The sequence below is a fragment of the Juglans microcarpa x Juglans regia genome, chromosome 2D (genome assembly GCF_004785595.1).
Source record: "Juglans microcarpa x Juglans regia isolate MS1-56 chromosome 2D, Jm3101_v1.0, whole genome shotgun sequence".
Lineage (NCBI taxonomy): Eukaryota > Viridiplantae > Streptophyta > Magnoliopsida > Fagales > Juglandaceae > Juglans > Juglans microcarpa x Juglans regia.
In genome coordinates this window covers 16,537,876-16,682,054 of record NC_054596.1, presented here as the reverse complement: position 1 = coordinate 16,682,054, position 144,179 = coordinate 16,537,876, and the positions used below count along the sequence as shown (strand labels likewise).

At 35.5% G+C, this 144,179-nt stretch overlaps 7 protein-coding genes and 2 pseudogenes across 13 annotated transcripts; 8 read left to right on the top strand and 1 right to left on the bottom strand.

Annotated features, from left to right (window-relative positions):
- LOC121248595 overlaps positions 1-6,941 on the top strand; it is an 8,292-nt pseudogene extending 1,351 nt beyond the window's left edge.
- Positions 6,942-10,959: 4,018 nt separating this feature from the next.
- Positions 10,960-16,569, top strand: LOC121248591 (zinc finger CCCH domain-containing protein 3-like). Of its 4 annotated transcripts, XM_041147098.1 has the most exons (8): positions 10,960-11,264; positions 11,295-11,385; positions 12,147-12,316; positions 12,513-12,566; positions 13,310-13,426; positions 13,551-13,856; positions 14,722-14,988; positions 15,898-16,569. In XM_041147098.1, the coding sequence occupies exons 2-8, from the start codon at positions 11,322-11,324 to the stop codon at positions 16,258-16,260; spliced, it is 1,341 nt and encodes a 446-aa protein (XP_041003032.1). In that variant the 5' UTR covers positions 10,960-11,264; positions 11,295-11,321; the 3' UTR covers positions 16,261-16,569. The 4 variants fall into 4 exon arrangements, with proteins under 4 accessions (XP_041003032.1, XP_041003033.1, XP_041003034.1 ...); XM_041147099.1 differs by having other exon boundaries at positions 10,960-11,385; positions 13,310-13,405; XM_041147100.1 differs by having other exon boundaries at positions 10,960-11,385; positions 14,794-14,988.
- Positions 16,570-31,415: 14,846 nt separating this feature from the next.
- LOC121248593 (ethylene-responsive transcription factor 3-like) lies at positions 31,416-32,651 on the top strand. The gene has a single exon (XM_041147101.1). It carries the CDS (start codon positions 31,734-31,736, stop codon positions 32,400-32,402), a length of 669 nt encoding a protein of 222 aa, XP_041003035.1. The 5' UTR covers positions 31,416-31,733; the 3' UTR covers positions 32,403-32,651.
- A 7,716-nt stretch (positions 32,652-40,367) lies between these two features.
- On the bottom strand, positions 40,368-46,728 carry LOC121248594 (annotated as a pseudogene).
- A 1,923-nt stretch (positions 46,729-48,651) lies between these two features.
- On the top strand, positions 48,652-65,273 carry LOC121249302 (triacylglycerol lipase 2-like). Its single transcript, XM_041148011.1, has 13 exons — positions 48,652-49,002; positions 49,189-49,261; positions 57,800-57,864; positions 58,222-58,331; positions 60,828-60,938; positions 62,764-62,875; positions 63,151-63,291; positions 63,385-63,499; positions 63,638-63,747; positions 63,832-63,872; positions 64,605-64,684; positions 64,775-64,870; positions 64,954-65,273. Exons 1-13 carry the CDS (start codon positions 48,883-48,885, stop codon positions 65,271-65,273), a joined length of 1,494 nt encoding a protein of 497 aa, XP_041003945.1. The 5' UTR covers positions 48,652-48,882.
- Positions 65,274-78,684: 13,411 nt separating this feature from the next.
- Positions 78,685-87,247, top strand: LOC121248590 (protein disulfide isomerase-like 2-3). Its single transcript, XM_041147096.1, has 9 exons — positions 78,685-78,921; positions 80,424-80,582; positions 81,240-81,353; positions 84,097-84,254; positions 84,467-84,566; positions 85,504-85,680; positions 85,762-85,907; positions 86,652-86,798; positions 86,889-87,247. The coding sequence occupies exons 1-9, from the start codon at positions 78,778-78,780 to the stop codon at positions 87,061-87,063; spliced, it is 1,320 nt and encodes a 439-aa protein (XP_041003030.1). The 5' UTR covers positions 78,685-78,777; the 3' UTR covers positions 87,064-87,247.
- A 12,286-nt stretch (positions 87,248-99,533) lies between these two features.
- Positions 99,534-114,180, top strand: LOC121248589 (CLIP-associated protein-like). 3 transcript variants are annotated; one of them, XM_041147094.1, is made up of 21 exons: positions 99,534-100,093; positions 100,502-100,657; positions 100,745-100,807; positions 102,406-102,474; positions 102,691-102,856; positions 103,962-104,120; positions 104,297-104,394; positions 105,885-105,959; positions 106,043-106,111; positions 106,181-106,266; positions 106,354-106,471; positions 108,342-108,440; positions 108,525-108,882; positions 109,083-110,833; positions 110,953-111,054; positions 111,758-111,862; positions 112,040-112,114; positions 112,193-112,261; positions 112,416-112,484; positions 112,784-112,885; positions 113,762-114,180. In XM_041147094.1, the coding sequence occupies exons 1-21, from the start codon at positions 99,761-99,763 to the stop codon at positions 113,921-113,923; spliced, it is 4,284 nt and encodes a 1,427-aa protein (XP_041003028.1). In that variant the 5' UTR covers positions 99,534-99,760; the 3' UTR covers positions 113,924-114,180. The 3 variants fall into 3 exon arrangements, with proteins under 3 accessions (XP_041003028.1, XP_041003029.1, XP_041003027.1); XM_041147095.1 differs by having other exon boundaries at positions 103,959-104,120; positions 109,167-110,833; XM_041147093.1 differs by having other exon boundaries at positions 103,959-104,120.
- Positions 114,181-123,725: 9,545 nt separating this feature from the next.
- LOC121249301 (uncharacterized mitochondrial protein AtMg00810-like) lies at positions 123,726-124,271 on the top strand. The gene has a single exon (XM_041148010.1). It carries the CDS (start codon positions 123,726-123,728, stop codon positions 124,269-124,271), a length of 546 nt encoding a protein of 181 aa, XP_041003944.1.
- A 9,815-nt stretch (positions 124,272-134,086) lies between these two features.
- On the top strand, positions 134,087-138,714 carry LOC121248588 (two-component response regulator 24-like). 2 transcript variants are annotated; one of them, XM_041147092.1, is made up of 3 exons: positions 134,087-135,064; positions 137,635-137,942; positions 138,290-138,714. In XM_041147092.1, exons 2-3 carry the CDS (start codon positions 137,658-137,660, stop codon positions 138,464-138,466), a joined length of 462 nt encoding a protein of 153 aa, XP_041003026.1. In that variant the 5' UTR covers positions 134,087-135,064; positions 137,635-137,657; the 3' UTR covers positions 138,467-138,714. The 2 variants fall into 2 exon arrangements, with proteins under 2 accessions (XP_041003026.1, XP_041003025.1); XM_041147091.1 differs by lacking the exon at positions 134,087-135,064 and adding an exon at positions 136,848-137,000.
- The last annotated feature ends 5,465 nt before the right edge of the window (positions 138,715-144,179 follow it).

Genomic DNA, 144,179 nt, shown 5'->3' with positions numbered 1-144,179 from the left:
TTTAATCTGTGTGAAACTGTGGCTAGATGGGAACAGGTGAGCCTGCTGTTTTCTTGGAGATCCTATCATTCAACCTGTTTGATTAATTTTGAAGGAGACAAGATATGCCTAATAGACTTAGTGAAATATCTTTGTAATTGGCACCGTTGTGTAATAAAGTTAGGCCATGTTTGGGAAGTGAGATGAGTTGATCTCAAAACTTCTCATAGTTTTCTTCCCAAATATCACTCAAACACAAAACACTTTTCAATTTCAAATGTTCAACTTTTTCATCTAATTATTACAATTTTTCCAAACTTCCAAACAAAATACAAAAAACAATACAATTTTTTCAAATTTCAAAACAAAAATAATATTAAAAAATTATATTCAAACAATTTTTTAAATTTATAATATTTTTATTCAAATTTTTCTCTCATTTCCCAAAACACAATAAAAAATCTTAAATCAAACAATTTCACTACTATTCACAGAATTCTCATATCATTACCAAGCATGCCATTAATCTGTTGTTCCATTTCTCTTTGCCTTGACTATTGTCAAGTACACTGGGCTTTTTGATATGTTTGTTTAAGATTTCCTTATATGCTTTATATTTGATATGTCATATATTGAGTTATTATCAGGTGCGCAATAGTACCACAATACTCACCAAAGAATTCATTGATGCTTTGCCAAATGGATGGGAGGAATATGCATGGCGCAGGATCAATAAGGGAATACTTCTGTAAGTAGTTATACAACAAGCTGGTACTGGAATTAGTTTTAATCAATCTATTAATAAATTCTTGGATATAAGAAGTGTTTCATCTCATCTTATCTCATCTCATCATTACAACTTTATCAAATTCCCACACAAAATATAATAAACAATTCAATTTTTTCAACTTCCAAAACAATAATAATATTAAAAAATAATATTCTAACAATATTTTATTCAACTTTCAAATTTCATCTCATCTCAACTCACTATCCAAACGGCACCTAAATCATCTACCCAAAGTATGAACTATATAATATTTTTTTTTTGTAGGCGTGAACTATATAATATTGATACAACTGATCTATTTTCATGTAAGCTAATCACGAATTATTTAAAAGATGATAAAAGCTTTCTGGTTCCAAAGGCCCATATGACTTTGGCATTGATTTTACGTCTAGTACAATTATGATGTGAAATAAGACAATACTTTTACTTGTAGTATGAGATTATATCATTTTGATGTGTGCATAACAAAATCTTACTTTCCCTATAAATCCTGAGAAAGTTAAAAAATTATGCAAAAGAAAAACCTTGATAGAAAGTTGTAACTTTTTTTAGATATATTATTTTTTTCAAATGTAAAGTAAGTTCTTAAAGCTGCTGAAAATATTCACAGCCCCATGCATTCTGATGTAGCTCATTTCTCCATCGCAGCAATCACTGTGAGAACAAGACTCTATGCATGGAGAAACTTTCACTGGTACTCCCTCAAACACCACCATATCTTCCCCGACAATTTGGTCGTTGTGCTGTTATTGGGAACTCAGGAGATCTATTGAAAACAAGGTTTGGAAAGGAGATAGATGGTTACGATGCTGTTATCAGAGAAAATGGTGCTCCAATCCAGGTCAAGCTGCTTATTTATTGATGTTAGAATTCTGGCGTTTGCTTCACTTAATAACTGATCTTCCTTTTCTGTTATTGGATGCATTGCAGATCTATTCAGACTATGTTGGCAAAAAGAGTACATTCCGTCTTCTTAATAGGGGATCTGCCAAAGCTCTTGATAAAGTTGTGGAGTTAGATGGTATGAGCACCATGCTCTGTTGTAACTTGTGAATCCTGTCACATTTTACCAGGAACACTGAAGATATGGTTTCTGCAGAAACAAGGAGGGAGGTCTTGATCATTAAAACGACAATTCATGATATCATGAAGAAAATGATACTGGTCTGTATGTTGCTTCCCTGTAGTTTTGCTGGTCCCACAAAAAAACAATGGTCGACTCCAATATTTGTTGCATAAATGTGATTGTTTCTCCTAACATTTCCCTCTTGCTGTAAATCACCATCTAGAAACATAATCATAATTTCATAATTTTTGTGACTTTAAAAAATTGGTACTTACTTGTACATTCATTCCTTGAAAGTCATACATGTATTTCTATACTCTAGGAACTTGCTTTTCATGCTGATTTTGACCCAAAGATGAAAAGGAAGAAAGAAAAGTTTGCTTGCTGACAGCAAACCAATTTTTGAAATCTCCGCTCTTGCCTACTTGTTGAAATTTTGCTCTTACTTACCCCTCAAACCCCCAAAAAATTTGGAGAAAGCTTTACCATTTGTATTTCCTCTTGAATAAATGCTCACTTTGGCATTCCTTGATAATATAACATTACTTCCTTGCTTTTGGGGTTAATTATATTACTGAAAGCTTGAATTTTCTTTTTGGGGCCTTTTTATGCAGGATATTCCACTAAAAAATCCTGTATATCTCATGCTGGGTGCATCATTTGGTTCAGCAGCTAAAGGAACTGGGCTCAAGGCTCTTGAATTTGCTCTCTCTATTTGCGAATAAGTAGATATGCATGGCTTCACTGTGGATCCCGGTTATAAAGAATGGTATAAAATTTCTTTCAGCTGTTAGTGTTTCCAAATGAAATACTTTTATGTAAGGGATCCTTGTAATATTCTTTCAGGACTAGATATTTCTCAGAATCTCGACAAGGTCATACTCCTTTACATGGTAGGGCTTACTATCAAATGATGGAGTGTTTGGGAGTAAGTCTACAAGCTTCTTTTCTCTATTGATACATGTATAGTTTTGTTGGTATTAACCTAATGATGATTGGATCAGAATAAGTTTTTATTCTTTTTGAGAGAACAAAGACCACCAGTGCCCAGCCCTTCTCATGGGGCTTTGAAGTTGCAAACTCTATTAACAGGCTTCATTGAGCAAACAGTTTTATGTTGATTACTGAATTACAATCACGATGATCGCAAAATATGTCGGGTTATGCTTTAGTTTAATTTTTGCAAATAGAACTTTTCCTAGTAACAGCTTGTATGGGTGCTTCATCGCACTTCCTTCTTGATATAAGTGAAATATTATCATTTGTTGTTATTCTATATCATTAACTTCGTTTTGTCTTTTTCTTCTGCTTGTTAAGCTGATCAAAATCCATTCTCCTATGCGAGCTGATCCAAATCATGTCATCAAATGGGTACCAAGCCATGGCACAATTAGAGCTGCTAGAATTGCATCAGAGAAATTATTGAGGTAAGCGATCTTCTATTTTTCTTTGTAGATTTGAAAATTTATAGTTGAGAATAAGCTGCTAAAATTCATTGACTTGATGTTTGTTCATGAATGAATTGTGCAACTTCTATTTTCTCTCAAAAGCTTTATAAACCTTTGCAATTGGGATTGTCAAGTACTTGAAGCATGTTTGTGTATCGAGAGGTTCTGAAATTGATTCACCAGTTTTATGTGACAGGAGTCATCCATTTGTTGCAAGTGCTACAATTCGACAGTTTTGAGGCATGAGCTGATTCGTACATAGTTGCATCAACCATCAATATTGGAAAGAAGGAAAATTTTCTGGATTTTTTTTTTAAATAGATTCATTATATGGTGTCTTTCTGACTAATGGAAGCTTTGCACGACTACTGCCTTTCCTTTAGGCCTCATTTGTTTTCACAACCATTCTCATCTCATCTCATCTCATCTCATCTCATCTAATCATTACAATTTTTTCAAATTCTCACACAAAATAAAATAAACAATTCAACTTTTTCAAATCCCAAAACAAAAATAATTTAAAAAATATATATTCTAACAATATTTTATTCAATTTTCAAGTTTTATCTCAACTCTTCTCATCTCATCTCATCTGCGAAAACAAACGAAGTCTTGTAGAAAAAAATTTTCATTTGTGACATTCCAAATTCGATATCTCTGTCTGCATTGTTAATTGAGGTTTTTAATGCATTATCTCTTTTCTAATATAATATTAAGGAGAGGAATAGATGGAGCTTGTAAAGCATAATTCAAAGCCCAGATTACTTTTTAATAAGTGAAGCCTCGAGTGCTACAGTTCTTGAGTAGATTTATATTCAATAACACAAAGATTAATTTCCTATGAGCGATGCTAGGACACAAGGTCCGTGCCCATTCCAAACCATTTCTGACTTTCTATTAAGTTGAAACCTATTGTCTTGGACATGTGGTGAATAATTTGTCTGCTTCTGTGTTATGATCCTAAGGGTTAACAATTGTTAAAGATCCAACCATTGATCCAAAAGTCTTAAAACTGTTGGATGCTAATTTGGTTAAACCTTTAATCCTCAAGATCATAACATTCTGTTAATATGTTATTTTATAATTTTGTGTAGGAGGGTTGGAGGTGCGTCACCCACTTAAGTTGAGAGAGAGCCTACTAACATCAGAAAGGTCGCTGCTGACCATAAAAAATTTGTGAAGGGCACAACCATGTACCCGCTGGAGCACAGTCTAGGACAAGGGGTACTTTGCACAGTGCCAACCAATTAAATCACGCAGAGCTGACTGATACGGATTTATATCGGTTTCTCTATTAGCAATTGGATGAAGAAATTGCTGCAGGTCGATGATTGTTGAGTTTATTCCGGAAGCAGCTAGTATCTGTCAGTCCATGTTAAAGAATTTGGCCAAGGCGTTGAAGATTTTTCATGCCCCGGCCTTTTGTAAAAGCTTTAATAGTCCCTCATATGCAGATGGCAATTGGGTTGCAGGTGGAGGATATGCTTCCATTCCTTCTAAATGCACTTGTGTCAGCTGAAAGAATGTTCAAGGGATTGCTAGTACGCAGAAAAGGGTTTCCTTGTAACAGTCTTATTCCTTTTTTTTTTTTTTTTTTAGGGGAAAAAAGCACGAAATTTGTCAATTTTATTGATTTACTTTTCCTTTTGTAAGTGAATTTTTCAACAATATCTTGGTACTTCGTCAAATATTTCAAATTCTGTCTAACCTTGGTACTTCTTTTGCTTTTGTTTCCTGCGGCTAGTTTCCAACGGTTTTGTGTATAATGGATCAAAGGCCCAAAGCCCAACCACCTGGTTTGTTCATACTCTTTAGGACAGTTGCATTATCGGTGTTTCTGCTTTGTTTTGATACTTTGAACCTTCAACATGTTTATTCGTCTCTTTCTAAAACTTTCTTGAGTCCCTCTCCCAAATCTCAGTGCATTCCCTCGATGTAATAAAGGGATAGTAAAAAAAACATCTGATCTTCAATTATTTGGATGTATTATTAATTCCACTTTACTGCTTCGAAAGAAATCTTCCTTGCATTGCATTGCAGAGAACTGCTTGATGATTTGTATTAAACGTATTCAGGTATCATAACTTTCACTAGTTGGTTTTGGTGTTTTTGGTTTGTTGACCACTGGAAAGCAATTTGATTCTTGAAAATCAAAGTATTTCAAGTGGTAATCATATTATAGGACAGAACTATAAAATCTCAAAGTTATTGCATATTTGAAAGAATTAAATGTCATGTTTAAATCTAGAAATTGTATAGAATATAATTTAGTGTTCTCCATCTAAGTTTGTTGTTTTATTGAGTGCTCCAGTAGATTGAGCTAGCTTCATGGAGTAATTCATCGTTATTATGATTTGGTTTGAGGGAAAGGTTGGCTCCTCAATCCTCATGCCCATCTAACTTCTATTGCTTCCCTGCAGAAGAAGGAAAACCAGCAGAAGCTATTTAATAAATAAGAACTCTCTCTCTCTCTCTCTCATATGATTTCTACATGTGGGGCTGAAGCTGGGATGATTGCAAGTTTTTTTTTATAGTTTTTTTCGTTAATTTGATAGATATGAATAAATTAGCATGCATCTGCATTTCTATCCTATTTACAAGAATCATAAAGAGTAGCATGCGGTTAATTTAAATATGTTTTTGTGCTCTTCATTTCATCATTGATCATGTGTTGTTCAGTGATAAATGTTTGTTTGTGCCGTCTTGAGATCTTCTAAAGAAAATTATTCTTTTGATTAAACAAATGAAAACTTTATACCTTGTTTGCCATAGGAAGGTGTGATGCTCCTAAGCATAGGATGGATGCTGGAGCTATGAATTCAAGACCCATTGCCATTGGATTCATGCTTAACTTACAAATAAAAAACAAAAGGGGAAAGAGAGAGAGAGCATAGTTTTTTCAGAATCCTTTCTATATTTAAGTTCATTAATTTCATTTAAGCTTCCAATGATCATTATTTCCATGACTTCTAGGCCAGCACATGATGGTGTCTTTGACGATGAGATTGGTTTCTCTCCTGATGACTTGCGAAAATCTGAGCCACTCGAGTCATGATACGTGTAAGCAGTACTGGAGCTCCAATTGCTTTTCGTATGGGTTGATTCCAAGAACCTTTCCATTAAAGTTGCTCTACACTTTTGACTTATTTCAGGTACCAAATGACTACAACTACTGCAATTTCAATCGGTGCTTTCACCACTTTTATGCTTCCCAAATATTATTTTTATCTTCCCACAAAGAACAATACAGAATTTACTTTAGCGGCTGCTTTGCTACATATATATAATTCTCCATCTCACTTTCATTCTCATTCTCCTGTGTCCACAGCCATTTGGGGGTAGTTTGTGAAGTTGGAAGATTCAGCAGAAACCTCAGGAAGTTTCACTTTGGTAGAGGGAGTATTCCCCATTCCAGATCAGCTCCCTAGCTAGCTAGGTTGGAAGAGAAATTATTGATCAAGGATTCAATTCTCTCAACACTAGTGTTGAGGCAGTGCTGCCTGACAGCATTATTAATATTCTCATTAAATCAACTTTAGCTTTTAAAATAAATTATCCAAGGGTTAAAGAATTATACTGCAGACTTGAAAATAAATTTAGAGGTCTGCTAACACTGGATTTCTCACTTTTCAGAAAGGGATTTTTGAGTATCTTTACTGCTGAATGCTAAGGTCATCATCTTTAAAACTTTATAGATTTCTCCATAGATTTCATGGTTGCAAATGAAATAATTATGGACCTATATATGCTATGATTTCCAGATCCCAGCAGGTCTAACCCTTTAAGAAATATCAGGATAACTTTTTCAAGAAAAGAAGAAGACTATAAAAGTGTCTGTTATGGCCTACCGCAGCTTTAATCGACCTATATTATATATATATATATATATGGATTGCAATAATCGATGTAGCTTTAACTTTCTCGACCAACTGTCAACTGCCTTCTTTAGTACAAACGGTGAGTACTGATTAGGTCTCCTTCGTTTTGGTCAAGGTTTCTTCTTATTATGCTCTTATTTTACCAACCGCTTTTCTGAAACTTAACATTCAATACCCAACATTTTTCATTCCTCTTCCTTTTTTGTTGTGTTGAAAAGTAAAACATACATAGCAATATTAGCAGAAATGTACGGCTTTCTGGTTCAAGTTATGGGGTTAATATGCATGGGTAACTTGCTCGTAAAGTATTGAGTAAACTTCATATATGGATTGTGGAAATGGATGATTGGGAAAAGGACAGTCCTAATGGCATCATCCTAGCTTTCAGAAGCTGCGAACTAAAATACAAAGAAAAAAAAAAAAAACAGAAAGATATATTGAGAAGGGAACAGAGAAAAAAGAAAAGTAAATGAAGGAAGTAAGGAAGTGTAGGCGAAACTGAGGGAGGTGTGGTTTGAACAAGATGATTGCAGTAGACTAGTAGTTGTTGCTTGTGGTGTTTGACGAATGTCCCAACAGTGTACCAATTTGTGCTAATAAGACAACTACTCATTATTGTATCTGCCTTTGGTAGCAATTAATTCAGGAAAATGATTATACGCCATGTTTTGTTCTCTTATTGTTATCGTTCATGTATTTTATTTTATTTTTTAATTTTTTTATTTAATAATTGAGAAAGTGATTATTAGTATATTGATGTTTTTTAAATGTTAAGAAAAAACTCAATTTCTATTGAAGACATGTTTAACTTTGACTGCTGGGCGATATAGTAGCAACACCTAATTAAATAGGAAAAGCATTATCTCATTAATGGTTGAATGCCAATGTTTGGCTTAGTAACGAAATATTTCTATTTCCTGGGAAAAAAATAACAGGGAAAGGATTATCCTTAATTTCCGTAACCCAACATTCCTAAAAATTAAGGGGTAGAAACTGGAAGAATTGAATATAAAACCACCAACCAGATTTGCCTCTTATTTTGTGAGAGTCGTGTAAATTGTAGTAGCTACTAGATTAGGATCAATAAAAAAGTGGATTTTTTTTTTTTTATCAAATTGAGCGTGTGTAATTTACATATTTTAAGATTGTAAATATTATTTTTTATAGAATAATACTATATACAATCGTAGAGTGTGCAAGTCGTACAGTCGCTTTGAAAAAAAGTGAGTTTTACTATTACCAAAATTAATTTTTTTATGTGAATCTCGTATTTATTCATTTTTTTCAAAATGATTGTGCAGTGCTTATACACTTACGACTACAACTTGCATTTCTTTTTTTTTACAATATAGAGATAAAAAAAACAATTAAATAGATCTTATAACATTTATTACGTATTTAATATAATTTAGATAAAACATCTGGGCATCGGCAAATGTTATTCATATCACGTGTGTTGAAATTCTAAAGCTCATACAAGAATCGGAAATTTTGATTTTTTTTTTTTTCATTTTATGTCAATATATTTGCTCTCAACTGACAACTAACTGTCTGATGCATACCATAATTATGTTCTTAGAATAACAAAGCAAATAAGAAGAGCAATACCACTTACAATTTTTAAATAGAGATTGTATTATAAGTTTAATAATTTTATTTTTAAATTTTTTTTAAATTATAATAATTTTCTTATTAAAATAATATTTTTTTAAATGAAGAATTTGCACGTACAATTTACATTTAAAGACTATAAATAGAATTTATCGGAAAAGAAACCATTGGAAGGACCAGTTGTTTTTACTGTTTTTAGTCATACATAAGGTGACAGTCCAGATGGCTGCCTAACCCAATATTTAAATAATTAATAATAATAATAATAAGGGCAAAGAAGGAAATAAGAGCGATGGCTTTGGAATATTTTTCTTGGAAGAAAGTGTTGTAGATAAGTGAAATCAATGGATAGTCTGGTCAGGAGGGTCAAATACGTTGACGTATTGTATACACTCAGTTCATAACACCACCAAAGTCCTAAAAACCCAACCAAATCATACCCTTTTTTTTTTTTTTTTTTTTTTGATAGTTTCGTTTCCAATAACTATAAGGACAGGTGGCAGATTTTGATTCACTCCCACCACCAACTTTTGCCCCTCCCTTTTTTATTTATTAATTTTTTTTTTTTTTTTTTGCGTGCGTTTTTTATATTCAACACTTTTTTTTTTTATTATTATTTATCGCTTATTCCTGGACCCACATCGGCTTCTTGGTGGTGGACTCGGCAATCAGCATCCCCCAAGTTTGAGAATTCTTGGTCCAAAATTAACCACTTCGGACGATTTTACCCCCTTCTCCCTTGAATTTTATTTTGCTTTTTATATCCTTTGTATTGTCTAAACTCATATTTGACTTCTTCCGCCTAATCATTTATTTTAAGACTATTTTCTCCCATTAGAGATAGAGATATCTCCATGAATATTAACTTTTAAAGTTGAAAACTAAATCCAAATTTGACAATCAATTCCAGTGATCTAATCTGTTTATATTTATAAACTAATCAATTAAGTTTGGTTTGAATACAAAAGTTCATCAAACTCATTTCATTTAAACATTATAATTTTATCAAATTTTTATATAAAATAAAATAAATAATTCAACTTTTTTAAATCCCGACTTCTTAACTCACTATCCCAACTTTTTTAAAATAAAATAAACAATTCTTAATTCACTATCCAAACTTCCTCTTATAATCATATATATATATATATTAAAAAGACCAAGTCCAATAATAAAACAAACAGTTAGATTCAACAATGCAATTTCTATTTATTCAAAAAAAGAGAACATAATTTCTAATGGTATTTATTTATTTCTATTACTAAAATGGGATTCCTAAAAGAGCAGTAGCATGAAACAGGTCTTGAGAAGAATGAGTTTTTTTTATTTTTTTCATTTATTTTTTATATTTTAAAATATTTTTAAAAAATAATATCATTAAAAAAAATACTTCTTTAATTATTAAATAATTAATTAATTAATTAATTATCGAGATGAAATTTCTGTGACTCTAGTATTTTTCTTCCCAAAAACAAACACTAGTCAACTAGTGGAAGTTACATCTACATGAGGGTCAATTTGGGAAATATGCACTAAGCCCCCCAAAGCGATTCCCCCCGTCTGGTGGGCCCCTCCAAGTTTCGTGGCAAATTCGAGACAAGTTCGTTTTCTTCGCTAACTGTGGGGCCCGACACTCCCATAAAAAGAAAAATATTCACATCGGACGATTCATATTAGTCCACTTACCTACCAATTCGCATGCCCCACATCCCATTCGCATGCTTTGACGGCGACGATTTTTCGCATTTCTCTCTCTCTTCTTTTTTTTCTCTAAAGAATTTTCCTTTTTAAAATAAAAAACAAAACGACACAAATGCCCTTCATAGCGCTTCCCGTGGGTCCCGCCATTAATTAAAATCGAAGGGCCCAAATCCACCACCGCCCTTCGTACTTACGACCAATGACGGTCACGATTTACGACATATCTTAGAAGTTAGAACTCAAAAAACGAGAAAATAATTCGCTATCATTTTTCATTTATAAAACAATTATTACTATCGAAATTAATAATAAATTAATCAAACAGAGAATGTAAACAAATATTCCCAAGGTGGGCAAGATAGTAATTTCGTAACAACGTCCCAACATTGACGAGCCGTACACGAGTGGAAAGGAGGTTTTTTTTTTTTTTTTTTTTGACAGAGTAAAGGAGTTTAAATATTAGTATGTTAAAAATCATTATTTACTATATTAGATTGCCAGGTTTCACATTCAAAGATCCAAGAGATTTCCAAACCGGAAAAGGAAAAGCATATTTTATATATATATATATATATATATATATATATGGAATTGGAATATGTATGTCTTAGATTTCTCACATTGATTCTTCAGAAACGTGCTTCTCTGGATTTTTTTTCTTTTTCTTTTATGTAATTTTAGCAACTTTCATCTCAATTCCCATCAATTTCAGTCTTTGATCACCAATATTCGCTCGAAATCATGCCCTTTCTGTGACTTGTGTGAAAGATTCAAGATTTTTTTCCGGGTTTGATTGGAGGAATCGAGAAAAACTTGAAGGGGTGGTTTACGCTTTTTCCGTGCTACCGATGCCAGATAACCGGCAGGTCCAGAAGAATGCTACTCCTAATCAATCCGCTAATCCCATTGAAGGTAGTACTGAATTTCGTGCACCCTTTGTAGAGTGTTAGAGATCTGATTATGGCTTTTGTGAAATATCTCTGATGTTCTGGCACTGATCGTGGTGTTGTGTTTATTACAGTTATCATATTTGCTTTGTATGTGAATAGTTTAAGTCGGTTTTTTTTCCTGTTCTCTGTTTCTAATTCGTATGTTTGGTGCTATTTGGGTGTTCTGATGAAGTATGATCCATGGTACATTGCATATCGAGAATTGGAAGACTCTTGCCTTTTGTGGGGCTTATGTGATGTGTACCTTAATTTTGAGCTTGTTTCGATAGAGTGTTGTTTACCTTGTTTTCTTTATTTGATGTAAGATAGGTTATGACTTTGAGAAACATTGATAGTTGGGGCTATGAATGTTGAGGCTTAGGAAGGAATCGGGCTTGTTATTTTTTGTGACAACGGTAAAATGTGTTTTTTATCAAGCTAAATATAGTCATGTTACGATACCTTTCATGATTGCAGTGAATGTTTTTTGTGTTTTTCGGATGTTTGCTGCCTGATACAACAAAAACCGCAATGTGAATTCAGGCTTTGAATAATTTTAGTTTTGCTGTTGTTATTTTTGTACTTATATGTCAAAATTTAGTGTGGTGGCCCTTTTATCATCTTAATGATTGTTTATAAGTGGGTTGTTGTTTTTGGGGAGCTTCAGTAATTTATGCAATGCAGATTCAGGCTATTCAAAATTCTGGATTATATATATATATTTTTTTTTGTGTGGTGATTTAGAAGCATTTTGGCGGTTAAAAATCAATGATAATCAGGAGGGTGGTGGTGCCGCCCAATCAGCTCCATATCCTGATCGACCTGGTGAACCTGACTGCCTGTATTATTTGAGGACTGGATTTTGTGGTTATGGAAGTAACTGTCGTTATAATCACCCTTCTTATGTTTCTCAGGTAATAAAGCAATTACTTTTTGCATCTTAAATGGAGCTAGGTTGAGCATTATCCTTAATAGTCAAAACCACATCATCTTCTATGCTTTTTTTTCTCTCTCTTTTATGTGGCTTTCACTGAAGGATCATGTTTGCCGCATCCACCTGGTTCTTAGTTTTCAGCACTGACCACCCTTCTATTAAATTGTAACGTGTAGGGTTCTCTGTACAGTGTTGAACTCCCAGAAAGAGTTGGACAGCCTGATTGTGGGGTATGATTTTAATCTACGTCGATTGTTGAAAAAGATTAAGAAAGAATGAAAAGAAATAAAATTGTACTCTTTTCTTTATTGGTGTCTCTTATTTTACTGTTTGTTTTGTGATCTGTAGTAGTGGAAGTAGTAAAAACAAAATTACAATGTGGTTTGCTTTCTAATAAATGTTTTGTTTAATTTGATATACCTTTCAACTTTATAGATATAGAAAGTTATTATATTTGTAACTGGCAGTTGTTGCCCATTCTTGAATTAATAATACTTGTTTACTTATAAAAAAAAAGATATAGAAAGTTATTACTTCTTATTTAGTATATTAAAGATTCCATAAGAATTATTCTAGGAGCTGACAGTTTTGGAGAAACATGAATTTGGCACAAGAATTTCTAGTAGGCAAAAAAGGATAAGTAACAAGCTTTCTGACAGCAACATTTAAATGATGTTATTCTGTGGGATTTCTGGTTTTCACCAGTTCTTCCCCATTATATAATCTGTTGCGGACAGTTGCAAATTTGTGTAGGATTTGTTGCCAGTAGGAGAAATTGTTCCTTGATTAATTGTTTCAGGATGGAAACACCATCTGTATTTGAGATTTATTTTCACCTATCATCTGTATGCTGTGGAATGTTTATCTATATGTTCTCAGATGTTTATCTAAATGATAGCTTGAAGTTCATCTGGATCATCCTTCTAATTATTGGTAGTAGTTTATGTATGTTCATCTGGGCCATGCATTGCAGTACTTTCTGAAGACAGGGACCTGTAAATATGGATCAACATGTAAATATCATCATCCAAGGGATAGGCGTGGTGCTGGACCAGTCTCATTCAACGTTGTAGGTCTCCCCATGCGTCAGGTCCTTATCTTTGTCATTTTAGTGCTGTTTACTGATTCATTTGCGATAAATGCAAAGAAAGATGCCACCAACCTTCCCTTCTCTCTCTTTTTGTTAAGAACATATTGTTCTGATCTTTTTTCAGGAAGAAAAACAATGTTCCTATTACATGCAAACTGGATTGTGCAAGTTTGGAGTTGCTTGCAAGTTCCATCACCCGCAGCCTGCATCACTTGGAACTGTTTTACCAGTAACTGGGCATGCTGATGTTGGATCTATGGGCTCAACAGTTATGCCTTCATCAGGTCTACCTTATGCCGGTGGACTTCCTGCATGGTCATTACCAAGAGTGCCGTATATATCTGGCCCGCGTTTTCCTGGTCCGGAAACTTACATGCCCGCTTTTCTTCCTCAAGGCATTGTACCTGCCCAGGGCTGGAACACGTACATGGTCGGTACATAATCTCCTAAATTGAGCAAATTGTTGCTTTAAATTATAAGAACTTGCATTTGGTTTGGTTTGTTTTCTATTTGGCTGTTTCATCATTATTTCCACCTCTCTATACAGTTCTTATAGGAACAATAAGCCATTTTGTAGCTTAATGTAGTCCTTTTGGAACTATGTTACAAGGATACTTTCAAAGCAATTAGCAAGCATAGTTGACACCAGTGTAAAGTTAATTTCACTTTTTTTTTTAAGATTCTTGGACAAGTCTTTCACCACAACAATGTGGAAACTGGCTCTATGATTTTTCTGTCGTGGCGGCCGACCTGTGACCCTCACTGTACCGTATCTGCTAGAGCATTAATCATTGCCTATCGGTTGGGGTGAGCTGTGTTGCAATGTTAGCTGAAAACAACAGTTTTATTGTTTATGGGATTTAAGTGTAAAGACGAACAAGTGCTTTATATAATTTTTGGTTGCAAAAGTTATTATGAGATAACCAAAAAGTATAAAGAAATTTGCTTGGTGATAATTTCTTTGGTGACGTTGTTGTAATGTAATTATGATGGCCAAAAAAAAAAAAAAAAGGCATAGCCTAATTATCATCTGCCTATACACATTTGAACACATAAGCCCCTTAAATTGAGCATTTTAATGCTCTTAGATGGCCTCATTTCATTGTTCCTCTTTCAGCAAAAAAGATTAGTTGTTGCACCTAGTTGGATACTGGAGATGGTTCCATTAGGTTGTGCTGGAATTCTCTTCACTTTTATGGCATCTAGATGGAGGCTGGAGATGGTTTTGTTAGGCCTCGTTGGAAATTTCATCACTTTTATTTTTTGATCATGCTTTCCTTCCTTTCTTTACTCAGGGAAACATGAGCCCTATGTCTCCTAACGGTTCTACTGCTGTTCTTTATTCCAACTTTATTTACAACTCCAAGAATCTAGGTGAGTCAGCTTCAAGAGGGCTGTCATCAGGAACTACTCCAAGTCTCCCTGAGAGGCCTGATCAACCAGAGTGCCGGTATTTTATGAACACTGGGACATGCAAATATGGATCTGATTGCAAGTTCCATCACCCAAAAGAAAGAATTGCACAATCAGGGGCAAATCCGCCTGGCCTTCCCTTGAGACCGGTATGTTTTTTCATCTATATAATAAACAGTAACATGCATGTTACTTTGCCTAACAGCCTGCTTTCAGAATTGCTTGAAACTTTGGTGTAATTTTGAATATCATGAATGTCTTTTGAAAGAATTTCATATTTCTGTTCTTTTGCAAATTTGAACTACTTACAAAGTACCATATTTTCGTTCGTAACTTGTTTGCCGTTGATTAAAGTTTCGAGGAATATATTGATTATTTCATAATTCAGCGAATTACTGTTGCTATTGGAGCTCTTATAGTGAGCTAGCTATAGATAAAATTTAGCCAAAGTTTGGCTAGCTAGCTCAAAACACACCCCATAACAAACTAAGTAAATTTACCCATTGTTATTTCGGCTGGCCAAATCTAGCCAATGAAACTGGCTAGCTATTCACTTTTCTATCATTATTTTATTTTTGGGTTCTACCATCAACGTATGCATCAACGTTTGCATCAGATTTTTCATTTCGCGTTTCGCATGATTTCATCTCTTCCGAAGCTTAACAAGAAAATAGAAAAGACCACCAATTCGATTTCTTCTACAACACAAACTTCAAATACTTGGTAAATCAGCATCTACAAACTTTTTCCCCAACTTGTTCTCCAATATTTGCATATAATTTTTTTTTTTTTCTCACTTGGTAGCTCTGTTTTTCGTTAGAGTTTCTTACTTCGTTTTATTTTTTTCTCACTTATTCATCTTAACCGTCAATTAAACAGAAGGTGCTATTTTGAAGAGCCTGTGAATTTTGATCATTTTGATAGGGAATAAATTGTCATGAGAATAAATAGGAAATAAATATTCTAATTAAGAATAGTTAGTTCACTACTAATGTCTTAGTTTCTTGTTCCTATGTTTGCGCTATCAGTGGATTGACTTCTGGCTCTGCTATGTGCAGGGGCAAGCTGTATGTTCGTACTACAGTATGTATGGGCTCTGCAAGTACGGCCCAACTTGCAAATTTGATCACCCAGTTGTGGCGGTTCCTCATAATTATAGCTTGGGCCTCCCTAATCTAGCTATGCTTGATTCACATCGCTTCAGTAATCCGAGAAGCATGTCAACAGCCCACTCATCTGAGACTTCCCCTTCTAAATCATCAAAATTTCCTGATTGGGTCCAGAAACATGATGCTGCTAGCAACAAAAATGAGAAATCAGACACAAAGACTTCAGAGGATTCACCTGAAGAGGAGGCCGGTTCTTCACCACACTCCATTCCAAGCTCAGCAGCAGAACCTTTACATGATCAATCTGTTTGAAGTCACTTCTCTTTAGTTCTATTGTCATAGCACGTTTTGATGCATGATATCAAGGAGATATCTATTACCGGGGACCTCCTGCACCCCTTTTTTCACCTGCGGTTCTGTGGAGCTTGGGGTGGGGAGGGCGTGGAAGGCATTTTTTGTGGTGAATAAGAATGCAGGTAATAGTTTGTAAGAATTCCCAAAATTATTACCCTTTTTTTTTTTTTTTTTTTTTTTGTGCTGGATGATATTCATTCGAGTTGATGAGGGCATGCAGAATGCTTGTTGTTTGATTGTTGAGTGAAGTTTAGAATTATCGAGCCCTGCAACCTCTTGCTTTTTGCTTACACGAAAATAGCAGCTATTGGTGATATGATTCAATAGTATTAGATGTGCCATGAGCTGTCAGACACCTGCACAAATATGAAAAAACGCCCATATTTTGACATGGGTGAAGCTATGTTCCCCTCCAAATGTGTCAGTGTCCCTAATGCATTTTGTTTTTTGGTTTTTTTTTTAATGTTAAAAAATAACACCAAAAAAAAAAAAGTTAAAACATTAAAACAAACAAAATGCAGATACTTTTGAGGGCACATTTGGAGGCAACCAAGCATTTTCTTTTGGAAAAGTCTAATACGCCGCCCAAATCATATCACTCGGTGTTTTTTCTTTTTACCGAATCATAAGGAAAGTAATTTTAAATGTATTGATATATTTTTTTATTTTTTAAAAATATTAAAATATATTAAAAAATATGAATAGAAAAATAAAACAAAAATTACTTTTACAACTAGCGGTAATACCGAACGGTGCTACTCAGACGGCAGAGTAGCACCGCTCTTTTTCTTTTGCCGTATCAAAACAAATCAATACACATACATACCACAGCATACTATAAAAGCGGAGTGTTGTTACACCAAAATAACAACACATCAACGCTTGCTGCCTTCATGGTTTTGCTCGGACATACCCGGGGATGAATCCCCTGCACAGTGCGTTCATCCAGTTTACGCAATTGATCTTTGAGGCCTAAGAATTGTTGCACATTGATCTCTAAAGAAAAGGCCACCCTTAAGTCTTGGCATAGTTTTGTTTCTTTTTTATAATTTGTAGAGAGATAAATTAATACAGAGATCCATATTATATTTGCACACTTTAAAATAACATTTTAAGCCTAAATAAAATATAAATAATGAATCTATCAAATTATACATCTTTCTTTGGGGTTTTAAAATTGAGAAATAATATTTGTAGTCGTAGAGTACGCCAGCATTGCGCACTACTTTTTAAAAAAATAGTTAATATGAAATTCACATAAAAAAATTAATTTTTTTAATAATAGATCTTACTCTTTTTTTAAAAAAATATGCAGCACTTGCACAACATATAACTATATCTAGCTAGTATTACTCTTTAAAATTGAGGAGCGTTACAAATCATCCTTTCACTATTATTCTCTGTTATGGCATTACATAAATAGGAAAATATATATCATCCTTTATTTATATATGTATATATATATATATATATATTAATAATTCGATGTCATATACGAGGATGATAATTAAGAGTGTGATAAATAGTGCAAATCCCCCTCATCAACACCTAACTTCCATAAGCTTCATAAACTATCAATTTCTTGCGATTGCCCATACCATAAATGAATTACAATGTACACAATTTTCTTCTTTGAAAATTCGAGATTATCCCTATAGTTTCTCAAAAAGTACAGAATGTGCTATCAAGTTTTTTTAAGAAAAGATTATAAATAACAAAAACTACTTAAAACTTAAAATAAAATAATTATGAATTTTATTATTTATAGTTTTCTAATTATTTCATTTTTAAATTTCATGTTTTCTTTGAAATAAACCATTCATTTTATTTTATTTTATTTATTACTTAAATTTATCTTCAATTTCCATCTTTCAAGGTATTTTTTTTTTCTTCTTTAGACATTTTTAAAATTTTCGATTTCTCTAGCAAGGTTATCTATATTTAATTTTTTATGTGGGCGATAGATTACAAATATTTAATAATCCAAATATAAAATAAGGGAATGCTAGGGGAGTGAGATGATATGATAATTTTGTGAATAATAGTAAAATAGTTTGTGAATCATAGTGAGATAGTTGAGTTAGTTTTTTATGGGATTTTGGAAAATGAGAGAAAAAAAAGTTGAATACAAAATATTATAAAGTTAAAATATTGTTATAATGTAGTTTTTTAATATTATTTTTATTTTGAGATTTTAAAAAGTTGAATTCTTTTTTATTTTTTGTTTGAAAGTTTGGAAAAATTGTAATGATTATTTTGAAAATATTTTCATTTGAGTAATGTTTGGGAATGAGAATCAAAAGGGTGTCAAATCGTGTTAAAAGGTCGTGTTCGTGTCGTATCAAGACATGTACATAATACTTAATGGTTCAACCCGAACACGACTCGTTAAGAATTTCATGTCAAAATCTCAAATTTTAACACAATCCATTAAGAAAACGGGTTGACACAACACAACCCGACTCGTTTCAACCCTTTTATCTACTAGGTTGAACAGTCTCGTTTCAACCCATTTAACCTAATTGATTTTACATAAATATTAAAATATAAACAATATCTATAAAAAATAAAAAAACTAACTACAAATTTAAAATTATAATCCAAACAAGAAAAATACCGACATTAAAATCTCAACAGTACCAAATATGATAAATACACAATTACACAAATATGATAAATACACATTGTAAAATATTAATATTACAATCTCAAATTTGATAAACATACAAATTTAAATAAATTAAGAACTTGAAGAAGGAAATGTAGCAATTCAGAAGTTGAGATTTGAGAAAATTGAGGGACTCGAGGGCCATAGGGTTACTAGTTAGGGTTTTTTCAAATTTTCAATTTTAGGTGTAAGGGTATTAATGTACATTCAACTTTATTAACAGGTCATAACAGGTTGACCTATTAGTGACCTGTTAAACAATCGTGTCTTAATGGGTTAATCATTTTTTATCCGAAGCCGTTAAGGCCAAATCTAAACTTCTTTTTATCATATTGTGTTCCTGTTAAATTAACGGATCGTATTATATATTATTACCATTTATTATGAGATGATAATTTTAAGATAAAAACCTTTTACAAACAAGTACTTAATTTGTGAAGAATTTGTGTTTTTTCTTTCGTCTCTGGAATATTGGGATCTGATACAGTATGGTCGGCCCCACACGATGTCGTGCACACTTTCATCATTCCGCCACTGCTATCAAAATTCGTGGACCCCGCTTTCTCTGCCTATCTTTAATCTCCACCGTCCGATGTTCCCCCCATTTTAACATACCAATCCAGCTTTACCACCCGCTTCAAGCTACCCAACCGCACCTCTTTTTTAGGCCAAATGATGCTAACGTGCGCTTCTGGGAAACTCTACAACAATTACGAAAAAGACAAAATGTGCGTAGTACGCTACCTAAAGGCTTACGTTAGAAGCAAATTCTTTTTTGGGGGGGTCTACGTTGCGCTATGATAACGTGACACGTGGATTGAATGGTCCCCACGTGCCACGGTGGAATATTAATACGAGAGGGAGCACAAATATTATTAGATTGAAAAACCATTTACAGGTAGGTAATTATTTTCAATAAAATAAATTGTTAGAAATTATAGAACCATTTCGTCGTTATTTCAAATTAGTATCATTTATTCACTCTCGTATCAATCATATTTAAACGCAATAAAAATCTAAGAGAATCAGCATTAATTTATCTATATGCAAATATGAAATCATATATTTTAAAGATTATCTTTTCCATTCAATAAAAATTCTCATATTGAATTATTTATCTTTAAGTTAAAACAATAATAAAGTATTATTTTTTTTTCTAAAATTAATTTTTTATTTTATTTTACAATTAACACCTACTGCATAAGAATACAAATTCCATTGATAAAAAAAATCTCGTTGATGCCAAGAGAGAAAGTGAGAAGAGAGAAAAAAAAGTAATAAATTAACATTTATAGAGTGAATAGCGCATCTGCAAAAATAAATTAACATTGTTTATAGTTATGAAAATATTTACATATGCATAATCTACTATAGTCAATTTAATAGTCTAGTTATATAAATATCTGTTTGCATTTGCATATAGATAAACTAATACAAATGCTCTAAAGAAAATTAGATATTGTCATGTAAACATAGTCAAATAATCTTGAAATAGTAATGTAGTTTATAGTATGAAATATTCTACTAATTATAAGTAGGTATAGATAACATATTTAATAAAATATTTAAATAGCATAATTTGATTTAGAAGAAAAATAAGTATTAATATTTAAATAATGTGAACAACGTGTTCTATACACCAATTAGATAATAGAATAACTGTTACAATAGTATATATAAATAGATAAATATTAGTTCAAATGCTTAATTCTAACACATTCCTATAAATAGGATAAATGCGATTTCGATGATTATAAAGTATCTACTATTACAAAACAATATGAAAAAATCATAAACGTTCAAAACAATTGGATGATCACAATGGACCAACCTTCGGATTAGATCTTCCTAACTATCTTTTTTATAAAGTCACTGTATGGCAGCTAGATGGAGAGGTATGGAGACATTCTCCATCGAATTATGTCACTTTGTAAATTTATTTTTACAGTATAATTTTGTAAATAAAATATATTCTTTTCAAAATTAAAATACTTACGCTTTTTTAATGAAAGCTTTTGAAAAGTAAAAGAAATTTCTTTAAAATATTTTTCAGACTATTAAACTAATGCTGCACACTGCTACCATGTGCTAATAATCTGATCAAATACGTATGTTTAAAAAAAAATGATTGGAAAAACTAAATAATTTAAGAAAAAAAGAAGGATGAGCTAATGCAATTGTTCTTAGGCCTCATTTAGTTATACATATAAGATAAAATGAGAAATATGTGAATAGTAGTTAGATATTTTGTTAACAATAGTGAAATAATTTAGATTAAGATGTTTTATAAAATTTTGATAAATGAGAGGAAAAAATTGAATAATAATATTATAAAATTAAAATCTTGTTAAAATATAGTTTTTTTAATATAATTTCTGTTTTGAGATTGGAAGATGTTGAATTATTTTTTGTATTTGTTTGAAAATTGAGAAAAACTATAATTATTAGGTAATGATTATATGAAAAAGTTAAGATTTCTAAAATTAAAAAATATTTATGTTTGAATGGTATTTGATATTAATATAAGATAAGATAAGATGGATGTAAACCAAAATCAAACGGGCCTTTCTTGTTTCAACATTTAGGCTTAAGTTTGGGTAGTAAAGTGATTTCAGATGATTTATGAATAATAGTAAAAAATTAATGATAAAATATTAAATAATACTAAAAAAATAATATATTAAATAGTAATGTGGTAATCTTACTGCCCAAACATAACCTTAAAATCCTATAAAAAAACATAGCCTTAAAATAAAGAGGAAAATTTAAAATTATGTGGAAGAGTGATGCTAAGCTGTCTGTCACTCAGCAATAGTTGAATGTGCTATTTAGGTTAAATTCATCTTTTTTATATTTTTCATTTTTTCTTTTCACAATTTTTTAATATCTTTAAATATTTTTAAAAAATAAAAAAAAATATCAATATATTAATAATCAATTTCTTAGTCAATAAATAAAAAATTAAAAAATAAATAAATAGGTAAGTAGTCAAAATAAGAAAGTAAAATAAAAGGGCATACTGTCATTATTTTTATGTGGAAAGGTGTGAGGCACACATTGGGCCGTAGACGATGAGAGCATCATACAGCTGTCGGTTGGCGTGATGTGTATGGCACCCACCCGATCCCCAAAAAAGGAGTCCTGGTCAGAGAAGGCCGCTTGTCTTTTTCTCTAGTTCAAAATAAATATATTTAAAACAATGATATATGTGCAATTTTTTTATAATTAATTAATAAATAAATATATAATATTATTATTTTTATAAATTATTTTATTAAAATAAATTTTATTTAAAACATAATTATAAAAAATATTATAAGAATAATTATATATCTATCATCTTCTTTATATTTTATTTGTATAGAGAAATGCGTATTTGCTTTAGTTTTGGTCCAATGCGGTCGGGTGCTTTAGTTATACCGGGCAACCCGATGCTCCCGGTTGGTCAGACTATGGGTCTCGATCAGTGTGATTCTTGTGGGTATTAGCTGCTGATGTGTCTTATCGTGGGTTCTAGGATTGTCAAATTATGTCAACGGTGGTGCTCGCAAATCATATATATTATATTATATTATATTATATTATATTATATGAGGCAATATGAACCGAATCAAAATCTCAAATCGATCTCTTAACATAACGGATCATATCGTATTAGTCTGTTTTAAATTTTTAGTAAATATTACAAAATATATTAATATAACACGACTCGACTCGTTTCAACTTATTTATGTAACTAGGTTGAACAGATCCGAAATTTACTCATTTGATCTTATTAAGTTTAGCATAAATTTATATAAATATTAAAATCATAATATTTATAAAAAATATAAAACTAACTACAAGTTCAAAATTATAATCTAAATAATAAAAATATCGAAATTAAAATACTAATAATTTTACTTTTATATATAAGAGTATAATTGTAACTTTAACTTTTTTAACAGATCATAACAGGTCAAAACGGGTTGACCTATTAAACAATTGTGTCTTAATAGGTCAACCTGTTAAGAATAAACTCAAACCCGTTATTATCGTATCATATTTGTATTGGATTAACGGTTCGTATCACATATTATTATCTCTAGTAAATCTTGATCGATCTCAACGTGGAACTATTAGATTTAGGAGGAACGAAGATCACCATTTTAACATGACAATATCCAATGTTCTTTATTGTCTTGTTTGTTTTCACAATATATTTCATCTCATCTTATTCAATTATTTCAAATTTTTTAGACTCTCACATTAAATAAAATAAACAATTCAACTTTTTCAAATCACAAAATAATAATATTATTAAAAAATATATTATAATAATATTTTAATCAATTTTTAATTTTTATCTCAACTCATTTAGTATACAAACGAGGTCTAAAACCTTGTTTGATTATGTAGATAAGATCAAAATTTATGAATAATAGTAAAATAGTTTATGAATACTAATGAAATAGTTTGAGTTAAAATGTTTTATGGGATTTTGAGAAATGAGAGAGAACAAATTGAATAAAAATATTATAAAGTGAAAATATTATTTTTATTTTGAAATCCAAAAAAGTTGATTTTTTTTTTATTTGAAAAAATTGTAAAGATTAGGTAATGATTTGATGAAAAAGTTAAAAATGTAAAATTAAAAAGTGTTTGTATTTAAATGGTGTTTAAATGTTGAAATGTTATGCTATGAGATGGATTGAGATCATCTATCAAACCAGATGGGTCATATATGTAAGAAAAATTCATTTTATCAATCACTAGTCACCATTCCACATTCCACATTATTTAAAAAAGTTATAACTGTGAAGTGTGAGAGTGAATAGTAATTAATACATACATTCCTCTCTATATAATTATGATCCTCTCCCATTTCTATTTTGTTGTAATGGATTTTTTCTGGGTTTTTATTGTAATAAAAAAAAAAAGAAATTAATACGGTATTAAACTGGAAAACCAAAACTCAGCTAAAAAATAGTGGCGGCAACATAGGGTGGCCGCACGACAGCATGTTTCTTCTAAATTACTTTTTTATTTATAATAATTAGTTATTATTTTTAAATTTAATGAAATTTTAGAGAAGGAAAAAATTAATTTGTCTTTCAAAGTGTACCGCTCTACTTGATCACTTGGAATTTTTTTTATTATTATTTAATTTAATGGTTAAGGATGTAATTTTTAGTGTATTAATGTATTTTTATTTTTTAAAATATTTAATATTTAACAATTTTTTTCCTAGAAAGTGATGTGGTCAACTAAAACCTGATCCTATAAAAAATTGGTCCACCCCTGTGCAGCACGAGCATCTATTAAAAAAAAAAGGATCAATTTATAATATATACAGAAACAAAATTTTATTATTATAAGTAGCTTGTTTATGCCTGTCTGCATTTTATCTGTATTTATTCGACGGAATTTGAATCTAATTGCGGATGAGATTATATATCTATCATTTTCCATGCATGAATAAGGAATTTTAAGCTTGGCCCCTAATCGTACTCTTTTGCTTTCTTTTTTTTACTTCTCTTTTTTTTAATTATTATTAGGGTTAATTATATTTTCTCCTCTCGAATTTTACTCAATTTACAATTTATTTCCAAAACTGATAATTGCAAAGTGGATCTTCAAATTTTTAAAATTTTTCAATCCCTCATTTCGTCTACTAGCAATATTAAATTTAACGAAAATTCATTGCATGTGCTGTTCATGTACATAATATTTATTGTAAAGATGTAATTTTTATTTAATTTATTATCATTAACCATATAAAATATAAAATAATATATGCTATCAATTAATAATAAATCATATATGGTTTGACACGGTTGGTAGACGAAAGAGTAGATTAGAAAGTTTTGAAAAATTAAGAATTTGTTTTGATGTAATTATTAATTTTAAAAGTATATTATAAATTAAGTAAAAAATCCGAGGGATAAAATATAATTAAACTTTATTATTATTAAAAAAACAACCATTTTTATTATTTAGATCTTATTATTAGATTAATAAAAATAAAAAATAGTATTGAGGTCCGAGAATGGTCCAAATCCTACGGTTCTAGAGCAATAAAGCTGTCTGTTTTCTTGGGCAAGGTGCCTTTCTTTCCGAAGGAGTCAAAGGATCCACATTAAAAATTGAGCGTGGTAGCACTGCTCATTGTTAACCCTAGTTATTTTTGTATTTTTTGTATTTATATTTTTTTTAATATTTTTAAAAATTTTTAAAAAATAAAAAATATATCAATATATTTAAATCATTTTTCGTTATCATTAAGTAAAAAAAAATTCACTAAATGGGCAAATATAGCAGTAACTATTAGATGACATAATAGTTTTTTTCTTAAAAAACTTTAGAGAAGTGAAAAAATAATAAAAAAAGTACCTTTTATTTGAATTTAAGGATCTCAATTTAAACAGATATAAATTATTTGGATAAATATATATATATATATATATATATATATATATACACATAAACAAGGTAAACAATATTTAAATATTTTTGGCTTATTTCAGTAATTGAATTATAAAGGCTACAGATGCATAATTTTGGGAAAATAGTGCCGAGTGGAGGAGTAGATAAAATTAGTGGCAGCGAATGATGTAAAATAAAGTTATATTTAGATGTTAAAATGAGTTGAATTGAGATGATAAAATATTATTTTTTAATATTATTAATATTTTTAAATTTAAAAAAATTAAATTATTTATTATATTTTATATTAAAATTTAAAAAAATTATAATAAAGAATTAAAATGTATATAAGTTGCAAACGTACCCAAATTGAAATCGGGGTGGGTCAGGGAGTTAAGAATCAGGGCAGGGCAGGGACAGGGAGGTTGGGGGGAGTGGTTTAAGCCTGAGGCAAGGCAGAGAGAGGACAGAGATAGCAGTCAGGGGTTGAGGTGCGTGGTGCCAGTAGTTAGTGTCATGGTCTCGAGAATGGCTAACGTTCTTGTCCATTGCCTTTATAATTATATTAAAAACTTACATTTACTTTACAATAATTTTATTTACTTTTTTTTTCTTATTTTTTAAAATTTAATAAAATATTTTAATTCAAATTATTTTATTAATATTAATAAATTATTTTACAATTATTTACTAATATTTTAAAATATTCAAACTGTGTTTAAATATTAAGATGATCTCTAATAATTTAAATTGATATATGAATAATAATATTTTATTAATCATATTAATGTATTTAAATGTAAATAAATTAATTTAAATATATAAATTAAGTTGAAATGAGTTTTTTTTTTTTTTTGATAAAATGGATATTACCCTTCATTAAGAGATGACTTACATAGTTGACTTGAAAAACAAGCCAATTACAATCTTTAGTAACTTCTCAGTACACTTTCGTGACTGACATGGTCTAGTCCTGACAGTAAATCTCTGAAGACATAAATCTTAGAGAAAATACCACCTCTGTCCACGACAAAGGTTACAAAGCCCCATATCCCGACTAAGCAAGGTAGGGTATACCAAACCCCACCAAACCCCGTCAATGCGGAGGGGGACTATAACTCCATTGAGACCAAAGTTTGAAGGCACTATTTTTTTGAATTTTTATTTACCTAGAAACTACATTACACAAAAGAAACTACAAAGAAAACACTGCACAAAAAAGAAAAAACAGTGCATAGAGGCTGTTGTGGCGCGTGCAGTACACGTGCCACTCTGAGAAGAGAATCGACAGTCGACCTTGGAGATCCCGGACTCAGACTCCAGAAATGCCGCGTGTGGCATTAGTAGAGGACTCCCTGGTGGTGCGTGAAAGCCAAAGTCAAAATCAATCTCTGTCGAAACTCAAAGATAATAGAGCAGAGAGATCCAGCCTCATCCTTTCCCTCCCTCGTCACATATTTTTCTTTTCTAACTTTTTCTTATTGTTTCTTAGAAAATTAAGCTTTTTAGCCACTTCCCGCGTCTATATATCTTAGCTTTGCGCTAACTACATATGATTTAGTAGGGGTGAGCACCAACAAAGTCAGAATCAGAATTCCCTAAGTCTGACTTTGACTTTGGTCGGTGTTCGGATCTAAACTCTAACTCCGATTACGACTTGTGAAGGCTCCGATCCGACTCTGACTCTAACAAGTGGGAGTCGGAGTCAGATTTAGGTTTTTTTTGGGCTTTTTTGTTTAGTTTCATATTTAGCCCACTTTTTAAAAAATAATTTTTTTTAGACTTTCAAATTTCAATTTAAAAGAAATTAAAAATAAAAACTAAATCATTCACTACTGATTTAATATAAGTTAAAAACACATAACAAAAACTAAATTATTCATTGTTGATTTACTACAACTTACAAGCCAAAGCTAATATATTAATATATATATATATATATATATATATATATATATATATAAACTAAATCTTACAAGCCAAAACTAAAATATAAGTTACATAACCAAAACTATTAAAACAAAGCCAACCACCAAATATGTTATTTGTTCCCAACCACTAAATCATTAACTTATTATTCAACACTTAATAGTTATTTCTATCCTAGTGTCTAATTTATTTATATACTATATTTATATTATAATGTCTAATTATATGTTATTGTACTATAGTATTACATGTCATTATATTATATTAGTGTCTAACTTATTTCAAACTTAATTGTATACTAGACTTTCTAGTGTCTAATTATATGTTATTATACTTTAATATGTGTTATTAACTTATTATATTATAATTATTTGAATGCTGGTATCTAACTTATTTTTATACTTGATTATTTGTAGTAGTAATACTATAATGTTTATATATATTGAACTATTATTATTCTATTTGTATTATAATATAAGTATATTATGTAATAATTAGCTCATATTAGTATATTATTGAATTTAACTATAAAAGTATACTAAAATATATAAGTTTTAGTTACACAACTATGTAAGTATATTAGTATATATAATCAATATATAGATAAATATATATTTTTATAACATATATAATATTAGAGTTAGAGTATGATTAGATCAGAGTCAGTCTAGTGATACCTCCGACATCGACTGAGACTCTAACTCTATTTTATCGGAATTGGAATAGAATGAAAGCGGAAGTAGAGGAAAGTCGGATTTTTTAGACTTTTACTCAGCTTTACACGTCAGGGACATATACCGTCTTAGTTGGCGGCCATTTTGAGGTGAATTCTTAGTAATAACCAGCAGTCAGAAAACATAATTAACATACTTAAACAACTTCAATACCACCTCATGTAATTCCTACTCTTTGCCATAATTTTACCTCACATATAGAATCATTACCAAATGCTTTTTAAGCCTTTGGTTCATATTAAAAGGTCACCTAGAAGATAAATTACAAAATTCATTATACCTTTTCTCATTGTTTATCTCTGGATTCGGTTCAATCGTCTTGCATTACTTCTTTCTCATTTATATAATATTTGCATATTACAAAAAAACAAAATAAAAAATTATATTGGTATTTTTGTTTTCAAACAACACACTTTATGTTAAATAAATAAATAATTATACAAATACATCCTTTTTTTTTTTTTTTTTATAACTTTGCGTTAAATTGAGGACTTTTTATAAATCGTATAATTATTTTCAATTTATTTTATAAAAATAACAATAATTTTAAAGCATAGCTGTAAAAAGAGTTATAAAAAGTATCGCATCTTTATCATTCTTTTAAATAAATATTCTATTTCTTCATTAAAATGAAGATTATTCGTATATCCGTACCTAAAGCTACCATTTTATTCTATTACATTAAAAAAATAAAAATGAAAATGAAAATGAAAACGTTATTGCTGCTCTGTTTGCAGTTATCTTACAAAGTATTCAGCCATTCTTCCCACATGATTTTTTTTTTTTTTTTGGTATATGTATCCCTGTCAGAATATAATTAAAATATAGCATTTTTCATCTAAAAATAATCAAGTTTAGCTTTTATTTTTTTATTTCTCTTGTTATACATAAACCATTCCTCTCTATCTACCATTTTATTTAAAATAAATAACATCTAAAAACAGGTGCATGTTATTTATTTCATAGGTTGATATAATTATTATTTCTTAAGTACGATCGTTTTTATGCTAAATAAATATTAATCGGCCTAAGTGACACAATGAGATATTTAGGTTTGATAAGTTCGGACAAAATCTGCAAGCTCAATCCATTTGATTTAATAGATAGGATTAATATTGACCCTTTTATATGCTGAATATTCAAATTCAGTACACGACAATCAAATGTCAGTTGTCATAAGTTACGAATTTCACACAAAATTACAAAATTAGAATTGAGAAATTCAATTTGTTTCATTCAATTCATTAAATAAATGGAATTCAGATAAACTTACATTGAAACCGAAACAAACATTGATAGAGTCCAACTACTATTATCAGTCTTAACCAATGTTTTGAATATCGTAACGGTGATCGTTTCGGTCGAAATATTAAAACGAGATATTTCGATACTGGTATCGTTTCAGAATAGTCTATATATGAATAAATTATATAAATAAATTATATTTCAAAATTATAGTCTATATATAAATAAATTATATATAAATTATAAATAGTCTGATCTGAATTGAGAAGTCAAAAAATTACCTTGCAGTTTGAAGAAATGAAAAAAAAAGTAAAAGCTAAAATACGGGCCAAAACAACCAAAATTCTGACCGTTTCAAAACTATACCCTTTTTTGTACTGGCTACGTTACAGAAATGGTATATTTCAACCATACCGGCCCATACTGTACAAAATTCAGAACTTTGTTTCTAATTACTAGTCCCTACATATCCTAGTTATTCATTAAGATCATATTACTCTAATTAGGGTATAAGAAAAAATCGAATATTAATGTAGTATATTATATATATTACACATATTATAAAATTAATATAGTATAAAATTTTAATCTTATTTTTATTTATGCTTCTTTTATATAAACTTACTCTTAAACATGAATATTAATATTAAGTTACTAATATGTTAATATTCATCATTATGTATTAAGTTGCATATTTACGTATACAATATGATATAAGTATAAGAGTATACTTTTGATATATATATATATCAATGATAAATATATTTTTGAGAAGTATATTTTTATATAGGTTTGGTATATCTTTTTCATTTGATTCAGAAAAAATAACTCACCCAACAAAAAAGCTCAAAACGAATCACACCTATAATATTGAATAGAATCGGACCGAAACAAAAAAATTAAAAGTTTCGGTTTTCTAAATGATCGGGTATGATACGTTTTTCAGAATTCTAAGATCCGGTTTGTATTCGCAAGTCATCTCAACTCATTTCAACTCATTTCATTACTATTCATTATTATTCATCAACTTTAACTCACAAATCTCATTATTATTCACAACTCATCTCATTATTATTCACAGCCCATCTCAACTCATCTTAACTCATCTTCGAATCCAAACAATACCTAAAGCTGTTAAACTGCTTTGGTTTTAAAATATGTTTAAAATCGGATCCAACCAACCGATTCGATTACATTCCTAACTCTAACGAGTCATTTTATTTACAAATCAATGTGAATAGCACATTAACTACAGGGATACCGTGACAATATTAAATTTACAATATTTAGACTTTTAAATTTTTTTTATAAATAAAATTATGCCATTTTAATTATATGAAAAATGTGTTTATTTAGAATATCTTTAATGGATTAACTAAAAGTTAAATTCATTGAGTATTTAACTATTAGAAAGTAAAATATACTCACAATGAATTAGCTAAATTCTATTGTGAGCAAATTTGAAGCTTACTATAGCTAAATCACAATAGAATTTAGTTACAGTGACTTTCAAAAGTTTTTTTAAATTTAAAGGTTACTATATATACATCAAATATATATTTTATTAATTATCTCCCTACCTTTTTTTCTATCACATATTTTATCACAATTGATATATTAATTTGAGTTAGTGATATATTAATTTAATAAGAATATAATTATTAATTAATATATAATAGGTAGAATATTAAAATATGATAAAATAAAATAAATAAATAATTAAAAGATTAAATATTTTTAAAATTATTAATTATTCATTACTATATACTGAATAAATCGATAATCTAATGTAAAGATTTAATGTGAATAATCAAAATTAAATTTATCTTATATTATTTAATTGTTATATAATAAAAAAATAATTATTTCAATGTAAAGATTTATGTGAATGAAATAATTAAAAGTTAAATTTTTCTTATATTTATAAAATATCTTTAATTTTGGCTAACTGAGAGTTCTTCTTACAAATATAATTTTCCTACACCATTAGCATCCGGACAAAATGAAAAAAGAATAACATAATCGATGACGAGGGGCATGCATACTTCTGAATAATACCATCACTTATGCAATAAATAAAAAGAAGGTGCACTGCACCTTATAGTCCCAAGTAAAAGAAGAAGAAACGAATAGGCATTTCAGTCTTTTCACATAGCCACGATTTCATACCTCCCGTCCCGGCGCCCCCGCATAAAAAAGCGAAAATCAAGCCAGGCATCGAAGCCCCGGAGATCTCTCATTCCGGAGAGAAAAGAGAAGACTCAGAGATAAATCCAGAGGGAAAAAAAAAAAAAGCAGAGATGAAGATTAGCCTTTGATTGGTAACTGGAGAAGGTTGGTGGCAACATATAATTCGGAAGCTCTGTTTCTCTTCGACCCATCCACCCACCCACCATCTCCAATATCCCCCTTTTTCCTTGTATTCCCACGCTCTCTTTCGGCTTTTACCCATGCGGCGTGGAAGAACCGCAGATCCAGCAACAGTTCCCGGTAAAACATTCTGTCATGACACTAATTCTAATACCCATTACAAGACCATCAAGGATGTTAAATTTAGAGGGGTTCGGAAGCGACCCTGGGGCCGTTTCGCCGCCGAGATCAGAGATCCCTGGAAGAAGACTCGTGTCTGGCTCGGTACGTTTGACTCGGCCGAGGATGCCGCCCGAGCCTACGACGCCGCCGCCTTGTCCCTTCGTGGGCCCAAGGCCAAGATCAATTTCCCCTTAGATGCCCTCCAACTCGCCCAGCTTCCGGTCCGGGAAGAGAGGAGATTTTCGGCCGTTTCGGGTAAGTTTAATAATCCGATTCAGCAACCCCCCGCTAGGCCGACGTCGAGCAGTATGAGCAGCACGGTCGAGTCTTTCAGTGGGCCCAGGGTGGTCGTCCCGAGGGTGAAGGCCGTGCCGCCGCCTCCCGTGCACCCGATCCCACCCGATGATTGCCGCAGCGACTGCGACTCGTCGTCCTCGGTGGTCGACGACAACGACGACGACTGTGTCCTCACTTCATCGTTCCGGAGGGTCCTGCCGTTCGATCTCAACCTCCCTCCTCCGATGGACGGTGAGGATTTCGGCCTAATCGATGACGACGATATCCAAGCAACCGCTTTGTGTCTCTAAAGACGCTATGGTCGGTCGTGGATCTAATGGTCACTTTTTTCTTTCAATTTCTCTCTTGTTTTCTATCTTATTTCTCCAGAAAAAAAATCGATAATTTGATTTTTATTTTAAATCCCTATCTGTATTAGGTTATGATGTATGAATAGTTGTATTTGGGTTGCCGTGCGGTCTGGGGGTTTCTTCAACTTTCATGGGCTACGAACATTTGTCTCTGTATTGTTGAACCCAATTAGATCGTATTACAAAGCAGTCAGATGTGGGATCTAAGGCGATAGATTTCATCTCATTTCACTTCATCCCATCTCATATCCAAACGGATCCAAACCTGATTTTCATCACCCATCTTGTCTCTGTTTTTTGGATTTACTTACTGTACAAAAATAAACTTCCACAGATAATAATCTTCTTTATGCTAGTTTCTTTCTTTTTATTTTGTCAAATTACTAAATGGTGATGCCAGATTTGTTAGTGATTATAATTTAAAAGAAAAAAAAGATTTGTTAGAGATTAATTATTGATTTTGGTATTATGTTCTAATGAGAAAAATTGTATGGGGTATGGAAAAATGGTGGGGGGAAGGTCTTCTTGGTTTGGTATGATGCTAGAGTTTTAACAGATTAATTAGGGAATTTGGGATTATGGATCTAATGAGAAAAATAATATGGAAATTGGAAGAAGTGGAAGAAGATAGCCCGTTTGGATTAGTAACTATTCACAAATTTTAATTCATAAATTTTATTACTGTTTATAAATCATTTTAATTCATTTAATCTCTGAATTCAAACAAGAATATTTGAATTGAGATAGTCTCTCGATTTATTTTATTTAATTATTATAATTTTTTTAAATTTAAAAATAAAAATAATATTTAAAAAATATCTTAAAAATATTTAATTTAATTTTTAATTTTGATGAGTTGAAGACAAATCTTTAATCTTCTTGGTTTGGTGAAGGAAAATGAGAAAAGTATGCATGTTGATATGGTTTTTGATAAGAACCATTTAATGCACATGTGATGCAGATTCTTGTATGCTTGTGGTTGGGCATAATATCTTCCCCCACCCAGAGTCCAAGGCACTGCACCACTGCACCTTTCCCTAGCCTTCCCCAGAGCCCTAATCCATCCATATATACCTGTTGTGTCAGTTCCCCTCCTGCCGAAGAAAAAGAAAATCCATGTGATATTTGGCACATCCATGTGTGTTGTCTGTCACCTCCCTTAGCCAAATGAAAAAGAATAAAAGGAATGTGTCTTTCATTATTTGCTTTAATTGGTGTTTTCTGTTTGATTCTTTTTTTGGCTTTGCATTTGCCCACGCTCCTAGGATTCCTCTTTTGCATATCCATGTTATGTGTACCTGCATTCGCTTTCTTTTTTCTTTTTCTTTTACTTTTTTTTTTTTTTGTCTTTATTCTTTAATCCGTAAGCATCTATCATAACATGCACTCATTTTGTGATGTGCTTCCATTGTACAACAATCTAGTACCTTAAAAGCACCAGTGGGTATGTTTTTGTTTTTGGCCTTGCCTCTGTACATGAAAGAAACCCTAGGCCAATTCCACCCGTTTCTATTACCTTAAGGTTTATGGTACGTTAAAGTTTAAAGGTCTCCTTTCTGGTACATGGGATGCGGAGGTTTTCAATCATTTTGTTGTGTAAAGGAACCGGGGTGGCATGTGGAGTATGGTAAGCAGAAATTATGACAAACGTTTTGAGCCGAATTGTGGTTTTCGCTTCTTGTTCTTTTCAAGTAACGTTGAGCAAGTTTGACCTGGCTGATTATGATTAGGTGCTGAAAACGGGCTTGTGCCCAAGAAAGGGTGGATCAGAAATCAGAAATGCGATGTTGAGAATGGCCTAACATTAGACACATCTAAACGACCCTGAACTGAAAGGGTTCAGACCCATCTACATTGGGTCCAATACAAATAAATCCACCAATTACGTTTCTAGGCAAGTAGAAGGCTTAGATTGAAGACTTTTCAAGAGAGAGTACGGAGGGCAAGAGGCACCTCAGCAAGTCACTGTGGAGTTCGTACGAGCATCCTCTTCATCCCAAGGAAGTTAGCAGCTTGGGTTTCATAGGTGACATAGGATGCCCACGCTCCTTGGCATGCTACTCTTACGTTTACGTATGGGGGCTCTCAACAGTTTTTTTTTTAATCATTTAATTATTTTTAATTTATGATTAAAGAAATATTTTTTAACGATGCTGTGAATTAATTTTTTTTAAATATTTACAAGTGTTAAAAAAATAAATGAAAAAAAGAAAACACTGTCGGGAGCCCATGTGTGGCTGTAGAGTCACTCTTTATTATAACAAGTGTCTTTGCATATGGAAAGAAAAACTGCTAGATAGGTTGCCATAAGCAATTACTGAAAAACACAATTTCCATTTCGATGGCTAGTAAATTTACAGTATTTACTTCAACTGCACAACATTAGTCTTTTTAGCTTTTTGGACCAAGCTCATGATCTTGTCTAAGTGGGAAAGAAAAAGACAATGGTTTGGAAGGTACGAATATGATCCCTTGGATATGTCCAATGTAACTGTGGTGGAATTTGGCTTCACCTTGGGACTTGGGGATATCGGTGGTAAGGTTTGGTGATGAACATGATAGCATTGGCCCTCGGATAAACACAAAACATTCATATTTTCAAACCTCCCTAACTTTTGGGCATCACAACACCTTGCCCAAGAAGAATGACCTCTAACAACCATTGGACTTCGGGAAAGCAAAAAGGAGGAAAAATTGGCAGATTGCCCACAAAATGTAACAACCATATCATGTCCTTGATAAAAATAAAAAAAATAAAAATTGATGAGAGCAAAATGTAACAACCATATCATGTCCTTGATAAAAAAATAAAAAATAAAAATTGATGAGAGACACAACTATTTAACAACTGCCTACCTGTTGAATTTATTTGAATTTGATGAGTTTGGATTCAAAAGATGATAATTGTTTGGGGGTAAAAACCTCCTAGCCCAAAAGGCATCCCAACTCAGCGCATTAAAGGGTCACCTTTGAGAGACAAGTAGTAAGAGAGAATGATTGAGGAAGGGGAAAAAGGGAAGGATAAGAAAATAGAGATGTCATAGAGAATTAGAAATGAAGAAGGCGACGTAAAGGAGGGAAAAGAGGAGAAACTAGAGAGGGTTAGACATGCAAAGAGAAGGAAGTGACAGAAAATTGCCATTCCACACCACTCCCAAGGCTAGGATAAAAAGGGGTTAGATCAGATGAGAAGGGGACTTTTTCAAGAGGACTCCTTCAGTTTCTTCAACCTCACGACGAGAGCTCTAGAGAGAGGGTGATATCTAGGAAATAAGTCTCTGACTTTCATTGTATAAAGGGAAATGAGAAATTGTAAAATATTCATATTATAATAGATTTGCTCTCCAAATGACCTATAGACATAAACCCTGTGTCGAATCATGTAAATCTATGTATTTCTATCTTTATTTTTTTTCCTGTATATATTTTTCATTTACCGCTATAGATGTACGTACAAATACTATACAGCCACCCCGAATCACCACTGGGGGTTCTAAACCACACCAATCGAGGCGCATAACATCATCGTGGATCGGGAATGACTTTTTCTCCCATTTCGACCTGTTGTGCGATTTTTTGGCATTAATAATAATAATTCTCTATGTTGAAAGGAACAAAACATTAAGAAATGAGTAAGAGTGAGCAAGAGAGAGAAACAACTCTAAACAAAGAAAAGTGAGAAATTAGTTTCTTAGCTAGACATCACTCTTATACAGTCTTGCCAACGGCCCAACAATACACTATGGTGAGATCATATTCTCCCACCCTGTTAATACACTTTTCCATTTGGGTTGTTATTGCCGATTGCATTTTGATTTTAATTATTTGTTCAACTATTGTCTTAGCCTTTGCTTTAAGTCACAATCATTGTAGTTATCCAAATAATCTTCTATTGTGTATTCTCTTTTGTGGATGCATTGAAATAGCGGAACTTGACTCTGAAACTAACTAAAAAAACCTTAGAAAAGAGTTCCGACTAAGAGCTGTTGCCCTGATCCTGACTAAAAGGGAAATAGAGAAGTGCTCTTGCTCCGGGCGGTGACAATTGAGAGGTTGTCACTGAGCATACCTAGTCACATGGGAAGATATGTCAAATGTAAGGGTGGCAATATATGATATGATCTGTTAACCCAACATAAACACAATACGAAATTAGCGGGTTTGAGTTTGAGTTTGATGTTAACGGGTTCAGGTCAAAACGGGTTGACCTGCTATGACACGATTCATTAACGGGTCACTAACGGGTCAACTTGCATAACCTATTAGTGACCCATTTAGACCTGTTAATTTTTTTTACTCAAAATTACAATTATATCATTTTTAACCTAAAAACAAAAATACCCTAAACCTATTTCCCTATTTCATATTTCCCAACTCTCTCTCTCTCTCTCTCTCTCTCTCTCAGTTCTCAATTGAGTTAGTTCTCACGAGTCACGATCGCCTCCCACACTTCTTTTGGATTGTAATTTTAGTGTTTTTATTGTTTGGATTGTAATTTTAGACTTATATAGTTAGTTTTATATTTTTAGAAGATATTATGATTTTAAATTTTATGTGAAATTATGTTAATTAGGTCAAATATATTATGAGTCAATTCAATCAATTAAATAAATTTTACATAAATGGGTTGACACATGTCAAAATGGGTCGTATCGTATCGATATATTTTTAATTAATTCATAACGGGTCAAAACGGGTTGTGTCATGTCAATTCGTTATTTTAATGGATTGTGTTCGGGTTGACCCATATAATATAATATACATGACTTGTCACGACACAAACATGACCTATTAATACGATTTGCCACCCCTATTCAAATGGTCTCGGATCTCATTGACCAAGACTTCCCTCAATATCCAGAGAAACCCTCTTTTTCAACCTTCAAGCTCCAGACCGGATCAAGTGTTTCCAGTAGGATTCTGTAATAAGATGGCCAAAATCTCAAGGCGCTTATGCCCCGATGGTGGGGCCTTATGGGAAAAAGCCTTTGAACAAAAGGAAGAAAGAAAGGTAGACAAATCATGATATGAAGGACAAAAGAAAGAATACCTTATTGATGGAAGGGCTCTTCCTCAGAATGACAAGACTGAATGTAATTGAAGGAAATGGGATATAGGTACGATATGAGGGCACGGTTAAGTAGGTGTGTGAAGGCTTTCATGTGCTTAGCAAAGAGTTACTAGCATTTGGCTTGACAAGAATTCAATTTTTCGGATAAGCCGACACATCTCTTGCTTGTTGTCTGTATGTGGTCGGGTCTAGTTAACTACCCAATTAGTCAAAAGCATCCTTTTTGGACGCAAATTGCATCTATCCCTGGCTATAATTCCCGACATTTCATTCATCAAACAAATTTGTGTACCGGATTTCCTTTGCTAGCCAACTGTGCCTATTTGCTTGATTGATTGGTTAGACTTTGATTCTGGGACTTAGGCATTACTCAATAGAGGTGCAAGGCTTACATAAGTACTGAGGCTTCCTTGAAATACATAAAGATATAACTAGGAAGAGAAGACAATAGATGAAAGGTATGCGTCTGTTTGTCTGATAGATTGGAGAATGGAGAGCTTATGGACAACAAATGAAGATTTCAGAGGCTTTTGCCACTTATGCTCAATGTTCACAAGAGCGCCCAAAGATGTTGATCAGGGCCTGAGTACAATGTCCTGAAACTGAAGATGAGACTAAAAGTTGCATACAAGATTAGAGAATAGAAAGAAAGAACTGTGTTTAGTATCACGGTGATTCTATTTTTGTTTTTTGTTTTTTGTTTTGTTTTGTTTTGTTTTTTGTTTTGTTTTGTTTTGTTTTGTTTTTTTTATATATGGGTCAATGTAGCATTTTCACGATATTTTTATGATCAATTAATGAGACTTGGCCAGAAAGTGTTGATCTTGCCTCTATCCTAGGGTGCAAATCAGTCGGTTTGGTCTGGTGCGGTCCATCATTTTTTTAGACCGGACCAGACCGAACACCCTTATGGACTGGACCAGACCAATAACTATCGATCTGGTCGGTCCATTCGGTCCGGCCTAATTATTTTTTTCTTTTTCTTTTTTCTTTTTTTAAAGCAATTAATAAATTTTTTAATTTAAAATACTAAATTAAATTAAGTAACTTATTAATGTGGATTATGTAAAAAATTCAATAAAAAAAATATTTAATATGATCAATGATAATAAATTAAATAAAAATTACATTATTAATTTATATAATTACTATATAATTAACTAATTGATATTATATATTAGTTAATTGATAGAATATTAACAAGTATTAATAATATATTTAAAATTTTATATTATTAATAGTGATAGGTTAGATGAAGATATATATAAAATATTGTTAATTTATATAATATTAACAAGTATTAATAACATATTTAAAATTTTATATTGTTAATTGTACAATTATTATATAAATAATATATATATATATAAAATATATTTTTATTTTTATTTTTCATTCGGTCCAGTCCAAGGTGAAAAAATCCTGGATTGTGGACTAGACCGAAACCTTTCAGTCCTCTAAAACATGGATCGAGACCGACCGGTCTCAATCTCGGGCTCTATCATTAGCTCATGCACTCCTCAAGTCGGGAACCAAGTTACATATATCGTTTTTTATACTTAATTATATAATTTTCGATTGTGTTACTCTCCTTATTGTTAGGAACAATAAGAAAAAAGGAGAATAAAAAGTGAAATCAATCACATACGACACAAAGTTTACATGTTTCGACAACGTACCTATACTCATGAAGCTGCATAAAATTTTATTTAAAATGATATGGAAATATAGTGCAACACTATGATATACATGGAATAATATTATATATATATAATAAACCCTAAACAGTGGTTCAACTAGACTCCACACATAAAAGCCCAACAAGTCCCTCTTATGAGTGTGTTTTTCTTTTGAGGACTAGTTTGAAAAGTATATCTTCCAAATGTCCACACTTCAAGAAGTTAGGCCTTTTCCAGCGCTCAAAATCGTCGCAAATATCCTTAATAATCGTTGCATTTGATCAGTTGCGGCGATTTTTAACTCGCTGCATTTTTGACGAAATAAAAGTATCATTTTTTATCGATTTCAAAAATAAACAAAAATCGTCGCAAAAATAAAAAAAAGTGGTACTTGATAGATTATATTGTCTATCTTAACGAGTCAGATTTGATTTCTTTATGTTACTTCTAGTAATAATAGCAAAAAAAAAAATGACCCATTTCGATTGTCAACATACAGGAGTATCCTCTCTACATCTTCATTTGTGTTGCGGAGTGGTTTGGATTCAGAGATGAGTTGAGATGGTTTTTGAATAGTAGAATAAAAATTGAATTATTTATTATATTTTGTGTGAAAATTTGAGAAAGTTATTTTGAAATTTGAAAACGTTGAATTATTTATTATATTTTGTGTGAAAATTTAAGAAAGTTGTAATGATGAGATGAGATGAGTTGATGTGGGTTTTGAATGCAAACGAGGCCTAATCATATGTATATGAACTTATGGTACTGGTGCAGCCATATGTCATGTATTTAAAAAATCATAAGACAACCTAGTGCAGTCATATCACATGAAATCACATTAGTTTGTGAGTTTATTTTTGTGTAATCTTTTTATGTCTGTAGTAATTCTCTATTAAATAGCATTCCCTTTTACATTACAACTAGAAAGCTTTTATTAATATTAAACTTTATAAGTTCCAGCCCCAACTTGCTGCGACCTTGAGCCAATATTGATGGTAGTTTGATTTAGATTAAGATCAATTTGGAGAGAAAGAACGAGTGTCCATGTGTGTGCATGTGTAAGAAACCAGGAGCATGTGCTCAAGGAAGTAATGCAAATACGTACGAGACTTAATTAATTTAAAAAAGTACATATTCTATTCTCACAAATCAGACTACAAATTCAGCAAAAACTAAAAACTAAAAATAAAAAACAAAAACAAAGAAAACTGCTAAACAACTATATATATGTTCAGTCGCAATTCAATTGGACAGCCTTTGTTGACAAATGGATAGGCATGGTGCAGTTCATTTTGGCAGCCTTCTTCTTCTTTATCACAAACATCAATTCCACTTTCCCACTGAGTTTGGCATGGCTGTTCAGAGTCAACACCCCCGCACCCAATTCACTTCCAAGAGTAGTCGAAGTCGTGCTCATTGGCAAGGCATTTGAATTCACACTCACAGTAACAGTAACTGTTTTAGTAGAACGGAACCCAGCTTTACCCTTGGGAATACTGACTTGCCCTACGATCACGCCTGGTAAGTGAACATGGCATTGGTGCTATCATACTGGTAGGGGCCAAAGTTGGTGTTCTTGATCCTTACTTGGGTCGTGAAGGTTATGTCAAAAGAAGGTGATGTTTGGTTTCTAGTGTTCACGTCTTGAAGCGTGAGCGTTCCCAACCTGACCTTGAGGGTCTTCACGCGCATCACAGTGAGTGAAAATGCCGTGATAACTATGACCTGAAACACAACAAACGCAACAATATATATATATATATATATATATATATATATATGCCTGTTGGGAATAACTGTAGATCTAAGACTAACTCGAAGTATAGTAGCGGAACTAAACAAAAGAAATTGATGATAATCACACATAAAGAATACTAAGAATTAAGTGTTCGACTCAAAATGAGCCTACGTCCACTGGTGGGGTCGGTATCGAAGATTTCACTATTAACAGAGATGGAGTACAGATGAATACAACAAAACTTCACAAAGAAGTTATCTCTCAAACTCACTCTAGACTTCTCTCTCAAGAAAACGCTTAAAACAAGAGAAAAATGATTTCTGAAGTCTGTGGAAGAAGTGGGCGCCGTTTGATATTTATAGGAAAAGTGAGAATTCACTTTTGTGAACATTGGCTCTAGTGAACGTCGAGCGAGTGTCTAGCGAGCGTAGGTTTTCTGCACTTCGCTCAAGCCAACAGTTGAGCGAGAGTCGAGCGAAGCTCTCTGCGTGAACTCACTCGAGCTGGGTGTCGAGCGAGGGTCGAGCGAAGCTCTCTGACTTGGATATTGCTCGAGCTGCATGTCGAGCGAGGGTCGAGCGAAGCTCTCTGCCTGAATTCACTCGAGCTGAGTGTCGAGTGAATGTCGAGCGAAGCTTTCTATCTGACTTCGCTCGAGCTGAGTGTCGAGCGAATGTCGAGCGAAGCTCTCTGTCTGACTTCGCTCGAGTCGAGTGAACCTCTGCTCGAGCGAACCTACGACACATACACTGTTCAATCTGAATTCAAGCAACCTCTTAACAAATCTCCACCTTGGCTTGAACTCTGCCAATTTCAACACAAAAAACCTCTGACCACAAAACCAATCCCCACCACCAAATCCCTTACGGGAATAACAAAATGCGAACACCAATCAAGTCCAAACAAAGTTTGAACTTGTATACTACAACTGGCTTAGTCATCATATCTGCTGGATTCTTTGTAGTAGCAATCTTCAGAATCTGTATAGCACTCTCTATAACAATCTCTCTGAGAAAATGGTACCTGACATCAATGTGCTTCGTTCTCTCATGATACATTTGATTTTTGGTCAAATGTATTGCACTCTGACTGTCACAGAATACTGAGATCCCATCTTGCTGTAAACCCAAATCATTGACCAAGCCTTTCAACCAAATAGCCTCCTTAACAACCTCTGCTGCTGCCATGTACTCTGCCTCGGTAGTTGATAAAGCAACAGTAGATTGCAGTGTTGCTTTCCAACTAATAGCTGACCCACACAGAGTGAAAACATAACCTGTCAATGATCTTCTCTTATCTAAGTCTCCAGCATAATCAGAATAAAAAAAACCAGTAACTTTGGAACTGAGATCGACATCTCTATCAAATATTAACCCAAAGTTCAGGGTTCCCCTCAGATACCTGAGTATCCATTTCACAGCCTGCCAATGAGTCTTACCCGGATTAGCCATATACCTGCTAACTAAGCTCACGGCCTGTAAAATGTCTGGGCGGGTGCAAGCCATTGCATACATGATGCTGCCAACTACACTTGAATAAGGAACACTAGCCATGAATAGTTCCTCTTCATCTGTCTGAGGAGATTGGCTAGCTGAAAGCTTAAAGTGCGTAGTAAGTTGTATACTTACTGGTTTGGAATCAAACATCCCAAATCTCTGAAGCACTTTCTCAATGTACTTTCCCTGGGACAAGTACAACTTTCCAGCTTTCCTATCTCTGAAGATTTCCATTCCCAAAATCTTCTTCGCAGCACCTAAGTCTTTCATTTCAAACTCATTTATGAGTTGGGTCTTTAACAAACCTATGTCAGATATGCTTTTAGCAGCAATAAGCATATCATCAACATATAATAGCAAATAAATGAAAGACTTATCAAATAATTCCTTATGATAAACACAACTATCATAGTTACTTCTCAAATAACCATGATCAATCATAAAGGAATCAAACCGCTTATACCATTGCCTTGGCGACTGTTTCAAACCATATAAAGACTTCTTCAATCTGCACACATGGTCTTCCTTGTTTTCAACAATGAATCCCTCTGGCTGATGCATATAAATGGTCTCTTCAAGCTCACCATGTAGGAACGCTGTTTTAACATCAAGTTGCTGCAGCTCTAAGTCATACAATGCTACTAAAGCAAGTAGTAATCTGATCAAACTGTGTTTCACCACTGGAGAGAAGACTTCATTGAAGTCGATGCCTTCTCTCTGACTGAAGTCCTTAGCAACTAAGCGTGCCTTGTATCTTGCATCTGTATCACCCTGGATTCCCTCTTTTCTTTTGAAAATCCATTTGCAGCCAACAGTCTTCACTTTCTTTGGCAACAGAACCAAATCCCATGTTTGGTTTTTGTGAAGAGACTCAATCTCTTCAGTCATAGTTGCACACCACTGTGCAGATTCTGCGCTCTTGACAGTTTCTGAATAACTGGAAGGTTCCTGACCAACAAAATTATCTGCTGCAGTAAGAGCATACATCACCATATCTGCATGAGCATATCTCTGAGGTGGTCTAATCTACCTCCTCTTTCTACCAGTCGCTATATTGTAGTCTTGCTCACCTTGTGCTCCGCTACTCGAATCAGAATCATGCTCATCTATAATAGCATGATCTTGGGCGCCACTGGGCAGCCCTTGTGGTGCTTCCACCTGAAACTCCACCTGTTTTCTAACATCCTGTTCTTGTCCTGTAGACTCAGTAATCTCCTTTCTTGGACTAAGCATGGATTTTTCATCAAAAGTGACATCCCTACTGATCACAAACTTAGGTGATTTAGGATCAGTACACCACAACCTGAATCCCTTTACCCCACTGGCATACCCAATGAATATGCCCTTCTTAGCCATTGGCTCAAGTTTTCCATCATTAACATGGAAATATGCAGGACAACCAAAACTTTTCAAATTTGAATAATCAGCAGGAGTATCAGACCATACATCATTCGGAGTCTTCAAACCAATCACTATGGTTGGAGAACGATTGACCAAGAAGCAGGTTGTGTTGATTGCTTCAACCCAGAAATCCTTAGCCAAGTCTGCATTAGAAAGCATGCTGCGAGCTCTCTCCAAGAGAGTCTTGTTCATCCGTTTAGCTAGCCCATTTTGCTGTGGAGTATGTCTAACTGTACTATGTCTGGCAATACCCTCATTTCTGCAGAATTCATCAAATTCACCTCCGCAAAACTCCATACCATTGTCAGTGCGAAGTCGTTTGATTTTCTTGTCCGTCTGATTTTCAATCAAAACTTTCTACTGTTTAAAGTTAACAAATACATCACTTTTCTGCTTCAGAAAGTAAACCCAAACCTTCTGTGAGAAATCATCAATGAACGTAAGCAAATACTGACTTCCACCTTTTGACGGGACGGAAGATGGGCCCAAAGATTAGAATGAATATAGTCCACAGAACTTTTAGTTCTGTGAACCCCTGTAGAGAACTGAACCCTGCACTGTTTTCCAAACACACAGTGTTCACAGAAATCCAGTTTCCCTATCTTCTGATTACATAGCAAACCCTGCTTACTCAAAATTGACATCCCCTTCTCACTCATATGACCCAAACGCATATGCCACAAACGGGTGACATCTGAATCTGGATTATCTGAAACTAACATTGCAGCTGCACCTGTCACTGTAGAGCCCTGAAGGAAATAAAGACCATTTGTCTTATCTCGTTTCATCATAACCATAGAGCCCTTACTGACTCTGATAGCTCCACCTTCACCAGTGTACTTGTGGTCCAGAGAATCAAGAGTACCCAAAGAAATAAGATTCTTTTTCAACTCTGGAATTTGTCGAACATTAGACAATGTCCGGACAATTCCATCAAACATCTTAATTCTAACTGAACCAATTCTAGCAATTCTACAACCCATATCATTCCCTAACAAAACGGAGCCTCCGTTGACCGATTCATAGTTAGTGAACCAGTCCCTCTTGGGACACATATGGAAAGTGCAAGCTGAGTCCATGACCCACTTGTCACTAAAGTGACTATTGGAGTCGCTAATTGCTAGAACAAGATCTAGGTCGTTAGACCTATCATCAGCAACACTAACGGCATTAGATGAACTAGTGCCGTCCTCTCTGTTTTTCAATTTTGGACACTCGTTCTTGTAGTGACCAAACTTATGGCAGTAATGACATTTGACGTTTTTCTTACTAAACGTTATTTGTGAACTGCCCCTGGATTTCCCCTTATTCTTCTCTGAACCCCTGTCATTCGATCTACCCCTGCTTGAGGACCCCTTAACAAACAAGCCACTAGCTTGTTCATTAGTGTTCTTCACACTCAATTTATTCCTCAACTCCTTAGAATTCAAAGCAGACTTTACATCTACCAAGGAAATTGTATTTCTACCATACAATATGGAATTCACAAAGTTCTCAAAAGATGTGGGTAATGAACATAAAATAATTAACGCTTGATTTTCTTCTTCAAGCTTAATATCTATGTTCCTCAGATCCATAATGATTTTATTAAATTCATCTAGGTATTCAGAAATAAGAGTACCTTCCTTCATTTTGAGAGTGTATAACTGTTGTTTCAAATACAACCGATTGGTGAGAGATCTCTTCATGTACAGATTCTCTAGTGCCGACTAGAGACCAGTTGTAGTCTCCTTGTCAGTAACCTCTCTTAAAAGTCCATTAGATAGTGACAAAAGAATAGTATTGTGTACCTTTTCTTCTTCTTCTTTCGAAGGAGCAGAGAATCGTCAGATACCGACACTTCTAATACTTTTGACAAGCCTTGTTGTCGCAGTAAAGCCTTCATCTTGATGCGCCATAAACTGAAACTGTTCTGACTGTCAAATTTCTCCACTTCGAACTTAGCCATAGCCATCCCTCCAGATCACCCTGAGCCAAGCTCTGATACCAGTTTGTTGGGAATAACTGTAGATCTAAGACTAACTCGAAGTATAGTAGCAGAACTAAACAAAAGAAATTGATGACAATCACACAGAAAGAACTCCAAGAATTAAGTGGTTCGACTCAAAATGAGCCTACGTCCACTGGTGGGGTCAGTAACGAAGATTTCACTATCAACAGAGATGAAGTACAGATGAATACAACAAAAATTCACAAGGAAGTTATCTCTCAAACTCACTCTAGACTTCTCTCTCAAGAAAACGTTTAAAACAAGAGAAAAATGATTTCTGAAGTCTGTGGAAGAAGTGTGCGCCATTTGATATTTATAGGAAAAGTGAGAATTCACTTTTGTGAACATTGGCTCGAGCGAACGTCGAGCGAGTGTCTAGCGAGCGTAGGTTTTCTGCACTTCGCTCAAACCAACAATTGAGCGAGAGTTGAGCGAAGCTCTCTGCCTGAACTCGCTCGAGCTGGGTGTCGAGCGAGGGTCGAGCGAAGCTCTCTGACTTGGATATTGCTCGAGCTGCATGTCGAGCGAGGGTCGAGCGAAGCTCTCTGCTTGAATTCGCTCGAGCTGAGTGTCCAGCGAATGTCGAGCGAAGCTCTCTGTCTGACTTCGCTCGAGCCGAGTGAACCTCCGCTTGAGCGAACATACGACACATGCACTGTTCAATCTGAATTCAAGCCACCTCTTAACAATGCCCAACTTGATCTTTTTCTTCTTTCGGAGCTCCTGATCGAATTGTAAAGTTGCCGATTCTTCATCTTTGCTCCGCTGCTTATTTGTTGGTGTCGAGGGGTACGCCTGCTGGTTCACTTTCTCTGCCATTTTCTTTATCTTGGAAAAGGAAATAGAAACTTGTTGCTGTGTTTCTATATATTGTAGTTGCTTTTTGTGCTGTGATCAGGAGTCGAGATTAATATTGGAAAGGAGCTGTTTGTGAGGAGAAATGGTGGGAGAGTGTTGTGCTATTTATAGACTCCGGACAATATGTCTGTGAGGAAGAGGAGGTGAAGGGAGATCAGTAGTGCGGTTCCTGGAAAAGGTGACTTCGGTTGTGGACGATGATTTTTATTCAGCCAACGCGGCTTTGGTGCTGGATTTTCTCGACTTCTAGATGGTCTCTCACTCAGATTAATGACGCTACTACTCGTTTTGCTCAATGACGCATTGCGACGTTGCGAAGGTTTTTTTAATCGTCAGTTTATTCCGCATTTAATAATAATAAGAGAAAAAATATTTACAACTATGAATTGTGTAATTATCGCTCGCATAATCGTTTTGAAAAAGTGAATAAAATATGAAATTCACATAAAAAAAATTAACTTTTTAATAATGAATTCCTCTTTTTTAAAACAATATGTGATGTTTACGCACTTCACGATTGTATGTAAAATTACTCCATTCATAAAGAAGAGAATCAATAATCCATCATCGGACAATTACATGGCAGCATCTATAGAGACTCTAGAATGAATAAATTCTGGACATGAATACCACCATTGTAATGTATCATCAACAAAATAAGCATATCTAGCAAGAGGATGAGCAACTTCATTTCCTTGTCGACCAATGTGAAATACATCATATGAGTTAAAACAACGAAGAAGACTTTGAATTTCAGCTATCGCAGGCCCATGCTTAGATAGATTAATATCTCTTGAAGAATAGCTTCAACAATAGTTGACGAATTTCCTTCCAAAATCAGATGAGATACACCCATATGCAATATTAACTGTAAACTCCTCAAAGCTGCTAAAGCTCCTATATCATCAACTTTAAAAATACCAAACTCCTTACGGCTTGTAGCCATCAAAACAACTCCACGATCATCTCATAGAATAACACAAATACCAGCCATCACAGAAGAATGAAACAATGTACTATCAAAATTAAGCTTCATCTTACCTTGAGGAGGAACATTCCAAGAAAGCAAATTAATTTGCACACCCTGCAAAATGATAGGTGGTATTGTGTGCAAAATTTACACACTTTAGGACTGTAAATATTATTTTTCTTTCACAAAAATAAATTCACCAAATGACGTGACATCATGTGATCTATTAGATCTATTTTATAATAAAAATAATTTTATAATCTAATGTATCAAACGTTAGTTTGTGAATTATTTTTATAAAATTTTTTTATGACTAAAGTATTTCTCTAATCAATGATATTATTTTCTTGTAAGATTAATTATACCGCTCAGAAAAAAAGAATATTTAGAACTATAAAATTAAAATATTAATATTCTTTTATTCTAATTAATGCGAAGGGTTTTAACATCTGTATTACAGATTGAATGAGTAAGTAAATAATTTGTAAATATGTTTTATAAAAAAAATAATTTGTAAACATATTTTTTTATAAGGTAAATTTCCATCGGATCAATGTTCAGATATCTAATATTAAATGATATTTAAGATTACGTTTAGACGTTGAACTGAGTTGAGTTAAGATGATAAAATATTATTAGAATATTATTTTTTAATATTATTATTATTTTAGAATTTAAAAAAATTAAATTATTTATTATATTTTTCGTTAAAATTTAGAAAAATTATAATAATGAGTTGAGGTGAGTTTTTTAGAATAAAAAATTTATTTATCTCGAGTTTTGTTGCTTATAAATTATCATGGGGCTCAACAGTTGGTCCTTCTGCATTCATCTATAGGCCAAACCCATCAGACTTTGCAAACAAAATTAATAGAACAACCATTATATGCCTAGACAATTTCTGCGTCCAAAATCGTTCGCGACTTTCGCGTATTTGCCAAGCTATTAGCCTATTATCACCTTAATCATAGATTAATTTTGCCACAAATTTAGTGTTATACGAATTTAGTATTATATAAAGTTTAAACCCGACGCTACGACACCTTCACGAAAAAAAAAAAAAAAAAAAGACGAAACGAAACGAAACAAAGCAAAAGAAGAGGACGAACAAGAAGCTCCTGCCTAGTTTCTTGTTTGTTTCCCTGGAATATTTTGCTTGAACCATTAAAATTCTTCTGGATTGCAACCCAATTGGGTCTTGATTAGTATGCACTATGCAGCGATTAAGAAGCTCAGGGACGTCCATTTTGGGTTCTCTAGTGGCAGTGCCCCAGTTGAAAAGGAAGGCTTTGAATTCATGGGCTGCTATGCAGGACACCTATTTTTCTGCCAAGGTACTTTTTTTTTTTTTTTTTTCATTTATGAATTCTCCGTTGAATTTGAGTTAATGGGTATCAAGTGCTCTTCATGGGTTGTGTTTGTTTGTGATTGTTTGTTCTGATCATTGTCTTATTGGGTTTTTGTATGGGATTTCAAAATTTTTAACTCATACTTTTTTTTTGTTGTATTGTGATGTTTAGGATATATTCGATAGGCATAAGGCGGTATTTACAATTGGAACTTCTATAGCGTCAGTTACTACGGCATGGATTGGTATGCTTGAATCATGTTTAATTGCTCTTCAATACTCTTATTTTTGTTTGTATTTTAATGAAGAATAAAAAGATGCAGAGCACCAGTTGTTTGAAATAATGTAAGAAAGAAACAATGCCCATAAAAGACCTCTGTATATTTCTCTGTGTGTCCATGTACAAATGACTACAGTATATATAGGCATTTCACCCATTCCAGACTTTTCACAACTTTATTGCCAGCGTATACATTCAGTTATAACCGTAAGTTTCTAGACTATTCTTCTGAATTATTCTCTGAGTCCCGTGAGCCTCCAGCTGGTATTGCACCTGCCTTATCATCCCCCCGCGCTACAAATGGCACTGCAGTGACAGTAAGGTTGGATCGGAGAGTGATAAATCTGGCTGATGACAAAGGCTTGGTCATGATATCAGCAAGTTAGTCCTTGCTTGAGATAAAGGAAACTTTCAGTGATTTTGCAGCAACCCGTTCCCTTATAAAGCGGTAGTCAAGCTCCACGTGTTTCGTCCGTGCATGAAGAACATGATTTTGAGACAAATAAGTCGCACCAATATTGTCGCACCATAATGTAGGTGGAGAAGTAAGAGTGACACCCAATTCAGTAAATAAATACTGCAACCATAGTAGCTCACAAGTGGTGTTAGCAACAGATTTATATTCGGCTTCCGTAGAAGACCGAGTAACAGTGGAAGACCGAGCAACAGTGGGTTGCTTTTAGAACCCCAAGAGATTAAGTGAGAGCCAAAATAAACACAATAGCCACCCATAGATTTACGATCATCTGGGCTTCCAGCCCAGTCAGCATAGGCAGTTAATTAAAAGAAGATTTAGAGGATAGATGTAAACCAAGATGTCTAGTGTGATTAAGATACCGTAGGATCCGCTTAACGGCCTGCCAATGAGGGATACGAGGACTGTGCATATACTGACAGATGCAATTAACAGCAAAGGAGATATCAGGCCTGGTGAATGCTAAGTATTGGAGACTACCGACAACACTCTGATACCACTGTGGATCATCAAAGGAACAACCATCGAGTGTAGTGAGCTTTTCAGATGTGGACATGGGAGTTGAGACAGACTTGGCATTATGCATATTTGTGCGATGTAACAAGTCAGAGACATACTTAGACTAAGATAGGAAAAGGCCAGAAGCAGTACGAGTAAGTTCAATCCCTAAGAAAAAATGTAAGAGGCCTAGATCCTTGACTGGAAACTGAGTACTCAGAGACTTGATAAACTCAGAAATAATTTTTGAATCCGACCCAGTCACTATTATATCATCTACATACACAAGTATAAACAAACTAGTGGATGCAGTACGAAGAATAAATAGAGATGAGTCAGAAACAGAGCACTTGAAACCAAAAGAAATTAACTGATCACTCAACTTGGCAAACTAGGCCCTAGGGGCTTGTTTTAAACCATAAATGGATTTTTTTTAACTTAGAGACATGGTTGGGCAGATCTGCATTTACGAATCCGGGAGGCTGTTTCATGTAGACTTTGTCCTCGAGATCCCTGTGGAGAAAGGCATTCTGTATGTCAAGCTGATGGAGTGGCCAGTTACATGAGACTGCAAGAGAAAGAATGGTGCGAATGGTTACTGGTTTAACCACTGGACTGAAAGTCTTAGTGTAATCCAGTCTGGGTTGTTGATGAAATCCTTGAGCCACAAGGCGTGCCTTGCCGTGCTCAAGAGAGCTATCGGCATGCCGTTTCGTCTTTAGGATCCATTTGGATCCAAAGAGATTGTAAGAGGCAGAGGGTGGAACTAGATCACAAGTATGGTTTCAGGGAGTGCATCTATTTCAGTGTTCATGGCCAGACTCCAATCACGATATTTAGAAGCTTCAGAATATGAGCGAGGCTCCTCGGGAATGGAAGGTACATGAGTATTTTCTGTGAGAGAGGTAGAAATTTTAGACGATGGCCAAGAGGTGGTACCATCATTTCTACGTTTCAGATAGTGAATGTTGGATTGCGCTCGTGTAATCATGGAATGACGTGTTGGCTGCGGGATGGAGAAAGATGCAGACTCAACAGGACCTGGATTAGAAGTGAATGTGTTGGGGAGAGAGGGAGCGGCAGGACTTGAGGAAGACGATGAATCCCTAGATGTGGAATCGGGTTGAATGGGAAACGAAGGAGAGTGTGGGCCATCGTGAAAATGGGTGGAAGTTGGTAAGTGAGTGATGGACTCTAAAGGTGATTGGGACTCAGATGAGGGTTGGGTGAGAATTGGGCCGACCGAATGAAAATTTAAAGGAGTAAAAGACCCAGACAATGAGGAATTAAGACGGGAGTTGTTGGACTGAAGAGTAGACGCAGGCTGAGGTGCAAATGGAAAAACAGTTTCATCAAATATTACATCTCTAGATACATATGTGCGGGCCTGAAGCAATATGCAAACACAGATAGCCCATATGATCCAGGCTATAGCCCATAAACACACATGGCAAAGATCTGTAGTCTAATTTGTGTTTGTTGAAAGGTCGCAAGTTGGGCCAGCATAAGGACCCAAACACTCTAAGAAAATGATAATCTGGGGTTTGGCCCATTAAAACTTCAGGGGGTGATTTCTCATTTAGTACGGGTGTGGGTAGACGATTTACGAGGTAGGTAGCAACTTGAAAAGCCTCGGCCCAATATTTTTGTGAAACGGAGGCATGGGACAAAAGAGAGAGGCCCGTCTTAACGATTTGTCGATAACGACGTTCAATACTCCCATTTTGTTGATGGGAGTATGGGCATGTGATACGATGCGAAATCCCACAGGATTTAAAAATGGATTGTAGGGGACGAAATTCTCCTTCCCAATCGGATTGGATAGAAATTATATTGGCCGAAAAGGTATTACTCACAAACCGAATAAATGCAACCATAAGAGATGTAACATTTGATTTCAACTGCATGGGAAATAACTATAGAAATTTAGAGTAATCATCTACAATAGACAAATAAAAGCGAGAACTATTTGAAGAAAGTAGTGGGGCTGGACCCCATACATCCAAAAATAAAAGTTGAAAATGACGTGTGGAATGAGATGGTGATGGTGGGTGCGGAAGTGCGTGGGCTTTGGCATGAGCACAAGCTGAGCAAGGTAGTAAGGCAGCAGTAGAATTGAGAGGGAGCTGAAAATGACGAAGGATCAAATTTGTGGTGCGAAATGAAGGATGCCCCAACCGTGAGTGCCAAAGCTGGGGAGTGGTGTGAGTTTCAATCAAGGCTTGAGGAGAGACGATGGATGGAGGTGCCAAGGTGGTCGGCAAGGCATACGGATTGTCTTTAACGAGGCCCTGAAGCAAAGTCTCCTGGGAGCATAAATCATTCACAAGAAAAAAATTAGAGTGAAACTCTAAAAATACATGATTATCTTGACAAAATTTACGAACTGAAAGTAAATTTTGAGATATAGATGGAACATGAAGAAGGTTATTTAAGGAGAAATTGCCAAAGGAGGATGCCATTTGAGCTGAACCAATATTCTGGATTGGCAAAGATGAGCCATCGCCTATACTGACTTGATCTGGGCCTTGGTAAGGCATGGAGCCCATGTTGAGATTCTGAACATCTGGAGTGAAATGGTGAGTCACAACTGTGTCTGGGAACCAGGTATGGAGAGGAGTAGAGGTGGGTGATAATGAAGTAACATTTGCAGTGAGAGTGGGAGGAGGTGGTGCCTGATAAGATTGATCAAATCGAAAATAATAGCTAATAGCTAGGTGGCCCGGTTTGTTGCAAACCTGGCAAACAGGACTTGAGGAGTAAGTCGTGGGGGTCTGGCCTCGAGGTCCAGAGAAATTACCTCTCCAACCAGCGCGACCACGACGTCCTCCTCGAGGAAAAAATGGGGCACGACCACGAGGAACATTTGTAGTGGGTGGGAGAACAGTAGTGGCATGGACAAAAAGATTGGTTCCAGATAGTAAGGACTAGTTTTGGTGATTGAGTCGAGACTCATGATTCAAGAGGAAGCTATATAGCTGATGGTTGGAGATGGGGTCTGGAGATGTTGTAATGGAACTGACTAGGGACTCATATTCGGTACCCAAACCAGCAAGTAAGTATACCAAAAATTGAGACTCTGAGAGAGGCTGCCTAGCAGCCCCAAATGACGAAGCCAGAGATTTTGCTTTGTTGAAATACTCAGATACAGATTCAGATCCCTTTTTAAGGGTAGCTAACTGGTATTGAGTATGTACAACATGAGCATTTGATTTTGCAGAAAATAAATCTTGCAGTGTTTTGCAGACAGCACGCAATCAAGAACTTGAGCAAGAACATTTTCGGAAAGAGAGGAGTTTATCGTTGAGAGTAATAGTTGATCTTGCTGAAGCCAACTAATATATGCTGGGTTGGGTTTGTCAGCTAGACGGGGAGGTGGAGTGGGGAAAGACCCATCAACGAAACCAAGAAGATGATGACCTTTTAAAAATGGCATGATTTGTGCTTTCCAAAGTAAGAAATTGTCAATAGTGAGTTTGACGGTGATGAATTGAGAAGCAGTGTGGATTAAAGTAGTTTTGAGGGCTGGGTTGCTTCTGAAGAAGCCATGGAAGACAGGTATAAACTGAAACGAATTTTTTTTTTTTTTTGTTGGACGCGAGTCCTTCTACGCTCTTGATACCATAATGAAGAATAAAAAGATGCAGAGCACCAGTTGTTTGAAATAATGTAAGAAAGAAGCAATGCCCATAAAAGACCTCTGTATATTTCTCTGTGTGTCCATGTACAAATGACTACAGCATATATAGGCATTTCACCCATTCCAGACTTTTCACAACTTTATTGCCAGCGCATACATTCAGTTATAACCGTAAGTTTCTAGACTATTCCTCTGAATTATTCTCTGAGTCCCGTGAGCCTCCAGCTGGTATTGCACCTGCCTTATCAGGTCTCTACAGGTTTTTCCTCATGAAAAGGTTACAGGGTGTTTTTTAGTGATTTATTGAACTTTAGCAACAAAATTAAGTGCCACCGATATGGATTTTGCTAACTATAAGCGTGTTTAACGGGTCCCCGATTAATGACTTGCATATGTATATGAAAAGCAGGACGATATTAAGGATAAAATCCGGTTTGAGTGGATATAAGAGTCTCAGATAAACACAGCCAGTTTTCTTCACAAGCGAACAACCTATTAATAACACAGGACACAAACTGCATATATAACTTGCTGCAATGACACAACTGGTGATAGCTGCATAAGTGCTATGAATGATTTAGCTGATAATGATCTCATTACTACTAGATGCACACTCTTTATATATAACTTCATCTAACTGCTTAACACGCTGGTAATTACTAGATATGCACATAGAACTTTCCCACTTTGGCCCTTGTACTCCACAAACTTCAGGTTGGGTCTTCACATCCTTTTCAGCCTATCAATCATCCCCATTGAGTGGAACCTTGTCCTCAAGGTTCAGATGGGAAATTGATGTGCAACTGTTCAACATTCTCCAAAGTGGAATCTTTCAGTTGAAATTCATCCATCTAACCAATGCTTGTGCAGCAAACTCATTCCCCTGTTTGGCCTAATAATACTCTTGGCAGGGCTTCAGCTAAACATCACCAGAATCAGTTATGGGTGGTAAGTCTGAACAGGCGCTTCATATTACCCATTATTTCTTTAGGTGGGAAACATGGAATACAAGATGAATTCATGGCGCCTTCGACAGTTCTAATTTATAACCTACCTTTCGGTCCTTTCCGATTACTACCATGATTGCATCCCTTCCTTCTGACATTGAGGTCCTTTTGCAAAACCAAGGGAAATACCTTTCCAAACTGAAGACACTGGCAAGACCCCATAATCCCCCCCCCCCCCCCCCCCCCCCAAAAAAAAAAGGAGAATGTGCCATAGAGATCAATTTGGTGACATTGATTTGAGTTTTCACCATGTTTGATTTTTTTTTTTTGGATAAGTACACCATGTTTGATCTGAGTGTGGTTGATGAAAATAATCGATGGATTGTTGATTTTTTGTTTTGTTCAAATCCACAAACTGATCAGATTGCATTGACGGAGGCCAAGCTTTGCCATTGACTGGTGGGAATGACCCCATCAGCATGATTTAGTTTGCACACAGTCCACGATGGGGTTGGTTTGGTGCTCAATCCTAACCCTTTGCCGAATCTAGGGGGTCAATTTACACCCCCAGTGCAAATCCTCTATTATATTCTCTGAAATTTCTCCTTTGCCTTATCTGGGAATCTTTGTAATCTGTTATTCTGAAGCGAGCTCACACTTCTTGTTCAAATTACTCCCATGTGATCTCGGTCCTTCCTTCTCTATGCACCCTTTGTAGGCTTGCAGCCATGGAAGCCATTGGTCGGCCTCTCCTTCCAAATGGTATGAAGCCAAAATTACCTTTTGCTTTCGCAGGGTTCCTTGGTCAATAAAAATTGAGTAACCCCTACTCCCCTTTTTCTTAAAGAAGAGGAAAATATTCAATATTATTATTATACCCTCATCACTTTTGGTGAATTGTAACGCCTCAATTGAAGGTCCAAATCACATGACCTATACTCTAAAAGGACTAGTCAATGATGCAATTGGAGCCCCATTGGAACATTATAAAGAGCAATAACTTCTCCTTCCCAAGCAATGTGGGATCCCATACGCTACCTACCTTATCCTCTTATTAAATGGGGTATCACAATTCTCCCCCCTCCCAAATTCCCGATGTCCTCGTTGGGCCCATCCGTCGTAGGTGGCACGACTCAAATCCCACATTTCTAGTTGGAATAGACTTTGATACCATTTGTAACGTCCCAATGGAAAGCCCAAACTACATGGCCTATACTCCAAAAGGACTAGTCAATGATACAATTGGAGTCCCATTGGACTAGTATAAAGAGTAAGAATTTCTCATTCCCAAGCAATGTGGGATCTCAAACACCACCTACTCTTATCACTTATCATAATGGGGTATCACACGGATGAATACCTATTGCAAGAGGGAGCTTGGGCATTACAACCAAAATCTAAAACCAAGCTCCTATGAAAAAAATCTAAGAGCACCAAATTCAGTAACCCTATTAAGCCCTTTCGCTAGGTCATTTCCAACGCATTGAGGAAAGTTCATTTACAAAATAATGGTGTGAGCTAGATGAACCCCCTTCACTTCCTTTAGGATGATTTCATGAAGTGTAAAAGATACTTCTATGCGTTGCACATGATTGGACTGAAGTTGTATCCAACCATGAAATTCCTTCACACAGCTCATCCCAAGCTCCAATTGCTCAGCTCATTCTTTGGTTGTAGCCATAGCTTTGCTACCACTGACAAGTCGTAGATCAATGATGTGCAGATGTAGATAAAGTAGACTGATATTAAGGATAAGCTCCATTATGGTTGGGAGTTGGAAACCACAGCAAGAATCACAGATAAACAATACCATTTTTCTTTTTAAGCCGCTGACCTATTATTAATACAATACATGAAAACTCATTACGTAATTGCTGCAATGACGCAACTGGTGATAAATGCCACGAATTACTTATCTGAAAATAATTTCATAACTTCTTGACACAGACTTTATACACAATTTCCTCCAACTGCTAAACACGTTGGTAACTGCTGGACACATACATAGAGCTCTCCCAATTTTGGCCTTTCTACTCCCGGAACTTGGGGTATTCTTGGACAATCAGTGGCTGGCTTTTCTGTTCATTAATTTAATCTTAACTGAAAAATTGGTGTCCTGTACTGGGCATTAGCATAGAAAGCAATCCCTTCATTCAGCGATCTTCACCAAAAAGGGGCAAAGTCACATGCTTGTGAATTTATTTAGGTCTTCTTAAAATGAATCACAGTGCTATAGCAAGTGAAAGTCAACCTAAAAGTGGAAGTTCAGGCCTTATCTTGTATTTGATTTATTTAATTGTTTTAGAGTGAAATGTTTTTATCATGCAAAAGGATGTTAAGGAAGAATATGTTATCAAGCCTCATTGAGAGAAAACCTTAAATTTGTGAGATAGCTGTGAACTAAGTTTTTCTCTTGTGGATTGCAGTCTCTTCCTTATCTCCTTCATTGGCCACAACTTTGCAAGACATATGGCAAATTCGGACCATTTCTGTTCTTGATTTCTGTAGAGATTTGATACTCTGACTAATGGCTTTTTGATGAGATGGATTAACAGCTTGATCCTTAAAAATCTTTTATGACACCTCCGTCATATAAATGAACAATTTACCTAGTAATGTATAATCTTTTTTTCTCAGGGAGACAAATAAAAGGTATGCCTATATCACGGTCTTCATACTCAGTGTGTCAAGTGAGTTTATGGTGATAACTTTTGGATATCTTATGTCAATTCAGTGGGCGGTTGCTAAAGCTTACAAAAGAAATAGCTGATTGCCTCAGAATAAAATGTATGAAAAGTAGAAATTGACTTAATCCCTGCTCCGTATCATGGGAACATATTTGTACATGTGTTAATGTTGAGGTGCAAAACTTTGTTGTCATTGATTCCTTCAATAAAGTCTTTTGGACATTTGTCTAATCAATACCGCTATCTTATGGTGCAGGATATTCTATACGTCACTTACATGAAAGGAGAGTTGATCAAAGGCTTGAAACAATTGAAAAAGCTGTGAGTAATTGTTGCATAATGGTAGATAGTACTTAGTTTATATTTTCGTTCTTATTTATTGATAAAAGAAGGAAAAAAGTTTATACTTGCTTGAACCTTACTAGCCATGCTTGTATGAGCCGTAATTAGCATTTCACTGCCATTTTGTGTAGTTTTGTCTCCATTCCTTTCCAAAAGCAAGTGGACTGTATCTCTTTTTGTATGCATAATGTGAACATCGGACCATCTTTATTGCAAATAGGAATTACTTTAATTGCAGGATTTAGGCAAAATGTTCAAACTAGCTTCTCCTTCCCCTTCCCTCTGTTTTTTCGTTGTTTGTTAGATCTGAATATACTTTTTCTTGTTTTCTGGCAGATGAGTAGCAATTATAATCTCGGACATTCAGAAATTAGAAAGATTACTGGTTCGGGAAGTGTCAGTGCTCCTACTTGTGTTGCCACTGCCGGAACTGCTTTGATTATTGGGTTTGTTCCTAAATATCAATTCCAGCAATCAATACTACCGCTTGATTTTCTTGAAATGTAAAGTTGATCTATTCGGGGATTCATGTTTTAATTCTAATAACCCTATAGTATTATTCATTATAGAATAAAGGGGTAAAGAAATTATTTATCGTCAAACTAAAATTCATAAGCTATGTGAATCCATAAGGGGGCTAATGTGGTTGTAGAGGTCTCATGCAAAGTTCTAATTGACATAACATTGACATGGTTTTACCATTGTCATTGATGGAGGAGAGATTGTATCGTGTGATCCATTATAGTTGTTTTCTCCAAAATGAATAATTCCTTTATTGCATAGCTTTTGACTCAGGTATTTTCAGAAATCTTTGGTACATAGTTGGTGTTTAATAATTGGGGTCATTTTGCATTAAAAGCCATTTGTTAGGTGCTTTTAGATGCACTAGTCATCGCCTTGTGCAATGTGCAGAAATAATTCAAGTAAAATAGTTAAGAGGTGATGAAGCCAAAAAGGTAAATAATGATGAGTCAATAATTACAATAAGATGAATAGTATTTTTTCTTTATTGGAAAAGTAATAATAAAATGACAGAACTCTAGTGTAAGAAAGTCAAAGAGACAAATAATGGAAAATCAATAACCGTTATAAGGTAAAAAGTCTTTTTTTCCCCTTCTCTATTGAATTAGTTACCATAAATGGTAGGAAACATATCTTCTTCAAACTTTTTTTTAATATTAATGTAAAAAAATCGAGTAGGTTTATTGTGGTAATAAAGACAATACAATGAAAGCTCTTTATAGCATGTGAAGGGTTGAGATTGTTAATAAAATAAAATGGACTTATGTAGTGTATTTGGCTTGAGAGGAATGGCCTTAGCTTTGAAGATGGAGAACACTTGTTGGGAGAGATTAAATGCTTTTTCTTCCATACATTATTTCTTTGGGCTTCTGCTATTGTTCTTGATGGGGCTAATTTTCATGATTGCCTGTTGTTCTTTCCAGTTCCTAGCTTTTAATTAGGTGTTCTCTCTTGTATACTTCCCGTGTGCTTGGACTATGCCTAATTACTTGGTTTAATAAAATTTCATTTTTATTTATAAAAAACAAAATGATGAGATGGCTCAATAGAATGCTAAGCGGATTCTTAAAAAAATTATATAGGTAATAGATAGATTACTGGTGAAGTACAAAAGTATTAATGAGGATATATTACAGAATATTATATTGCACTTCTTGACAGAAGAAACTTGGTTGTTGGTTTTTGCGATTTTCTTTTACTTATAAAAAAAAAAAGAAACTTGGTTGTTGGTTTGACTGATAGGTTCTTCTTTACATGGGGACTAAGGGTATGAAGTGCGGGCAAACATGGTTCTTCTCATTTCATCATTATATATAGAATAAATGGCTCACAAGATGCCTTCGTGCACATTTGTAAGATGAAGCCCGTAAAAGAGACTTGGTGTACATGGGCTACGCCTTTGATATTAATAATATTTATACTCATAGAAAAAGAGCGACAGTGTTTTTCATATAGTATATTTGTTGATTTAGTTCTACAGTGTAGCAACAAAAAAAAAAAAAAAAGTGTAGCAACAAACTCCCATCCCTTATTGATTGTGGGAAGGTCTCACTGTTACGCGTAGTGTTATCAACTGTAGGTGGGAGTAAAAGGACATACATCTGAGGAAGTTGATTGTGATAAGGGACATGTGATATGGCAAAAGCTGATACAAGATTGTGCAAAACCAATGTGACTGTTGTATAGTTTTTCTAGCCCTTTCAGATTGTACAGTACAGCTTTGAACATCCACTCAGGGTAGCTATGTGAGGGTTCTTGTATAGAAGGTTTGTGTAATTGTGTTCAAATGACATGTTGGCAAAATGAGCAAGGCCAAAGTAAAGATTTTTTATGGGCTATTGAAAACCCAGAAAAGGAATGAAAGTTATTGCATTGGTGTTGCACAAGCCATCAGAAATTGAAAATAGGGCGTGGGAAAGTCATGTCATCTGGATTTCTGTTTGCAATGACTGTACAGATGCACTTAGTACAAGTTGAAAGCAGTTACTGATGGGAGGAATTCCAGAAGTACAATGGATGAGGTGAGAGAATGGGACATGTTAGGCAAAGCTTCAGTTAAAGGTCTGACTTTAGATAGAGACAGAGACTACTGGTCGAAAAGGATATCATTTAGCTGAAACCAACTCGAAACAATTATTTTTTGCTTTGTCCAGTCGGACTTGTTTGGAAAAAAAAAGTATAGCAAATCATGCTTCCTTACCTCACCTCTCCCTGAGAGATTTTCAAGTTGAATTGTTGGTTCATGTTCTATTTCCTGCTTGATCTGTGAAACTCTAATCGAGTTGAACTGAAATGGAGAAATTTACTGTTTTAAATCATGAGAACATGGCTTCTTTACTCTTTAAACTGAAAACGAACTCAGATATTTTGAAGGCCTCCATTAATTTCTCATAGATTTGCATTATATTTCTGAATTGCAGGTACGGCTTGGGCTGGCGAGGTGGAAAGTGGCATGCAAATAGGCAGTTCAGAAAGGAGCAGATGAAGTTGCTAGGGCAGATAAAACCTAGAGGGTGGGAATTGCTTGGGCGGATTAAACCTAGAGGGTGGCAATTTCAGTCCCTCAGGGGACGTATAACAAGATCTAGATTGCCTGAAACTGCTGCCAAAACTCCTGAAAAGATGCCAAAGGATGCGTCTACGCACATAATTCTGGAGTAACTAATCATTTTTAGCCATTTTCAAAATTAAAGCAGTAGTTTCAGCTTTTGCTGATGACTCCCAATGATTAAGACTATCAATATATTTCTATACCATTACAGTTTATTTTCGTACTGGAATGTATCAGAAGGAAATATAGTTCATCAGACTTACTGCCACCCTGTTGTTCATCTACTGAATACTCAAAATATGCTAACAAGGTTGTGTTTTTTTTTCCTACCTGTGATCCTTGTTTGGTTTTATGGAGAACCTATGTACCCAGAAGGTGCTTGAAATACGCTTCCTTTTTATGGCCTTTTGGGTTGATTTATTTACTTTTCCAGAGTCTGCAATTGGGGAGATGTCAAACATTCGCCCTTAGTCCGATAATTTAATTACTGATAATCAAAGTAATACAGGTATCCATTGTTCCTTCTGGAGAGTAGGTTCCTCGGACAAAGGAAGGTGCTGCAGGTTAAGAACTATCAAGTACTGTGAACTGTGAACAATTGGTACATCGAACGTGTATCACCGCAGCAGATTTATCAACTTCAGTTGCAGGAAGAAAATATGGGACTTTTATGATGTAGATCAAGTTGATTCCTTCTTAATCAAAGAACATAGAGCGGGGTTTTTAGTGTATGCTTTAACCTTGTTTGCATTTGTAGATCAGATCAGATCAGATGAGTTGAGATTAAAATTAAAAAGTTGAATAAAATATTGTTAGAATATTTTTTTTAATATTATTTTTGTTTTGGAATTTGAAAAAAGTTGAATTGTTTATTTTATTTTGTATGAGAATTTGAGAAAGTTATAATGATTAGATTATATTAGATTAGATTAGATGAGATGAGATGAACTATAAAAACAAACTAGTCTAGTTATATTCTAATTTTTGGCATTGGAGAAATCTGTTAGGAACTTAGGAGCACAGGAACGTAGGGTCTGCAATGTGCCACTAGAAGTTCATGATTCTGGTGTATGTGTAGAACTCTGATTTGTCATGTATGAAACGTTGGTGATGGGTTTTAGGTTTGGAAGCCTCTTTCGGAAGCATGCTTTGATTGTTTTTGAGGAGAAAAACAAAAAGAAAGAAAGAAACTGCCACAAAATGTTATTTTCTGAAATGCTTATGCTTTGGCTTACTTATTTGCTTCATCGGTCTGAATACTCTGATGACGAGTTCATGTTAGAATATAAAATCGTGGCAGTGACGAAATCCAAGGTATATTTATAGTTAAATTGTTGGATAATGGGAATAGAAGAGACCCCACGGAGATGCCTTGTTTAAACCATCGGTGTAATCGTTGACATGAGGAGGTATTAGAGATTTTCAAGTGAAGTTCTGTACTTAAATGGTTGTCTGCAACTATAAAAAATGTCAGGACTTTAAAGGTGGTTGCACCAGAAATCAAAGCTTATGAAGATGGCCAACACGCTGACTTCAATATTATTTGTAGTTTTGTTTTGTGAGACAGTAGTTGGTACAAGAACAAAGTTACTTTCAGCCAAAGGTCTGGATGGTAATGGTATGTCTGCAGTGGCACCAGCACCCAATGATGGTATTTGTGCAACGATGGTGGAGACAAGAGGCTATGTTTGTGAAGAACACAAGGTAGCTAGAATGCCAACATTGTTTAGTTTTCAGTTTACCAGGTATCAAAATTTAATGTAACCACTGATTGATATGGTGTAATGGGATGTTCATCGGTTTTAGGTAACAACACAAGATGGTTATATTCTCAGTATGCAGAGAATTCCGGAGGGGCAGTCAGGAAAGACTTCAGGAAACAGGCCGCCAGTTTTGTTACAACATGGCCTTTTGATGGTTTGTAACTGTCCCTTGAATGCTCGGTTTTCCCACAAGATTGATTTGTATGAGAGACATATCCTTCTTTATCCTGAATTTTGTCATCTCCAGTCATACTAAATGACTGCCCTATTTTAAATGATTTTTTAGCTAAATGTTTAAGCTATGAAACTATTTAAAATACATCACATCAAACGGTTTGACTATAGATGATAAAATCAAGAACGAAGAGTAGCATTGCTCTTCATACAATATATCCGTGTCTATATAACAAAGTTATTGGGTGGTGGCAGGATGGGATAACATGGCTGCTATTACCACCAGACCAATCTTTGGCTTTCGTCTTGGCTGATAATGGGTTCGATGTTTGGCTTGCTAACACCCGAGGAACCAAATATAGCAGTGGGCATACTTCACTCAGTCCCAATGACCCAGTTATTTTTTTCTCTCTACTAGATGTTTGTTATCTTTATAGCCAAGTCATTTCAAGTTCTCCATGTATAAAATGACTTTGATATGTTATTCAGGCTTATTGGAATTGGTCATGGGATGAATTGGTAGCTTATGATCTTCCAGCTACATTCCACTATGTGCATGATCAATCAGGACAGAAACTGCACTATATTGGGCATTCACTTGTGAGTTTCATGCATTCTACTACTTCATTTTGTTCTGATATTCCCTTAACCAGCTGGCTGCTGCCAAAGTATATATGAAGTCAGAGAATCTGAGATTATATTTTGTAGGGAACTTTAATTGCTCTGGCTGCCTTTTCAAAAGACCAGCTGCTGAACACGTTGAGATCAGCTGCCTTACTTAGCCCTATTGCTTTTGTGGGTCAGATGGCCTCGCCGCTTGCGAGATATGCTGCTGACAACTTCATTGGGGAGGTAAACGCATGCTAATTGTATATTATGTAGATAACCGATTGAATTGATAAAGTCTTTGACAATCTCTTTGTTTTCTTATAACAGGACTTGTACTGGTTGGGTGTTAAAGAATTTAATCCGAGAGGGTAAGTTGATTTTTCTTTTTCCCACTGATGCATTAACCATAATTAAGAACTTCATTTATATTGCAGTTCTTTCATTTATGCTTAAGAAAAAAAATTTAATTTTTAAATATATTACAGACAAATCTGCATTAAATAAATAAAAAATTCTATTTATCGTCTCCACACACCAAACAGTATCATACTTTTTTTATTTTTTTATTTTATCAAATGTGTGATATATGGATGATGAGTAGAACAAAGTTTAAGAAGAATAAAATAAAAAAAAATAAAAAATTTAAAAAAATAAAAAAAAGTATGGTGTATGGAGATAATGAGTAGCAAAACTCGGAGGGTGGGGAGTCACAACAAAATTTTATTATAATACCACAACAGCATAATATCCAAATTAATGGTTAGATTCCAAATTTTCGTGGCTGGTCATGTATCAAAATAGTTAAAACATCAACAGAATTAAGGTCCCATTGTTGTAGACTATAAATGAAAATCACGTGAGATGCTGTGGTGCGTGAGACTTGAGTGACGCATGATGAGAGTCATGCATTAAGTACTTGAAAATGAACACAAATCACGCTCAGAGAGGGTAGAACGTTGGTCGAAGAACTTATATAATGGTGAGGTGCTTAATTATAGTATGGTAAAATTATGAAGTTTCCATCTTCATGGTTCCAAATCTAATATTTGTGATGGAAAAAAGGGATTGATGCCATCTTATTTCTTTGCCTAACTGAACAGGGAAGCTGTAATTAAACTTCTCCAGGATATTTGCAGCAAGCCAGGTGTTGACTGCACCAACTTGTTAACCTCTTTCACTGGTACTATCATACCCATGCATCTTCTTCTTCTTCTTTAGTTCCACTTATGCCTCGAAAACCAGAAGTATGATGCTATTATATTTTAAACAGGCAAGAACTGCTGCTTGAACTCTTCCATTGTAGATGTTTTCCTAGATCACGAGCCTCAGCCAACAGCTACAAAGAACCTGATCCATCTGGCTCAGAGTAAGTACTGCTCAATATTTATAGCCTGATTTCTTGATAATTGGCTAGGTTATACTGTGTGCTGAAAGTGCGGTTTTGGACAGTGATTAGGGAAGGAAATATAGCCATGTACGATTACAATAACGCAGATGAGAACAGGAAACATTATGGGCAGCCCACTCCTCCAGTGTACAATATGACAAGCATTCCGAATGACATTCCTCTCTTCCTCGGCTGTGGTGGGAAAGATGCTCTTTCCGATGTCAAAGATGTGAAGCTCTTGCTCAACAGCCTCAAAGATCACGACGGAGATAAACTTGTAGTTCTGCACAGGGATGATTTTGCTCATGCAGACTTTGTTATGGGAGAAAATGCTAAGCCAGTTGTGTATGACCCTCTCATGGCTTTCTTCAGGCTTCAATGAGGCTGTTGATTAAAATAATGGAGTAAATCTGGTTGTTGTTTCCAATAGTTTTTGCCAAGCAGTTGTACATTCTCGTACTAAAAGGTGGTCGTTGTTTGTAACAACCCTTGTATCTGTAAAAGGACTATGATAAATTGTTCTCTTGGAGGGGAGCTCCTCCAAGGAATTAGAGAACATAGAGATGAAAGGGAAAAAAAGAGAAAAAACATATGTCATTCAAGATGATTTTCCCATCAATACTGTGCACAGTACATATACCATCAGATACCAATAAAGGAAATAAACCCTAAAAGGCCATGCCCCATGCAAATAAAAGATAGATAACAACAATAAAAGGTCCTACGTACGTCCGGCCCAAAGAATATGCTCCCGGCCCATTAACACAGGAATTAAAAGCAAACAGACTAAAAGAAATAAACAACTAGCAACTGCGAGGCCCATGGTCTAGCCAGGTCCATCACTCCCACATCCTTCAGATGAGTTCAGTTCAACTGAACCCTAAGTTAGAAAGTACATAGCACATCACTTCCATTCTCTCAAGCCTTTCTCCTTCAGTGCCTCCATCCATGTCAAGCCTTAGATCTAGCTTGTTATAGCACCCCTCCGTTCAAAATACCTTGTCCACAAGGTGAGGGAAGGTCTCCTTTAACCTTGAGTAGGTCTCCCATGATGCATCCTCCTTATCCCGTCCTTACCACTGAACCAGCAACTCAACCTTAGCATGGTTACTAGCCTTTGTCATATGTCGGGCTAAGATCTCTTCAGGCTCTAGTTTGAGTATCCCTTGTTCATCCATCGGTGGTAATATTGGCACAACAGTCACCGAAGCCCCTGATTTCTTTTTGAGCTGGGATATGTGGAAGGTGTGGTGTACCTTTGTCCTTGGATGTGGCTAGCAGATCCATCTAATAGGCAACTTTCCCGATCATTTGCCATATCTGGAAGGGCCTATAGAAACTTGGAGCTAGTTTGAGGTTGTGGCAGAGTGCCACTAAGGTCTGTTGGTACGGCTGCAATCTCAAGTAAACCCACTCGCCCTCTGCATACTCTTGTTTTTTTCTTCTCAAATCATAGTACTTTTTCATCCTCTCCTGAGCCCTTTGTAAGTTTTGTTTGAGGATTTTTGAGATGTAATCCCGATCCTTGAGATTGACCTCCACAACTTCCATCCTCACGGTACTAGGATATAGTCTATTAGCCTAGGTGGAGGGTAGCCATATAAGCCTTCAAAATGTGTCAATTTAGTTTATGCATGAGGAGTGGAGTTATACTGCCACTCGACTAAAGGAATTCATGATGCCCAATCCGAGGTCTATCTCCTGTAAAACACATGGGGTAGTTTTTGAGAACCTTGTTCACTGCTTCGGTCTGCCCATCTGTCTGGGGATGGTAAGTCATACTTTGTGACATTTGCACCCCTTGTAGTGTAAATAATTCCTGCTAGAAATGACTAGTGAAGGTTTTGTCACAATCTGAAACAATAGATAAAGGCAGCCCATGTAACCTGAAGATGTTCTTGTGAAAAAGGGTAGCTATGTCTCAGGTCATGTAGGGGTGCTTGAGTGGTGAGAAGTGGTTGTACTTAGTTAGTCAATTCACCACCACCCAAAGGCTGTTAAAACCATGGGAATTTGGAAGCCCCACCACAAAATCCATGGTGATGTGGGTGTAAGGCTGGTGGGGTATGGGTAGTGGCTGTAACAGCCCACTAGATTAAGTGTTGGAAGCCTTGACCCAATGACGCATGTCACAACTCTGGATAAATCTTTTTACATCCTTTTTCAAACCAGGCAAAAAAATAAAATAAAAAATCTGTTCTAACCTGCTATATAAACTTGTTATATTCTGAATGTCCCCCCTCCCCCCGCTCCTCGAGAAGGACTGTTGTGGGCCAATTCTAATACCCTGCTTTTGAACTCCTTATTGTGGGGAATGTACAAACAATTCTTATATAAAAGCAACCCATATCTCATAGAAAACTTACTGTCTGGCTTATCTTCCTTGTAGTGTGTTATGAGGGACTAAATTTGAGGGTCAGTGTCATAGGCTTCTTCAAGTCTTCGACCCACTCCATATTAGGAAATGAAATCAGCATCAAAGATCCTTTTTCCTGTCCTTTTCTGGAGAGGTCATCAATAGCTTTGTTTTCTATCCCCTTTTTATATCCACTATGAAATTGTACCCCATCGTTTTGAGATCCACCTCTGTTGTATTGGAGTTCCCAATTTTTGGTCTATTAAATATTTGAGGCTTTGTTAGTCTGTCCTTACTATAAATGCATCTCCTAACAAGTATGGTCTCCACTTCATAACTGTCGAGACAAGAGCAAAAAACTCTTTCTCATAAGTGGACATAGACAAGGTCCTCCCTTTCAAGGCTTGACTGAAAAAAGTTATGGGTTACATTGCTGCATAAGCACAACCCTTACTACCAATCCTGAGGCACAGTGAAAAATCAGGCAGTGCAAGTTAGGTGAGTGGGTGACAGCCTCCTTAAGCCTGTAGAATGCCCCTTTTGCTTACTCACTCCAGTAAAAATTGTCTTTTTTAATATTCTAGTTAAAGGCCCAGTGATTTCTCCATACCCTTCAATGAATCTCCGGTAATATCTCGCCAAACCCAAGAATCCCTTTAAGGACTTTAGGGAGTTAGGTAGGGGCCATTCCTTCATAGCCTGTAATTTTTCTGGATTAGTTGTAACTCCCTGCCCAAAAATTAAATGACCTAGATACCCAATCTCCTTACACCTGAAACTGCATTTGAACTGTTTGACATATAACTGATTGTTTTGTAGGGTTTCTAAGGTAATCGTTAGGTGTCCCACATGTTTAGATTCAGATTTTCTGTAGACCAATATATCATAAAAAAATATTAGGATAAATTTCCTCAAATTGGGCTTAAACACCTCATTCATAAGGCTCTGAAAAGTATATGAGGCATTAGTTAGCCCAAAGGGCATAACTAGAAATTCACAGTGACCCTCATGAGTTTTAAAAGCTGTTTTGCTTATGTCAGTAGGTTTAACCCTGATTTGATGGTATCCGGACCTCAAATCTAACTTCAAAAAAGAAACAACTCCATGTAACTCATCCATTAATTCTTCTAATACTGGAATAGGAAATTTGTCCTTGATGGTAATCTTATTCAGCCCTCGGTAGTCCATACACAACTTCCAACTCCCATTCGCCTTTCTCACCAACAACACTAGGGATGAGTATGGGTTTTGGCTAGGCCTTATAACCCCTTAAGCGAACAACTCATTGACTATCATTTCTATTTCATCCGTTTGAAAATAAGGATACATATAGAGTCTTTGGGAGATGGGTTTGGCATTTGGAATCAAGGAAATGGCATGGTCATGCGATCGTGTTGGGGGTAGGTCTTTAGGTTCTTCAAACACCACAAAAAACTGCTCCAGGAGTTTTTGAATGGTAGTTGGAACTTCATTCCCTACTGCTAATTGTTCCTTCACTCCATTTTCTAACACTTGCAAGACTACTCCCCGCTTTTCTAGCTTATTAAACTGGCCAAAGGGCCATTCTTCAATAAGTTTGGTAGCTGCCAATCCCTGCAATTTAACATCTTTTCCATCAACACAAAACTTCATGGTTAGTTTTTGAAAGTTCCAAAAAATGGACCCAAGTTCCCTGAGCCACTTAATCCCTAGCACCATATTGCACCCAACAAGTACTAACACATGAAGTTCAATAGTGAAAATGGTTTCCGGGATTTTGACTCTAACTTCCTTGCACCTCCACTTATTGGGAATCAATTCTCCACTTGCAATCCTCACCTTAACTCTGTCAGCACAATCAAGATTGAATTTGGTACTTTTAAACAAGGCTGGATTCAGGAAATTATGAGTAGACCTTATGTCTATTAGGATGGTCACCCATTGCCCCTATTTTTCCCATCACCCTCATTAGTTTTGCGTTTTTGAAGCCTATCAAGGTATGGAGTGTGATTTCGGGATCTCCCACATTTTCATTTATATCCACTGCTTTTGTTACTTCCTCCTCCTTGATTGTTACTTCTTCATTGTCCACTTCTCCTTCCTTCTCCCATAATACTTCTTCTAACAAATAAAGTTTCAGATTTTGGCATTTGTGTCCGGGATTCCACTTCGTATCACATAAATAACATAGCCCTTATCTCTCATCTCCTTCATTTGTTGTTGGTTTATTTTCTGAATTTGAAGATTAGGTTTAGGTGTAATCTTGCCAGCCTCTCTCGTGGTCAAGCTAGGTTTTTAAGAATACCAAGGTCTGGGGAATAAGTTAGACCATATCTGCTACTCTTCCTTAAGAGATTCACATTTTCCTCTTGGATCTTGGCCAAGCTATAAGCAGCCATTAAGTTGGGGGGAGGGGTTGAACATCCTGACAGGAAGTCTAATGTCATCCCTAAGCCCACTGAGAAAACAACTCAACTTGTAAGGATATGATAAACCCTTAAATCTGTTGGACAATGTTTCAAATATGTCCTTATACTCTTCTACATTTCTAGTTTGTCTTAACCGAGTGAGGGATTCCATAGGGTTGTCATAAGCATTTGGCCTAAAACAAACCAGTAATGCCTTTAAAAATGAGTCATAGTCCGTTAACTGACCACTTTCCTCTAGGTCTTGGAACTATGTCAGTGTTTTTCCTTCCATGTAAAAGGAAGCTAATCTTATGTGATGTTGTGGCAGGGTATTGTGAAAAAGAGAAGAACTGGTGTACCTTATAGATCTAGCCAACTAGATCCTCTCAATGGAAGATTGGGAAGTCCAACCTTATTGTTCAGGCTTGCACCTCACCTCCAGCCATCAGGATGATATCTTTCTCACCACCATCTACCCCTGATGCTGACCCACATGGCTATGGTTGTGGTTCCTCCTCTACAAATTTATCGTGAGAGTAGAAAGCTGCTGAGCAATGGAGTCTGACTACATTTTAGAGGAATCTTCTCGGTTTCTAAGTTGTTTTACTTGGCTTGTAGGTTCTGGTTTTGGGTGTCTGTAGCTTTCTTTAAGGCATTTAGCCTATCTTGAAGTTGTGTCAACCTAGTGCCTCTTGCCATGGTCTAAGGTGTAATCACAAAGAACAGTGTCTCTGATACCAAAAAAATTGTAACACACCCTAGGATCTATAAAAGGACTCTAATAAATTGCTCTCTTGGAGGGGAGCTTCTCCAAGGAATTAGGGAATAGAGAGAGCAAAGGGAAAAAGAGAAAAAAAAATGTCTATGTAATTTCAGATGATTTTCTCATCAATACTGTGCACAATACATATACTAGCAAATACCACTAAAGGAAATAAACCCTAAAACGCCCTGGGGCCATGCTAATAAAAGGTAGATAACAACAATACAAGGTCCTACATACATCCGGCCCAAATAACATGCTCCTAGCCCATTAACACAGGAATTAAAAGCAAACAGACTAAAAGAAATAAACAACTAGCAACTACGAGACCCATGGCCTAGCATGGTCCATCACTCCCACGTCTTTCACATGAGTTCAGTTCAACTGAACCCTAAGTCAAAAAGGACACAGCACATCACTTCCCTTCTCTCAAGCCTTTCTCCTTCAATGCCTTCATCCATGTCCAAGCCTTAGGTCTAACTTGTTACAAGGTTGTTGAGTAATCAGTGAATTTTAGATTCAAATTTAAATTAAACTATTGGTATTAGTTGCATAAATCGATTATTTCATATCACTCGTTAATTAAAGAGAAGTGTTAAAGCCACAAAGAGATTTCGCAAAAGTAAATTCACAAACTAACATAGTTTCATATGATACATTAAATTTATTTCACAATAAAAGTGTCTTTATAATCTAATGTACCACTACAAGCCACGTTAGTTTGTGAGTTTAGTTTTATAAAATCTATTTGTGACTAAAACATTTATATTAATTAAATAGATCATAATTAAATTGAGAAATTTAGTCATTTTAATTAAATAAATAACTAATAGATAGTTGACATCACACAAATCGATCCTGAGCACACAAAAGGGCAAAGGCTATTGTTTTAAACTAAAAGAAAAATTCTATTATCGGTGTGTAGAACATATCTAGTAAAATGCTTATGTGACATGGTTTGATTTTTGATCAAAACATACTTGTTTTCCATTCATTAGCACCAAAGACAAAATAATCATTCCATGTCACTCAATACAGTCCATTTCACTCAAAACAATAGCACTAATTTCATTTGGTCCCTTTTCCATCAATATTTGCTCCCTATTTATTTGTAGAGCCTTATGTGCTAATACATGTGCAACTCTGTTTCCTTTACGATAAATGAAACCATCTTGCCAATTTGTTCTCAAGAAAATGATATGCTTCATATCTACCAATAGTTGCTCTGTCCATGTCCAATCAGTCTTGCCCTCTTTAATTGCTTGCATCACATTCTTAGCATCTCCTTCAAACACAACAATTTTTACCTCTAGATCAGTATATAATTCAATTGCTTTCCACAATGCATAGCTTTCAGCTAGGAAAGATTGGCTAATAACTGAAGACATGTGCATAATGAAAAAAAAAATCTGACCCTTACTATTTCTAGCAATTACACTAATCTTCAATTTTCTATTTGCTCTATCCACACCTGCATCAAAGTTTATGTAACACTCCGCTCCCCAGATTTAAGAATAAAATCACTTTTAGAAATTCTCGGGTAAGTCAGAATGCTATTACTAAACTTGACTTAAAAATATTTTCTTTTATTCTAAAGGAAGCGCCAGGTATACTGATTCTTTATAATACAATCTTTATTAAATACTTAAAATTCAAAAGAGAGTTTACGAAAGCACTTATTTAAAATTAATAAAGTCTCATATGCTTATCAAAATAACTTCTTAAAAATTATAAAACTGAGAATGACATAAACTATCTATGCCTCTACCTCGCCCCTTGGGCCAAGTCTTGTCCTGTAGTCTCATCCTCATAAATATTATCATCTGGGTGGTTAAAACATAAAAATACATAAAAAATGAGTCGAATACTCAATAAATAATACATCATACAGTAAACATAATAAAAATAAGGTTTCTAGAAAAATATGCATACTCATAATTACATACATAAATAATATGAACATGAACTTATCTTTCACTTGTCACAGGTTGGTGCCTACTATTGACCCCCGTGAGTTCAGGTTAGCAAATTTAAGTAAATTTCAATTCCGCTTATGACCGCAGGTTGTGGAATCCATACATAAGGAAGAACACTGGGTGCACTACCAACATGTGCAATTTGGCAATGTAATACGCCCATAACATATAGTACCGTCTTTGTATCATAACATAGGCCATTATATATCTTATTATTCATACTTCATCATAATCATACTTGAATACTTGTCATATCATAAATTTTAAGTGAAATCGCATTCTTTTATAAAATGTTGTGATACATGTTTTCTCACATAAAATCATGATTTTTCATAAATATTCTAATGCATAAATCTTCATATAAAATCATGCATGACTTTTCATAAATATTTTAATGCATAACTCTCATATAAAATAATGACTTTTCATAAATATTTTGATGCATAATTCTTCACGTAAAATGATGGATTTTCTTAATTTTATCATGATTAGGGTACGTAAAAATGAGCTTTCAACGAAGGGCGTACATGCAATATTTTTATAAAAGACATGTTGTTTACCGCACATATGTATAAGGGTATGATCATGCTACCTACCTCATAGCGTTAATCTAATATTTTCTACATGAAATCAATTATGTAAACTAGAAGGAGAGAGAAAACGTGAGGGATGCTGGTGCTTTGCGTGATTTTGGGTAAGCATAAACTATACTGGGGTTTGAAGAGAAATGAGATACACGTAAAGTGCATGGGGCTGAGCATATATATAAGTTTTCGGTTTAAGAGTTCTAATGTAAAGATGGTTTGTTGAATTGTAAGAGAGTTCTATTGGTGCATAAATCCTAGTGGAAGGTGGAGACATGCATGGCTTAGAGTTTGAGAAGGTACTTGTGAAGATGACATGTAGAGTTGTATCCTTGTTGGAATAGGATGCCGACGAATGCGAATTAGACTCAGTCACGATCATTCAAGAAAGAGAGTTTGAATTTAAAAATATGATATAATAGTTCATTCAATATTGGATTAGCAGTGACTGAGACTACGTAGCAGACTTCAATCAGTGATATTTTAAATTGAAATAAATTTCTAATGACGGATCTTTAAATTCTAAAATGAGTCTAACTTGTTCAATAATTAATAAATAGGATTTAACTTATTGAGCCTAATTAAAACTCCTAATCAATCTCAATAACTTATTGCTTATGGGTTTATCCAATATGACCTATTAAATATAATTTAGTCCCAATACAAATTATCAATATTCTGACTTTAAAAATATTGGGTTGGGTCGTTACAAACTCCCCTCATTATAAAAATTACGTCCTCAGAATTCGCTAGAGCTCAAATAACCTACATACTTATCTACCACATGATTTTCATGTCTCCTTACTCCTCAATCATTTAGTAGAACATAATATTCAAAAAATTCCGATCGTCTCATATTTTGATCCGATGCTTTACTAATCCTTCAGGTGCACACGTTAGCACGTTGCGTGTCAATCATCACACACTCCAAATTCAATTCAAGCCTTAACAAATATCTACTTTAGCAATGTGATTGATAAATTCACCCAACAATTATCTTAACTTCACATACAACAGTAACTAATGATATCCATATAAATAAAACTCTCCATATGAAATGATAAAAATAAAATTCTCCACCTAAAATAATAACCTTAATAAATCGTAACCTAGACTCTCCAAAGTTCAGGTTCTAAATCCTACAACTCTTATGGCAATAAAATCATGTTACCTATAGAACATAAGAGTGCCACCAATTATCATGAAATACCATACACCGTATTTAATTCTATGTCATAACTTCAAAGCCCACTAAACCCATTCCTAATTTTTTCAAATGAAACTCTACAAAATATAAGGCTATTTCCTCATGAACAAGATTCATCGTCAATCTTAAAACCAAAGGTTCCTAATCTCATATTTAGAAACTTCCTTAAATTTTGCGCTAAAACCATTTCACGTAGTTGGTGCACTTTCACATGCATGTATCTAAAATTTATCATTCTTAATTTTCATTAACACAATATGTAGTAAAGTTAAAAATGCTTACTGCAGAGCAGGACTTACCTTAAGGAGGCTTTGGCCTAGACTTTCATTTCCTTCCGTTTTTGTTTTCCACAAAATTCTTTGCCTTAAAAAAGCTTTACTTCTTTGCAAAAAGTTTTCCTTTCTTTTATTTTGAAAAGTCTACTTAATCTTTTAACTTGGGCTCTAGTAACAACTGTAACACCCCGCGCGCCAGGTTTAAGAATAAAATCACTTTTATAAATTCTCAAAGAAACCGGAGTGCTATTACTGAACTTGACTTTAAAATATTTTCTTTTATTCTAAAGGAAACGTCATGTACAAAGATTCATTACAATACAATTTTTATTAAATATTTAAAACCCAAAATAGAGTCTGCGGAAACACTTATTTAAAATCAATAAAGTCTCATATGCTTATCAAAATAACTTGTTAAACTTTAAATCATAAAACTGAGCATGACATAAACTATCTAGGCCTTTGCCTCGCCTCCCTGGGTCAAGTCATGTCCTGTAGTTTCATCCTCATAAATATTATCACCTGGGTGGTTAAAATATAAAAATATATAAAAAAAATGAGTCGAATACTTAATAAGCAACATATCAATAAACATAATAAAAATAAGATTCCTAGAAAAATATGTACACTCATAATTACATACGTAAATTATATGAACATAAACTTTTATTTCATTTGTCATAGGTCGATACCCGTTGTTGACCCCTGTGAGTTAGGGTTAGCGAATTTGAGTAGATTTCAATTTCACCTGTGGCTACAGATTGTGAAATCCATACATAAGGAAGACGCACTGAGTGCACTACCAGCATGTACAACCCGGCAATTCAATACGCCCATAACATATGGTACCATCTTCATATCATAACATAGGTTGTTACATATTTTATCATTCATACTTCATCATAATCATACTTTCATATTTGTCATATTATAGATTTTAAGTGATTCATAAAATATCGTGATACATGTTTTCTAACATAAAATCGTGATTTTTCATAAATATTTTAATATATAAATCTTCACATAAAATCATGCATGGTTTTTCATATATATTTTAATGCATATCTCTCACATAAAATCATGACTTTCCATAAATATTTTGATGCATAATTTTTCACGTAAAATCATGGATTTTCATAATTTTATTATGACTTAGGTACGTAAAAATGAGCTTCCAATGGTAGACGTACATGCAATATTTTTATAAATGATATGTTGTTTACCGTACATACGTGTAAGAGTATGATCATGCTACTTACCTTATAGCGTTAATCCAATATTTCCAGCAGGAAATCGATCACGTGAACTAGAATGAGAGAGAAAACATGAGGGATGTTGGTGGACAGAGGTGCTCTGCGTGATTTTGGGTAAGTATAAACTACATTGGGCTTGAAAATGAATAAGATACACATGAAGTGCATAGGGCTGCGCATATATATAAGGAGTCGGTATAAGAGTTTTAATGTGAAGATGATTCGTAAAATTGTAAGATAGTTTTATTGGGGCATGAATCGTAGTGGAAGGTGGAGACGTATATGGCTTAGAGTTTGAGAATGTAGTCGTGGAGATGACTTGAAGAGTTGTATTCCTGTTGGAATAGGATGCCGATGAGTTCGATTTAGAGTTGGACTCGGTCACGATCATTCAAGAAGAGAGTTTGAATTTAAAAACATGATCTAGTAGTTCATTCAATGTAGGATTACCAGTGACTGAAATTGCATAGGAGACTTCAATCAATAATGATTTTAAATTGAAATAAATTTTTAATGACTAATCTTTAAATTCTAAAAGGAGTATAACGCGTTCAATAAATAATAAATAGGATTTAACCTAATTATTGAGCCTAATTAAAACTCCTAATCAACCTCAATAATTTATTGCTCGTGGGTTTATCCAATATGACCCATTAAATATAATTTAGGCTCAATAAAAATTATCAATATTCTGACGTTAGAATTATTGGGTCGGGTCGTTATAGTTTACTTTTGTGTACCCATCTACAGGTGGCTTCCATCTCGTTGTTTCTCTTTTATGCCCCAATTTTCCTGCTCCCTTTTATTCATTTGTTGAGCCTCTCGAAAATCTTTAAGATTAGACAGTGCAGCCTCTGCTACATATCTTGGACTCTCAAACATTTCTTCAAAAATGTACTTGTTTCTTCTCTGCCACAATCTTCTAAAGATTACAGCCATCTTTTCAAGCTTCTCTTGGTGGAACCTTTCTTGCATATTCTCCCAAATCCATGCCACAGTTCCTCCATTTGTGAACTAGACTCTTTCTATATGCCCACACATCAATAGTTGCAAGACAAGACCACAACACATGACTTATAGATTCAACATCCTTACAGTAAATCGAGCATATTTCATCTTCTATAATTTTCTTATTAAATGACATTTATTTTGTAGGAAGAATGGTTCGTAAAGCTATCCAAAGAAACTGTTTTGTCGAGCCAGTAACATTTAACTTCCATAGCCTTTACCACATACTTTTCTGTTCCTAATAATTTGATGGCTCACCCTTCAGTTTGTTATCCATTCTGATCCAAATGATATGCACTTCTAATATAAAACATTACATCCTTGGTATAACCCCATATAGCCTTATCTTCTACCTCCCTTCTACTTAATGGAACATTGCAAATCTTAACTGTTTCATCTCTCTCAAATATTTCATATACCAAATCTACATTTTAGCATTTTAACTCCTCAATCATCAAATCTCTTACTTTAGATCTCTCATTCAGAATTTTCACAAGAGTAACATCTTTAAAGGAATTTGCCTATGGTATCCATTTCTGACCCCAGATTGAAATATGCACACTAAACCTTCATTTAACAAAGACTGAGTTGACCATATGCTTCTCCAGATAAACGATGGAGATTGTCCCAATCTTTCCTCTAGGAACTGACAGTGTTTGAAATATTTTCTTTAAAAACTCTACTAACCAAAACAACTGGCTCTTGTATGAATTTTCATCCTTATTTAGCTAACATTGCAATGTTGAATTGTTGAATGTCTCTAAACCCCATACCTCCAAGCTGCTTTGTTTCATCTAGTTTCTTCCACCTCTTCCAATGTACCCCTTTCCCATCCTTCTTATTGCTCTACCAAAATTTTGCTATTACTGTATTGATCTCCTTACACAACTTCTAGAGAACTTTCATTGGACTAGCTAAAAGAGTATTTAACTATTAGAGAGTAAAATATGCTCATATTGGATTAGCCAAATTTCAAATTGGAATTTGGCTACAATGACTTTCAAAAGTTTTTTCAAATTTGAAGGTTACTGTACATACATCAAATACATATTTTATTAATTATTTCTCGTTCCATTTCTTTCTATCACATATTTTATCACAATTGATATATTAATTTGAGTTAACGATATATTAATTTAATAAGAATATAATTATTAATTAATATATAATAGGTAGAATAGTAAAAGATGATAAAATAAAATAAATTAATAATTAAAAAAATTAAATATTTTTGAAATTATTAATTATTTATTATTATATAATGAATAAATGTATAATCTAATGTGGAGATTTGATGTGAATAACTAAAATCAAATTTATTTTATATTATTTTATTACTATATAATAAAAAAATAACTATTCTAACGTAAAAATTTATGTGAATGGAATAGTTAAAAGTTAAATTTTTCTTACATTTATAAAAAATATGTTTTAATTTTGACTAATACAATGAGAATACTCTTAGATAAAAGAAACACATTCAAATATAGGTAGACATAACTTGGAGCACAGATTTGATTAAAACTTCCCTTCCACTAGTAGTAAAATTAAATGATGTTAACAAGATGCTTTAACGATTTGATTATAGAATAATATAAACTAAAAAATATTTTGTTCACATACCTTCTTTCACGCGTTCTCACCCAAAGCTTAGAAGTACGAAAATCCCATGTTACCCTTTGGTGGAGGAGAAACTATTTTAGAATTTGTCCGTGACGAAGGCATCTCATTTCATCATTATAAATTTTTTAAATTTTTATATAAAATATAATAAATAATTTAATATTTTAAAATTTTAAAATAATAATAATATTAAAAAATAATATTTTAATAATATTTTATTTAACTTTTAATTTTTATATTTTATTCGATTTATCTCATTATTTAAATATTACCTTAATACGACGGGGCGACGTGTAACCCTTTGATTGGTGAATACACGTAGTTCGTTCCCAACAGGCGTTGAAAAACAGAACCGCGAGAGGGTTTTCCTTGTGCTCTTCCCAAGTCAGCCCACCGCTCCGAATTCAATTCACAGAAACGCACTCAGACACCGGGAGAGAAGGAAAGATAGAGAATGAGAACGAAGAGAGCATTGGCCATATCTCGACCAATCTTCTTTTTCTTATGCTTTTTCGCATTCAATTTCAATCTCTGTCACGCGCTCTACGGACCATCTTCACCAGTGGTTCAGCTAAACCCTTCCAACTTCAAGGCCAAGGTAATCTTCTTCTCTTTTTTTAAATATATATTCTATATTTTGTAAATTTCCTAGTTTTAGTGTTTTTCTTGTGCTGGATCATTTCTTATTCTCACAATTCTGGAATACGATTGGTTGCGTACGATACTATTTCTGGCAATAATAATAATCATAATACTTCCGAGATCTTATCGCGAAAAGATTTAATTCTGATTGCTAATGGGCGTGCTTTGGTTTTTTTAAATGTGTTGGAGTTTTTCTTCCTTCGTACTCGCTTGATTCATGCATTTTAGATCTGGTTTTTCAGTGTCTTAGACTCATAGAGCTACTACCAGAATTATTAGTAGTAGTGCAAGTATTTTTCTTATTTTGGTTTTGGTTCGAGATTGAATAATGTTTTATCAGTGAATATAACTCTATCATAAACTTATGAGACGAAGAATATGATTTGGTAGTTTTGGATTCTATATGAGGAGCCATTTGTACTCATAATTATATTTTTTTTCATATGTTTGTGTGTGTATTTACACACGTTTTATCTATTTTTTGATAAATTATTTGTATATAATTGTATTTGTTTTATATATATTCTATTAGCACTAGAAACGTATTGGGGTGTTATTCATTTTGCTCCCATTTAAAAAACACCTCTATTAGTTAGCTTTTTCTTATTAAGCAAACATCAGGAGGCTGAAAAGAGTTTGTATTACATTGCGTTATGCAATTGTGAGTGATGTTTTTAGTTTGTGTCCAAACAATTTGTATTGTACTGCAAACACACTTTATCCCAAAACAGTCGTTTGGTGAATGTTTTGCAATATTAACAAGATTCAAGTGTAACCCTATACATACTAGAATTTTCCTCCTTACTCAACCATATTGTCTATCATTCAGTTATCTTATGTGGCATGTGGTTGGGATATGTAATTGGGAAATGCTTGGTCTATAAAGAAATCCTACAAAACTAAACTTACAAACTGATGTGCCTTAATGTGGTACATCATATTAGCTCATTTTATTATAAAGTAGATCTAATGTCTCACATAAAGCCACTTCAATTTGTAGGTTTGCTTTTGTAAAATCCCTTTGTAGAGTTAGCACTTCTCTATGTAATACTAATCACATAATTGTGTTTGTTATTTCTTCTCTCAGCTGGGCGAGAGTAGTACTAGGATAGGTGACCTCCTGGGAAGTCCTCATGTTGCACCCCTCGTTTTCTATTGTAACCTCTAGCTAGGCATCCTTCATGTATACTTCCTGTGTACCTGGGCTTTGCCTATTTCTATGAATATATTATCTTTGTTTACCTATCAAAAAAAAAAAAAAAAAATGTCTTCTCTCAGCTGGTAAAGTAGCATTGCAATTGTTTAGTTATTTTGTCTAATTTCTGATACTATTAATTTAGGTTGTGTTTACCTTTAAAAAAAAGTTGTGTATTATAATCATAATTTATTATTTTAAAATAAGTATACATTCTAGCGTTCCTGATGCTTGGTAGGATAAATCCATGTTACTGATGGCAGGTTCTGAACTCGAATGGAATTGTTCTGGTTGAGTTTTTTGCGCCATGGTGTGGCCACTGTCAGGCTCTAACGCCTATATGGGAAAAGGCCGCCGCCGTATTGAAAGGTGTCGCCACTGTGGCAGCACTTGATGCTGATGCACACCAGTCCCTTGCTCAGGTTTGGAAGTGTTTCCTCAATGATAATGTGTGCTGAGAACTGCAGAATTGGAGTAAATAACAGGTTTTTAATATACTGATAACAAATTAACATATATTTAATAGTTTTGCAAACGGTAGTTGCCAATTGGGAATTTTTTGCTAATTGATGGAAAATTACTATACTTGAAAAGTAGTTTTTTGTATTTATAGTATAATAATCATTTAGAGAGATGAAATCTATTTTGGTGTTGAAACTTTTTTTGATAATCATGAGCATTTACTCAAGGTTTGAAGAAGACATGTTTTTGTAAGATATTCATACTTGGTCTGAAAGGATTGTGGCCTTATCACAACCCTTAGGGGTTGGCTCAAGTGGTAAAGACCTTGGTCTTGGTGGTATGCTCCATCCAAGCTCAAAGGTTCGAATCCCACTAGGTGCAAACAATTTCTAGGGGCCATGGGACTGGAGGATTTTCTCCTTGAATTACCTGAGGTGCACTTGCGGAAAACTCCTTGCTGAGGGCCTGTGCACCCCCGGGATTAGCTAGATGTTGTTCCCGGACACCCGGTGCCAATAAAAAAAAAAAAAAGAATTGTGGCTTATCACATTCAATTGCTGACTCGAGATTAAACAGAATCATTGTTTGCGTGGTTGGTGTGCTTGATTTCCCTGTAGGAATATGGGATTAAAGGATTTCCTACCATAAAGGTGTTTGCACCTGGAAAGCCTCCAGTAGATTACCAAGGAGCTAGAGATGTCAAACCCATTGCAGAATTTGCACTTCAACAGGTTTGTTTTGATTTTTTAACTTGCACTGATTTTTTTTTTTTTTTTTGTCTTGGTTTTATAACTTTTATTGATATGATGTTATCACTGAAGCCAATGATTGTGCACATTAACTAAGCTACAGAAAGTGGCTAAAACTCATGGGCTGCATCGCAATGTTCTGATGCATTGATGCTACCTTTAGTGAAAAGCTTCGTTTGTTTTGAGGGTTTAGATCCCCTAGAATTCGGACAAGAACTCTAGGAGCTAGAATTGGAAAAAGATAGACATATAACGTGGCTTCCATTCTAGTTCCAGAACTCTAGGGGATCTAAATCATTGTTTTAATTTCCGCAGAAATGTTACCTATTATATCAGACATGTCCTGTATATAATTGTGGTGATGGGGTTACCTGATGAGATAGTCATATTGCTTCTGATGTGGTACTAGTTTCAATATTTTTGAAATATCACTATTTGGAGACCTGTGTGATGCACAGAAATAACTAAATTATTAAATAAAAAATACTATTAATTAAGTTAGCATGCTGTATATGATTCAGAAAAGAGTCAATGTTAGTACCTTGATCTCCAAAATTTGATTAAGCACTTTGATCTTCTCTCCGATCTTCTCTCCTAATTCTCTTTTGTTCCTGTGTTAGCAATAGGATACCTTACAAAATTTGCTTGAGTGGAGAGAAGAACCAATGGTTCATTATATGGCGTGTCAGAGTAACCATGGTCATCAAGAGTCATAACTTATAGGCTTTTTTACTTTCCCTAAAATCCAATTACCCTTGTGAATCCATTGATTACAAAACTAAAAGGAAATGAATTGAGCCAAAAAAAAAAAAAAAGCATTAGGAAAATTAAAAGCTCTACTAAATTTAATTGAAGATTAGTAACTTGATTAGATATATAATTTTCATTTAATGACTCTAACTTACTAACATATATTATTTAATTTTCATTTAGGGGAAAATATACTGTTTCACCCAAAACTACCAAAAGTGTCAATTGCATCCTAAAATTGCAATAGGTGTCACTTTGCACCCTTCATTCAGATAAGACTACTAAGATTGTCTCACGTGATCAATTTTTTAATGTTTAGATATTAACCAATGGTTCATAATGAAAAAAAAAAAAAAGGTATTTTCCAGTCCACAACGGAAATTTTGGTAATTTAGGAGCAAAGCAAAAAATTAAGTGGTTGGTGGTGGGTGAAAGTGTAGTTTCCCTTTCATTTAATAAAATAACGGGGAGCTGATGATGTGATTTAACAGGAGCAAAACTCTATGCTCTCAAAGTTATATATATCTAGAAAAAAGCTACTTTCACCTGGGACGCGTACACCCTGCATACCCGGTTCCAACTCAGCTTTAATTAAACGGTGTGTTTAATTAAACGGTGTGTTTTCAAATGTAAAAGTCTTTCAGAAATCGAGTTCCACCCAGTTCACCAGTCTTTTAGAAATTGAACTCCAGCCGAGAAAATCTTCACCAGTTCACCTCATCTCCAGGATTGAACTTGCCCCGAAACACCCGAGACAATCTATCAAAGTTCCTGCAGAATATTTTTTTCTTCCCACAACAATGTATCAGCTACTCAAGATTCACTCGAAACCCAACACAAATTCGGATTCTCAAAACTCAAAAACTCGAAAAAAAAAGGGGACTAAAACCCAAATGAGATTTCTCTTAGAATTGTCAAAACCCAGTGGTAAAAACTAGCCAGGACTTGTGGGTGATGAATGAATGAGCTTTATATAGATTCTAGAAGTAGAAAGAGAATAAGTAATGGGAAAGAGGAAGAGAAAGTTAGACTTGTTTTTCGTGTTGAGGAATAAGGTAGGCAAAGACGGGAGAGTTTTCAAAGAAGGAAACCAAAAGAATCCTCCACCTCAGACTCAAAGACTTGACTTTTTTTGGAACGAGATGAATGGAAGCCGAGGAGGAAGAAGAAAGAAAAAGAGGGAAAGCACACGATGGCGATGAAACGCGACAGTGGATGAGGAAAAAGCAAAATGGTCGCTTTCCTCGCGCCGTTACGTGTCTTCTCGGCACTTTCCCTCATGACGGGTTCAACGGCACGAAAACGAGATGGTTGATGCAACATAGGGATGAGTTTGGCAAGGAATGAAGAGGATTTCTGAGGATTTCTGAGATGAAAACATGGATGAGTTTGCCGCATAATAGATTTATGAAATCGTGTTTTTTTTTTATTTATTAAAATAATAATATAAAAGTGATGTGGCATTAGCCACGTCACACGGTTCCGCAACAGGTACCCAACGCCGGGTCCCTGTAGCAGAATTGATATATCTATTGGTTGCTGTGCACTAATTCTGGATAATAGTTTGTGTTTAACTGGACACTCGTAGATTAAAGATATCAGTTTACAAGGTGAGAGGTTGTATGACTATGCCAAACATTCAGGCGGTATTGACTTGCTGGTTTTCATCTTCCCTATAATTCAAAGTTCGTCGTAGGTTGGTTTTGAGTGTAAAACAAACACGTATGTGGATGATCTTGATTAAAAAGGATCTAAAAATAAAAATGTAGGAATCCCTATCTGTTGGCAATGGTCTAGACAAGTTGGGTGGTTGTATGACAAGAAAATGTATTGTTAACTTCAGTTTTGTGGTTGATCGGTATGGGCAATTTCTCACTGTTCAGTGGATCATCTGTCTTACTTGACTGTACAATGCTTGAACCAAGAACTTGTGTCTTGCGTTACATGTTGTGGCTCTAACTGCATGGTTTCACAGGTAAAGGCACTTCTAAAGGAACGATTAAGTGGAAAAGCAGCCGGAGGATCAAATGGAAAATCTGAACCAAGTGCTTCAGTGGAATTGAATTCCCGCAATTTTGATGAATTGGTGCTTAAAAGTAAGGAACTTTGGATTGTCGAGTTTTTTGCACCCTGGTAAGTGGTTTTTTTGGTCTACCTTTGCGAGCTAATTTGGATTTATGGTTCCCTTCATAACACATTTTGAGTGTGGGTTGAATCTAAAATATCAGTTTTGGCAGTATGGATCTAAATTAACTTTAAACATTTTTTCATTTTATTTTTATAGGAAAATTACTTGAACATTCCTAGTTTTGATGATAATTCTTGTCTAATTTTTTTCTTAAAAGGTGTGGACATTGTAAAAAATTGGCTCCTGAGTGGAAGAAGGCTTCTAATAACTTGATGGGCAAGGTGAAGCTAGGTCATGTTGACTGTGACTCAGAAAAGGTGAGACTGAACTTTTAGAAAGTGCAATGCGATGAGAAATATGCTATTTTTATTTCATTCATTTGTTAGCATTTTTGTAACCCCTAGGGGTTGGTTCAAGTGGTAAAGGCCTTGGTCATGGTGGTATGCTCCCTCTAGGTCTAAAGTTTGAATACTCTTGGGTGCAAACAATTTCTAAGAGCATCGGACTGAGGGAACTTCCCCTTGAATTACTTGAGGTGCATTTGCTGTAAACTCCTTGTTGAGGACCTGTGCACCTCCGGGATTAGTCAGGACTTCGTTCTTGGACACCTGGTGCCAATAAAAAAAAATTAACATTTTTGTCTAGGTGCAGAGATTTGATTTGCTTGTCTAATTTTTTTTGTTGGCATACTCTTCAGTTTGGATTGAAAGTGAGAGGTTTCTAAGAGTTGTGTAAATATTATTATTTTTTTTATAGGTAATCAAGAATTTGCAACTGAAATAAATCAAGGGCATTTAGCCCATTAAAATCAATGGGCTAAAGGTCAACTCTTACATGGACATTTAGCCCATTAAATTAATGGACATTTTGTGCCAGATATTATGCCACAAAGGTCAACTCTCCTCTATGAATTAATATGCCTTTCAAAGTAATATCATGTCTCCATCGATTATACTTGTAGTTTATTTATTTTTTTATAAGTATCGATTATACTTGTAGTTCTCATTCATAGATTGCGATTAACTCCATCAATACCACCTCATGGTTTCTCCACCTTCCTTTGTTTTAAGATAGCGTTCTTACATGCATGCATATTGCTTATGCACATGCATTTTCTTTCTTAAAGTTGATGATTGTTTTCACATGACACACTGATTGCCAAACCCTTGGATGGGAGATTTAAGAAATTGTGGTTTCTTGGATGCATGGTTTGCTTTCTTAAATCACATGGTTCTGATACATTGGCTTTACCAGTCTCTGATGAGCAGGTTCAATGTTCAAGGGTTTCCCACCATCTTGGTATTTGGAGCTGACAAAGATAGCCCAATCCCCTATGAGGGTGCAAGAACTGCCTCGGCAATTGAATCATTTGCTCTTGTGCAGCTGGAAACAAATATTGCACCTCCTGAAGTGACTGAGCTGACTGGCACTGTAAGCACTTCTCTACCAAAGCTTGTACTATAGAATTCTTATCAGGGAAATGCGCTAGCTTTATATAAATCTTCTTTATAGGATGCCATGGAGGAGAAATGCGGTTCAGCTGCCATCTGTTTTGTTGCTTTCCTGCCTGACATTTTGGATTCCAAGGCTGAAGGGAGGAACAAGTACATTCAGCAGTTATTAACTGTTGCAGAGAAGTTCGGAAGGAGTCCATACAGGTAATTACCTCGAAGTCCTTAACCATTCATTTTGACTCTTTTTTCTGATTTCATGTTTACTCTGTCTCTCTATGTGATACCCCATTCTGATAAGTGATAAAAATAAACGGTGTATGAGATCTCACATTGCTTGGGAAGAATAAATTTTTGCTCTTTATAATGTTCCAATGGGACTCCAATTGTGATACCCCATTCTGAAAAATTATAAGAGTAGGTGGTGTATGGGATCCCACATTGCTTGGGAATGAGAAGTTCTTGCTCATTATAATGTTCCAATTAGATTCCAATTATTTCATTGACTAGTCCTTTTAGGAGTATAGGCCATGTAGTTTGGGCTTTCCATTGGGGGCATTATAAATGGTATCGAAGTCTATCTTAATCATAAATGTGGGACTTGAGCTGTGCCACCTACGACAAACTGGGCCGAGGACATCAGTGATAAGGTTAGATGGTGTATGGGATCTCGCATTGTTTGGGAAGAGAACTCGCTCTTTATAATGTTCCAATAGAGCTCCAATTGTATCATTAAATAGTCTTTTTGGAGTATAGACCATGTAACTTGGGCCTTTCATTAGGATGTTACACTCTCTCTCTGAGAGATAGGTTCTTTAGATTTTTCCATAAAAACCGAATATTATGCTTTCATCAAACACCTTATGTAAACGCCTCAAATGTTGTGAGAAACTTCATGGGGGTCAATGGTTACAGAAGTAATAACTGATTTTATATTTTCATGTGTTACAGCTATGTCTGGGCAGCAGCTGGTAGGCAGCCAGATCTAGAGAAGCGTGTAGGTGTTGGTGGGTATGGTTATCCTGCTTTGGTAGCCTTGAACGTGAAGAAAGGTGCATATGCCCCACTTAAGAGTGCATTTGAACTTGACCAGATTGTGTAAGTTCTGCTTCTGCTTCTGCTTTTTATATCAAACACCAATATAGGTATGGACAGAAAGATGAATATATATTTTATTTGGTTTCTCAGAGAGTTTGTGAAGGAAGCTGGACGTGGAGGAAAGGGCAATTTGCCTCTGGATGGCGCTCCCGTGATTGTGAAAACGGAACCTTGGGATGGTAAAGATGGAGAGATCATTGAAGAGGATGAATTTTCCCTTGAAGAACTCATGGGGGAAGACGCTACCAACAAGGATGAGTTATGATCAACTTAAAGCAGTATAGCAGAGAGCAGAGAGAGAGAGAGAGAGAGGAAGAGAGAGTTGGCTAAACACGATTTTGTTGTTACCAACAATGGATTTGGCTTATGTGGCATTCAATAGCTACTGTATTTAAATGATTTAAGTGGCTTAATTTCGGTGGTGAAAGTGATCCTTGTGAGGAATGCTACCTAAATGTCTCTTCCCTAATACTTCTTCTTGCCCCGGAAGTTAAAATTCAATCATCATCATAATGCGAAGGTTCATGTCATGTCTAAAAAAGATACCGATGTTATATTACACAATCTCATTTCTCACATTTAATGGCGGAGGTCTTTGCCAAAGCACGAAGCCAAAATGGCCCATCGAAAGAAGAGTTTGGGTGCATATCAAAATGCGTTTATTAATAAGCGGTGGAGCCTGAACGGTGGCGAGGGCTAACATGCGCTGGAGAGTGAGGACTTGTTTGGTGAAGTGTGACAGATACTAGACCCATTTTGAGAGAAGGTGACTGGAGAGTTGTATGCCTATATCTAAGGTCTCTTTGATTAGACATAAGATGATATTATATGATATAAAAGTTGAAAGTTAAATAAAATATTATTAGAATATAATTTTTATTTTGAGATCTAAAAATGTTGAATTGTTTATTATAATTTGTGTAAGGATTTGAGAAAGTTGTAATGATTATATGAGATGAAATGAAATAGTTTAGTTTATGTAATTAAATCAGGCTAAGTGGACATGACATAAGAAGTAGAAGTAGGATTTTATGGGCTAGATTTGGGCTTGCTCTTATTGAAAAATACCATCGTACTTCTAATATAATGCTAAATAATTGATGTTAACAACGTATTTCGCACATCGGTCCACAAGTTCAATGATTCTACACACGAGCAATGTAAGGGCTTGGTGGGTGATAAAACACCTCCGATGTCTAAGTCAATCCTCTAAGAGATCAAGAGAATTTTCTATGTAAGAGTGCATGAGAGTATTTCTCATTTGGGGTTAGGCTTTTATATTCCCGGGTCATGTCTTCTGTGGTAGGTGGATGAGTGCAGCCATTATCTGGTCACTCTGTCAGGAACGCCTCTCACTGAGATCTCTTATATGTGCTTTGTTTCTGCCTATTTAGTGTGGTGTAGTGTCCTTACAAGTCATCGGGACAGGATTGTGTCAGAGTGAATGTTATCCCATCTTCACTTATTGATTCTTTTCCCGCATTGGCTTTGGGTCCTTTTTCTCCTATCTTAGTTGGTGGGCCAGTTACACTAGCTGTTGGGCCTCTTGGAGATGGACCAGGCCTAGCCTAGTGGGTAATGACTAATGAGAATTTCCCTTCCAATTGACATAACAAAATTGTCACCATGAAACGATCATATTGAAATTGATCCTAGATGCCAAGAAACTAACGCTAAAAGTCCAACCTTTATTTAATACCAAATAATCAAGCATTATATAAGGAGGTATGAGAAAACAATTTAAGCATCGCATAGATGTACAAGTAGCTATTAAGGGTCTATTTGGAAATACAACTATTTTAATATATTTTCATCCTATTTTACTATTCACAAACAGTTCACTAATATTCATAAATTATTTAGTACTATTCACAAACTATTTCACTTCTATTTATAGATGATCTTAGATATTCTTAGCATTTAAATGGAGTTTGTGAAGTTGAAAATTTGATCCCACATTACGTGTGATAATTCTTGCAGCCATTGTAGACCAAATGCATCTAAGATTTATAATCCTTCAGAGACCTTTCTACTTCAACCCATGTTCTTACGTCCAAATAAAACTAGAAGCAAGGGCGGAACTATGTTGAAGATTTGGGGGGCTACAGCCCCTCAAAAGTTTTAAAAATTAGTCTTATATACGGTATAATTACAATTTTAAGTGTAAATATTCTTAAAATATTTAAGATTGTCCCCAACACTCAAACACACAGTATATCACTCAAATGTCATTAAGTCTATTAACATAATAACCTTGATTTGACATCTCTATATCTCTTTATTTGCCTTTGGTGTGTTTTGTGCGGTTTATTTAGTTTCATATCAATAATATCATATAAGTTTTTCTTGGTTTTCTGAGCTTACATAGTCACATGATTTTTTTTTTTATTTCTCATCTGGGTCATTCTCGACTTCATTGAGTTTTTGCCTATCACTTATACATAATCTTCCTTTACAACATTTGAGATTTTTTTAACCACATATTAATCAATTAACTAGCTAGAAGTTTCAAGAGAGTTTAGCTAATAGTTAAAACAAAACTGGAAGATTCTTGCATATGGGAGGCAGCAAATTTATCTAACTAGATGATTGATGAGGCGTTTCTAGCTAAAGAGATAGAGAGAGTATGCGAATAATTTATTTTCTTTTGTGAAGAATTTATTAGTTATTCAAATACTTTTTTTTTTTGTTCACTTATTAATGGTAATACAATTATACAATAAAAATGTAACGACTTTAATATTATTAGATACTTTTTTCAAATTTATTTTTGATCTATAAATTTTTCTTAAAGTTTAAAAAAATATAAGTAAATTGAGAACAATTGTATAATTTTATGACGTATAATTATTATTTTTATATAGTTACGTGCAAAAAGTATATATTACTTATACTGACACATACCACGCACTTTGACGATCGCCTCCGAGATGCCAAATCCTAGTTTCGCCTTTAGAAGGTTTTGGTTTTTGTTTTCTTATATATTAGTAGGAGGGCAGATGCATGGCACTTGCCCGACTTCCCCTATAAATATTATTTAAAATTTGAAGAAAAATAAAATAAGAAATGATTTTTTCAAAAATAATACTAAATACAGTTATGGATTGTGCAAGTATCGCGCATTCATTTTGAAAAAGAATGAGCTCTATCATTAAAAAATTTAATTTTTTCATGTGAGTATCATATTTGTTTACTTTTTTCAAACAGAGTGCGTGTCAATTGTGCACTATGACTGCAAATATCATCTCTTTTTTTCAAACCACCACAGGAGGCAACGACTCAGACACAAGGCCGAACAAGGAGTACTCGTACGGGTGTGTATGCACCACGGGCAAGGAGAGAGCACATGAACACAAAGGCAACCAAGGAGTGCTCAAATCCCGGGGCAAGCAACAATAGCTCCAACATAAGATAAGCGAAAGTGCTCGCATCCCGGGCGAGCAAAGAGAACTCGTATCTCAGACTAGCAAATAGAACTTGAAAGATCTTGTGCGTGAAACGAGCACCATGAGGAGCAAAAACCTCACCCCTTAAAGAGTAACAGTGCTCACCCTTTTGGCAAGCACCCTAAAAGAGCATGAAGGGTTCGCCTATGGGCTAAGAGTGCTTGCCTGGTGGGGTGGCGAGAAAAATGTTCTTCCCAAGGGCCATAAAAGGTGCTCACTCCTGGTAAGGACTATGTTACTCAAAAGTGTCTGTCGTCCTCTTGGTCGAGCACTATATTGGTCAAAGCATCGGACCCCCGAAGGGCGAGCAATGCTCTCCTCCCATGGGGTGACCTAAGAGAGCTTGCACCCCGGGTCGAGCAAAGAGTGTCCCACTGGGGCGAGCAACAACAGCTTTCCCTTGGCCAAAAAGGTGTCCCACCGGGGTGAGCACTCAAAAGAACTAAATGAAATGATGTTTGCCAAAGTGCTTGTCCCAAGGTGAGCAAAAGAGCTCTCCTTTTGGCAAGCGAGATGCTCCTCATGAAGGGCGCTTTGGGTGAGTATTCAAACAAATAAATGAAATGATCTCGCATTTGAGATTTGAGAACTTTGCTCGGTGCGAGCAAAACTCCTCTCAACCCAAGAGGGTGAGTGAAGCGCTTGCACTTGTTGGGTGCAAGCAAAAAATGCTCGAATCTAATAGAGAAAAAGTGTTCACACCCCGAGGTGAGCAATAATACTTGCTCGCACTCATAGGGTAAGCACTTTGGTCCCATTACATGCTCAAGAATAGTGCCTGATGGACGTGGGAGCTCGTTGCAAATCATACAAGCTCCACAATATGTAATGCATACATGGAAGGTCGAATTACGGGGGTTGGAAAAATGCAGATAGGACAGAAAAAATGAAGATAGAACAAAAAAATGAAGATATGACAAAAAAATGCCTAAGGCTGAAAATGAAGAGAGGAAAGAAAAATAAAGATAAGACTAAAACTAAAGATAAGACAAAGGCTCCACAAACTTTCTTTCCCAGTAAAGACATATCTTGTATTCAAGTTTCACATGCGTCTCCTTATGAATTGACCACTTGCTCATGAGTTGATCATAAGTGTCTGTAGCCTTCTTGGGAAAGAACTATGTTGATACCCCAAAACTTAACCAAAAGTGCTTGGCCAAGAAGGGCGAGCAACAATGCTTGCCATCTAGGCAAACACAATGGAAAACAAAGTATTCAGTCTATGCATAAGTGGTCTCCACTCTCATGGCGGGCACCATAGAGACAAAGTGCTAGTATCAAGCATGGACGCACCGTAGGAGTCCACCCATGGGAGGCAAAGTGTTCTTAATTACCACACATGGCTCATAAGGGTGTTATGATTAAATAAGTAGCTTTAGTAGGGATATTTATGTTGGACGGAAAAATGAAGACAGGACGAAAAACTAGGAAAAAAGGTCCTAAGATTGAAAATGATGATAGGACAGAGATATAAAGATGGTGCAGAAAAATAAATTAGGCCGGAAAATGAAGATAGACAAAACAAAGCCGCTTTGCAGCAGTCCATCTGAAAATAAGCCTTTAACAACCTCCAATAATTCTCTACCACATCAGCAATTACACACAAATCAAAATAAGCTCATTACACTAGATAATAAAAACATATTCCCGTCGCCCAAGAACACCATTTTCACGTCAGAATTTCACTGCCCAACAACACATCTCCAATCCACACCACTTTTACTAGCTTTTTATTCTTTATTTTTCTACTTTTCGTCAAAATTCGTAGATAAACTTTCACTTTCTTCCCCAATTTTCTACTGAGATGGTTCCTCTCTGTTCCCTTCTCAGAATCCAAGCTCTCTCTCTCGACAACTACAAGAAAAAATATCCCAACTTTGATAGAATCGTGCGCGAAGTAGTGACTACCAAGCTGCACTACAGCAAATCCTGATCCCCTCTCTCGAAACCCAGACAAAGCCTCCTCCCAAAACACAGAATCATGCAGACCCATCCAATGAAATTAAAAAGATCAGATCAAATAAAAATAGAAAAAATATCAACTGACTCAGAGTCGGAGGAAGATGAGGCAACCACCACAACTATCGGAGGGATCTATTGGAGGTGGGCGGCATTGTTCTTAGTGTCTCACTGTCACACACTTACTAGACCCATCTAATCTCAGCAGCAAGAGAATCCATCGGAGGTCGCGTTCCTTGTGCGATGACGGAGAGAGTGGCGGAGAGGGGGAGATGAAATTTCGTAAAACTAGGTTCTTGGGGAGAGAATGAGAGGGGATGAGGCCTGAGGGATCCATCTGCGTGCGTGCAGTGGGGGCACATGGTAGGTATGTTGAGGAGGCTACGTGTAACTCACCTATTGGAGGGCTATTTTTTGAAGATAAACAGATAGATCGTTTTGAAGATTAACTCTAGACAAAAGCCTCCCCTAGCTTTTTTCCCGAGCAAACTTCCACTTCCGAGTAAAGACAGCTTGTATTCGAGCTTCACATGCGTTACAAATTGAGCATCTAGTACGGTTCATACAGCTCGACTATAACACTTTCAGCATGAAACAAAGCAAATCATCCCACCCGACTTGCTCGATCACGTCCTCAGCATAATCTTGAGTTCGGGCATCAAAAGAACCATGGCAACTGAACAAATTTAAAGTTGTTGCTCAATATTCATGCTCGAACCTTCCGAGCAAGTAAGCTCGACATTTCCAAACATGGAAATGCCATAAAAATACTACAAACATGGAAACTTAATTGTATCTAGCATTTATGTTACATCATACCTAAAGCTTGTCTCCCCTCTATAAGGAGAATAGCTTGCCTTGAGCATAGCTAGTAATCCATTTATGTCATGTTTATAATTGGCCTATGTAGTTAGGGGTGAAAAAAAACCGGTGAACTGGTAAATTGGATCGGTTTGTATATATATATTTAAATTTTTTATATGATTTTTTATATTATATATAATTATATATAAAATAATTTTGTATTATATTATAAATTACCAATTAATATAATATTATATTTTAAAATCCTATATAAATAACTATATATTATTACTATAGTCTATTGTATTAGTAGTTATACCAATACTATATCATTATATATTATAATATACTATAATATATCACTATAGTCTATAATACAATTATAATATATATTAAAAAATACTACAGTATATTATCACTATATTATTGTATACTATAATATATATACTATATAATATACCCAAAAAAGGGGACCGAATTGAACTGGAACCGATAAAATTGGAAGTACCGGTTTAGGGGTGTAACTAGTGTAGTATCGATTTTTCAAATCTCAAAATCGGTATATACCGATTTGGTTCTAAAATATGTCCAAAACCGGACTGAACTAGACCAATTACATCCCTATACATAGCTGTACAAAGAACTAAACAAGGAAATATACAACTGAAGCAATTACAATATAACAATTACAAGATAACGGATGAGCTATTTACAGAAGGCAAAAATAATGCACTGCAGAAATAAATGGGAGAGATTACAGTCATTGATGAGGAACGACATGGGCAGCAAATTAGGAGATATGTCTCTTCACCCTCTACCCCAGCGCATGCACTTGTTTCGAATTACTTTAAAAAAATCACATAGTTCTTTTATATATCTTGGTATTCATTTGTCAAGCATTCCTACAAACAAGATTTTGTATATTGGTATGCTATAATGAGATTGTAACTTTGAGGAATTTCTGGATTTTTTTATATTTTGCTATTGTGAACAATAATAAGAAAGTATGTTAACTTTCTGTTTCCGTTTAATGCCATAAAAATATTGTAAAGAGATAATGTTCTTCAGTGGCTGGTGGGGTTTTCTGAAATGTTCTGATCCCTTGATGATTTAAATTTTTCCAAAGGACCTATGAAGATTGAAAAATGCCAAAAACTTTAGATTTCTGACAAATTCCCTGCTTCTTGTTTCCAGGAATGGGTTACAAATAGTCCTCATTTATAATACAATTCTGTTATATATAATCACTTTTATATATTTTTTGTGCACTTCACTAATGTGGTGGTATTTAACATTTATTTTATATTAAAAAAAGATAATGTAGTCAATCACATCAGTAAAATGCGTAAAGAATATATAAAATTGACTGTAAATGAAGTTTTTGTTTATAATATCACCAAGGCCATGACCTTTGTGGTTAGCGGTCGCCTTCTCATGGCATTGGGGTATATAATTGTGACCATCCTGAAACGGAGTGGCCATATCTTCTCTAATGACAGTGAGCGTGAAGACTGATTGGCTAGAACAACTTAATAATCTCCAATTATGTTTGGGTTCGTGAAGTGCTCGAAAATGTCGAGCTTACGTGCTGAGAAAGTGATTCCGAAGTTTCTTTTCTCTCTCACAGACATGAATTTACGCAAGCCTGATTTTAGATATTACATTTGTTGTGGATGTCGGTTAATTTGGGGCATAAAGTTTCTATTTCCCCCACATTCTATCTCATATCATTCAGTTCATGAGCTGTGGCCTGCAAGAGGAGGAGGCGACGTTGCAACCAAATGCTCATATTAGTTTCATTTTCCATACAAGAATCCTTGAAAATAATCAGCCATATTTTACATATTAATTTAAAAAAAGTCCACTTCCAATTTATCATAGAATATTAAATTATTAAACAGTTATTATTATATAAATAAACTTAATAATATTGGGAGTATCACTATCACCCCACCTATCCCTTCAAAATACCTTGTTTTAGTCATGATCAATTAAGTTACATCATAATGCTTTAAATAAAAAGTTTCTACAATTGGGTTACAAAACTATTTTTTATAATTTTTTTCTTGTAGAAAAACCATCAAAAAAATTTTTTCTGGTGATTTTTCAAAGGTTATTTCCACCCTGGAACATGCATGTTTTGAGGGAAGGAGTGGATAAGGATGATAGAAGACATCCATCTTACCTGGTGTGGACAGCTTGAGATTGAGATGGAATGCAAAAGCTGGCTTTCCCATATGAAGAATGGTACAAAGAATGAATGGCGATTTTTAATCATTTTAGAGAAAAAAGTCACTCAACTGTTTTTTTAACCTTATACCAAAAAAAAAAAAAAAAAACTGTTTTTTTAACCTCGTCATTTCATCGTTTTGTGATAGGAATCAAATGATTAAATAAATAATTAAAAAATAATAAAAATAATTTTATAAGTATTTTTTTCAATAATATTATTAGAAAATTACTTATTTGCTATCAGTTATTTCTTATGAAAATGACTATTTTTGTCAAGATGAGTTTATTCTCGTCACAAATAATTATTTTTATCGCAAATAACTTATCGTAAATACTCATTTTTCTAATACCGTAATCACTATCATATTAAGATAATTATGTTAAAATGATGATTAATAGTATTTTTTTATTTACTAGCAATTGTGATCTTAATCCAATAGTGTTGTATTTTTCATACTTTTAACAAGTCAGGCTTTGGTACTGCTTACTGCTAAGGGCTAACTAAGCATTGCTGCATCACCTTGTGCGAGGGGATGATTGGCAGAGCACAAACCAGATAGAATGCTAACTTCATGACAAAGCCAACCCAACAACTCCCTTTGGACATAGCTCAAGAAAAAGAAAGGGAAGAAAGCTGTCCACTTTCACTTTTTGTTTAATCGTGTTAGGTTTATGCTAATAATATAAGATAAAATTAAAGTGGCTTCTGCTATCTGTTGTATGAATAGCTTGACCTTTACAGGCTGGTTATTTATTTATTTATTTATTTATTGGGTAATCTTACAGGTTGGCTGATTTCGTTTGTTGGGAGGGAAGTCGTGCATCGGTGCAACCTATCCCTTCCCAAACTCGATTAATAAACATTTTATGATTATGGCTTTGAATGACCCCTGAACTAACATTTTATTAATCATTTCTGGTGGAACATGCTGTCAATGTTAATTTTGGAGGCTATGCCATCATTTTATGAACCAAAATCTCATTTTTTTTTCCCAAATAATAGGAGTCTATATGGATCTTCATCACAACAGTAACATATATTTGGTGACATTCCTACTTTGGTTTCGTTTGTTTTCGTAAATGAAATGAGATGAGTTAAAATAAAAATTAAAAGTTGAATAAAATATTATTAGAATATATATTTTTTAATATAATTTTTGTTTTGAGATTTGAAAAAATTGAATTGTTTATTTTATTTTATGTGAAAATTTGAAAAAAATTATAATAATTAGATAAAAAAATATGAGATGAGTTGATAAATTTTGTGAAAATGAACGGGACAGCATAAAATCTAACTTTCCCAACCACATGATATGAGGTCAAATCTTTATTAAAAAAAAAAAAATGAAAATGATAGTTTTTGCCTTAAAATTGGTGTGGAATGGACTTTTCTTGGACATCTATGTATATTAGTTCTACCTCTATCACATAATGTATTGAATTCCTCTGGGTGGTAAGAGTTTGAATCAATTAATGACGCCAAAGACCCATGTTCAGGATTTGATATTGGGATGAGCTAGCTGTTCCCTTCACGTTATTCAACCTAAATTTGTCTAGGGATTTGCATCCATTTAAAATATATCGCCTTTCCTTGGCAACAATAGTTGCTTGGAGTATCTGCAACATTCTAATACGTATCTTCAAGAAGCAAAACATGTCACTTGCAAAACCTAATCCCCGAGAGTTCCATACTCCGTGGCAAAACAAGAAATGTCTGCTACTCTTTCCACGTTGCTACTAAAGTTGACTATTTTTTACAATAGAAATGATATTTATAGTTATAGAGTGTATAAATGCTACATATTTTTTTTTAAAAAGTAAATAAATATAAGATTCACACGCTTAAATTATTTTTTTTCCAATAAATTTAATTTTTTTTAAAATATACAGTACTTATACAATTATAATTATCTATAACATTATTCTACAAATAAAATGCATCCGTATACATGGATTGCGTGGCAGTGCCGAGCCTCACCAAATATGCCCTCCCAGCCCTTTATTTTACTAAACTTTTGTTTATCAATTCTGCTACAGGTACCCGTTGCGAAATCGCTGATGTGGTTAATGCCACGCCAGCTTTATATTATATTAAAAAAAAGGGAAAGTAGCCGATTTCAGAATGCCAAATTGATTTCTGATTTCAGAAACCAAAAACTATTTTTTCTGTGAGTTCGTCGTTCTCTATCTATGGATTGTTCTGAAACCATTTTGGCTGAAAAGAAAAGCACGTTCGTCATTCTTCATCGCGTTCAAGTGAGTGCCGTCGTTCTCTATTTTATGGTTTTTTTTTTTGTATTTTTCTTAATCTTTGGCATCACCGGCTCCATCACCGTCGTCCAAAGCGAAGTTTTCCACTTGGACCCGCCAAGATGGCGTGGATTCTCTCTCGTCAACAAATTTCACACACCACCAAGAGCTGCACTTGACCAGAACATGTCCTCCTCTTGCTCACCATTTCCCAACCCACATTCAGTTTCTTTCTCAACACACTCGAACCAAAAATCATTGCAAACTGTAATCACCTATCCCATAATTGTGACGACGCCGGCCCAACTTGCATAGTTGCATGCTCTCCTATTCTCTCCTCCAAGCTCCTCCTTTCCCTCCCCCACAATTTTCTTCCACTTCGCTCATCATAGCCCTTAAACCCTCACTCTTTACTCCATTCCTCTCAATGAAGGACCGGCCTCCGACCTCCTACGGCGCCGTTTACGTCCCTCCCCACCACCGCTTACTCTCTGTCATCACTTCCCCGAATCACAGCTCTGCGGCTCTCATCGACTCCAAGCTCCGTGAAGCCCAAAGCTCGAACCAGGAACATCTCCACAAGGGGAATTCTCAGTACAACTCGGCATGCGATGATATGGTCTCCGAGGAAGACTCAGATCGTGAGTTTGAGTCATTTTCACAGTCGGTAAGAAGATAAGATAACCACCCTGCGTGAATCGTCTTCATTGCTTGCTTGGGAAGGTTCCCGTGTTCCGTGCGGGGTTCCATGGTCTTCTTGTTGAGGCGAAACTAAGATGAGGTGAACTGGGAGCCTTCATTCATGATTGACCCGATTCCAAATTCAAAAGGCCTTTCTTCGAGCTTCTGGGAGTCAAATGAAATTGAACGAAGGGATTATTAAAGCCGTACCATTTTAATAATTCCACGTGGACTCCTGAGTACGTGGCGGTACCCCTCCCGTGTACAAGTAGCATTTTTGTTTATAATAATTAAAAACTCAATTATATATTTATTCCAATTGAACTATCATATTCGGGAGAGACATAGAGACATATATATTTACAATAATTTGATATAATTTTGATTACACTTTCTTACCATTTATTTAAAGGTGTTAAAATTAATTATTCTACATATAATATCGCTTAGAGTGCGATTCTATTAAATTTAATAATTCAGTTTTAAAATATATATTATACTGCACTTTTATTTTATTTTTATATTAATAGAATATTAATGTGAATTATCATCCTGCATCATTATATATATATATATATATATATATATATATATTTTTTTTTTTTTAAATTTTAGAAAACATCATAACTCTGAAATTCCCAACAATGCCCTGTCAATTTTCCTCTCCCATATATTCCACAAAATTTTTTGCTGACATTAACGAAAAAGACACCACCAGGCACCAGGCTCCAGCTCGGAATTCGGAGGCACAGACCCAAAGTCTATTGCCGCCATCTGGGCCGGTGGCCACCGCATAATCAACTCCCTTCTTAGGCTTGGTTTGGGGTTTGGGCGGTAGAATATCTTAAAAGTATTGAAAATATTTATGAATAATAAAAAAAATATTAAATAATAGTAAAAAAATAAGTAAAAATTAATAAATAATAAAAAAATAAGTAAAAAGTAATAATAAAATAAAGAAAAATATTGAAATACTCTCACTTATCAAACAAGTCATTTTTTATAAAAAGAAATTTATAAATATTATAATTTAATGAGAATTACTATAAATATAAATAGATTATATAAAATAAATTTATAAATTGATATAACTTTATATAATTCGTTAGATCTATTTTATAATAAAAATAATTTTACAATCTAATGTATTACATCAAATTATATAAATTTTTAGGTTTATTTATATATTGATTTTTGTAAAATATCTGAATAACGAAAGAATTTCAAAAGTAAAAAATTAAAAAAAAAAACAAATACAGGTAAAATCCGTCAGACAAAGGCACAGTGGTACAAACTGTAAATTAAAACGAAACAAGTGGTGAATTCCATAACTGCCACGCCCCCAACCATAGCTTCACCAATCTTTCCCGTCAATTTTAGTGAAGCAACCTTCACTGTCTCTCTCTCTCTTCCCATTTCTCTTTCACTAGCTTCGCTCGCTACACTCGCTACACTCGCTGCTTCAACCAACATTTCCTTCTACTACATTTAGGCTTTAGCCGTGTTCTCTCCCTACTCTCTCTCTATATGCCGTAGATTTTGGCTAATCGCGTTCAGATCTGAAGCGAACCGCACCAGATCCGAGCGACGATGGAGGCGGCCTTAGAGCTTGCGCGTGCCAAGGACACGAAGGAGCGCATGGCCGGGGTGGAGCGACTCCAAGAGGTACTGGAATCTTCGAGGAAGAGCCTGACCGCTTCGGAGACCACGGCCCTGGTCGATTGCTGCATGGATCTCCTCAAGGACAACAACTTCAAGGTTTCTCAGGGCGCCCTCCAGGCCTTGGACTCCGCTGCCGTCCTTTCCGGAGACCATCTCAAGCTTCATTTCAACGCTCTCGTCCCCGCTGTCGTCGACCGCCTTGGCGACGCCAAACAGCCCGTCCGCGATGCGTCCCGACGCCTCTTGCTCACTCTCATGCAGGTACTAATCCTCGCTCCATTTTTTTTGTTCTCTTTGTGTGGTTGTTTTGGTGGAATCTGAGATGCTGTTGGGCTCGAAAGCTGCTTGATATAGTTGGTTTTTTGCTATACATTTGTTTGTTAATGATGAAGGTCAAGTTTGTTTTAAGCCAGTTTAAGCAGAATGTCTAGGGCACTAGGCAAGGTTAGGCATGCTATTATAACATAATTTACGCTGTATGCTTTGCAATATTATTGCAAGTTGGGCCAAGGCACAATTTTCTTAATAGCGTTAATTAATGTGTTCAGTTTCTAAAAAATGCATTAGTTATTGGGGTTTCGTAATGTCTTTGAATAAGGTCAGAATGCTTAAGGTAGGCGGGTAGGATGTTTATATCTAAAACAAAGGGGGCTTAAAATTGTTCTGTAGGTTTCTTCTCCAACGATCATTGTTGAAAGAGCAGGGTCTTATGCCTGGACACACAAAAGCTGGAGGGTTCGAGAAGAGTTCGCTCGTACTGTCACATCAGCAATTGGTCTTTTTGCAGCGACCGAGCTTCCTCTTCAGCGGGCTATTCTTCCTCCGGTATAATCATAAACAACAACGTTTTTTTATGTTCAGGACGATTTTTCAAGGAAAGTAGACTAAGTTTATGAATTGTTTACTTATCAGATTTTGCAGATGTTGAATGATTCAAATCCTGGTGTTAGAGAAGCAGCTATATTGTGTATCGAGGTTGGTATTGTTCTTTGCTGCAGTTCTTTTATTTCCCTTTATGCTTTTTGATAAGTCATATTACTTTATATTGAGGATCAGCTATGGTCACTACTGGATTTGATTATTAGTTTGGCTTTGTTTTTCTATTTGTTAATACATAGTTAGAATTGCAATACATTGTTAGAATTTGCTATAACTTTTCTCTGATCATTGAAGTTTTTGTCCTTTAATTTTAAGGATATGATTTTTTCTATGCTGTTAGATTAAAATAGATAGAATGGATGGGGTCGTGTATTTGGACTTCACTCCCCAGGAGTGGGTTTGAAGGGCTCTGTGTTAGTAAGGTTCCATGCCATAAAAAACAAGATATAATGTTGGGGCCAACTATTAGGACATATCTAATAAGTTTGAGTTTCTCGCTCTTAGGACAACTGATTTTTGGGGTCTCTTCCCACACCTTTTGTTTCTAGATTCCTTGCGGGAAATTTAATGAAAAATTTTCCTAAAAGGGCCTTGAATGAAATATCAGCTTGGTGTGTGTGTGTATTTTGATTTAAGTGAGTCCTATGCTATCTACTAGTTGCATGGCTTAAACCATAAAAATCTCAGATCTCGTGGTCTGAGTGGGCAGTTAGGGTGTAATGGTACGCACACTATTATCAAAGATGATATGGGAGAGTTGGGAATTAGAGACGATATTATGAAACTTTTGTCGCTTTAAATTTTGAAGAATAATTTTTTTTACCTATAAAAAATGAAGTTTTCACTTCCTGGAAATTTTATAAGCCTCTTTTGACTCTGAGGTTTTACATCATTTGGATGAATTAGTAAGTTTTGCAGCAGAGCAACTAGGGACTTGGTCTTGGTCCATCTCCAGCCCTTTCCACAATCTGTATGCTCTTCAGATTTTAGGGTGTCCTGCCTTCTTCAGTTACCAGGATTATCATTCTTTGAAAGAAGAAAAAAAAAGTTTCTGTAACGTACAGGTTTTATTCTTGTCATTTGAATTTCATCGTATTCTTGGAAATTGCCTTTTTGGCCAGGATTGTGCCAGAAAACGTTTCAATGTTTCAGTCTGTTCAAAGACCTGTTATCTGTTGTCTTCATTAGTATAAACTTACCATTTGTGAATGTTCTGATGTGATTTATGATCTTTGGAACTTTCCTCATGATTGACTTATGCTAGAATGCAATTACCTTCTCAGTTTATGCATTTTGCATGGAATCATCTATTGATTTGCTGAATTGAATGGTTAGAATTGATGTTGTGGGAGGTATGATGCAGTTTTACGTGGTAGATTTGTTGGCTTGATATTGAATATAAGCAAAATCAATGTTTTGGAAAGTCAATGCTATATTAGTTGAAGGGACGATTCATATGTAATTGGAAGGTCCAGATATATGTCCCATGTACTCGGGTTATTGCCTATCCTTATCATCAATAAAATCTTATTTACTGATAAAAAAAATGTAACTGGAAGGTCCAGATATTCTATACTTCAATCTCACTTAACTGCTCTCGCAGATGTTGCTGTAGTCTTGTCTGAGTTTTTTTAAATGGATGGAGTTTATGTACCCATATGCAAGCTAATCTGATCTTTTCTGTTTGTTTTTAGGAGATGTATACACAGGCTGGGCCTCAATTCCGTGATGAACTTCAGCGCCACCATCTTCCTTCATCCATGGTGAATATCTAACTGAGAACATCCCCATCTTAATTTGTTGTCTCCTCTCCTTCATATTTTATTATCTTGCCCGTATAGGTTGCTCTGTCTGCCTAACTTTCAGATAGTGTCATATACAATGAATAGGCAGACTGGTAGTTGTTATTACATTTTCAACCACTTAATTTTGTTTTTACTTATTTAGTTATTGGCTTATGCCACAATAATTAATTTCAGGTGAAAGATATATATGCCAGGCTAGAGAGGATAGAACCACAATTTCGCTCTTCAGATGGACTTGCAGGTAATTTTGCTGCTGTGGACGTTAAACCTGCAAGCCTTAACCCCAAGAGAAGTAGTCCAAAGGCTAAGAGTTCATCAAGAGAGATTTCTCTTTTTGGAGGTTAGGATGTTTTCACCTCAAATATTGCAAATATTCTGTCATTGGTTAACTTATGTTTTTATTCGGTGACAAATGCATATTTCGCCATTTAGGTTAACTGTTTGGTTATATATTATGTTTTCTATGCAACAGTTAAAAACTCATCAGTAAACATGCTTGTGACCTTAGAACTGGATGTTAACTATTTGGAATTGTCATTTTCATATTCACAACAGAATCTGCTTTGGTTTACTTCTTGTATGTATGCATCAATGCATCATTGATGACTGCCATTTCCTGTCTGGTTTACTATTAATACAAGATTTCAACTTAAACTATTTATTGCTTGGCTTTTTTTCTTGTCATATATGAGATATTAAATAGTTTTCTAAATGCATTTTTGTTTCATCTCTAAAAGTGGTGACATCCAAGTACGTAGGAAGTATACAAGAAATACATCTAAGCATTCAAAGAAAACGAAGAAAATCCCAAAAGCTAAGAAAGAACATTATCACAGTAGTGAGTAGCCACCTGCAGTAAGGAAGAAAACTTTAAGCTCTCCCATTGATATTGGAGCTTCAGAACTCTGATAATCTCTATTCAAATACACTGCATCAGTGAAGGAGTGAAGTTTCACAGCAATCCAAAATGGTGGAGCCCTAATTGTCCCCTCCAACACTACTAGGCATTACCCAATCCACTCCAAATAGAATGAAAGTATGAATCCACAAAGCATTGACAACATCACAGTGAAGCAAAAGATGGTCAACAGGTTCTCCACTACATCTGCACATGTAACATCAATCAATCACCAAAACTCACCTCTTCCTTAAATTATCAACCGTGAGAATCTTCCTTAGCTCAGCTGTTCAAACAAATAAAGCTATGCTAGATGTTAAATTGTATGTGAGGGACATGGGAAATTCTGGAAAAATTGGTGATCCTATCGGCGATTCACTTGCGAAGTCTAATTGTCATGATGTAGGAGCATTTCTTTAAATTTTGGTATATTCTACCTTTGTCTTCTCTGTAGTGTGTTGGCGGTGTTATTATATTGGATGCAGTTTCTGTCCACTCAATAAAATTCTTCTTTATGGATCAAATAAAAAAAAATTCTGTGCAGCAGAAGGAGATGTTACAGAAAAACCCATAGAACCTATCAAAGTGTACTCAGAGAAAGAGCTAATACGGGAAATTGAGAAAATTGCATCTACCCTTGTACCAGAAAAAGATTGGTCTATCCGGATAGCTGCAATGCAGAAAGCTGAAGGCCTTATTTCTGGAGGTTGGTTTACCGTTCTCTCCTTGTCTGTTTGCTTGCACATTTGTCTGTGCGTGTGCTTGAACTTTTCTATGCTTCTAAAGTGATATGTTCTGTCAAACATTTTGTTGGCCAGAATGTTGATGAATTATATGACAATTTTGATTAATAATGTTTATTATGTGTTTGCTTTCCATCAGGTGCCGCTGACTATCCATGCTTCCGAGGACTCTTGAAGCAACTTATTGGCCCTCTAAGTACACAATTATCTGATCGAAGGTCTAGCATAGTGAAGCAGGTGCGCTAGCATTTTCTTGTTTCAGGTGGCAGTTAGTAGGTTCCTCTCTCTCACTCCCCCCTTCCCTCCCCCCCTCCCCCCCCTCCTCCCTCCCTTTTTGAGTTAAATGCAATGCCTTTTGATATTTGCTGTTTTCTGAAGTGTGCTTTGAATTTATTTTTTCAATTGTCTCAATCTTTTACTTCTCATTCATACTTTGTCGCCCTTTATGCCTAATGTTGGAAAACTTCTTTTATTTATCAGAATAAAAAACTTGAGAAATAAATGTCTTGGCACAAGCAACTGCAAATCAATTCCAGGAGGGGGAGACTGGGCTCGTTTGGATAGTGAGATGAGTTGATATGAGATGGTTTTAGATAAGTTGAATAAAATATTGTTAGAATATTATTTTTTAATATTATTATTGTTTTGAAATTTGAAAAAGTTGAATTGTTTCTTATATTTTGTGTGGAAATTTGAAAAAGTTGTAATGATGAGATAAGATGAGTTGAGATGGTCTCTGTATCTAAACAAGCCCTAATATGGAGTGTACCTTGGAGACTAACATGTGCATTATCAAGAAGGGAACATCTACGCTATTTTATGGTCATAGTTGTCGACTTGTCTTGAATATTTAACCTTTCAAATGGGAGTGTATCTTGTATGCAACTCCTAGGGGTTGACTCAAGTGGTAAGAGCCTTAGTCTTGGTAGTATGCTCCATCGAGGTCTAAGGTTTGGACCCTTGGGTGCAAAAGCTTCTAGGGGCTATCAGGTTGGAGGAATTTTGCCTTGAATTATCCGAGGTGCATGTGTGGGAAACTTCTTGCTGAGGGTCTGTGCACCCCTGGGATTAGTCAGGACTTTTTTCTTGGACACCCGGTGCTAAGAAAAGTATTTCTTGTATGCATTTTGTGTACTTGGGTCTCATTTGGATGTTGAGATGAGATGAGAAATCTATGAATAATACTGAAATGGTTTGAGTTAAGATATTTTATGGAGTTTTGGGAAATGAGATAAAAAAGTTGAATAAAAATATTATAAAGTTAAAATTTTGTTTGAATATAACTTTTTAATATTATTTTTGTTTTGAGATTTGCAAAAGTTGAATTGTTTTTTTGTGTTTTGTTTGGAAGTTTGGGAAAGTTGTAATGATTAGATGAAAAAGTTGCAAATTTGAAATTGAAAAGTGTGTTCGAGTGATATTTGGATGTTGAGTTGAGATATCTCAACATCGAAACGGGGCCTTAGATTGCGTTTTTTGCCCCTTTTAATGAAGTTTTGTTACATACAAAAAAAAGACAGGTGAAATTTCGTAATAATCTAGGTTTTGGTCATATAACAGTACATGAAAAAAGACAGTGAAAGTTGCACAGGATTCAAACAGTATCTCTACTACAAATTCTTATCTATTTAGTCCATCCCGCTTAAAATATTTTGGTTATATATGTAGAACTCACACACAAACAGTCTTATGTATACATATATTTTCTTATACTTCATTCTTTCTAGGCATGCCATCTACTATGCTTTTTGTCAAAGGAGCTGTTGGGAGACTTTGACGCATGTGCTGAGATGTTCATTCCTGTAAGCTCGAACTTTTTTTTTTCCTGACTATAGAAATCTTGATATTTTGAAAGATTTTAATACTTTTATGATATGATAATCAGGTCCTTTTCAAGCTGGTTGTGATCACTGTACTTGTAATTGCAGATTCTGCAGATAACTGCATAAAAACGGTAATGCTAACTTTTATTTTCTTCATTATTTTGTAGTTGCCTCTTTCTTCTTATCTTCTTGCTTTACAGATGTTGCGGAACTGCAAAGTTGCCCGTGTGCTCCCTCGTATAGCTGATTCTGCAAAAAACGACCGTAGTGCAATTCTTCGTGCAAGGTATGGCTATACCACCTTTTTCTTTAATCTTAGAGGAAGGAGTTTTGTCATTTTTTCAATCACAATTTATATTCTTTTGTACTGTAGGTGTTGTGAATACGCACTGTTGATATTGGAATATTGGGCTGATGCGCCTGAAATACAGCGATCAGCGGATCTTTATGAAGATCTTATAAGGTGTTGTGTTGCAGATGCAATGAGCGAGGTAGTTATATTTGGAGTTGGTCTAATTTGTTATTATCACTGGATTTAGACATGCGCTTTGCGTGGTTTTTTGGCTTGGTATGAATGATAGGTTATGCTTGCCCTTGCCACATGCATGTCGGTCATAGTTATGGTTGTCCTTGTAGCCTTCACAATAAGAGTTACAATACAACTTCCCATTCATAAGCTGAAGGATATGTTTTGTTTTTTTATTGGTAAACAAAGTTTTATTGATAATAAGGGTAGACAATAGCCCAAGTACATGGGACATATACAAGAGCATCATCTATGCATGATGAAGGATATGCTTTTATGTGTGTTGTTTTCAAATTTTCTAATTCTTTGAGCTTTTGATCGTCTCTCCTTTTTAGATTGAGCAATGCTACTATTAATCTTAAATTTTATATCTCCAGTCACACTTATTGATGTGGCATATTTTAAGTGATTTCATGTCTACCACCTAAATGGACATCCACTTCAAGCATGTTATATTATTAAGTGTGGTTGAAAATGACAAAATCTAGGCTAAAGAAAATTTCTCTTTTAGGTTCTCTGGATGCTTCAATTTGTATTAGCTTTTTTTTAGTTGTGCTTTTCTTCTCTTTAGTTTATATATATATATATATATTTTTTTTTTTTTTGATAAGTAAACGGTAGTATAAATAAGAATAGGCCAAGCTCAGGTATACAAGGTGGAATACAAGAGAAAGGACCTATCTAGTTGCTATGTAACAACCCTTGTGTTTTGGCACTCTTTTGTATACCTCCTGTATACATAAGCTATGCCTATTTCATTCCTATCAATGAAATTAACCTCTTACTTATAAAAAAAAACCCAACCCTTGGGCCTATATTCTAGGAGGACTAGTCAATTCTATAATTGGAGCCCCTTGAAAGCATTATAAAGGGCTTGAACTTCTCCATTCCAAGTAATGTGAGATCTCATTCACCACCTTCCTATACACAATTTAGGGTATTACAATCCCCCCTTAAATCCTTGATGTCTTTGTTAGATTATTCCATCATATATGTGGCACGACCATTTGTATGACCTAAGGAAAGCCTATGCTACATTCGGGCCTATACTCTAAAAGGACCAGTTAAGCTTAGAATTAGAATCCCTTAGTGAAAAGCTCAAAGTGAAGCTCAAGCCACATTTGGTCCTATACTCTAAAAGGACTAGTCAATGATACAATTGGAGGCTTATTAGAAACACTATAAAGAGCAAGAACTTCTCATTTCCAAGCAATATAGGATCTCATTCGGCACCTATCCTTATCATTCAGTATCAAGTATCACAATCTCCCCCTTTAAATTCCTGACGTCCTCTTCGAGCTTTTCCATCGTAGGTGGTATGACTCAAGTCCCACATTTCTGGTTGAAATAGGCTCTAATACCATTTGTAACGTCCCAAGGGAGGCCCAAGCCACATCTAGGCCTATACTCTAAAAGGACTAGTCAATGATATGATTGGAGCCCCATTGGAACCATTATAAAGAGCAAGAACTTTTTCTTTTCCAACAATGTGAGACTTTATACACCACCTACTTTTATCATTCATTATATGGTATCGCATTTAGAATCGTTGTAAAGGGCTTGAACTTCTCTCTCCCAAGCAATGTAAGATCCTATTAACCATCTAATACAATCCAAGATATTACATGCATATATATGTATATAAGTTTTATGGAGATATATATATATATATATATAGAGAGAGAGAGAGAGAGAGAGAGAGAGAGAGAGAGAGGTTTGGAATGAGTATGACCTGATGGGTTTATGGGTTAATCTTGAAGCACTTATCATCATTGTTATTGTAACTAATTATTGGTGCACGTAATTATAAATGCTCAAGGTATTCAACTTGGCAGGTACGATCAACTGCAAGAATGTGCTACAGAATGTTTGCAAAAACTTGGCCAGAGCGTTCCAGGCGGTTATTTTCATCCTTTGATCCTGTTATTCAAAGGGTACATGTTTCTTTTAACCTCGAGGATTTTTTTTCTCTTTGCTTTGGCAAAAGTCATTTCTTGAAGTGAACATTTTTTGTACAGATAATAAATGAGGAGGATGGAGGCATACATAGGCGACATGCTTCTCCTTCCATTCGTGATAGAGGTGCACTGACATCTTTTGCATCTCAATCGTCTGCTCCCTCAAATCTAGTTGGGTATGGAACTTCTGCTATTGTTGCAATGGATAGAAGTTCAAGTTTACAGTCAGGGACATCTCTGTCTTCCGGACTACTTCTGTCACAACCAAAGTCACTCAGTAAAGGCAGTGAACGGAGTCTTGAAAGTGTTTTGAATGCTAGCAAACAGAAGGTCACTGCCATTGAGAGCATGCTTAGAGGTTTGGATTTGTCAGAGAAACATAATTCTTCAACAATCCGATCATCTAGTTTGGATCTAGGTACCAAATTACATAGCTTATTAATTTTTTTCTTCCATTAAAAACTTGTTGTCGAGTCTCATGCATGAAATCATTTAGTGATGCAGTGATTATTCTTGTTATTAAGGTTAATGTTTATTTATTTTTTGTTAAAAAAATATAATGAAGTAATTTGGCCAACTTGTGAGTGGTAAATTTTTCTATTATTGCCCCTAGTGCAGGAGTTGACCCTCCATCATCTCGTGATCCACCATTCCCTCCCGCTGTCCCAGCTTCTAATCATCTTACAAACTCTTTACTGGCAGAGTCAACTACATCTAGTATCAGCAGAGGTAGTAACCGAAATGGTGGCTTAGGTTTGTCTGACATCATCACCCAGATTCAAGCTTCCAAAGATTCTGGTAAATTGTCATCTCGAGGTAATGTGGCAAATGACCCTTTGCCGGCATTTTCATCATACTCAACTAAGAGGTCTTCAGAAGAGAACAATGACACAAGGGAAGCTAGGCGATTTATGAATCCCAACATTGATAGGCAGTATATGGATACACCTTACAAAGATGGAAACTTCAGGGAGACGCAAAACAATTATGTACCCAATTTTCAGAGGCCACTTCTAAGAAAGCATGTTGCTGGAAGGATGTCTGCAGGCCGGAGAAAGAGTTTTGATGATAGCCAGCTGTCACTTGGGGAGATGTCAAATTATGTAGATGGTCCAGCATCGCTTAGCGATGCTCTGAGTGAAGGACTCAGTGCAAGTTCTGACTGGTCTGCTAGGGTTGCTGCTTTCAATTATCTTCGTTCTTTGCTACAGCAAGGCCCCAAAGGTATTCAAGAAGTAGTCCAGAATTTTGAGAAGGTAATGAAGTTGTTTTTTCAGCACTTGGATGATCCCCACCATAAAGTTGCACAGGCTGCTCTCTCGACACTAGCAGATATTATTCCATCTTGCCGAAAGCCGTTTGAGAGTTACATTGAAAGAATATTACCCCATGTTTTCTCACGGTTGATTGACCCAAAGGAGTTAGTTAGGCAAACATGTGCTACAACTTTGGAAGTTGTAAGCAAAACTTACAGTACAGATTCTCTCCTACCAGCTTTGCTCCGCTCACTAGATGAACAGAGATCACCAAAGGCCAAATTAGCTGTTATTGATTTTGCTATCAGTTCCTTTAACAAGCATGCAATGAATTCTGAAGGTTATGGCAATATCGGGATTCTTAAATTATGGCTTGCTAAATTGGCTCCTTTGGTCCACGATAAGAACACTAAGCTTAAGGAAGCAGCTATTACGTGCATTATATCTGTTTACTCCCACTTTGATTCAACATCAGTCCTGAATTTTATTCTTAGTTTATCAGTCGAAGAGCAGAATTCCTTGAGACGAGCCCTTAAACAGCACACTCCTCGAATTGAAGTTGACCTAATGAACTTTTTGCAGAACAAGAAAGAGCGACAGCGACTCAAGTCTTATGACCCATCTGATGTTGTTGGAACATCCTCTGAAGAAGGATTTATTGGTGCATCAAAGAAGATTAATTTCTATGGAAGATATTCTGCTGCTTCCGATGGTGATGGTGGGAGGAAGTGGGGTTCTACCGGAAATATTGGCCAAGCAGTTTCTGATGAAACTCATGAGAACCTGTATCAGAGTTTTGATGCAAATTCTAATGCTGACATTGTAGGTTCCAAAACCAAGGAGCTATCTTACTCTGTCAATCCTACTGGTCAGCATTTGGGCTCGTGGTCTAGCCAACTAGAAAATCTTGACAATAGTGAAAGCATAGAAGGTTTGTCTACTCGTCTGGATGTTAATGGTCTGATGAAGTCAGACCTGTTGGGGTTTTCAGAAGCCTTGGGCCATTCTAATGAAGCTCCAACAGAGTTGGACCTTGACCAATACAAACCAAAAGTTGTTGATATTATCCCCATGCCAGATGCAGGACCGAGCATTCCTCAAATTCTTCATGTGGTGAGTTGTGTGACATCTGAAGTTTGAAACTCATTAGTTTTTTTTTTTTCCTCAAAATTGTGCCGATAAGATTTACTGCAATTTCACAAGAGGTTAAGGTTTACCTTCTTCTACTTCAGATAAGTAATGGGAATAATGAGAACCCTACTGCAAGTAAGCGGGGTGCTCTTCAGCAGTTAATTGAGGCTTCTATGGCCAATGATCACTCTATTTGGACTAAGGTATGATCAGTTTCCACATTTGCAAGCTATCATGGTGCACTTAATGTGTTAATGTATGCTTGTGTGTGTACCTATTTACTAACGGAATGAAGGCTAGATTGGATGATAATATTCTTGTGATCAGGCAGAAAAGCAATATTCTTAAATGACATTCATCTGTATGGAGTTATCCCGTTGTCTTGTTCTATCAAGTGTTTGGAAACTTTAGTGGGACACGAAATAATTTGCAGTAGGATCTTGCCTATTCAACTCATTCACTTTTTAACTATCTTGCAGTTTCCATAGACTACCAATGGATGTTAATGAAGTTTATATTTTTAAATCTTTTGTTAGAGAAATAGCATTGTATATGTCAAGCTTTTTATGCTTTAACCAAGCACATGTGGAGTGTTATTGCTTGATTTCGTTCTCTATTCTTTTACTTTTTAAGAAGTTTTTATATGTTTGCTTTTCATGAATTGTTAATTAACTTTTTTTATTCTTTGCTGTGTGCACGTTTCTTTGTGAGCAATAAATTTTGAGTAGTAGTGATGATGTGGAGTTTAGTAAAACTAATGTGATTTTTCTCTGCCAGTGAGAACAGAGTTTTGATATTATGTCAGCTTTTTTACTTATAAAAAAAAAAATTATATCGGCTTTTACTTGGCAACGTTTCAGGATATATCTAAGTTTATGCTAATGATGTTTTGTTGTATATTTGCAGTACTTCAATCAGATTCTGACAGTTGTACTCGAGGTGTCAGATGATTCTGATTCCTTAATTCGGGAACTTGCTCTTTCATTGATTAGTGAAATGCTAAAAAACCAGGTTTGTTATGTATATAGACATACACATATCTAGTGAGTATATTCTGGATGGTGGCGTTCATATTGTTTTAATTATCATTATATTTTCTTTTCCTGCTTATGGGTATATCATGCTTAACAAATGTCTTTTATTTCCTCCCTTTCCTCACCTTTTTTCCCTGTGGTTTCTTGTTTCTAGAAAGATGCAATGGAAGATTCTGTTGAGATAGTGATTGAGAAGCTGCTTCATGTTACAAAGGATATGGTTCCCAAAGTAACTTATCTTTGTTGATATATTTTATTTACTCTGCACTTTCTTTCCCATGTCTTATTCTTTCTATTTCACATTCAGGTTTCAAATGAAGCGGAGCACTGCTTGACTGCTGTTTTGTTGCAGTATGATCCGTTTAGATGTTTAAGTGTATGTGGATGAGAAACTCTCTCTCTCTCTCTCTCTCTCATATCTGTTCAGTTCCATCGCCTCCCCTGTAAAAGACATGAAGAAAGACGTTTGGCTTTGTTAACCCATCTTTTATGAAAACATAATAGAGATGCTCTCATTAATGATGTTGCAGGTTATTGTCCCTTTATTGGTTACTGAAGATGAGAAAACTCTTGTTACTTGCATAAACTGTTTGACCAAGGTATTTCCCAGAACATCCACTGATTTGACTTGTAACTCTCTCTCTCTCTCTCTCTCTAAAGCATATCTAACTCTTTTATAAATTTGGGTAGAGGTCACTATTGGACATGTGACTACCTTCTCTTTAATTAAAAAAAAAAAAAAAAAAAAAAAAAACTCTTTTATGTACAAATGATGAATCAAGTGAAATATTTATTGCAACGTATTTGTTACCCAATCCAATTTGCAATGTGTTTTCTTTCAGTTCTTGTGCTATTTTTATTCACACCATTTTGTTATGACCCTTTGTTTCCTTTTCAGCTTGCGGGTCGTCTCTCGCAGGAGGAACTGATGGCTCAGCTACCCTCATTTTTGCCTGCTCTTTTTGAAGCATTTGGAAATCAGAGTGCAGATGTTCGCAAGGTACTAGTATTTTTATCTGCACTTGATAATATTAATATCTGCACCATTATTACTTTCGAAAAAATAAAATAAAATTCTGCACCATAACAGTATGCTTGGATCACGTGTAATGTTGGAAAAATTTTAGGCTTATATTATACTTAATCCTCAGAACTGGAAATTTGGTGAGACAATATTTAAGGAACACTGATCCTATTTCTTTAAAATGCTTCTCTACTCTCTTTTCCTTCCATTATGTAAGAAGTGTAAAAGCTGTAAGCTTTATCTTCTCATCACTCGTCATTACTAATTAATATAGCCAAACCCCTTTGTGCATGTCTTGTTAATATGGTTGAGAAAAGCCTGTTTACGAATCGGGTGTAGCCTAGTGGTCAAATGCCAGGCTTGGGATGAGTTAAACTTCGTCATCCTGGGTTTGATTCTGAATTAGGATTCAATTGGGTTTTTTCTAACATTTACTTCGAGATTAAAAGAATGCCTGCAATATTTGCTGTCCTTTTTTGGCCACCTCAGATGATTTATTTGTTTTTTTAGAAGTGAAAAGAATATCGGAGGTGAAAAAATAGCTTTGGGACCTAGTAGAGTGCTGATGAGCAAGTCAGAACAAGGATGAGATGAGAAGCTTAGTTATAGTTTCCCCCTTTCCCACCCTTTTTCTTTACAGAACAATACTACTGATCGGAACAATATGACGTTGACACGGAGATAGCATAGAACACTAAAGTTTTCCGATTAACCCTAGATATTAATGCTTTTAATGCGCTCATTATCACGGGAATATGAACTTAATTATTTTCCCCTCTCCTTTTCTGGTCTAATTCTAATTTTGTTTTGTTTTGTTTTTTTTTTTTTAAATGTCAATTTTGGGTCGTACAGACTGTTGTTTTCTGTCTAGTGGATATTTATATCATGCTTGGAAAAGCATTCTTGCCATACTTGGAGGGGCTTAACAGCACACAACTGCGGTTGGTTACAATATATGCTAATCGAATCTCACAGGCTAGGACAGGCACTGCAGTAGATGCAAATCATGATTAGCGGAGTTTGATCCCAGTGATGTTGGTTTTGACTTTTGAGTGTTAGCTCATTCATTGTTGTGTATTTTGTATATTGTGTGAATGCATTGCAGAGGCGGGTTTTCTTTGTTTTTTCTTCTTTCCTATTTTTTAATACGGAATTTCTTTTTTTAATTTTCTTCGTTATTTTATATGTTTGGATTGTACTATATCGTGCCAATATTGTAATATACATTCTTAAGAGCATGATCTATAATATGGAAGAAGGTTTTTGGGGAAGAAGAAAATCCTACTCGATGCTTACATTTTGTATTCTTGATGGTGCGCTTGTAGTTTTACATGCTCGCTCAACGCAGATGGTAGGTAATCAAAGAAAATGCCACTATTGTATTATTAATTTTTTGTTTTTGGTTGGATTAACCGAAAATTACTGTATTCATGTGAAGAGGCCAAAAAAATCATTGATTAGCCAATTTTGCGTTTCAAAAATCATTAAATAGTTGTGAGATTGGTAAGTTGGTGGATTTGTTGGAATTTTGGATTTCAGCGCACGAGAGATGTGGTAATATATTCCTTCGCCTTTTCTTTTTCTGGTTAGAGCATCACATATATAGGGAAAGCAAGATTCTCCAGTTGGGAGTGGTCCATTTTTGGCCCAATTCATTCACTCGAGTCTTGGAGTTGGGAATCATTCCAGTTTTCACCAATTTAGGTACAGCCCCAAATTAATATGCCCATGTCAACTATAGTTACTCCACGGTTTCCAAATTGGTCTCATTTCAGTTTGTTATGGCCGCTAGACAACTACCCAGAAGAGAGGTAAACATTTTCTTAAGCCATAGCAATTAGTTGTTGAGTGTGAGAGATCGGCGGTGGAAGTGTACTTTCATGACCAAACAATTTGGAAGGACATGCCAGACACCAATTGATGATAATTAGATTTTTTTTTTTTATTTATTTTGTTGTTGTTGAAGTTGAGGACGCTATTCTGAGTATTTTTCTTAATATATAAATACTCGATTATTAAGAAAAACCGTGGTAAGTTACCTTGGGGAATACAAAAAAATCACTAAATCACAAAACCAGGGTATGAAAAGTCTAGCAAGCTCGCGTTCCTATACAATCTCCAAATTGCCCCCTCCCCCCAATCAAGCATCCTTTCATAAAAGATGATAAATTACAAGCTAGTAGGAGGATCCTTCCGCTATCAATATGCAAAATACAAAGAAGGTAATTTTTCAATGTGTATCCTACCAAAAATATGGTTGGTTGCTACCAGTTGCGCCACCGAGTGTGCACATCGATTTTGAGATCAATCTATTTTTTTAATGCTCCAATCGTTTTGATTTTTCAACACTTGAGCAATGTCTTCAGTAATGAGGTTAATTTGCCAAACAGTCAATTCTCCTTGGATTGCCAAAATCACAAGTTGTGCATCTCCTTTAGTATTGTTTTGCCATTTTGTAAATGTTCTGCCATTTTGAGTGCAAGTTTTGCTACCTGGGCTTATGCTATGAAATGTGTTGTGGTAGTATTTTTTTTTTGTCTAGATTTCTACAATATTCTCCTCTGAATCTCGACTTACCGCTGAGGATGTCGAGTAAGAATCTTGTACTACAACATCAAATGATATACTTGTTTGATATTTGGAAGGGGTTTGCCATTTTTGTGATTGACCTGATTTCGCCTTTTGTTTCCATGCATATAAATTTTCTTGGTATGAAGTGTCCAACTGCTCCTTTGCATTCTTTAGAGAAAAAACTGTTTGGTTGTGGACTACATCATTCCTCATTTTCCAGATAAAATCTATTATCAGGACTGCAAATAATTGGAAAGGATGTTCTTCTTGTGAATTTAACCCCAATTTCACTTTGGGATCAATGATAATCTGTATCCATTATTGCATTGTAGTGATTGCTAGTGATGAGAGATTTGATGGCCAGCTGCTTTAACTCCATAGAATTATGGTAATTGGGCATTCAATAAAAAGATAGAACACAATTTCTTCTTTTTCTTCGCACGATGGATAGTTAAAGGATGGAATATTTGGAATGAAACTCTTTAGCCTTTCTTTGGTTGGTATTATGTTCCAAAAAATTTTCTATAGGAGGAGCTTATGGCGATCATGAATTTTTAGTTTCCAGATTCTTCCCTTTGAGAAATTATGGAGATTTGACATAAATGTATTTGCAAATTGTGCTGCAAGATGGTAAGCTGTTTTGACAGAAAATTTTTCATTTTGGCTATGTATCCAAATTGGACAGTCCGATCTTTGGCCAGCATAAGGCAACAGAATTTTTGAATTTCTCGTATGCTATCTTGCTGGAAAAGGTTTTGCAATTTCTGAATGTTCCAGGTGTGGGTAGTTTGGCTAATAAGATTAGAGACTTTAAGAGATGGAGAGATTTCAGTATTTTGGTTCAACGATTTTGGTCTATAATTTTCTAGAGTTGGTATCCATGAGTCTGACCACACTTTAACCGAAAGGTCGTTATAGATTTGAAAGCATGTACCTTTTCCTAGTAGCTTCTTCGTCTTCATAATTCCTTTCCAGAAACATGAATCTGCCACTTTTGAGGTTGCCTACCAGAATGAATTTGTGTTCAAATATTTCTTAGACAGTAGTGAATGCCACAAACTTGAGTTGGGTTGGCTCATTTTCCATCCTGTTTTTGCTAGAAGTGCTAAGTTCATATTTTCCATTAGCCTTAGTCCTAAGCCTTCTTCTCTTTTTGGTTGGTAGATCGATTTCCAAGATTTTAAATATAGATTGTGCTTTTGCTCTTTTGTCGTTCCCCACCAGAAATTCTTAAAACTTTTATTTAGCGCTTTGCATACTGATTTTGTTAGAAGATGCGTAGACATTTGGTACTTGGGAATCAAGCTTGCCACTGTTCTGATGAGCATTGTTCTGTCTGCTTGTGATAATAATTTTGATTTCCAGCCCTCTAGCTTCCTATTTATATTTTCCATTAGTTCTTTGTAGTTCACTTTCTTTGACCTTCCAAAAGATGTCGGAATCCCCAAATACTTCATTATAGATGTTGATTCACTGTATTGCATTTTGGCCAGGATCATTGCTTTTGTGGCTTGGTTGGTGTTTCGGGTAATGAAAATTGATGATTTTGCTTTGTTGACTCTTTTACCTGACAAATCTTGGTATTTCTCTAGGTTGTCGCTCATGGTTTGGGCCGTTTTCTCATATGATTTCCTGAAAATGATTAGATCATCCGCAAAAAATAAATGAGATATAAAAGGGCAACTTCGGCTCAGCTTGACACCTTCTAGATTTCCCGTAGCTTCCGATTTTGCTATTAATCTTGAAAGCACCTATGTGCATAAGATGAAAAGGAATGGAGAAATGGGATCTCCTTGTCTAAGTCCTCTTTGCGCTTTGAGAAAACATCTTGGAGAGCCATTGATGAGGATTGAGGAGGTTGTCATTACACATTCTTTGATCCAGTTGATCCATGTTCTGCCATATCACAGTGCCTTCATTACAGCAAATAAGAAATCCCATTCAATATAGTTGAAATATTTTTTCATATCTAGCTTTATCGCCATTTAGCCCTTTCTCCTCGTCTTCCGCTTGAGATGGTGAAACACCTCATGGGCAATTATAGAGTTATTTATTTTTATTTTTTATGTTGCGGCTCGGGACGAAAGCTGTTTGCAAAGGGAAAATAATATTTAGGAGTGTTTTCTTTAAGCAATTTGCCAGAATTTTTGTAATGGTTTTGTATATGACATTGGTCAAGCTGATTGGTTGATAATTTTGAAGGGAGCATGAATTGGAAATTTTTGGGATAAGCGCTATGTTGGTATGGTTCATATGCTTTAGCAATTTTCCACTTCTAAAAAATTCTGGACTGCAGCTATGACTTCTTTTTTTTTTTTTATGGTCTTCCAGTAATATTTGTAGAAGAGAGCTTTCATTCTGTCTGAACCCGAAACTTTATGGTTTGGAATTTGCTTTAGTGCTCGATAAATTTCTTCTTCCGTAGGAAGTGCAGATAGGAAATTATTTTCTTGATCTGTTATTTGTTGTTCAAAAAGATTTTTCAAGTCTTCTGGGATGACTAGGTTCGAAGTGGCATAGAAAGACTTAAAAATAATTAATGAAAGACATTTCAATGATATTTTGGCCCATTGTCCAGTTACCTGGGCTGATTTTGATGGAGTCAATTTCATTACCTCTTCTTCGAGTTGTTGTGGAGAGATGGTAGAACTTTATTTGTATTCAGATCCGATGTAGTGAGCCAATTGATTCGTGATTTTTTACGCCTTAGCGTTTCTTCATGTTTCAGCTAATCTTGGAGCTTCGCTTGTAACTGCTTCTCTTTTACTAGACTTTGCGGGCTTGGGAAGTTGCATTGGATTTGATTGAGCTCACTTTCTATTTGTTGAATATTAACTTGGATCTTACCAAAGTGGACTTTGTTCCAGTGTTTTAGAGATTCTTTAGTGACCTTGATTTTGCTGCATAGTATGAAAGCTGGATTTCCACTGAAATGCTTGCTCTAGGCTTCCTGAATAATTATTTGACTGGGAGATTCTCAGGTCCAGAATTCTTTAAACTTGAAAGATGAGGCTCGTTTTGTCACTTTTGTTGTATAGAGAAGAAGTGGATGATGTTCTAATGCCGATGAAGTAAGGTGGTGAATTGTGGCATCAGGAAATAATAATCGTCATTGTGTGCTTGTAATCCCTCGATCTAGCCTTTCTCTGATCACAATCTTCCCGTGTCGATTGTTTTGTCCATGTAAATGAGGGCCCTCAGAAACCAATATTGATTAGACCATGTTTTTCCATCAAATTTCTTAATCCTCCAATTGATGAAGATGTTACTGGACGCCTTCCAATTTTCTCATTTTGGTTTAATAAATCATTGAAATCTCCGATGCAAATCCAAGGGCAGGGAAAAGAATTGTGAATTGAGTCCTGTGAGGTCCAGAAATTTGCTTTGTGTTGCCACTGTGCTAGAGCATAAACATATGTAGTTAGCCAAAGATGGTTAGGAGGATCAGAGTAAATTAAAATAGATACTGCATCAATATTCACATGTACTGATTCTACATCTACACCCGGTCGCCATAATAACAAAAGACCTCATTTTTTATCCTTAGGCTAGGAAATTTACAAAATGAAGGAAACCTAAACTATTTACAATAGTATAGGTGCGTTCAGTAGGCACCATGGTTTTTGACAAAAATATTATGTCTGGGTTATGCTTCTTAATATTTGCCCTTATAGTTCTAATTGTTTTGGGACGGGCTAGTCCCCTACAATTCCATACCATTGTCTTCATGGAGCAGTTGGAGACATGGTAGAGCCCGCCTCATCAGCTTTCTTTGTTTTCCTGGTTGTTGCTGCGCGTGGAGTTGCCCGTTGATATGGTTTGGCTCTGACATGCTCCTTTGACTTTTTTATTTTTCTAGTTAACTTGGATTGCATTTCAAGTAACATGAATGCCAGATCTTCCTCCTCATTTATGGAGCCTTGATTTTTCCCTGTGGAAAGAGCGGGGGATTCCTTGGAAATTTTTTGAATTTTTTTCTTCATCTATTGACTGTCTTTGTGAGTCAGAGGATTATTTCTTTTTGCTGCAGTCTCATTCAAAGTGGTCTCCACGAGATTTATAGGCCAATTTGTTGCATTTAAGTACTTCCTGTCGTTGCTAGGAGACCCTTTCAGTACTTCCTGTCGTTGGTATGATGGGCCCTGTGTAGTAGGTTGAGTCTGTATTTTGGTGGGTACTTTTATAGTGGGATCCACTTCATTTTCTGATGTGGGTTCACTTAAATGGGCCGAATGGGTGTTTTCTGAGAGGCTAGCCTAATGTGCTTTGAAGCCCATAACTGTAGCTTGAATTTCCAACCACTATGTACTCCATGCGTCTGTATTTAGGGCATAGGGGTAAGTAAAACTCTGCAGTGCCGATTCTATCAAATTGCTATAGAGAAGTTGGTTTCCCGTCAACTGTGGGAACTGATGGCCCGGAGTGACTGATGGAGATAGGTTCAGTGGGAATAAATTAACTCCCGAAGTTAATGTATTTACTCCCCGATTGAATGAGCTCTGGGTGGTTGGTGATATTAACATAGAAGACAAAGCAGAAGAAAACTTACCTTGTGAAGAACCAAACGACTACCTTCCATACAAAGAACCAACGACTATAAGCAAGATTACATCCATGAATTGTGGAACAGCCAGCCCATCTCCATAAATCATGCAATGGCTAACATCTTTCTTGTAATGTAATTACTTTCCATTTCCACAACATTTCCTTATGTATCGTAGGTCTCAAATCAGTACAAACTCTCATGTATTGATACAATATGCTAAGTATATAAATAAAACAGACTCTCAAAGACTGTCACGCTTGAAGAGGTATTTCATCAAACAACTTGTTGTCATTGTTTTTATGGTATCAGAGCCCTTGTGAGAGAAGAGAGTCTTTCTCCCATGGCCACCAGCGCCCTTAACGTCGGTAACTTTGTTACCTTGCGATTAATCACCACCAATTATCCTCTTCGGCGAGAACAAATCCTGGCCTTGGTTGAGAGCCAAGACATTGTAGAGCATCTCACCGATTCATCCTCACCCCCAGAATTCATCACTTCTAGTGAATTAGCACCTGGTTCGAGTAAACCCGAACCTAGTCCCACCTTCCTTCAATGGCGCAAATCGGATCGATTGCTCTGAGGATGGATTATCGGGACACTATCTGAGGAAGTCCTTGGCCTTGTTGTAGGCCTTGATTCTATCCATCTCGTTTGGGTGGCTCTCAAAGAGGTGTATGCTCATGATTCCCAAGAACGGGAATTCCACCTTACACAGCAGTTAACATACCTGCGCAAGGAACCATCGACGCCTTTGGGTGATCATCTTCGCACATTCAAAGGTTTGTGTGACAGTCTCGCTTCAATCAGACGCCTATGCAAGACAAAATGAAAGTTTTCTCATTGTTGAACAGTCTCGGAGCCAAGTACGAGCCCTTCACGACGGCGATGTTGAAACCTCCCATGCCCTCCTACGCCGAACTGATTCCTCTGCTCCAAGGGTATGAAATCCGCTCAACTCTTCATGATTCCACTAATAATTTTGCTTTCTATGGACAGAGTCACTCAAACTCCACAAAGGATTACCGTCGCCCACCTCAATTCGATCATCGCAACAATAACTGACTTCAAAACCGGTCTTTCTCTTCGAAAGGTCGAGGGCTTCAACCCTCCAACCAGTCGGTGAGGACTTCTGGAGATGGCACTCAAAACGTGCATTTCGCACCAAACACCAATGGGCCTAACCCACGTGATACTGATGATCGGCTCACTAACAAGGGCCACGATTCCATCCGTAATGAAAGCTGTCAAATTTGTGGAAAGACAGGTCATGTTGTGCTTAAATGTTAGAATCCGTTCAATCACTCCTATCAACCTGAAGATATTCCTCAGGCTCTTGCTGCGATAACTCTTGAGAAATTTTCTCATGATGTTGAATGAACGGCTGACACTGGTGCATCTGCTCATATGACCGGCAACCCAGGCATACTCAAAAATTTACGTCGCTATTTTGGTAATGATGTTGTTATTATTGGAGATGGTAGTTCACATGCTATTACTTATATTGGTGATACTTATCTTGATAATGGCACCATTAAAATTAAATTATGTGATGTTTTATTAGTACCTGCATTGGCAAAAAATCTTTTATCTATTGGGCAACTTACCACTGATTATCCTTAAAACTGCAAATTTTATGGTGTTGGTTTTGTTGTTAAGGAATGGGAGACCAATCGCGTCCTCTTGACCGGACGACGGAAGGGTAACCTCTATGTTGTTTCTCCTCCATATGAAGCTCACTTTTCCACTCGATTCCGACGTGTCCCTGAAGATGTTTGGCACCAGCACTTGGGACATCCTCAGGCATCTTCTTTACAAGTTTTAAAATCAGAAGGACTTATTCAAGTTTCTGGCTCTAACAAAACTTCTTCTTTTTGTGACAGTTGCCAATTAGGCAAACTTTGCAAACTTCCTTTTTTACCTTCTAGCAACATTACTCATAATGCGTTTGATAAAATTTATTGTGATTTATAGGGTCCGGCTCCTGTAGTTTCTGTTGGTAAATTTAATTATTATGCATGCTTAGTTGATGCATTCTCTAAATTTACGTGACTTATTCATTTACGCAAAAAATCTAATTTTTTTCCTGACTTCTTACTTTTTGAAAAATATGTTGAGTGACAATTTTGCAAAAAAATTAAAATTTTTCAAACTGATAGGGGTGGTGAATTTGCTAATATTCAATTTACATTTCATTTACAAAAACAAGGTATTATTTATCAGTATTCGTGTCCTCATACTCCTGAACAAAATGGTATGGTTGAATGACGTCACCGTACAATTCGTGAACTTGGGATGACCATGCTTTTTCATAGTAGCGTTCCAAAACGCTTCTGGGTTGAAGCCTTTGCCACTGCTACTTTTCTTATTAGTCTGCTACCTTCCACCAGCATTGACTTATAGTCACCCTTTTCCATCCTGCACGGCACCTATCCTGACTATAGTTCCTTACGTGTATTTGGTTCAAAATGTTTTCCCTACACTTGGGATACAAAAAATAATAAATTTGATCCTAAAACCTTACCTTGTGTTTTTATGGGTTACAGTGATAAGCATGAAGCTTACAAATGTTATCACCCTCCCTCAGGTCGTACTTTCATCTCACGCCATGTTGTGTTTGATGAGTCCACATTTCTATTTAAACAACCTAGTAACCTTCACCTACCTTCACCTACTGAGCCGATCCTTTCCACGTTTGATATGTGGATTACTCCTCCTACCCCTTTCTCCGTCTCCACCATACCCGAAGTAGGTCCCGAACCTTCCTCCTCCACCATAGCGACGGATATTCCTCTTCCACCTCTATCCACTTCAGCCCCTTCTCCTGCACTTGCTCCACCATTCATTAGTGCCAGTAAGCTACCTATATCTCCATCTTCATCATCTGATACTGCCACGATTGCGCCCCTGCTACACACTAACCCTCCCACCATTTTGTCAGTAACCTCTGCTACCACCGTTGTCACACGGTCCAAGTATGGTATTCGTAAACCTAACCCCAAATATGCTCACTTGCATGACCTTGTTTCCATTCCGACTGAGCCCAAATCCATTCGCTTTGCTCTCAAACATCTTGGTTGGTTACAAGCAATACATGATGAATTACCAGCCTTATGTGTGAATAACACTTGGACTCTTGTCCCTCGTGATTCTACTATGTCTATTATAGGTGTAAATGGATTTTCAAAGCAAACTCAAAGCTGATGTCTCTCTAGATTGTTTAAAAGCTCCTTTAGTAGCTAAAGGCTTTCATCAAGAAGGTAGCATAAATTACCATGAGACATTCTCCCCTGTTATCAAACCCAATACTATCCGCATTGTAATCACACTTGCTCTCATCAACCGCTGGAGTATTCGACAGTTGGATGTCAAAAATGTGTTTCTTCACGGTGATCTTTAGGAATCTATTTACATGGAACAACCTCCAGGTTTTATTCATCCAACTCATTCTTCTTATGTTTGCAAATTAAATAAACCTCTTTATGGTCTCAAACAGGCTCCCCGAGCTTGGTTTGACAAATTTAGTAGTTTTTTTTATTAACTTATGGCTTTCTTTGTAGCACTGCTGACTCTTCATTATTTGTTTGTCATTCACCGTGTGGTACTCTTATTTTACTCTTGTATGTTGATGATATTTTATTAACTGGCTCCTTTACTGAGTATCTTCTTGAATTTATTTCCACTCTTCATAGTCAATTTGCCATGAAAGACCTTAGTTCTCTTCACTATTTCCATAGTATCCAAATTAGTCCAGCCACTGATGACCTTACCCTCTCTCAAACCAAATATGCCATTGATATTCTAGAACGAGATAAGATGCATGATTGTAAACCTATGGGCACTCCCATGATGCCAAAGGCCAAAGGACTTACCTCTCAGACACCATTCTCTAACCCTGCTCACTACTGCAGTATTGTCGATGCACTCCAATACCTTACCCTTACTCGTCCTGACCTCTCTTACAGTGTTAACTTTGTTTCTCAATTTATGCGTTCACCTACTGAAGCCAATTATAAAATGGTCAAGCGCATTCTTCGATATTTGAAAGGCACTGTAGACCTTGGTCTTCATTTTAGTTCCCATTCTACACTTGATCTATATGCCTTTTCTAATGCAGATTGGGCAGGTTGTCCTATTACCAGGCGCTCCACCACTGGCTACTGTGTCTTTCTTGGAAGCAACTGTATCTCCTGGTCTGCAAAAAAACAACACACAGTCTCTCGATCAAGCTCTAAAGCTGAGTACTGAGCAATGGCCCATACAACTATCGAGCTAACTTGGATCTCGTTCTTATTACGTGATCTGGGCCTTCACCTCACCTCCACTCCGTTGTTACTATGTGATAATATTAGTGTTCTCTACATGACTGTTAACCCTGTCTTTCACGCTCGGAGCAAGCATATTGAAATTGATTATCACTATGTTCGTGAACGTGTCACTCTTGGACTTCTTCACACTCGGCATGTCTCGGCCTCTCATCAAATTGCCGATATTTTTACTAAGCTCCTTGGCCGATCGGCTCTTATTGATCTTCGGACCAAACTTGGCCTCGTCCCTAGGCACAGTTTGCGGGGGCATATTAACATAGAAGACAAGGTAGAAGAAAACTTACCTTGTGAAGAACCAAACGGCTACCTTCCATACAAAGAACCAATGACTATAAGCAAGATTACATCCATGAATTGTGGAATAGCCAGCCCATCTCCATAAATCATGCAACGGCTAACATATTTCTATAATGTAATTACTTTCCATTTCCACAACATTTCCGTATGTATTGTTGGTCTCCAATCAGTACAAACTCTCATGTATTGATACCAGGGAAATGCTAGTCACCCCGCTCTAACATCCTGTTTTTGTATCTCGCTCGATGTGGCTTACACGTTTGCAAACAAAACAAATAAAACAATCATTTTTAAACACACACGGAAAGCAATGGAAACAAGTCTCCCGCGCGACCCTCTGCTTCTCCTTCGCCCAGGCCCCGTTCGGCACAGCCATCGACATTGTTGCCTCCCTCCATCTCCGACCTCATCTCCCCTCCCTCCATCTCCGACCTCTCATCTCCGACCTAGACCACAGTTTTTTTTCCCTCCCCCAGACCCCGCGCGCTCTCTGCTTCTCCCTCACCCATCTACCCCGTTTGGCGCAACCTCATCTCCCCTCCCTCCATCTCAGACTTCATCTCCGACCTTCAGAAATCCAGAGTTTTTTTCTTTTTTTTTCCCCTCCCCCAGACCCATTTCGTCGTCCCCAACCCCACGAGTTCGTGGTCCCCTCTCGGCTATACCTCCGACGGATCCAAGGTCTGATTTTTCCCCCTTTCTCAGTTAGTTTCCCCTGCAATTGATGTCCGAATGTTTTTTTTTTTGTGTGGTTTGTCTGTAATTTTTTTTTCTTCTGAGCTATGTTGCAGTAGTGTTGTTATGATATTTATTTATTGTACTAAGGAAGGGAAATAAAATGGAACGATGGCTGAAATTTGTGTACCAAGATATTGCAATTCACATGTTTGTGAAAATGCCGGTGAAAACCGAAAATGGAAATGGAAATGGAATGGGTAAATTAAGCTAGTGATTTTACTCAGTAAATGACTCCATCTTAATCTTGACGACATTGAGGATGGATTAGATTGTATATTTAGGAGTTTAGTCCGAAATAAAGTGTCTTTCTTGAACATCCTTGCTCATTAAGGAGGCTATCAAATTTTTTGTAAATATCTCAGTTTTTCACATTTCTCTTTCTTATTTTTACCTTTGTTACTGATAGAACTTGATGCACCAATAATTATGGAAGAGCAGCAAAAGCACATTCATGCTTGCAGACTTTGTTGATGCCCATGAAAGAATAAATGCCCACAGTAATATATTATGTTTCAGCCATTACCAAGATGAGTTCCACAAATGTTTTGTCTTTGCCATTCGAAAAAATAGATTTAAAGATATTATCTTTCAGCCATTAATGCTTCAAGTTCATGATTCTCTCCATAAAAAGGGAAAATGGGTGTCTCTTTGCATGCTTCAACTCTGCATGCCACATCATATTTTTGTTTGTTCTGTAAATCTGCCACAATGTCCCAGCAGTCACATGCCAAATCATGGTGCTCTGAAATGCAAAATATTCCAAATAGATTCGTGTTTAATTCGTGTTGCCAAATAGATTCGTGTTTATTATTAGCTGATGTTAATTAATAAGCTAGATTTGTTGTCTAGCTATTTATTCAATTAATGAGAAATGCAAAATGTTCCTTCCTTCTGAACTTCTACAGGAGCTAGCTAGACTTTCCTGCACGAGGCTAGATATTCTACAATGTCGGAAGCACGTAGTAGCACTAGCAATATCTCACGCTCAAAGAACTCTTGTCAAAATGAATACCCAATATGCTTTTGTGGTATTAAAGCATGCAAACGAACTGCGCATACGGAGGATAATGATGGGCGTCGATTTTTTAGTTGCCAAAACTTTGAGGTATATCAAATTTAAATCTAAGAAGTGAATGGTAATCCTTGTTTCCTAATGTGTTGGGTGATTTTGCAGGCTGGATATTCTTGCAGATATTTTTGTTGGTATACTCGGAAATATCACCATATGGCAAGAAGAAAATCAACCGTTTAAAAACCAAAATTGAAAAGATACAACTAGCAATGGATGTCCAAACAACTCGACATTGATTAGAAATAGAGATTGAGAGGCGCAAGAGAAATGTTGAGAGAATCATTGTAGTTTTAGTAATTTCAATGTCATGGGTACTTTGTTTAGGCTTGTTTTTTGGGAAATTCTAAGACAATATGTAATCTTTGAAGTTAATTTTAATGTCATGGGTACTTTGTTTAGGCTTGTTTTGAAGTAATTTCAATATCATGGGTACGATTATGATATTGCATCAACAAACTATTATAAAAATGACGATTGCAAAAACAGGTTCAATGCAATCCCAAGATTACAATTAATGATCTAAACACATCAATACAAAAACAGGTTCAACCCCGAGGCAAAGATTACAATTAATGATCTAAACATGTTAATACAAAAACAGGTTCAATAATACCCCTAGATTACAATATAAAATCTCAAGTACAAATTTGTCTCATGGCATCTACCAATCAAAAAGCACTAAAGTCCTGATGGAAAGCCTCCGTAGTGTTGTCCTATAGGGGCACAAAAAAATGTTGTCAGTGACAACACAATTCACTAAAAAGATTATCAAAATATTTTAGTTTTACATTACCTGTGAGTGATGAGCAGTCGAAGGAGTTGAAAAAAATTCCGGCACATGTGTCCAAACTTGACTTTGTTGATCCTAGTGTTAAAAGTATAAATTAAAAATAAATTAAACAAAAAACAACAAAAATATTCAAGACCAAGTGAATCATAAATTTATTATACAAAATTAATAAAAATGAACCTCAGCTTGGTTGTTCTGCAATCGCCTTTTCGTACTGGATTTCTTAATATTCTTCTCAACGGGGTGTACTTTTTTCTTAGATGGAGGTCTTCCCTTACTCCGAACTATCAAAGGACTAAGAACTCTAGGGGTCGAAGCCTCTGTCGAATGAGTTGTATCAACTGTGTTGCTAGTATCATGATCAGCGATATCAGGGTATTGTGTCTTCAACTGTTCTATCTGACTAATCAATTTAACACAACTGCTCTCAGCCTTTGAAGCATTGGAACACAGTTCATAGAAATAATTTTGGATCCTATTGTACCTTCGTACGTCGTCGATGCTAGTAGTGTCATAACTACTTTTCAAGAAGGTGTATTTTCGCTTAATATCTTTCCTCCACCGATCCAAGATGTATTTTGATGGTATTGTATGTTGGCCCATTTGAGTTAAGACACAGAGAGCGTGTCTGCACAAAATACCCCTAAACTCAAATAACTTACAACTGCATTTCACATCAAGGGATCTTGATCAACTTCCACATTAAAGGTTACACGTTTTAATAAGTCATTACCAACTTGAATCTCATCCACAACAACGAACATATATCTACCATCCTCACACCCCATCTCCCTAGTAGTCAAATATAGAAATCCTCGCAATTCCTCTTGTACCTCTTTGAATTTAGCAAGAGTATATGCACTTTGAAATTGCTTCTCAAGAGGATAGCGACTGATGCAAGGAATGTCCGTGTTAAAGGAATTGAAGTTAGCAATTGCTTCATTTTCTACCTTCTTCCTAAGGGCCGAATCATATTGGTTAACAAATTGCTTCAGAGTAGTTCTAGAGTGAATGTAGTCGTCAAAAAATGCATTCATTCCTTCACTTCACTGTGTGGTTGACATTCTTGCCCAGAATGTGTCTCTAACATAGGCCGGCACCCAATAATGTCGATCAGTATACAGTGATACTAACCATGCATTCTCATGCAAATCAAATGTATCGAGCATACGGCACCAATGTTTATCAAACTCATGCTGACTGAAAGAGTCATATACGCATCTATGTAGGGTACTCTTGATTTTCCCGTATCGACAATGTGAGCCAATTTCTCAGGAAGTTTTTTCATTATATGCCACAAGCAGAATCGATACCTAGAAGTTGGAAACACCCTCAATATTGCAATTTTCATGGCCTTGTCTTGGTCTGTGATGATTGCATTTGGCGGTTGGTTATTCATACACTGCAACCATGATTGAAATAACCACTCGAATGTATCTGCGTCCTCATTGGATATCAATCCGCACCCGAGTAGGATCGACTATCCATGGTGGTTTACACCCACAAATAGTGCAAAAGGCATTTTATACGCATTAGTATAAGATATGTTGTATCAAATGTAATCACATTCCTGAATGATTCATACACAGCTTTACTCCGGGCGTCTGTCCAAAACACATTCTTTAACCGCATCTCATTGTCAACGTCAATCTTATAATAAAACTTCGGATTTCTTTTTTACATATCTTCGAAATAGTTACATAGAGCTACACCACCTCCAACCCTGAGGTGAAGTCGTCGTGTTTTGTCAATGTAGTTTTGACACTCCTTGTCCCCGAATGTTACATTCTCATAACCCCCTGCCTCAACAACCACAGACTTAAAAATTTTTGGACAACCTTATTCCTGCCTCGTCATTTATTTCAAGCCTCTTAACGACAAGAGCATCAACCTTCTTAAAGCATCTGAAATGTCTTGCCTTCCTCGGACTACAGGCATGGGTGTGATCCAATATCACCTTAGATATAGTATATCTACCTTCAACATTTAATACCGCATTAATTCTAGCCTTACATCCAATCTTTACTGTTTGTCATGGTTTCATAACATTGGCAACCTTACTCTTTGATGTGCCTCCTCGCGTGCATGCCAAGCAAAACCATCTTACTGTCTCATCGTCATCCTGTCTAATATTCCTTTTGAATACCCCAAACCCTTTCTTCTTACCATACTTTATCTAATAAGCATGCACTTCTTCTACAGATGAAAATTGCATTCCAACCGTAGGTTCTTCAATTCTTTCATCACCTCCAATCTCTTTATCAATTTCAATCTCATCACACTCATTATTTGAAAATTCTATGTCGGCATCCATTGTAACGTTCAAATTGTCTGCAAATATATAACATGTGAAACAAGGATATTAAAATAAAGCTTTATAAAAATAATTGGTTGTTCATCGATGCTGAACGGAACCACTACATAAGACTCTTGTACCTGGCTCTATCTCAAGTACAAAGGATGAATATATTCCAGATCAGGCCAATGTCATTGTGGGTATCAATCTATTTCGGACACTCTATTTTGGACAGTCTATTTACAAAAAATTTGATAACCTCCTTAATGAGCAAGGATGTTCAAGAAAGACACTCTATTTCGGACTAAACTCCTAAATATACAATCTAACCCGTCCTCAATGTCGTCAAGACTAAGATGGAGTCATTTACTGAGTAAAATCACCTGCTTAATTTACCCATTCCATTTCTATTTCCATTTTCAGTTTTCACAGGCATTTTCACAAACATATGAACTGCAATATCTTGGTACACAAATTTCAGCCATCGTTCCATTTTATTTCCCTTCCTTAGTACAATAAATAAATATCATAACAACACTACTGCAACATAGCTCAGAAGAAAAAAAAATTGCAGACAAACCACTAAAAAAAAAAAAAAAACATTCGGACATCAATTGCAGGGGAAACTAACTAAGAAAGGGGAAGAAAATCAGACATTGGATCCGTCGGAGATATGGCCGAGAGGAGACCACGAACTCGTGGGCTTGAACTCATGGGGCTAGGGACGGCGAAGTGGGTCTGGGGGAGGGCAATGTCGATGGGTTTGGGGGAGGAAAAAAAAAACTTCAGATTTCTGGAGGTCAGAGATGAAGTCTGAGATGGAGGGAGGGGAGATGAGGTTGCGCCAAATGGGGTAGATGGGTGAGGGAGAAGCAGAGAGCGCGCGGGGTCTGGGGGAGGGAAAAAAAACTGTGGTCGAGGTCGGAGATGAGAGGTCGGAGATGGAGGGAGGCAGCGGTGTCGATGGCTATGCCGAACGGGGTCTGGGCGAAGGAGAAGCAGAGGGTCTGGGCGAAGGAGAAGTAGAGGGTTGCGCGGGAGACTTGTTTCCGTTGCTTTTCGTGTGTTTTAAAAATGATTGTTTTATTTGTTTTGTTTGCAAACGTGTAAGCTATGTCGAGCGAGATACAAAAACGGGATGTTAGAGCGGGGTGACTAGCATTTCCCTACAATGTAGGTATATAAATAAAACAGACTCTCAAAGACTCTTACGCTTGAAGAGGTATTTCATCAAGCAACTTGTTGTCATTGTTTTTTGGTGATGGGTCTTTAATGCCCACAATAGTTTGATGAGAGTTCCTAAATAGTGAAGTGGTGGGAGCGGCCCTTGTTGGCTTTGGGTCACTTTGGAGGAGGTAACCACCGTAGCTTGTTGGGTTTTCCGGCACTGAAAGGTTGCCTATGTTCTTCCGTTAATATCCCTTTCCCTTTGTCCTTCTTTAATTCTTTAATTATTACTTTGTTGCTTTCAGCCTTCAGATCTAGTAGTGTAGCTTCTGGACTTTTGTTGTTTTCGATTTGCTCGTGGGTCAGGGGCATTGGGAACAAGGGAGCCGATACTGCTGTGAAATTGTTTTGATCGATTATGGTTATGGGTCGTGGGCTATCCTTGAGTAGATCCTCTCTCTGTAATTTTTTCTAGTTGTGTTGTTCTCGAGATGATTGCTTGGCCCTGTTGAGGTGGTAGGATGATTCCTGAGTTGTGATTTTCGGCTCTAAGCCAAGGTCCGAAAGGTAGCTGGGTGGGAATGACTTTTAGAAAAGTGCAAAAAATCTGTGAGTGACCCGGACTACTACATGCATAACAAAAATCCGATAGCCTCTCATATTTGAAAGAGACCCATGTATCTATGTTGTAGTCTCTTGGAAGCCAGAAAACCTGCTTCAGTGGGTTTGTTATGTCTATTTCCTCATTGATTCTTATAATTTTTTTGCATGCTATTCCAAAGTGTGGATCTACTTCCACCTCCATCAAAGTTCCAAGGGCTTTCCCAATTTTTGTGGCATTTGCAATAGTCATGTGATCCAGTGCAAGGTCGTGTATTTGCACATGAAAAACTGACATATTTAAACTTATCTCATGCCATGTAGATCCAGCAGGCCATGACTTTAGGATGAGCAGGTGTCCTTGAAATTCCATGGGGCTTAACTGATGATTCTTTATTTATCCTGAACTGTCTAGAAAGTGAAGAGGAAAAGATTTATATCTAAATCTTCAATGTGAAATTTTTTGATAAAATTCCATGCTGCTTTGAAGCTTGCATGCAGTGAGATTTTGTTTAGTGACTTGGTTGAAACTATTCTTCCAACTAATGCAAGTTCTGTGGTTTCTTTGGCAGTTTCTGTGGCTGGAGCTAGGTTGAGGTCTTCCCATAATAAAACTTTTGTTTGTTGAATTAGAGAGTCCATCTCCATGTCGCATGTCTAATCTGATCTGAAAACTGAGTTTGTATTTTACCATTAAAGGAGTGGGAATTCACTATGAGGTGTAGAGAGTCTCCACAAAGAGAGGAGCGATCATACAATCTTGAAATTATTTGCAATCCATACGAGGAATTTTAACTCCATCTTTTTCCAAGAGGACACAGTAATTCAACCCATCAGAACTACTATACCCAATAAATTTCTTGCGTTCTAAATGAAAGAATACATGACTGAGTAAGCAAAATAACTTGTCCCATAAATCTTACTTCCTTTGAATGGGATTCAACCTCAAATGTCCACCAAAATGTTGTTGTATACACAACTTCATTCCATCCAGAAGAGTTGTAGCTTGTGTCCTTGAGTTAGCTCCCTTTGTATAAGGAAAATACTTTAACCACAAAAAATTACACAAAAACAGTTCCACAAATTGATGTGGCTTAATGTGATTTGTTAGATTGTAATGTTATTTTTATTATAAAGTAGATCTAATAGATCAGATGAAGTCATGCTAGTTTGTGATATTACTTTTGTATAATTCTTTTGTGGATGTAGCACTCATCTTCCATAATAGTGTGAGAAAGCAGACAAAAAAGGTTAAAAACTACCTATTAACATTCCCAATTCCCAAGTCCACGTGGGTTAACATAATTGATTTTGTTCACCTTATAAATAAGATAAATGTTTTAACCATAAAGAAATTTTATAAAAATAAATTTACAAATTAGCGTGACTTGATGTTGTGCATTAGATTACAAATTTACTTTTATTGTAAAATAGATTTAATGTATCATATGAAATCACTTCAATTTATGGATTTATTCTTGTAAAATCTTATTATAATTATAGCACTTCTTGCCGAAAACATCCTTTCCTTGAAGCAAATTGTTCCCTTTGTCCTCTTTTAAGCCCCCTCCATTATTGATTTGCATCTTCTCAATCAAAGGCACCTACTTATAATAGGAGGAGGATCTCGAGCACAATACCTATTTCTTTTCTGCTCTGTGGAATTGCATTCTAACCCAATCCCTATGGAGGGGCAAATATCACCCTAACCAATATGGGCCAAAACCCATGCTTTAACGACCCAAGGGCCCAGAATCACCGGTCCACCTAGCGAGAAGCCCTTGTTGTAACTAGCAAATGTGGGAAGATAGAACCTTGAACTGATCGTTGTCAATAACCAGACAATAAGGTTTATAAACCATTATCAACAAGACGAAGGTCTAATTACTCGCTAGAGATGGTAACCTCGCCTAACCCAGAGTCAAGTTCAAAACACTATCACTATCAGTCTACAACCTAGTAAGGATCAGAATGGCAATCCGTTAGACAAGCCCTATCACTTTAGTAATAACTAGGACTGTTTAAAAAAAAAAAAAAAAAAAAAAAAGAGAAGAAGAAGAAGAAGAAGAAAAGAGAGAGAAATCGGTGAACTGACCAAACTAAACCAGTGGATTTGGTCCAGTCTAGTACCCGTTCCTTTTTAATAAAATCGGTCTGGTTTCGGTCCTGTTTTAGTTTTTAGAACACCGGTTCGAACCAAGCTGAACTGGTACATATATATTATTTTTAAATTTTTTATATTATATATAAAATATTTTATATGATTTTTTATATATTGTATACTAAATTGCTAATAAATATAACATGAAATTTTAAAATATTATTATTCATGTGTATTAATTTTTTAACACGAAACTAATATAACATTTGATATAACATAAAATTAATTTTATAATTCTTAATATAATATTTGATTATGATATAACATAAATTAATCTTATAATTTTTAATCTTACATTTGAATTTTGATATAATATTTAAATTTAAATTTTATAATATAAAATTAATATAATATTAACACAATATAAAATGAGAGATATAGGTCAATTAATTACTAAAAATTTGTTAAAATATGATTTTGTTTATTTGTAAAATCGAAAAAATCAGACGGACTGAAATTTTGAAAAATCAAAAGTTCTGATTTTAGTGGTGAATCGATTTTTAAATTTCTAAAACTAATAATGATGTATACCAATTCAGTTATAAAAAATATCCAGAACTGATCCAACCCGTTACCCCCTATTACTTGCTCTATGTACATGGAAGGGATGCACGCTGAGGCAACTTCTAGATCATTCTCCTTCTTGAGATTAGCGGCATAACCTAGGCATCGGAGGTAACCCCATAAATATAATACCCTGAGCCTTCACTTGTTTCTCTGGTGCAAGTCCGTGAATGTCGTGAGCAGGAGTGCGGATCACGTTATTAACACCCTCTATCTTTGTCTGTTTGCTACCCTTATACAGAGTCAGTCTCCAAAAAACTTGCTAAACGTATATCATCTATCCATATTGGTAATCCTCTCTGTCTGGAAAAGTTTTGGGGTGTGTAGATATCGACTTAGTTTGTAGAGACAAGATTGAAACTGGGGCTTGATTGTGTTTTTAGTGGAAGAGAATTACCCTGAAAATGGTTTGTGGACCATTCATGCGACACGGGCTGCTGGCATGTTACAATTTCTATCGCACTTAAACGAGAGTGGCTTTGGAGCTTGGAAAGTGGTTATTTAAAGATACTTTCAAATTAGGATACCAGTTGAGCAAATTTAATTTCAAATTATCCATGAGGCGGCAATTTGATTTGATAAGGTGTAGACTCTAGTTATCTCAATAACAAAGGAACAACAAAAGAACAACAAAATTCATATCATGTGAAGTGAAACTAAATTCACGCCATCGATTTCTACTGTTTAAGTTGCTTTTTTAGGAATCTTTTAAGGGCAATAAGTTCTGTGCATTTTAATCACAATTTCAACTCAATATTCAGGGCCTATATGTGGAATTAGATTCAGTGATGGTCGTAAACTGGATTACCCACAAATCTTTCCGCCACCTTGGAGATATTATACATTGTGGGATGATATTTTACAGCTTTGCTTTCACATCTCTTTTTTCATTCATCATGTTTATAGGGAGGGAAATGGCTGAGCTGATGGAGTGGCGAATCTTGGAGCAAATGGTCTCAATGCTTCTTATCCCTCTATCTCTCAACTGCCAAGACCCCTATTGGGACTCTTCAACTTGGACAGATAAGGTATGCCAACTTTTCCAAAGTAATTGTAGTTTCCTTTTATGCTTTTTGTTTATAATTATTTACACAAGCTTTCTTGCAAAGCTTTAGTTTTTGGATTTCAATGTAACCGCCAAAGCTTTCCCCCTTTATATATAGTTTTCTCCCGCAACAAGAGATGGTATTGAAAAAATTTAAGCGATGTCAGCACAACATATTGAGTTGTGTGCATTAATTTTGATACTACTAGGTAGATGGCGATATTTGACAATGAAACTGGCAGTTCATAATTTCAGTCTTTTAGTTAATAATTTGAGAAACTGTTAGTTGAAAGTAATTTTCTTTTCTTTTGAAGTTTTTGGGAGAAAAAAAAAATTTAACTTGTTACTCCTCCGATTGGTTTACAAAGGAAAAGAATATTACTAATCTAATTATAATTTTGGTATGTAATTTTACAAAATGGCATGCTTTATCTTTTTCTATAAGTTTCATTTTCGTTTATCCTCTTTTTTCGGTGGGTATTGTGGGGGGTGAAAACTGGTGGGAGGGTTTTTAATGAAAGCAACCTTAATTAACCCAAATTTGAATCTCATCTTGCATTTTCTTTTGTTTGTTTGCTAACTAGATTTTGTGATACACATCTCTGTTTCCACTTGAATGCCATCTTCTTCATTCTTTTTCTTTTATTTCTTATTTCAAAAATTTAATTTGAAAAAAAATAGATTTGCTTTTCAGTTCCTGTATAATAAGAGTCTCATCACTTTGTCTCCTTTTTATGATCAACATTTCTTGCTATAACGACCAGAAAATTATCTTTTATTCAGTTCAGGGTGGAGTTAACACTTTCTTTCAGTGGATTTGATACTCTTATTACAATCAACATAAACACGTGTAGAAAGCTTGTTAATATCTTCCCATAACTAAAAGTTCTAAAAATGAGGCAGGATGATTTTTATACTGTTGCCTTAAGCTTACCGTATTAAGCAGTCTAGCTATATATAATTCCTTTTAGTCAATTTTCAAAGTTATGATATACTGACTTGTGTTCATTGTGAAAGTGGAGAATAGCTTAAGACTAGAGACTGTATCACATATGTAGGCACCCGAAAAACTAAACTGTAAAGTTTTGCTAGTTTTTTAAAATGTTCTAAAATAGGTTAAATTTATGGCACAGAACTTGCATGATAGTTTGAAGATAATTGGTGGGAAGGGAATTTCATTGAAATTTGTTTTGACCTTGAGCAATAAACCAGATGCATGGTTTATATCACCAATCAATGTAAGGTAGCTTGGAAATTCTTAATCTTTCATCCATCAAGTTACTAGCTATGTGAATATGCAAACACTTGGCCTATATGTACTGGAGATGTGAATACATTATGTCACTCTAAAATAGGATATACATCTTACCTTTCGGTTGATCCCTCAAATATATGGAATGAGATCCAAGAGACATGAGAATTTCATTTTCAATTTCTTAACTACTATTTAGGTTAAAATAAGTAGTATTACATACCTACTTTGATTATGTGTATTATGATGGTTATTATTGCTAATTGAGCAACAAATTGATCCAGAATGGAAAATATTTACAAACTGAAATTTTCAAAGGAGGTGCTGTGCAGGGTACACTTAAAAACGGTAACTACAAAAAATTAGCATGCTCGCCACGTGCCGATCATAATTATTTTTGTTGTCATGTAATTAAAATGGACAGATGCGAGAAAATCTCAAATGCTACCTTGTAAGAGAAGAAATCTGGCTGTTGGATTACATCGAATCCTTTTTCATGACTACTTTACCGCGTATCTCGGGTTTCTGCTCTTTGCTTTCAATGTCTGCACTTATTTTGCCCACCGGATAAGGTAGGCCACAGAAAAAGTTAGCCCTGATTCATCTATATAAGCTGATTAACAAGCACTTGCATCATCATCAGTTTCGAGTTTTAAGAAGTTTGGTGGTAAGTCCCCATAGTACCTAGCATTTCCCTTCTAAAGCCTTCTAATAGTGTAGCTCTTGGTTACTTATTTTGTTCTCTCTTTCTAGTTACGAATGCTTAGTGTTGTATCCTCATAGCATTGAAATGCAGGCAAAAAGTTGTTTTCATACCTTTATTTCATGAAGTTCTTGACGACATTTTCTCTCTCCAATTACGACAGCTTGAATAGTTTCTATGAGGTTAAGTGTTAGGATATGGGCTAGGCACGAGTTGCAGATGGAAAGAATATTGGTAGATTTGAAATCCAATACACGGGTGGCTTTTGGGGCTTGACATATTCCCATAAAATCAATAGAAGAAAGACGTGCCCCAAAAAGGCTTTGGCATAATCTACTAATTAGCTGCAAGCTTTATAACTATAATTGTATTTGCCTATGAATGTTTTGCAATCACTTTTCTGTAAAATGAAGATTTTCAGTTTGTTGAGGAAGAAATAAAGGTGTAGGAGCAGATTGTGGTATTTTCAATTTTGCAAGTACTTTCCTAAGTTTCTTGGATAATGTCTCTTTTGAATTTACTTAATTATATAAGTAATTGCTTGGTGTCCCCTTCGTCTAAATTAGATCTTACCCATTTTCCCCACCTCATTGTGCAGAAGTTGTTCATTGCATCTAAGGAATGGCACCAACAATTGAGTCAGTTAATCAGGGGAATGGAGGTTTTGAGGGAAATAATAAGCGCAGCGACAGGTTTGTCAAGGCGACCTGGAAGAATAAGTTGACAGCACTTGTGGTGGACAACGGAGAATTATGCCGAGTACTAGAGAGGGAAAACCTACGTGCCTATGGTGTGGAAACAGTAGCTGTGGAGACAGGGGAGGCTGCAGTAGAGCTCATTGCTTCTGGATCAACCTTCAATCTTATTTTCATTGACATGTATCTGCCTACCATGAGTGGACCTGAGGTATAAATAACCTTCTTCAATTTCATCACAGTAATACAAGGACCAAACTCCATCCGCTGAGTTTTCATTACGAGTATTCCAGTGTGGAGGATCCAACTTCCACATTGCTAACACGACAAGATTTGATTTGCAAGATGTTTAGAACGAAATTATCTTGCAAATTAAATCCTGTCATGTTAGCGATATAAAGGGTGTATCATCTATATTAGTCAGCAAATATAATTTGTCTTTCATTATTAACTTGTTAGAAGTAATTCCTTAGACTTTTTCACGTTACTTCATGCACATTTAAACTTTCTATTTATTGGTACTTTAGCCTAATTTGCTCTTCCATGTTATATGTCAAGGCCGTGAGGCAGATTCGTGCCATGGGTGCCCGCAGCAAGATTATAGGTCTTACTGCATTTATTACTGAAAAAGATGAACAGGACTTTTTTGCAGCTGGAATTGACGAGTTCTTTGAAAAGCCACTTGATCCAGATTGGTTCGTCCCAATTATAAGGGAGGTGGACAACCAGATATGAAGCACATATATATATATACCAAAGTAGAGGACTCAATTCTCATGCAGGTCCTAGTGTCGTACCTTCAGTCTCCTTGTTGTAATCGTTTTCTATGTTGTTCTGGGATGTATTCTGTTGTCATAGACAATTGAAGTACATCTGCAGAATTAGTAATAACAGCATTAAAAATGCTTGTCTGTTTTCGTGTCTTTGTCCTTGTCTTTGTTTGTTGAAAGAATATAAATGGAATTGGGTCCTCGTTAAGTTTACTGCAAAAGCCTACATAATAATTTCTTTTCTTTTCTTTTCTGTTCAGTCTTATTGCTACTACCTAAGAAATATAAGTGTCTTTTAATCGATGAAAACAATATAATCAGTAATTGTCACAGTCTCAATGAATTTACTGACTAATATCCGGTGTTCTGAATCTCTTGATCCCAAAGTATTATGGCTAGAAACCATCCATATTGTGATAAACGGTTCTCTAAATATACATGGAGGGTATCCTTATGCAAATATTCATCAATCCTTTCAGAAACATTAGCATATAAGCAATAATAAGATCATTATTGTACCTGAAATTGATGACGAGGATCTCCTCATTCCTTTAAACAAAAGGCTTTGGAGTGTCTTGTGCAAGGGAAGATGAGCCCCTCAAGACCAATCTTAAAAATGCCACAAGAGTGTTATTTTACAGGCCAAATTAATAACTTCAATTGTAAGGGAGGGTCAAGGCTCATAAAACCAAACAAATTACATGCATATTCACATAAAAAATTGATTTCAATTTCTAGAAAATTATGCTTTACATCTCCAAACTACCACATTTTTTAAAAAAATTTCTGTTTTTGACCATTCATTGCGGCATTTGCATTTCAACCCAGAATTTGTTGTGGTCGTAATTTATCGTGTAAGGCTGACAATTTGGTAAGGAGATTGTACGAAGACTTGGATTGTATAGTTGAAGACATGCATTTGTTGTTTATTTTAATTTAATTATGCTGGAAAATAAAATTGCATGAAGTAAGAATTTCTTATATTTATTTATAGATGAACTTTAACATCAAGAATTATATTAAAAAATATTCAAATCATGTTAGGAACACGATTTTTTCCGATCATATTAAAATTCAAAACATTTTAATTATAAAGATAAAAACAATACTATAAAAATATTAAATTCAAAATTCTACGAATTTGTGAATCGAGCCCAGTTTATTAAAAGAATCAACTCTAATTATATTTGGTGGATTAAATACTGATCAACTCTAAGTTTTTATAGCAATAATCCTCTTTGGTATGCCTTTATTTTATTATTAATTTTTAAATCAATACTTTCTTCATTCATTAGACAAAGATCAATCTTTACAATGCTTTTCAGGATGAATACATCACTTAATCAAATCCGGACCCTCTTCTAACCAAACTGACTCATCTTCACATAACAATGCTAGTTTAACCACTTGATGAGCAGCATTATTAACTTCTCTTGGTGTATACTGAAGCCTCCAATCTACACTGCATTGGAAAATTGTTTTGATGTCCTCAATAAGTTGGCCATACCATGACCAGTTCTCCTCAGGCATTTGAAAATTCTTTATCACAGATAAAGCATCCCCTTCAAATATGACTTGATTTAAACCAATCTCCAAGCAAATCTCCATATTTCTCCACAGAGCATTACTTTCTGCAATTACTGAATGAGAAATAAAAAACTGAAGCATTCATAAAGTTGAATTAGATCTCCCTCCCAATTTCTGATAACCACTCCAGCTTCCCCATCTTCGAATTTCTCTTATCTAGAGTTGCATCCCAATTTGCTCTAAAAGAATTATTACCTGATTTTTGTCATCTGATAGTTTTGTTAACTGAATTAGATGTACATGTTTGATCCCTTAATAAAGCTTGTGCGGATGTGCCTGCTGATACTCTTCCAAATCAGCCTTTGCACCATTAAAAATAGCTCCAGGGCTTTCAAACTTATCTTCAAACACATGCCGCTTCCTCCAATTCATTCTTCTGTAATCTTGTCACCATTTTCTCCCATATATTGAAGAAATCTTCCTCCGTACATCCTTTTTTTTTTTTTTTTTTTCTGAAGCATGCTCAGTGAATTTGCCCAAACATCAGAATCTGCACTACAACTCCATAATATATGATAGGTGGTTTCCTCAAACAATTCACAAATTGGGCAGAGAGAATTTTCAGTAATTTTTCTTTTGTATAAATTCCTCTTGGTAGGAAGGACCTCACTAACAGCTTTCCAGATGTATACTTTAACTGAGTTTGGTACATTCATATTCCAGATTTTCTGCCAACCAGTTAAATCACTTTTGTAATTTGATTGTTCATCTCCCAACATTCTCATCCTATGAACTACCAGGTAGTAGGCACTTTTAACAGTAAAATAACCATTCTTGCTTGGGCCGCATATCATTAGACCCCTTCTTACTCAAAGTAAGCTACAAACTATTTCTGTCTTTTTACAATCTACCTCTTTAATAAGATATGTATTATAAAGGAAATTATATAGTTGCAACCATCTTGATTTCCTTGACTAAGTCTACTGTATTTTATCTCCTGTAAATCTGTTATCCAATAGTTTAAGAACTTCTTATTACGCTATCTTGGATTTTCGATAACGTTGTATATTTTGAATTTGTAACTGCAATGATTTGTACAATTCTTATATATAGGACATCTTCATATCAATGAAAAGCATTCTGCATCTTCTATATGGTATCTAGAGCAAGGTTCTCTAACGAGTTTTTTTTTTTTATCCTCATGGTCACATCCCCTGAGTCTATGATTGTCAATAATTATGAGCCTACTAGCAGTGGTGACACTCATCTTGTTGCCATCAATGCCGGCTCCCAGATTCCTCTGAAGCTCACCCCTTCCAACTTTCCTTCATGATGCGCCCAGCTGATGTCATTGCTCATTAGCTACAATCTCTAGGGCTATCTTGACGGTACCACTATTTGTCCGTCACCAACACTCCCCACTAGCACCTCCTCTTCTGCAGCTGTCCCTAATCCAGCCTTCTGAAGTTGGTTCAGGCAAGATAAGCTGATCCTTCATGCCATCCTTGCATCTGTCTTTGAACCAGTGATGCCACTCATTGCTGCTTCCTCCACTGCTCGTGATGCATGGTCCAAGTTGCAACGATTGTATGCCAATCGTTCACGTACTGGTGTCATACAGCTTAAGGAGGAGATGACTCTCATTCAACGAGAGTCCCGCTCGGTTTTGGAGTATTTACATGCCATCAAGGTTCTTGTTGATGAACTTGCGGTGATTGACTCTCTCGTCTCAGCGGACGACATCACTCTTTATGTCCACAATGGCCTCGGTCCTGAATTCCGTGATATTGCAGCACCTATTTGGGCACGTGAGACTTCTCTTACGTTTGAAGAACTTCATGACATGCTGGTTGGTCATGAAAGCTACTTGAAACGTATTGAAGCTTCTAAGTCAGCTCTGGTTGCTACTGCAAACACCACTCAACTTCGCACTACCGCTTCCAAGTCCAACCGCAACCAACGCTCCAGCACTGTTTCCTTTGGTCAGAATCGCACCAACTCTGGTCACTATGGTCGCAAAGAGTGGTCTGGTAAGTCTCACATTGTTTGCCAACTATGTGAAAAAGTGGGACACTAGGCCAAGATCTGTCGCTCGGTTTCTAGGGCGAAGTCTGTGAATTGTGCCACTACCCGCAGGTCCAACAACAAAAAGTGGCTTGTGGATTCAGCTGCTTCCCACAATATTACCTCTGATCTTGCCAATTTATCCGTACACTCGAAGTATGATGGCACGGATGAGGTCGTCATTGGCAATGGTTTAGGTTTGCAAGTCACAGATGTTGGCTCTATGACTTTTCCTTCTTCCTCGAAGCCCTTTACCTTAACCAATACTCTTAGTGTTTCTAATATTCACAAAAACTTGATCTCTGTTCATAATTTCACTCGTTCCAATAATGTTTATATCGAGTTTCACCCATTTCATTTTCTTGTGAAGGATCAGAGCACGGGGGCAACTCTTCTTTGCAGTAAATGTCAGGATGGTGTCTATCCAATGCCGATGGCTTCTCCCGCTACCAAATCCTCTATTTTAGCACTAGTTGGTGAAAGAACAACATCTGATACTTGGCATAGACGACTTGGGCATCCGTCGAATAAAATTGTTGATTTAGTTATTCATAAATTTTCTCTTCCAGTTATAGTGTCTCGTACTTTTTTATCATCACTTTGTACTGCTTGTCAATGCAATAAAAGTCATAAATTGCATTTTTCTTCCACTTCTCTTATTAGTACTCATCCTCTTGAATATATCTATACATATCTTTGGGGACCTACGTCCTCCACTTCAATTGATAGGTTTCGGTTTTATACATTATTTGTTGATCATTTTACCAAATATTGTTAGTTGTTTCTAATCAGTCGAAAAAGTGATGTTCGCTCCATTTTCTGTCAATTAAAAGGGCCACTTGAAAAACAATTTGGCTTTCAGATCAAACACTTATACCCGGATAATGGGGGGGGGGGGGGGGGGATAATATCATGCTCTTCGATAATATCTTTCATCTACTTCCATTAGTGGGCTAACCACCGCTCCTCGTACACCTTAACAGAATGGTACCAGTGAACATCGGCATCATCACATCGTCGAAACAGGTCTAACTCTATTAAGTTAGGCGAGTATTCCTCCATCTTATTAGTCCTATGCATTTCAGGCAGTGGTTTATTTAATAAATCGTATGCCTACACCACTATTTTAAAAAATAAGAGTCCATTCGAGTGTTTATTTGGTCGCCTACCAGATTATAAGAAGTTGCGAATTTTTGGTTGTCAGTGTTACCCATGGCTAAAACCTTATACCACTAGTAAACTACAACAAAAATCAATGCCTTGTCTCTTCTTAGGTTACTCAAACTCAAAAAATGCCTATAAGTGTATGGATCTTGATACATCTCGCATCTACTTGTCTCGGCATGTGGTCTTTGATGAGTGTATTTTTCCATTTTCTTCCTCTACCCATGTCTTTGTGCCATCTCTGTCAGTTTCAGGTGCTAACACACAAGATCTTGCCATACCAGTGGTGCCTTCCATTGGATTGATACCCTTCTCTCATGCCACCGTGACGGACAATGCTCCTGCAGCTTCAGCTCCATTTTCCCAACCATTTTCTTCTCTTGCACAATCTCAGCAGGTTTTTAATAACTCCACCCGCCACACTTGCAGCTCCCACCCGGTCCACCCGTACCCATACCATGGCTACTAGATCTATGAATAATATTCATAAATCCAAACACCTTTACCTAGCCACAAAACATCCTCTTCCTCAACCTGTAGAGCCCACATGTGTGTCTCAGGCCTTGAAGGATCTCAAGTGGCGGCATGCTATGTCAGAGGAGTTCATTGCTTTGGTTAAACATGGCACATGGGAGCTTGTTCCACCAAGCTCAACCATCAAACCCGTTGGATGCAAATGGGTTTTTCGAATCAAATGAAATCTTGATGGTAGTATTTCTCGCTATAAAGCAAGGTTGGTGGCAAAAAGATTTCATCAACGGCGTGGTTGTGATTATAATGAGACGTTCAACCCTGTTGTGAAGCCGGTGACTATTTGAGAGATGTCCTCTCCATTGTTGTTCAGAAAATTCTCCCATTCGATAGCTAGACGTTAATAATGCATTTATGCATGGCCGACTTCAGAAGGACATCTTCATGCCTCC

Bases quoted from the DNA above. Each gene is read 5' to 3' on its own strand.
- LOC121248589 (XM_041147093.1), top strand. From the start codon at position 99,761: ATGGAGGCGGCCTTAGAGCTTGCGCGTGCCAAGGACACGAAGGAGCGC. The intron at 100,094-100,501 runs GTACTAATCCTC...ATTGTTCTGTAG, and splicing joins TCTTGCTCACTCTCATGCAG to GTTTCTTCTCCAACGATCAT. The intron at 104,121-104,296 runs GTTGGTTTACCG...GCTTTCCATCAG, and splicing joins TGAAGGCCTTATTTCTGGAG to GTGCCGCTGACTATCCATGC.
- LOC121249301 (XM_041148010.1), top strand. From the start codon at position 123,726: ATGAAAGACCTTAGTTCTCTTCACTATTTCCATAGTATCCAAATTAGT.
- LOC121248591 (XM_041147098.1), top strand. From the start codon at position 11,322: ATGCCAGATAACCGGCAGGTCCAGAAGAATGCTACTCCTAATCAATCC. The intron at 11,386-12,146 runs GTAGTACTGAAT...GTGGTGATTTAG, and splicing joins ATCCGCTAATCCCATTGAAG to AAGCATTTTGGCGGTTAAAA. The intron at 13,427-13,550 runs GTCCTTATCTTT...ATCTTTTTTCAG, and splicing joins TAGGTCTCCCCATGCGTCAG to GAAGAAAAACAATGTTCCTA.
- LOC121249302 (XM_041148011.1), top strand. From the start codon at position 48,883: ATGCAGCGATTAAGAAGCTCAGGGACGTCCATTTTGGGTTCTCTAGTG. The intron at 60,939-62,763 runs GATTAAACCTAG...TCATCGGTTTTA, and splicing joins GGGTGGGAATTGCTTGGGCG to GGTAACAACACAAGATGGTT. The intron at 63,292-63,384 runs GTTATTTTTTTC...TATGTTATTCAG, and splicing joins CACTCAGTCCCAATGACCCA to GCTTATTGGAATTGGTCATG.
- LOC121248590 (XM_041147096.1), top strand. From the start codon at position 78,778: ATGAGAACGAAGAGAGCATTGGCCATATCTCGACCAATCTTCTTTTTC. The intron at 85,681-85,761 runs GTAAGCACTTCT...TCTTCTTTATAG, and splicing joins TGACTGAGCTGACTGGCACT to GATGCCATGGAGGAGAAATG. The intron at 86,799-86,888 runs GTAAGTTCTGCT...TTGGTTTCTCAG, and splicing joins TTTGAACTTGACCAGATTGT to AGAGTTTGTGAAGGAAGCTG.
- LOC121248588 (XM_041147092.1), top strand. From the start codon at position 137,658: ATGGCACCAACAATTGAGTCAGTTAATCAGGGGAATGGAGGTTTTGAG. The intron at 137,943-138,289 runs GTATAAATAACC...TTATATGTCAAG, and splicing joins CTACCATGAGTGGACCTGAG to GCCGTGAGGCAGATTCGTGC.
- LOC121248593 (XM_041147101.1), top strand. From the start codon at position 31,734: ATGCGGCGTGGAAGAACCGCAGATCCAGCAACAGTTCCCGGTAAAACA.